A 121,896-nucleotide genomic window follows, 5' to 3' on the forward strand; every position below is an offset into this window, starting at 1 on the left:
CAGGAGTGTCAGGAGTGTCCCATCCAATCACAGGCTTCAGAGGAGATTTCAGGTGCTTGTCTGTTCTGGCGTTCAGAGATGAGCACGGAGACGATTGTTCTTCAAGGTCTGCAAGAGGAAGGACCGGTGATGTAACAGGTGGTAGCACATAAAAACACTGGTTAGATAAACAAATAGTTACTAATAATACTATTGGTTTAAACAAATAATATAAAAAAATCTTAATTAATGGCAATTGTTTTTCTGTCATTAAGTGCGCTTTGTTGTGAACGGCCTTGTGATGAAATCAACATAAGCAAAGCATAACCCTTATTTAAAATCAAATGTACATGAGGAAGTGATTCGAACTACAAATGAAAAGTCTTTGATCCCAGTTGCTTCTGATAGACTGCAGCGAGATTGGATCAATGGAGCAAATGTGTCTCCTGCTTCTGTTTCTCCCCAGAGGGAGGGCATAATGTATCAGATTGGACTGGACTCAAAAGTAAAATGATATCCATCCAAGATTAAATGATCGGAACATTTCATTGATGCTTGTGGTGGACACGTTTATCCTATTTGGTAGAGATCAGAGCACTAATATATCGCTCAATAATCGCTATTGGTCGATAAAACCCTTTTTTCAAAGAGGTGCGACAATGTATACTGTCGAAAGGTTTGACAGGAAAATGCAATGCATTTGTGCTCTGTGAAACATCACCAGATAGATGTTCGATATAAATGACGTTCAGAAAGTTTGCATTGCCAGATATCACTTTGAATAATCTGTATCGCTGGATACATTTAGCATCGATGCGTCTCTACTATCCAGGGATACATTTGACCAATAAACTGTATATGTGTCAAGGCTCTGCTCATAGTGCCCAATTACTTGGTCGTAAACAAAGAAATCATGTTGCCACGCCTCTTTTGATAACACTTTATAACTAAAACTAAACGTATTCGAAAATCTAACATTTGGACACATCAGCGTGATAAGAACTAACCGAGAGGACAGAAAAGCTGTTTTCAAACTATTTTAACCCCCTGTCCCATTTGTTTACATGGAGAGGGTGGGTTTATGACCCATCCTGCACCCAGCCACCAGGGGGTAATCTATTTGTCTTAGCTTCACTGTGTGTTGCAAGCGTGTAGATGTGGTTTGAACATCGGGGGCTTTAAGCGTTCACTATACATATGCTTTTATAAATCATTGTATGGGGGGGATGGGTTGCCAGATTTTGACTACTATCTCGCCATCTATACATCTATGTATGGGTTTGTAATCACTGATGGCCTGGATGCCCTGCCACATGTGTCGAGGGTCAGAATTGGAAAATTCTTATCGCAGAATAATCTCCCCAAAAACACAAACTATTGAGCTTTTCTTTCTCTGGGTGAGTATAGATTTTTGTTTCTCTCATATATTTATTCTAGGTGCATGAACTTTAGCATATTTCCTGACGCTTCTGTCTATATTTGTCTGTTTGTTAGACTAAAGGCCAGTAGCGTACATTGTGCTGGTGGTAAATGCCAGAGTCATTAGTGCGGACGGATGTAGATGGCACTGATTTTCTGTGTTGTGCTCTGGTTGTCAGAGGCAGAGAATGTTCTGTGCTGCCCTGCGGCAAGAATTCACCCCACACACCAAAGATGAACCCGGGTGTGATCTGGTACTAATGAAAGACACCGTGTTTGTGTATTATTAAGACTGCACTCACCCAGAATGTTTGTTTGGAGCACACGGCGGGTGCTCAGAGTCGTCCTGTTGACCATCTTCTCAAGAGACCTTGTGTCCCACATAGTCCCCCCTCAACACTGGGTCTTGGGCTCTCAAAAACTCCCAATTTCCTCCCGTTCACCACGTCTCATTCTCTTCTGGGATTTGTTTCTTTGACTCGCTGATGGTCGCTTAGCAACTTGGGCAACAAAACAACAGACTGTGCTGCTTAGCATTCAAGGATGATTTGATCCAAGAGATTTGAAATAAGATGCCTGCCAGCGTGTGTGTGTGGAAGTGTTTTATGAGCGGCCTCCCACAGTGTCAGTCATTTGAGATGTTTTTGCTTTAGGGTTCATGCTCATTCTTGGGTCATATTTTGCTCAAAATGTTGAGGCTGAAATGGAAATCAAATTGATATTTTTAAAGCTCAAACTGTTGGAACGATGTAACTGAAATAATAGTTTTACATTTTTTTAAATGTTTGTGCAGCTTGCCGCCATGTCCCCCCATGATGCTCGGGTGTAAGGTGCGGATCACCAAAAGGATCCACTTCATCCCCAATTTCCCACTACGGCTCTGACAGAATCAGGTGCTCTAGCCACTTGTTATTCTCCATTCACTGTGAATCAGTTCTCATCTCTAATGGCTTCTTCAGATATTATTATGCAGATGACAGCCGACTAATTCTCATTTTCATACCTTCTGACCACCAGCTATTCTGACAAATCAGTGCTTACACGGCAAGCATTTCACCTCAGGATGGCTCGTCTTCTGAAATTGAATTTATTGAAAAATGAGCCGCTATTCATCCGCTGGAAGAAAAGCCCTCGCCGGTGTTTTACTTTAAAGGGTAACAGATCCGCGACCTTCTTATCCAAAAAACAACCTGTTATAGCATCCCGTAAACAAAGTATACAACCTATCATTTGTATCCTACATACCAATCTCAGATCCTTCCTGAAGAACATCTGGCGAGTCTCACCAGGGAAAGGAATGCTTTTAAAGCAACACTTTGGAGTTTTTCGACCTTAAAATAATGCCTCTAAAATTATTTCAGTGGTGGAACAACTCTTAGCTGGATTCTACTGTGCTGCTACCCGAGTAGCCTCGTAGTGACTACAAACACACTAAGTTCTGTGTTCGGGTCGGTGCACACAGCCCTGCCCCTTCCCCTGCCTGGGGAAGACTGCGACATGGTTTCCAACAACCTTGCTGCATTTGACGGTCCCATCAGCTTGGTACACAAATTCAGGTTTATTGCGCTGCTCACAAAGCTTATACAGTCACATTATTTACGACACTGGTACCAGACAGTTGCACGTTTCAACCACATGGCGGAGCCTTTAAGCAAAAGTTTTATAGTGTTGCTTTAACAAGGATTAATAAATACTGGAAAATTACATCGCTCATTGTTAGTTCATGTTAGTGAACACATTCACTAATGTTGACAAATACAACCTTATTGTAAAGTGTTTTTTAAACATGCACTTCAAAAATGGTTCTTCGATGATATCATAAAGCACCATTTTCTTCGAGTGTGTAGTGAGTTGTAGAAGGTGCTTCACGATTTGTTCACGTTTATTTAAAAAAAAAAGTGACCCTGTAAATGTCAAAAGTTGCAAAGCAGGTGCAGTCTTAAGTCAAAAAAGCCACCTTAGGTCTCTGATATTCTGTCCCCTGCATACAGTTTGTTCTATTCTTTTGGTTTTGGGATTTTTAAAAAGGGATTTGATTGAATCCCCAAAGCTTAATATAAGAAACAATGAACAACACAAATTACAGTGACACAAGCAAAAAATGCCAATATTTTGTTTATTGATCCTCCGGCAGCAGAGTTTCTGTTAGAAGACAGAACAGAAAGTACAAGCACCTTTACCGTGTAACTTTAAATCCAGAAGAAACTATACAAAGAAAGCTGGTTTTACACAGGTACAAATATATGAAGGTCTTTTGCCGTACATAACATAATGTGTTAAGCACACTGACTACAGCGTGTCAGACAGAAACATTCAAACTCACTGCTTTAAGAGAACACAGACGCGTACACAAAATAAATGCGCACACACACACAAACTCAAGGCAATGCTATAAAACATGTGTACATTTTGTAAACACGCACCTCCGTGTCAAAACGCCAACAAACATTAGATTCCCAAACTCTCTCTTTCACACAAACATATACACAGGTTATTACGATAAGGAATGTGCAGCCTCAGCTAAAGCAGAGAGGCCCATTTAGAGGCAGGAAACCAAGCACATTCACTCACAATAAAGCAGATCATTGGCTTACAAAAATATATTCACAGCTGCTCGCTGTCGTGTATGGCACATTTACCGAAGATAAACCTCAGATTTCAGACAGTAACACAAAGCTGTTCTGTGTTCATGGTGGTTTTACGCTGAAGGTTCATTGTGTATCCTGAAAACTCTGCACGGTAAAAGAGAAAAACACTCTTTAAATTGCAATGATACATTGAAAAAATCTGTGAGGCTGTAACCTGTAAACCCGAGAGGCTTCAGACATGGCAATTCAAATCGGAATCACTAGCTAAACAATGTAAACTAAAACAATGTATGAAAATAGAAACAAAACGTTAATATTTCAAATGAATGTAAATAATTATTTCAAATTGTAATTTACAAGATCTGAGATTTGATTTTGTATTGAGGATCATCTTGGCTTTGAGACAGTTGCTGACGAAAAATGTTGTTACTCCAATAGAATATGTATAAGCTATCCCAATTTTTTGTATCTGAAAAAGACTTAAAATGTTCTACAGTTAAAATTACAGTCTTGAAAACAATCATTATCATCAATGGCAGTAGATTACAGTTCTGTCAGACGAGTCATTTTACAATCAAAGTACTGCTGGCTCCTCCTCCTGCTCCCTCTCATTGGTTGAGCCCATTGGGCCGGCCCACCACAGCACAAGAGCATTGTCTTGTCGATTGCCGTTTGAAGATATCACATGGCCTTCTTCTGAATCAGACTCGGATTCCTCACTGTCAGATGGCCAGCAGAACTGACGCTGGCCACTAGAGGACGCCACCAATGGCATGAAAGGGTGTACACTTCAGGAATGAATTATAGAAGCAGGTGTATTAGAAATGTCCTTAGAGAACAGACATTTGTGCATTATTTTCTCAATAACCGTTTACTGAATATTACTAAAATCATCTTTATTATTACCTGATGCCATTTGCACAATCTGTATGTGCCTGAAACTGCAACACTGGCTGCAGTACCTCCTCATTTCCATCTAGTGGCGCTGTGAGGGTGTCCCATACAGACACTACACCATCTGTGTCCCCGCTCAGCAGATACCGGCCAGATCTATTTTAGCCACACAAACATCAATCTACACACAAGCATAAGTGGGTCAAGTAAACATCTTGTCTGTAATAGTCGTGATGTTACCTGTCAAGGTCAAAGTAGATACGCTGGTTGGTATTGACGCTCCTGTGCATGGAGAATAGAACCCGACCTGGCTCCCTCAGATCCCAGCACAGGATCTCTGAGTCCTAAAAGCAGTGACATAGTATTGGAGCCTGACATGCTTGAGATTTCTAAACATGCCAAAAATATCCTGTGCGAGAGTATAGTGGCAGAGCTTATGACTGGCTTAGGTCTGACATCACTGATCATCACTCAGTACACAGCTCTATGGATGATCCAAAGTAAAGCTATGGGGGATCGAAATCGATAGTTGCATTCTTTTTTTTTACCCTGGTGTCGATTTGAAAAACATTCGATTTTATCACACGTCTTGGCACCGCACAACATCAATTCCTCATAGCCTCAGATTACAAATGCAGCATCTACCCTCACTAAGGTCCATATCATAGTGTACATGAACTTACTGACCTTGCGTCCACCTGTGTATAGGTGATAGCCATTAGGTGAGAAGAGCAGATGTGTAAGGCCTCCATGGTGTCGGGTGGGCAGCAGTGTCAGCAGAGAGCCATCCTCGCAAGAGTAAATGCCAGCTGACCGGGAATACGAACCGCAAGCGTACATGGACTGACACGAACTGAAGGCGATACAGGAGATGATACCCGTCTGACCTTGTTTCTTGACTTCAGCAAAAATTTGAAAGTACAAAACGAGGGGAAAGAATAAGTAAAAAATATATATTTCTTATTCATTTTGTGCAATCGAACATAAAAAATAAGACCACCAACCAAAATAATTAATGTTCCAGCATTGTATAATTGAATATCTCTTTGGTTAAATAAAATTAGAAGTTTAAGATCATAAGTCTTTATTTGCGACCCACACAAGAGGAGACTTACAAAGGAAAAGTTTGAGAACGACTGCTTTAGTGGCATGGCATCAAAGATAAAAACTTCATCAGGCCAGTGGGACAGTGGGCCGACATGTTTTGCTCAAAAAGAATCCCAGCTCACGGTCCTTTCCCGGCTCCTGTACCTCTCTCATCCATAATTTCCAGTGTCTCTACCCTTACACTGTACTGTCTGGCAAAAAACTATTTTAAAAAAACTGAGAGATGCACAAGCAATATTATTCTTCAACATATATCGGTCTGTTACAATTAATACCATTGGGTTTGCACTTTGGTCATTATAATTGTATGAGAACGTCGTTCTATTAGTAAATAGTTACGCAAGTAACATTTAGCGACTTTTTATAAATGTTTCAAGTATTCAAGACAAAAAACTGAAGGCAACATTAATTTTAACATAAACAGGATGATTATTTGTTGTTTAAAACCTTATTTAAGCCTAAATAAAGGCTTACATTATACTCGCACAAGCAGCCATGTTGGAAAATTTCATACCCCTTCGTTTGAAGTGAGGTACTGAAAATTCATAGTTGAAGGGCCCTTCCCCTTAACCCAACCAAAAGAGAATCGAGACATCCCTACTCCTTCACATGAACACGCTAAACAGAGGGGAAAGTGTAGAAGTAAGGGGTAGAAATGGGGGGCCTAAGTGTTCATCTATAGGAGAGATGTGTATGTTGCTTGTGTAAAAATCGGATCAAGCGCAAATATTGAGTGATTGAGACAAATCTCAAAAGCGTTAGGTTGTACCCTGCTCTTCTCTGATGGTTAACGACAACAAAATACTAACAATATGTTGTCACAAGTGTGTATATATTGGGGGTTTTAAATGTCCCTCAGCCAGTCAGAAATTAGAGGGAAAATTGTTTCCTAAAAATAATCCTAGAAATCGTTTGGTTTGTTTACATCAAAAAGCGTGAAATAGCATAGCGTGATATAAGATTCTGGTCCTAATGGGGCAATATCCTTCAACCATTCATCATTTTCTTTAAAATACTTTGTGATCACATTCAATCCAATAATTACAAAAGCAGTGTTGAGTCAGTCGCTCCAAACGCGTAAAGATAATGATATCCTCATAGATCACAGCCGTGTTCGTGTAATCTAGCCAAATATGTGTTTACATTCATGAATGCCATTGACACAAATCCACTCAAACAAACAAAAAAACAATGAAATGGGATTACAGTCATTCCACACCCAAGCAAGACATCTTAAAGGCTTTCATTAAAACCCTTGGAAGCGTGAGAGAGATGTAATAGTTATTACAAAAAAAGAAAGACCCTCACCAATCGTTGGCCTTTGTTCACATTCTCTCCCCGGACGGTCGGTGTGGAAGACCCTTACGATTTTATCAAAACCACAGTAGAGCTGCGAGCCATCCGGTGAGAAACACAGGGAATGGGCCGCCGTCAGCTCGTCCAGGTGGTTGTAGGGTCGAAACGAAGCCCGGATGTCACCATAGAACGCGTCCCATATGTGCACAGGGTTGTCCCGACTGCTGCTGGCAATACTGAAGGGGAACGAGAAGAACACATTCACGTGTTATTGCACTATATTTCAAAATCGAAAAAACACCTGAGAGCCAATTCTTTTTATCGTTTCAAGAAATACAAGGGAATGGAGAAATATCAGTCAGCCTGGCTTCCCTCCAAGCCAGCAACACAAAAGACCCATTAACAATAGATCCAATGTTCTGTCTCTACAGTGGATAATGACAAACTACACCAAATGACTTGAGTCAAAATGGAGAAAGTAAATGACCTGAATACTAAGCACCTCCCCTGGAAGGAACCAATCCTGAGTCAGAGTTAATGATCAACCCCTGTGGACATTTTTACGGCTCTTCAGCCAACGCCAACTGGTAGAACATCACGCTATGAAAGGATGGAAAGAGCAAAGCTCTCGCCTCCTATTTCCTATATAGTGAACTTTATGGGGTGTCTGCCATTTTGTAGTGTTGTCCGAATTCCGAGTAAACAACTCATTCCTTATATTCGTTCACTACTTTTTACTCACAATGAATTCTGATTTTGAGTGTACTTCCGATCAACACGAATCAACCGACTGATTAGAATCAGCTGGAGGAGAGTGAGCGTCAAAACTTTCTCTTTATTATAAACTGAACTTTCTAAAAGAAATGAATAAATGAACTTTACCATTTTACAAAACAATTCATAAAGGCACACAGGTGTTCAGACCCAGCTATTGTAAGAGAACACACTTGAGCTTTCTTTGATTGAGACACAAGGTGACGGTGAAAGACAGAGCTCTATGAACTAAACGCTTTCGTCCTTGGCCCCGCGGCTTCTTCTCATCAGAGTTGTTTTCCGTCGCTGCGGGGGGGATTCAGTGATCTCAAAACAACATTTGATGCAGCGCTTGAGCGAAATCGCACACGCCGCAGTTAAAGAGCCATCATTACTAACCTGCCTGTCATCTGTGAAAACTGCCATTGACTTGGACTATATTCTGTTCCATTCCCTTTTCCATCATGAAAAACAGAACCATCAAAGTTAAGACATTCAGTCAGAGCTGAAAAGGAAGAATAAGATCCTCCGAAATCCTCCTGGCCTAAACAATTCCAGAACAACTACGTACAAATAGCAAACACACACAGATTACTGTGTATTAAAGCAATAAGTCTTGTCTTTCACTGTTACCAAGCAATGCAGAATAGTGATGTAGTAGTCTTTGGTGTTAAGTTTGTATTGTACACTGTTGTAATGACACCAGTGTTAGTGTTTAGAAATAAAGATCCATGACTAAGAACATACGCAGTCAGGGTTTTCTCACTGTAAAGCTTGCATTTTATTTCCATTTTATTGATCCGCTTAAAGTAACAACCATCATAAATTATAAGCCATTTAACAGGCATGGCTGTTTGACTAAGACTCTTATTTGTAGGCTATATATTGTCAGATACGTATAAACACGTTTTGAATAACTGTACAAGTCATATAAAGTTGCATATACATACTTTAAAATCTAACACACTATCTAACGCTATTCAATAAGCACATTTATACCACAGGGCTGTTGAATGCTTCAATCTGACTGATTGACAAACTTTCAGTAAATGCACACCTATGAAGGTGTTCCAGGTCTGCTGACCGCATTAGTTTTTGTGTGCGGTTTCGTTTCAATAAACAAAGCAAATCAAAAACAATATAGAAATAGAATCTAAATAGAAAAACAAAATGCATTAACAAACACTGATAGCCTTTACTGGTTCATCTTCATGCTGCTTTTAACTGATAACAAATATATTTTGATAGACCTTCAAAGGTTTGTGTAATCTTTTTACTGCTGATGATAGAAACAATATGGGGATTAAATCATTTATCATCACTGGCTTGTCGGTCACCTTACTGCAAACAAGCAGGTGTGCGCATCTCTCACTCCCTTATACACCCACCCACCATGTTGCAGTGGCTCAAGCTTCGGAGTCTGTTCGCTCTAACTGGCGCTTTAAATGAGATGCACAAGAAAGTGGTCCATCAATAGCATTTTAAAAACGATAACATGACAAACGTTGAAATTAAACATTTGAACAAAGTCCTGTATTGTGGTAACTGTGGTATTAATGGAATCATTGACTACGGTCTGTATTTTTATTTTTATGCATTTATCGCTTATCCAAATTGACTTACATTGCATTATACTGTACATTTGTTTCTTAATATGTGCAATCCCTGGGAACCTTGGCGTTGCTAGCGCCATGCTCTGACCACTGAGCTACAGCAAAGTTATTCGAAAACATACATTTCGTGATAATTTACTCACGCCTGTTGTCATCCAAGATGTACATGTATATTTTTCTTTAGTCGGAAAGAAATTAAGGTTTTTAATGCAAATATTCCAAGATTATTCTCCATATAGTGACTTCAATGGACTCCAAACGGTTGAAGATCAAAATGACAATATCAGTGCAGCTTTAAAGGGCTTTAAACCATACCAGACGATGAATAAGGGTCTTATCTAGCTAAATAATCAGTCATTTTCTAAAGAAAAATTAAATGTATATTTGTAAATGCAAATATTGGTTAAAGGCCCTAATGTCTGTTCTCTTGATGCTCTTAATTGTCAATAAGAAAAATGTGGAAAGACTTCAAACTCACAAGCATGTGTCTGGGTCCGTGGAGCTCATTTTTGGGAACCAGCAGTAGTCATAAATTGTGTCTCCTTCTGGCATCTTTAGTACTGGACTCTAAACGGACACACAAAGAAGCAACAGCTTCTTTTACTTTAGTAAGTCGAAACAATATAAATCATAAGGGGCGATTCAAATTCCCCGTCTTAAACCGAGCAGCTTTCTCTAGTCAAATGACCCGCGGTGCGCACACTGCACTCTGTAAAGTTGAAATATTTCCATCTCGATGCGGCGCCGACCGTATGCGTGTCACAACCGCCTCACTCCCTAGCGGAGAAGACGCGAAATGTGAATCGCCCCTTAGACAGGAGAAAAAACAGGAGATGAATCTGATCAATTATAAGCGAAAGACTGACCATCTCAGACAGCATGTCCCAGCGGCTGCTATACAGTTCTGGAGGGAGGTTATACACACGGAGAACATTATCAGCACTGTTTGAGACAATGCAGGAACCATCTGGAGCCCTGCAGTGAGCGGTGAGAAACAGAGAAGACACTTCAGATTTGGCGATCATTTTTACATTTAGCAGACACTTCAATCCAAAGCAGCTTGGACTGCATTTAACTTTTTTTATCAAGTTTATGAGAATCAAACAAATGATCTTGGCATGTTAGCCCTTTGCTCTGCTGTTTAAGCCTCGGGGATGCATTGCAAGACTGTGATATTGACTGGACAATAAAATGATCAGAAGTATGCAGCTTTTATGAATGATCACCATTTGCAGCCTCTTAAGTAATTCTCAGTGGTGTGGGTGTGCTCGGTCCAGGAGCCCGTCAGCATCTGTGGATTCTGGCTAAACTCGAGGCTATGACTGCAAATACAATGAAATGAACAGCGGTTACAGCAACTCGCATATTTAATTTGTTCACAACACATTTCACTACAGTTTAAAGTGATAGTTCACCCCTTAGATCATCTTTCTTCGGCAGAACACAAAAGAATATATTTTGAAGAATGTTGGTAGCCGAACAAAGGCAGCACCCATTGACTCGCATTGGTTTTGTGTCCAAGAAGTGAATGAGTACCGCCACTGTTCGGTTACCAACATTCTTCAAAATATCTTCTTCTGTGTTCTGAAGAAGAAAGAAAGTCATACAGGTTTGAAATGACATGAGGGTGAGCAAATGATGTCAGAATTTTAATCATTGGAAGCACACTTACTAGTGTTGCCCAACAGAAATGTCCTCTGGACTCTTTTCCTCAAGCTCATCTGCTCTTTCTTCCTCAGTCTGTACAAGCTGTTCTTGGTTCTCATCTCCGTTTTCATTCCATTCTACATCTGTTTCCACAGCACTTCCTGTTTCAGTATCTGGATGAACCACTAAGAGAATCACATTAACACAGTTCATAGGTCAGTTCAGAGTTCAGATTCTAAATTGTTTTAAAACAACTGCTGTCGCTTATTTACTTGTGCTCGTTTACAGTTTTGAATTCTATGAGATGAAACAACTGCAAAAGTGTTATTACGTAAAACAATATGTTGTATGGGTTACATGGATGATGAAAATATTTACAGATTTACAAGGTATTTAAACATTTATATTATAATAACTAGAATATGATAACATAATACTGTTGTATTTTTACAATTTATTTGATTCATTATTCATTTTTATTCATTCCGTGAACTGTTTGGTCAGGATGGCTAATGCAAAGCTAATTAAATCATTATCCTAAGACTTCTCAGGTAAGCGGTTAATGCATTAAATAAACACGATTTATAAATATTACTCAATTATTTGCTAATGGACATTTATTTAAGGACTCAGGAGACAGGCTTTCTGTGCTGTATCCAAATCACCTTTTACTTACATTGAAACACCATGTCTGCTTTGAAAATGACTCGCATGACTATGAAGCAATACAGTTAAATACAGACATGTGAGGTTAGTTTAAGAGCAGCTACAAAGAGAAAAAACATAACATAACATGTTTTCCCATCCAAGACAAATAACATCACATCCGAATACTTTCTGTAGCCATAAAACCTGACGCATACAAAGAGTAAGAAATACTAAAAAGGTTTGAGCATCATGATGGCTGGATTCCCGAGCAGCAATACAACTTTCAACCAAAAAAGGATCTTGCATTACATCACGTAATGTATCAATGTGATATTGATTTACATTTAGTCATTTAGTCCTTTAGCACACGCTTTTATCCAAAGCGACTTACAAAGAGTTCGGGGAGCAATAAGCGATACGTCATAAAAGAGCAATAGTACATTAGGTGCTAATACAAAGTTTCAACAAAAGCTAGACCACTACCTGTTGAGAGAAGAGAGAGAGTTAGTGTGCCTTTTTTCATGTGTCTGTCAAGAAATGGTTTTTTTTGAAGATTGTGAGAGATGTGGTTGACACGTGACTTTCTACACTGTAAATCAGAAATCTGTAGCGTGTCTCTGATGAAATAAACTCACCTTCCCCTGTCTCGGCAGCACCCTGTCCTCCACACGCGTCCACCGCAGGCGTCTCTATCATGTGCAAGTCAAGGCATACCTGCTCCATCCTGGGCTGTTTAGCTGCTGGAGGCGTTTCCTCACCTTCTTCCACCTGTCCCGGGTGAGGAGGTTCTCCATCAGCCTCAGCCTCCGGTCCAGCAGCACCATCGCCGGTCTGTCCTGCACCTGACATTCTGTCTTCAACGTATGTCCTCGGGCTTTACTTTCTCTGCCCTTGGCTGGGTGAGCTTCGGAGCGTTTCAGACGTTAGGACTGAAGGGAGTCTTGAGGGGTGAAGAACTCATCACAATACCGAAGCACTGAATTGAAGAGCAGTTATGAAATGAATGTACTTGCTAAGGGAAGGGTCCCGTCGTGTGGTATCTATAATGCATAAACAGCGTTGACGGATCTTATTTGAGCTTTAACGTTAGGTCTCAGAATAAAAGTCTGACCGTCGGTTTGTTTGTCAGTTTGAAGCGTGCAACAACACACCTATAATGTTCACTTTAAACCGAATAAAACCAAGGTAAACACTATTTGCATACGCGTCACCAGCAGCCATCAAACCCAAGTAAACAAATGAAGTCAGTTTATCCGACCCCTCTGTCCAAAAACAGCCACTCTACCTGTTGTTTAGCTTGAGCCTTTAGTTTAAATATGCCGTCCAGACGGATCTTGCGCTCTTGTTCTTACAGTCAGTCTTTGAGCAATGTGGTTTATTTCATTTTGAGAAGCGTCTGATTTGAGATGAATGCGTAGTAGCGTCCACACGAACTCATGTGTGTTTGTAATCACAGGCTGCCGCCATGACAGGAGCGTCAGACGTTGGTAGGTCACCCGACTCTCGCGAGATTTGGAGAACCAGCGGTGGGCGTTTCAAATCAGCACATGTTCTATCTAGAAAGAAAATCAGGTTTGATTATGGTATGGATCAGCATTTAAATGTCTTTTGATATAAAGGGATATTCACTGCATGTACTATTACATGTATCATGTATTTTGCATTACACAGCTTTAAAGAACAGAAGACGAAAGACGTATAACTAATATAGATTCTTTTATTTGATATCATTTGTATTTACTTTCTTTATTGTATTTGTTCACACTTAACTGTGTTAACTATGTTCTGCACTTTAGTCTCCCAACGAGAGATTTTGTAAATTGTGTTTTGTAAAGTATTGTGTCTTGATAAAATACATGAGAGGGGGTTATAAAATTTCCCCTGTTTTCAAATCTTAATGTTGACAGGTATGGTAAAGACATAGGCCTATAACTAAAATGTCCTGCCAGTGAATATAGATGGTAAGCACTTTGGTGTTTTATGGTTGTGAAAATAATAAAAAGTTTAGATAATCAAATCAAGGTTGTGTAGTTTCCACCAAATTCATATAGCTTTATAGAGATCATTAAAATAGCAAAATAAACGTGTTTTGAGGAGGTTCGGTGTAAATGTCACAGCATTTCATTTCTTCAGAAACTAAAGTGAGCGGGGTGAACCTTTAATCTTTGACATCTTTCACACCATTTTAGAAAAAACACCACAATTGACTAAAGTTTTATCAGCCTATACAATAAAAGTGTAACAACCAGGCAAAAGCCAAGTCCAGAGTTTTGGCAGTTTTCCTTTCCCACTTGTGAACTTTAAGTCAGGAGGGCATCGTGTGGAGGAGATGTGAGAATGACCGTTCTGTCTCCATCTGTGTGGTCATCGTGTCTAGCTTGTCTTATGGCCACCTATCGAAAAGGACCAGGACACTGACAGCAAGAATGAATCTGACTGAAAAACAACATATCAGATGGGGATACGTGTATTTTCAGTGTTTGACCTCGTGTTTTCCAGTAAAAATAAAAAGGCAAACTAGTAGTGAAGACAAAATGGTAACAGAGGTCGTGTGTGTATTTTCGTAATATGAGAATGTGCTCACGCACAGTTTATGTGCATTTAAATATAGAGAGACAGTACAAAAGGTGACCTAAGACTAGTGCATGTGAAATCAAGGTCCACAAGATCAACCAACACTTTTTATTTCTGACATGAAATTAGTCTAAAGTCCAAAGACTTTATTTTCAAAATTTTCTTTTGTGTTAGTTGGACCCAGGTGAGAACAAGACAAGCTTATAAGTGTACAGAGCACTCGCACATGATGTAAAAATGATACAATATGACAAATGTTTGTGTTTGATACAGTTTGATACAGTCAGGCCAACATAAACATATCCTACACAGTCAGAAAAAAGTACAAAACTGTTTCTTTTCTGTCGCTGGGATGGTAACCTAAAAACATAATCAATTACATGTTGTTCCTTTTTGGGTACGTCTAATTTTGCTCCCCTGGTGTTGTGATTGGGTTGGAAAGGGGTAACTTAGGTTTAGGGGTTGGGTTGGGGGAGGGGTTATTGCTGTTTTGTATGGAGGTAGCAAAATTCGACAGGGTAACATACTGAGAACATAATTCTTTTTTATATTATGCTGATGTTTGTATTACGTTTATTTGTTTTCCCCGGTTGTTGTTCAGGTACGAAAAGTGAAGCTATTCCCAATCCGCTTAGTTAGTTGGTCACAACGCTTGTCCATAGGTGGCATCTTAGGTTCTTCTCTGAGTAACTTTAGCTGCAAAAACAACAAACAGAGATTTAGTATAATTAAAGAGCAGTTCATGCGGGCAACCAGGTGCCCACGGGCACCAAGTTGGAGACCACTTTAACTCATTCAAATGGAACAGGTGTTGCTCTGAGGTCTGCTGTCAGAGGGGGCTCCATTGACCTTTCTTGCCCACTTATCTGAGAGACAGTCCTCTGTGTTGGTCCAAAACCTGTTGATGATAAATCAGAGTAGAAACACATGTTCATCCAATGATTGATATCTTTAAATACACATCCATAATAACAGGTTGTTCTAAATTTAACTCACGAAACATATTACCAAAAGATTCTCATAGTTTTAGAAATAAAAGAGCCTTGATAGTGTGGAGCAGACTTGAAAATAATGTATTAACTGGCTGTTTTTGTTTTCCCTTATCCACCTGCTTTTTCCATTATTTGAAGCCCCAGAAGATACAGGAGATGCTTTGGACATTCCCCATGCAGAATGAAGAGGGGTTGAAATAAATACCAGTACTTGAAACTCTTTTCACAGACATTTAAGCACGTATGTTGCTGTGTATGAATTGAATTTGCTCTACTCACTTAGCTGGGTAATGTTTGACATGCTGTCACGGGGGCGCTTCATGCAAATCTTTTGTGCACCCATCTGACTTGTTCACCCATCTCTGAAGACCTTTCTCTGAGCAACAGCTGAGAAAAAATGAGAGTAGATAAATGACACACCTGTACAGATCCAATGACTGGTCTTTAACCCTTTTTTGAGAAGAATATATGGTATTTTGTATTATTTATGCCAAAAATATTATTCTCCCACTGAAAATATAAAACTGAGAAATGTTTCATTAATGCAGTTATAATAGAGAAAGTGTCTTCAGAATGAAAATTCAGCCGTTGTTAACTGTTAGTCGACTGGCAAACTTTATGAGATAAGTGAATCATAGCCATAAAAATTACAAAAATGTGTGTTTATAGCTGTAAATGACAAAACGAAGGTGGTCAAAAATAAAAATATATAACTCACAAGATTTCAAAAGAGGTCCTCGAAGACAATTCCAGTTTCAACAATCAACAAACTGATGGATTCATCCTGAATCCGTTTACTGAATACAAACTGCGCTAACTGTGGCGGTATGGGATGTTCAGGTCGAGTCTACAATTTTAGTCACATTTCGGCCACTCAAAATCTCTAAAGTTCGATACAACGGCTGACAGATAACTTTTAACCCTTAACATGCACAGGGCCCATGGGTGGGTTAGCACTTAATGTTTGTTTTGTTAAAAAATAATTTAATATTTATTTTGTTAAAAAATAATTTAATATTTATTTTGTTAAAAATAATTTAATATTTATTTTGTCAAAAATGATTTAATATTTCTTTTGTTAAAAATAATTTAATATTTCTTTTGTTAAAAAATCATTTGGAGGTCACCATATTGGTGATCAGTGTTTCCTAGAGTTTTCTCTTGACCTTTGACTTTGTATTATTAATGTGTATTTGAAGCATAATAGTTTCAGTTGTGTTTGCTCCTGATTCTCCTGTCGTTCCTTGTGGATACTTTATTAAACACAGCATTTTTGGATTATACTCCTTTGTGTGTTCCTTCTACACCGGACCGAAAATAAGATTTGCCATGTTTTTCTTTCTTTTTTTGTCCAGCTTCTTTGCCTATTCTGGACTTTTTAAATCTGGCCTGACACACTGCATTTTCTGAAAATTTTTTGTTGGTGGCACTTACAGCACACTGAAATGGTTTTGGGGCAGCCGGAGGTCACATTTGTCTACCCCATACGTCATCGGGGTTAAAAAAGTTAAACATAATGAAATTATTATTTTTTTCTTTTAAGACGTAATCATTGTAGATTCATTTTTACCTTGAAATGCAAGGTTGCCTTTCTGAAATAAAACCTGAAATAATGACATATGTGCCGTACAAACACAGCCTTCCAATTGTAACGCGGCTATGGATTTATCTTAAAAGGCTTAAGACACTTGTTTTGGGAGATATTGTCAAAGGAATAAAGAAACTAACATATAAAGAAAAGGTGTTTGTCTACTAGAATTTATTGTTTAATAATGCATTTGCAAATACGCTATTTTTCATAGTCTTACCACAACCAATATACAGATTTTTAAGGCCACACGGTTTAATATGTACACAATTATTCTTAATCTTATCCCTAATAAAACACTGAAATAAAAAAGCTGGTTTTATTTTTACATGCACAACACAGGCAAATGGAAACACAGTGCTCGTTGAGTGATTCTGCTATTTTATTCCTACAGTAACTTCCGTAAATATTTAGTTTATACCTCATGTTACGATTCAACTAAGTTGAATGGTTCAGCTAAAACATATTTAGAAGTGCATAAGTTGTAACTTAGTGCCCGTTTAAATCAAAACTATGCCAAGTTGTAACACTGTGTATACACTGTGTATACAAACATGGAAATGTTGCCACGACCAATATGGCGGCGCCCAAATATCCCCACTTGCTGTCTTGGCCACTAAAGAGCGCGGGCATGAGACAGGAAGTAAGAGTGCAAGTCTGTCCAATGTCTTAAAAACGTCAAAGTTCCGTTCCCTTAACCCACACTATCTTGAATACCGCTCGTAAAGTGTTGCACATTATATTGGTGAAAACTCCAGAGTTATGTATTTTATGAAACTGCAACACCATATTAATTACATGTTTGCACTTGCTAAGTGTGTCCCATCAGGTTAGAAATACTACATGCTCACCTGGGATATTCACGCCCACTAGAACACTTGGGCCAAAAACAGGAAATACGTCATAACAGTAGTCAAGTGCAAAGACCGCAAGTGGGGGTATTTGGACGCAGCCTTATTCTTATGTCTATGCCTTGTGCACTATAGGTCTGCACTTCCTGACGTCACCATATGTGGACTAGGAGGAGGTCCATAATACCGGAGTGTGCCATTTGGTATAGGGCCTATAAGTCAAATAGGCGATTGCAACCTAATAAACATAACCGGAAAAATCGAGACACTGCTTCAACAAACACTTCCGGTGTTAAATTCCTCTCTGATAAAGGTCCATTCGCATTATTAAAAAACGGATCTATCTGTCTGGATCGGAAAAAGCAAAAGAACAAATAGGCATGTGTTTTTGTTTAATTTTATGATACTTGAACAAATGGATTAGGCCTACTTACAATTAAATCCAGTACAGATTTACAAAGGCAGTTTTGGTCCACTGTTTAGCTTGCCCAAGATAGTCAATAAATGTACTTAGGGGACCATTGTGTAATTTTAACAATAGCATCTTGTGGTGAAGTTGAGGGAGGATTAGGGTGTCTTCACATTTTCGCTTCTTTGTGAGGAATGAGGCTTGTTCGACTTTAAGAGCGTTGCAAGATCCGACAGGCGGATGACATCAAAGTAATGCGAGAGCGTTTTTAAACCAAACATTATGGTTTTTCTAATCGCTCTTGTGGTACTTTGATGTCATCCGCCTTTCGGATCTTGCGGTGCTGCATCGAGTCTAATAAGCCTAATGTATTTACCAAAAGTAATTGTGAAGAGCATTTCGTCTGCTTATGCAGAGTTCACACTGCATGATTTTGACCCCGGTTCTCAGTTGCCGACAGGTTTTGAGAAATCCGAGACAAATTTTAGAAATCGGAGAGAAATCAGTGCTGTGAATTATCAAAGACGCGAACTGAGAGTGTCTTTATACACCTCTGAACACATACTTATAGTGTATTGCATTTCTGCCAATAGATCCTCTAAAGAACTACCTACTGGTCCTTTAAAACATGATTGCTAATTTGTTTAGAACATAAAGTGATAACTAACAAAGTACAGATTCCTTGCTTTTATAACCCTTTGTGTATCAAATCCTACTACGTATTAAAAGTGGAAATATTAATTTCTGGTAAAGCACTTCTTTAATCTCTTAAAATGATCAAACATCAGGAAACATGAAACTTGCTGAACTGAAGAACACGCATACATTTAGCTATCTCTGACTTATTGCAGATGTTCACGACAATTTCATTAAACTTCAAAAATTCCATGCATGCAATAATCAAGTGTGAATACAAACCTCTCGCTCATATTCAAAGTTGTATATGCGAGAATGCTGCTGTTGTTAAAAAGCAAAATACAACTTCACACACACACGATTCATTGTTAGTTTATTATTGTTCATCAAACAAACCAGAAACCCCAAAAACTATTTACATTATGCATATTCTAACCTTATTTCAAAATGGTTTCTAATGGCCTAAAGGTATTACTGCAAATTTCAAAAGACATCCAACCTTAGAATTAAGCAGTTGTGTATGATAGTAAGAATGACTAGTTTAGTAAAAGCTCTCTTATTATGCAACAGACTTGCCATTTTGAAAACAATGCTGATCTAGTGTCAGTCTTTGTCCATGTTACTATTTAGATCTCTCTAACATGAACGCACGGGAATTGGGAACTCAGATCAGCTCTTACAATGTGATGCTATTAATAAAGTATTGTTGCTTTAGCACAGAAAATATGAGAAACACATTTACATTATCATTAACAATTTATAACAACAAAGATGTTGGCTTATTAGTGAACCAAATTTTTATGTTACCCCATTTACTTTTAAAGGGCAATATATCTAAAGACGTCTAAATCACTTTCAATTCTTTCCCAGTTTTAACTTGTGAACTAGTGAAGAATTTCTTTAGGTCACAGAACTGTTTTTGCCTTTCATATTCTTAAATGCAAGATACACATGGACAAACAAGCAAGTTGATTCTTGAACGATGACTCGAAAAACAATGACCTAAATTTAGACTTCATTTCTGTTATCACAGTCATCAGTAATAAAGCATCGACTAACAGTGCTGATACAGAAACAGCTTACCATACTGACATAAGGAATAAAAGACAAAAACAGGTTTGTGTGGCAATACCAATTACAACCAAAGCGTAACTGAGGTCATCAATTACACGGCATCAATTGAGTGAAATCTAACAACGGTTGCCTTTGTAATGGTCTAAAAATGGTCTGTATAGGAAATGAGAGCAGGTTCATAAGCACAATGTTTAAAGGGTCCCTTAACTAAAAGAAAAACACACCTCATTATGTCATAGAGCTAATCTCTTTGATGGTTTGTGTTTAAGTGTGCCTTCATAGGCTGAAGTGAACTGTCAAGGCATGTCACAAATCCAAAAACAAACAGGAAACCCCAACAGCCTAATGATAAAGGCTTATATACATTATTTACACGGCAGCCAGAGATTAAGTGGAAGTGTATTGAGCAATATCAGTGTGTGTTTGTAATGCACAAAACCAAAACCATTTTGTGGTGTGTGTGTGTGTGTGTGTCCGGAGAATTTCAGGTAGTCATAAACATAAGTGTGCAGTGTTTGCAAAGTCAACCCTGGTTGCACTTGAACAGCACTATTCTGTGCAGGTCTGATCTCCTAGATTTCAACTGCTCTGATCACAGTTCTTCTCCTCCCACCAAACAAACCCAACCAAGTTCTTCTCTTTAGTCAAACTATGGTGTCATGATTCCTCTGCTTTCTCCTGGATCATAGTTCGATGCCGATTCATCATTCCATGTGCTGGAAAACCCAACCTTGGTGTGCATTGACATGGTCCTTTGATGGGAGAGTAGAGGAAGAAATACAGATGAAGTCTCCATCTTCATCTCATGATCTGGAACAGCAAAGATCTGTTGAAACACAAACAGAGGAAACATAAATGTGCAGATCGAAAACTAGATTCCCTAAAAAAACTGTCTGACTGATGCTTGCTCATCCGAGATGCCCCAAAGTGTGCTGTGAATCTTTGCTATGTAATTGAAGTATGTCTAGAAGTGTTTTATTATGCAGTTGCTACTATGCAGTTGTTTATTGAGTCAAAGCAACCACCCCCGAGTTTCTATGACACTGATGTCCCTAGACATGGGCGAAGCTCCTCCTGCTATGCAAATGTGTACTGTCTACCTGGACAAAATACTTATTCTTAAAAAATAAAAGCACAATTAAATGCATAATTTATGTCTATAATTCAACCAGTACTGGTTTTGCCTGTTCTTAAAGGGACAGTTCATCCAAAAATTAAAACTTGTGTCATGATTTACTCACCCTCAAGTTGTTCTAAATCTGCCTATTTCTCAGTTCAAAATATTTTTCTGTGTTCATCAGAACAGAGAAGCAATTTTGAAGAATGTAGGACAGTTCTTGGCCACCATTGACTACCATGGTGCAAATACCATAAATAACAAAGGTAGTCCAAGAGCCCCAGAACTGTTTGCTTTCCTACCTTTCTCACAATATCTTCTTTTGTGTTCAACAGAACAAAGGAATTTATAAAAGCAATTTGTATCCTATGGTAGTCAATGGTGGCCAAGAACTGTTTGGCTACAGCATTCCTCCAAATATCTTTCTCTGTGTTAATGGAACAAAGAAATCTATAAAGATTTGGAACAACTTGAGGGTGAGTAAATTATGACAATTTTCAAACTGTTCCTTTAAGCACAATAAAGAGATATGGTTGGCTAATAAGCAAGCACAATTAAACATTAAAATAAAAAAGGGACATTACCAAAGCCACGGTATTGTAGTGTAGTAATCACTTCAAGCCAAAGATGAACTTCAGCAACGCAGTCAGCAGGGGATGGTGGTAGAGCCGACAGAGCTTTCGTGGTTCTTTATCGCCCAAGTCTTCTTTCTCTAAATCCTTTTCAGTCAAGTCCACAAAAAAATAATGTGTTGGCTAGCACCCTGGACCAAGCAGTTCAATCCCTTTTAACGACGGAGAACGCAGTTACGAGAAAAACTGTTCTGAATCTCCACATTGCAACAAAGCTTGGAGATTGTTGTATATCAACATTGTTCAGTGAAACGCGGCATGGAAAAAGTCCAATGTTTCTGCACCATTCCTTATCAGTCTTCTGTAAGAGTGATTGTTGAAGAAACATCACCAACGAGAATGAAGAAATTCTCATTTTCTCTCGCATGCTAGTTTATCTATGGGCGGCAAAAGCCCGAAGCGTCCATCCATTTACAACAGACAGAGGACATCTCACGTTCGGCCTGTGCTCGCCAAGCCCAAGTAAATGTTCCTCACAGTTTAAGAAAATGAAAAGTGCATAGTGAGGGTATCAGGGCAGTGCTAGTCACTTGATGGCGAGGATGACTACAACCCTTCCACCCTCAAAGAGAATGCTGGGGACAACAATAACATCACACAAAAATAATAAAGTGTGTCTAAGGAATAATCTGGCAGATTGAGGTCATACATCATCTTCATTTTCTCTTCTTCTACACAATCTACATCCATCACAGATATGTCCATCTCTTTGTTTCGGTTCAATACAGCACAAAATTCACAATGCAAAAAAAATATTGGGGAAAAGGAAAAAAAAAATGTTAAAGCATTGAATTTATGCATCTCAAGTACCAAGAGGTCATCTGTGCTGTCATTCAGCCGTATTACCAAAAGCATAAAGCATTTCTTCTGTCTTGATCGTTTCGATTCCATCAGAAAGAAACAAAGAACAGAAGTTCAGAAAAACGTGGTCGCCTTTCTTTTGTCTCTCAAACACACCCTATCTGTAATATAAAGGTACAGTACATAAAGGAATCTGTTGCATTGTGTTCCAGCGATCCAAGTTTGTTTCAGTCAGCGAGTTACATAGGCTGCGCTTATATCGACATGCACGCGACGGGTTCGATGTCATGCCATTAAAATGATTCGAAACCGCAGAATCGCATATTCAATCACCACAAAATTGAAGGAAAAAGCACCCACAAATGTCTGTGTGGTTTGTAAACAACAAAAACTCCAGTATGGAATAAAATAGCTTTTTTTTTCTTTTTCATTTTTGTTGTCCAAAGTCTGTATGAACAGGATTGTAGAGGCAGTGTGTTTTTCGGTAGCCATTGCGAATAAATCCCTTCAAGAGCTCCTGTAGGAAAAACAACTTTTGATTTCACTCCTGTTTGTGTCCTGTCCTGGTTACGCCTTAACATCACGTGTCGAGCGACTCCATCTTCACCGTTACGTTTTTGGAATACATTCAATGCTTCTTAGAAAGAAAAAAGTACACAAATGCACTTCACATGGTGGCAACTAAAAATCCAAGGAAATTATTTCAAAACAAAAGTAGCAGCCCCAAGTGCTCTTCCTTGTAGTCCAATACTTTTAACTTTGTTTATATTCAAATTCATATATATATATATATATATACACACACATATATATATATATATATATATATATAGAACAATAAAAAACAATTACCATCATTGTCATCGACAACAATAATGAACAAGTAACAAAATATATAAACATTTTGTGCACTACTGAGTGCACTTGCACAGTTTGATGCGATCATTTTTTTTTCAGCCAGAAATAGAACCTCAGTCACTCGAGAGCAAGAGAGTGGACAGAAAGGCAATGTTAGGTCACATCCTCCCTATCATACATTTGTTTCATCAAAACATCCCCAGGCTACACTAGAACTGTACAGATAATGAAGCGCAGCGCGCTAGGCTCTTGGTTCACAAGCACGAGAGGTGTGTGGAGGCGGAGCCACACGCATAACCACACCCCCCCCTGTTAAAAAATAATGTCTCGATGGCAGCAATGAAGTCTAATCATTCGCCCTTTAGTTCTTAGGCACACATGTGGGGACAGAAAAAGAACAACACAAACACGTACACTCACACACATTGTTTGTACCACAAGTTATTAGATCCTAAAGGTACAGAAAATCAAACAACACACAAAACGCTGCTAATGACATGTTCTTAAACCTCACAGAGGCAACGATGAGACAGCAGGGACACACTCCCCACCGTGAAAAATAAGAGTGCTGGTTGGCATAAAATGGGCTAAAGCTTTTGTGTTTGAATCTAGAGGTTTTTCTTTGTTGGGGAATGAAGGGCTGGTGAAAGAGGATGTGTTGTGCCGTTGCCCCCTCTCTCTGCCTTTCATTCATTCGCGCACATACAAACATACAGCACATTCAAAAGAGGAGTAATACGCACAGTTCCCCATCTAGAAGTGTTCACATCCACACATTCGGTATATAAAATACGAAAAAAATCACTCCGAATGACAAAATGGCCTGTTTTGATCATACATCTAAGCGATTAAAAAAATACATTGTGCAGACTGGTATGTATCAAACGCGCGCACACACACTCATTCCGTCTCGGACAAACATACACACATACACAGGCACACAATCAAAAATATTTCTCTCTATAATATCTAGCGCATTTTTTTTTTCTTTTTAACTTGCATTTTATGTGAGTGCAAATCTTCAAGTTTTATAATCCAAGTTTTTTTTATAGCTTTGTTTTTTTATAGAAACTTTTTATATATATTTATATATAAAACAAAACAACAGTGTTTGTTTTTTTGATAATGTCTGAACTGAAACACTCAATGGTCCCCCAGTCGCCACAGTCACCTCCCAGTACAAACTCCAGTTCTGATTCAACACGCACGCATGCGCACACACGTACACATACACACACACACACACACACAGTATATATATATATGTGGCAATATTTCTGAAGTCATACCACATAAATACACATGTAAATCTTCTCAAAAGAAAAAAACTATTCAAATTACATCTTAATAAAGTGCATTAGTCTGAGTGTAAGGTGCTTAATGCTGTAAGTGCCAGAAGTTTAACATCCCCGTCCCTCTACACACACACAAAAATAAATTCACACCTGTTCCCTTCCCTGTTGAATTACATTCTACCAAACCCCCCCCCGCCCAACCGGAAAACTGATATACTCCTGGCTTACAACCCCCCCACCCCCCCAATCCCCTCAAAGCAGTGCACATTCGACTTGCGGAGTCTGATTAGGTGGACCCGCGGGTTTAAAGGCCTCTTGTAGCTATTGCTGTGGATTCAGTAATCCTCGACCATTTCCATCTCGTTTAGACCATACCGATCAGGGGCACCATGGAATGAGTACCCTAAAGAAATGGACAAAGAAAGAGAAAATGTTAGTGTTAATTCACTGGTAAACTTTTATCAGTGAGCTACTTTTTCACCCCTTTTTCTAAAGGCATAGTTCAATCAAAAAATAAAATTCTGTCATCATTTACTCATTTGGTGGTACCCATACGGGATGGGCATTTAAAGAAACTACATTCGCTGGGAATTCTTCAAAAATCGCACCCCTACACCCCATGCACACTTATAGGCTGCACACATGCATGTCTAGGCTACACATACAGACCATTCACGCGTTTCAGCTGTATGATGACAAACGGTTTCATTCATTAGGGAATAAGCCATCTTAACTCAAGCCATATAGTAATTTTAGGATAACGTGCTGAAACATATTCATTTAATAAACATAACGAAATGACAGAATATACTATGAAGCACCTGAATGAAAGCACTCACAGAATCAGCGGATTAATTCCATTCTTTCCATTGCCACTGTTACGAGTCTGTGACATGTGTCTTGAGTACATAGGAGGAGCTTTGGGAAAGCCGCGCTGGACGGGAGCTAATTACATCATCGGGGATTCCGGATATAAATAGGCTGTGACGCCTCAATGGCGGTCTCTCTCCATCCTCATTGCTCACGGGCGTCTCTCCAAGCGCCTCCTTGGATTAGTTTCTTTTTGTGTTGTTTCATTTCATGATGTTTGGAATTTTTATAATAATATTGTTTTTGTTTCAAGTCAGCAGTAGCGGGTAAGGTATTTATAGTTCACATTATTTTATTTATTTAAGAGCCGAGCGAGGGAAGCAGTTGCTCGGAAGACTCACCTGTTTTATATGCTTTATTCGGGAGCCAGGTAAGAACTTTACCCAGAGAACAGGTGTAGTTAGGGATTCTGTTTTCTTAGTTCCCTACCCGTGGAGTGCTATTTTCTTTTATGGTTATCAATTCGTTCAATGTGTAAGAATAAGACTCTTTTCGAATCGTTATATAATTTCTACAAGTGTTAATTAAAATTCAAGGCGGTCTTGAACTCAATCAGCTGTTGTGTTTCTTTTTATATGTTCGGCCTGTTTTCCTTTTTTATTTAATAGTTTAGTTTAATGAGCCAAACTGGTTATGGGCCGTAACGGTCACCATGAGGGAAATGCCACGCCCCCAATTAATTGAGCGCTTGTTTTTCAAACATGTCCAGTACTCGAAATGAAATATGATAAAAATGCCCACCCCTACACACGATTCGAAGTTCTATATTCAAATCAACTAATCAAATATTCGAAAATCGTGACACATCCCTAGTACCCATTCACTCCTATTGTACAGACAAAAAAACGTTGTAAGTTAATGGGTGCCGGTGAACCACACTCTTCAAAATATCTTCCTTTGTTCAGCGGGAAAAAGTCTGTCATACAGGTTTGAAATGACAAGAGGGAGAGTAAATGATGACAGAATTATAATTTTTTTTAGTGAACTATCACTAATTTGTAACATGTGTACATGACATTGACAGTCAAACACCCATTGAAAATAAACCAGATCATGTTACTGTGATGTAAGGGTTTAAAAGAATAGTTCACTGGTCATATAGAGTAAGGATGGCGTGATCGTGAGTAAATTACAGGGTAATTTCCATTTTCCAGTAAACCGCTCCTTGAAGAATCACAACATGGTCAATAAACAGAAACCAACAGTTCTATAAATACAGAGTTTGTTCTCTGCATGTGTGCGCTAGATCTGCCCCACACGAAATGATATGTTTCTAGAGAGAAACTGAGAGAGAAATAAAACAAAACAAGAACTGTACCTAAGATGCTTGGGTCAGTGTGCAGCATCATGGGCTGCTTTTTCTTCAGCTTTGCTGCCTGATCATACACGCCCCCTTTCCCAGAATGCACTGCCTGAAACATAGACTGCAGGGCACTGGGGTTCATTCCTCGTACAGTATCCTAACACAGAAAAAGAATGGGGAAAAACTTAACTGAGATGTAACAAATCAAATATTGCACATGACAAAGAAAAACAAACATGAGTTTGTCCTTTATGGAAAAACAACACACAATGCTGAGATGTGCTCATACCTGCAGCGGAAAGTTGTTCATGGAAAGACCAGCCATCTCTTTAGAGAGCTATGAGAAAAGAAAGAGACTTTCAGTTAAAGCAAGCAAACACAACAAACACTTAAGACTTGAAATCTTATTTCATACACAGACCTGCTGCTGCTGTCTCTGGTGGTTAGCCTTCTGTTTGGCACGGCGCTCCAGGAACTGCCTGGCGAACTCTTTGGCTTCGACTGTGTCGCCCAGGTAGGAGCAGATAAAGTTCAACACCTCGTACGGAGACTCCACCTCCTTCAGGTACGCCACAATGGTGGGGACTAAAATCACAAACGCGTTTTTAAACCCTCTCCTTCGTTTGCCCAATATAATGCTATGCGTGTAATTTTTTCAACCAAGGACGAGCTAGAATCATGCCACACATGCGGTTTAGAGACTGAATATTTTGGGTTAAATAATAACTGAGACAAAAGACTGATAAAAATATCCACATATCATACCATCCTGGGAGGAGGAGGAGTTATTGGCAGAGGTGTTGAGTGCATGCAGCATCTGTTCACACCAGGTGGTGAAGCCATCTTGAGACTTCATCCCCTGCAGGAGTTTCAACAGCCGCTCCTCTTCCTCGGTGCGTTTGCGGCCTCTCATCATGTACTGCTCACTGCACACAAACATCACTACTAAAATGTGCTCCTTAAAAATCGCATTGATCAGAATTTTAGGACGCTGTCCCCATATTTAGGGACACTTAGTCGTTTTGAAATACAGACAATCACAAAGAAAAATGTTTGCAGACACCATTGGAGATGTATTGTGTGTGTACCTCAGCGAGGGACTGCTTCGGCTGTTCTTCAGTCCAATGTTGCTGCGCAGAGCGCTCTGGTTCTTAAGAGCCTCATCCCAGATACCCATTCCACCTCCCGAAGAGCTGCCTCCGCCCACTTTTCCGTCCAAAGATCCAGCTCCCCACATCACAGATGCATCACCCCACTGCATAGAGAAACAGTCATGATGCATTTAAAAGAGTGTTCCACATTGCCATTATGTTGTACATAAGAGTTTGCCGTTTGTGTGACCTACCCGCTGCTGTTGCTGGACTCTGTGCTGTTGTTTGTGGATTCTCTCCGCCTCCTGTTGGGCCTCCAGGAGGTTGAGGGGCTTGTTCTGTTTCCCCAGCCCAGAGATGGGTCCACCGTTCCAGCTTGAGCCGGAAGCAGAGGACCCTTGACGCGGAGCCTGCTGAAGCAACTTCATCAGCAATTCTTGTTGCTGTGAAAGAGAGATTGACAGAAACCGAGATATTAACAAACAACTACACGCATATGAACACTGTGTGTTCTTGCTAGGGCTGTCAACGTTAACGTGTGCGATTCATTTTTTTCAGATTCAAAATATTTTACGCAATTAATTCAGCATCCATTGGTTTTGTCATCCTTTGTCTAGCGTTACACTATATAGTCATGAAAATGCTATTATACCACTCAGGCGTGATTTGAAACATTACTCCGACGCGTTCAGTATAGATAAACAGCTTCTAGCTGTGGGACGCAGCAAAACGCAACGCGAGGTCCAGTCTGGTGTAATAAAGTCACAGGCAGAAGGCTGCGTCAGTGAATCTCTGTCAGAATCTGTCATACATCGGTATGAAGTTCTCTTTCGTGCTTGAATGAACAAAAAGATTATGCCAGAAAGCCTGTTTTGTCTAACATTTTCGTAAGTACAGACTTCAACGTGTTAAATAAAATGGGATAGGTGTCAGATCTGCTCTTAAAAGGGGCCGCATTCTTAAAACCTTAACTAATGTTAATCAAAGAACAAAGAATTGAATTCAAGAGGAATTTTGTAGCTTTAATGCTAAATTCTAAATTAAATACAGAATTAAAGACTGTAAAGTGTTTGAGAACTTCATTCTTTTTCTGTATATTTCCTTCCTGTTAGACATGAGCACTCATACTGTTGAATGGCTATAATTAATGTAAAAAGAAATTAATTTAATAGAGACATCAGCTGCAGGATTAATATCCGAATGTTGGCTTTAATTCATAAAATGATGCTGTTAAAGAAATCAGTTGTTTCTACATTAATTTGGAGATTAAATGTGAAACTATTAGAATGTAAAAGTATATTTAAAAACATTAATGTAATGTTTTTAATTGATTGACAGCACTAGTTCCTGCAAAGGAAATAGTTAAGATTCTAATAGCAGACCTGTTTGCGCCTATAAAGCTCCTCCTCCTCTCTCCTTTTCTGCTCCTCTCTCCTCTTTTCATCCCTTCGTTTCCGCTCCTCTTCCTCACGCTTGGCCCTGAGTTCAGCTTCTCTTCTTTCATGTAGCTAAAACACACAAGGTTGAGAATTGGGAAAATCGAATTTAAGGCATTTCCACAGATCACCACCAGAGGGCTGCACAGGCAACGCTTACCTTCTGAAGCTGTTCTAGAATTGGACCCTGAGATGAAGAATTCATTAAGTCCCATAGACTGGCCTCACCGCCTGCTCGAAGAAGAGAGATTTTAGGAAAAAACGGTAAAGGATGACTCCAGTAGCGCAACAAAGATAAAATAAATGGTTTTGTGTGTGTACCTGATGGCTGTGAAGCTGAGGTATGCATGTCCCACATGGACCCTGTATCTGGCACTGACATCGACCTGTTCATTGAAGGCATCATACCCTGCTCTCTACACAACAAAAAGACACACACACACACACGAGGTAAAGTGTCAAAATGCAGCAATACTTAAATAATATACGAATCTAATAAATAAATGTATAAACCACACTCGCCTGTTAAAGAGCTGGAACAGCTGCTGTTGCTGGAGTTGCTGGTAAAGAGCTGTGGCAGCAGCTAATTCCTGCTGCTTTTTTAGCCGGTCCTGATCCATATTACCCTGAGACAGAGGGGGAGAGAGATGAGATGCACAAGATTTACACATGACAGACCAGATTGTGTATATACTAACCCATGAGAGACAGGGACAGAGACATTACAAAACCACAGCAGACAGATCAGGAAAACTCGTGTACTATTCTCTTAAAAAAACTTACTTTGATTTTCCTAGAAATAAGCAAACAAAAACATGGCTACCGTAGTTAAACCCTAACTTCGGTTTTACTATAGTAACCATGGTTTTGTAGTGAAAGTTAAACAAATGGTAATCAATACACAGAAAAAGATGTTTACTACACTTTTTTTAAGGGATAGTGAGAGACATTGAGGTATACATGACAAATAAGCAGGGACCAGACATACAAACACATTCGCATGCAAATACAAATACTAATCCTACCAATGTAACCAGAAGAAAAATAATTAACAAGAAACCTTCCTTTAAACACAAGAATCCCATTAAAACACAATGCCCCAACATTCACCCTTCCACCCATTAGACTCACGATTTCCCCCTTGGGTGGTTGAGGGTGAAGGAGGGGTCGATTCCTCACCAGGAGGGGCGGAGGGGAGGGGCCAGGGGCAAAAGGCACACGCCCCCACATCTTAATGACATCCCCCAGTGGCTGAAAGCCCTCATCACAACCTCGTTTAACAAGCAGATTCATTGTGAAATATCCTGCCTGAAACCATTCGCACATCTCCACCGTGCTAAATGGACCTGGGAGGGAGAGAAAGAGAACAAACAGAGAACTAATGAAAGACAAGACATTAATGCTCCATATTTATGAGTTGACTTGCCATTAAGAAACGTGCGCGTACCCTGAATCTCTCCTTGTGGGTCTTTGTAAAACCATTTCATGGCAGAGTCATGGGAGAGGGGAAGAGCAGAGGCCGTGTTTCTGCTCTCCTGAAGAGTCTGTGTAAAACACTCTTCCTCTAGAGATGTGTCCTGGAGCGCTGCCACCATCTTCTCGGCCTCCTACACACACAAACAAACAAACAACATCAACCCCTTCTGCTGAAAGTGTCTGTCAAGCATATGAATGATTGACATGAAACGTATTACCACCCTCTCTTTAAACCTGAGAGTAAAGCAGAAGGTGTTGTTGCTGTACCTTTAAGACATCCATATGCAAATAACCACCAAGCATTATGAATGGATAAAGGGATAGTTAAAAAATTTAAATTCGGTCATCATTTACAGCCTCGGATTGCTCCAAACCTGTATACATTTATTTTGTTCTGATGAACACAAAGGAAGATATATGGAAGAATGTCAGTAACCAAACATGTACCTGTTGCAGGTGCTTCATGCCCTCATCATCCTCAATGTCGCCCCCCAGTGGTGGGAGGTCAGTAGCAGCAGAGGAAGATGAGGGAGGTGATGAAGTCAGACTGGATGAGGCACTGGGGCTCAAATTTAACAGGGCCTCTGATAACACTGTAATAAATCCAACATTAAAACAAAAACGGCACGTGTCAAGTGCCAGCAGCATATACAGTTGCAGGAAAATAAGGAGATAACATATTTACCTTCACTTGGTAGTTTGTTGGGAATTGAGGGGGTAGGCTGAGGCTCCTCAACGCCACAGGGGGCAGCAGAGAGTACAGCCTCGGTGTCAAGCGCACACAGAGAAAGAGGGATTGAAGGAGGAGGGGAAGGAGAAACAGGCTTCACGTCCGTTTCAGAAAACAGAGCAGAGTTCATCAGGTCTGTTAACACAAAGAGAGACTAATGAAGAGGAAGAACAAAATGTATAATGATAAAACGGGAAGAAAAATATACTGATCTTTATTTTATTTGTAACTCGGACAATTGCGGCTAATGGAAGGTTAGGCGGAACAGTGGTTTTACCATTACGCTATTAGACATAAGAGTGACGAGATTTCCCTCGTAGTGATATCAATATGACCCAAAGGGACAGTTCAACCAAATATCTAAATTGTCAGTCATGTTGTTTATGACAGGGTAGTATAGTTATTATAGGAGGACTAACAGCCTATGTAACACATATAAACAGCATACTGGAAAGCTGCTAATAGAATATAGGGGTGAGTTTAGTCTGTTCAACTCAAGAAAGAAATGTATCCATCAGTTCTGGTTACCTTTCACACTTTTTTCTGCTTCACTGCCGTTACTCTTCTCTGAATTAGTATCATTCTCTTCCTCATCCTCCAAACCCTGGAACTCAAAGTCCTCTTCTGGAATGGGGTCATTTGGGCCTTTCTAAAAAGTGGGAAAAAAACACGTGAATAATAAAAACACTATATATCAGATAACACAGAGACTGGGTTTATGTTCTCACCTTAAAACACATGAACGCTCCGGAAGAATCAAAGGTTCCCATTTCACTGTCTTCTTCATCTGTGCACCACTCTGGCAAACCATCTCTTTCATCCTCTGCCCCTTCACTTCCTGTTCTTCTTCTTCCCCCTCCTCCTCCTCCTCCCTCATTTCCTCCATCCCGGAAGTCAAAGTCAAACTTCCTACGGCGAACTTCACCGGGACCACCGTGTTCTCTCCACCCAGCTGAGCGAGGACCACCATCTGGACGGGGAACAGAGAGGGGAAATAATTCGTTTTAAGATTTTTATAAAGTGCTAGGCTAAAACGGTTCAAATAAATAGTCAAATGTGTAATACATGCATCACCTGTACTGTACTAAATGATATACTGAAGTATGCGCTTCAAATGATCTGTCACTAGACATTATGTTGGAACAAACAGCTAGTGGACCGTCTCACTCTTGGATTTTATCTGTTAGCGATATAATACTAAAAATGTGATGTGGCCGTAAGCATTTCCGACAATTTCTTCTAATGTGGTTTAAGTGATGAGATCAGAAAGTGTTTTGGGCTGTGTAGATGTCATGATGAGTTCCTGTGACCGGATCATCAGCTACTGAAATCAATACCAAAAGGGTTCTAAGTTTGTGTACCATCTCTTCGTAAACCAGTGAGTCTCCAGCTGGCTACCGCCTCTCCAGTTTCGTCTTCCTCCTCTTGCTCCTCTCTCAGTGTGCGCCAATTGTCACTGTCAGAGCGCATGAACTCTTTTCGCCCAACCGAAGTAGACTCCTCGAAAGCTAGCCGCACCCCCTCTCTCCGCAAGGGTTTCTCAAAACGTTTTTCGCCTCTGTGATAAAAATAAATTATGTGAGAAATAGTCCTAGTTCGCAAGTATCGATAACCCTAGTTTAAAATGAGAAAATACCTGTCGTCCCAGCTCTGGCTACGATGGATCTCTCGAACACTTCGACCAAAGCCACCGTCTCCTTCCTCACTGCTTCTTTGATGAAACCCACCCTCTCCCCTTCCACGGCCTACACACAAAGTTGCGCGGTGAATCGTTTAAAGATCGCAATCTCGATTAAATTGATAACACGATCTCATGAATCGTATCAATAATATATATATATATATATATATATATATATATATATAGGAACATTTGAGCTCATAAAAAACTAACATTTGAATATTCATTTATCTAAATTAAGTTAAGATGTAATTTGTTACGTTTTGACATTAGTCATATTTTAGAATCGTAAAAGAATAGCAATCTCTATTTGATTTATCCAGAACGCATAATTCACATACTATGGGTCAACTTACCGCGGCCGCCTCGCGTGGTGCCTCGACCTCGGTTCACCCCAGCAGGGACGGCACCGCCCCCTTTACCCATAAGCCTCAGCACAGCCACACTGTTGACAGACATGGAAAAGTTCCTCTGCAGAAGAAAAAAAAACATCAAAATTAAATCAGGACCACATCAAAACCACAAGATCTGCATTAGACGCTACTTCCTTTTTTATTTGTAGAGTTTTCAAAAATGTACCCGCCTCTCCCGTGAAGTATGCCTAAAGCTGTGTGTCTCACCTGCTCCTCTTCAGTGAGAGGCAACAGTGCCAGCGGCTCCTGAGGCTCATCCTGCAGGATAACAGCAAACTCCTTGTCCTGCATTTCTTCAGGAACCTGAAACATGGACAGACACTATGACTCGCCCTCTATTCAAATGAAGAAATACAAATGACAGGTTAACCGGAAAAAAACTTTAGCCCCTGGACACAGGACTTTAAAAATATACAAAACGTATACAAAACAACTTTGCTGTCAAAACAAGACAGGCATCCATTAAAGGAATTCTGATGCTGGCAGTTGTCATCTTTGACAACTTTGTATCTCAAAGTTTTCTGGACAGCATTTCTACATTCAGTTTTGTTTCCACAATAGTGATCCTAATCCTATTTAGCAGCCATTTTCAAACTTTGGGTCAGGACACACTTTTTGGGTTGCGGAGGGTCATGACACAATGCAATAAAAACAGCTTAGTCCAGTTACTGACCAAGTAATTTACAATGGTTTATCTTAGCATTAGGTATTTTGAAATTGTTATTAAATTGTCTAAGAAGAAAGCTAAAGCAACTCTACTAATACAGAACAGAGGTACATTTTCCCCCTAAAAATAATAATACCAAATATAATAATAAGTCGAAGCATAACTTAAACGACCTACTGTCAGGCTACTGACTATTCATTTAGAGCAGTGGTTCTCACTATAGGGTCTCTGGTCCAAGAAGGGCTGTAGTGACTGCCAATTAGTCACTACAGCGTTGGCAGGCAATGTAGTTTGACGCTTGCAACCAATAAAACAATGTCTGTTTCCATCCTTCTTACACATATTTTAATTTATTTTAGATCACACATGATTAATTTCTTCAGTGAAACAGAGTCACAAAACCATAAAGGCCTCTCACATATCGGTTTCCATTGATTCCACACACACATAATTATTTTGCACAACTTCATGGTCAAAAACTGGTATGCTCATTATCCACACACCTGTCTTTCATTTCCTCTAACCATTTACAGATCTCTTGACCACCTACGCCCCCCCCCAGTGTACACAGTAAGAATTGCACCGAATAAATGGCTCATACAAACATTGCTGATATCCAAGGGGGCCTCTAGATCAGCGATTCTCAAAATGGGGTGCCACGGTTTTTGAAGCATTTCACGAAATAGAAATTACAATTTTGTGCAACCAAATATCAGAAAAATAAATAACCAAAAGAATGGATTTTTTAGCATTTTATAATTGACTATGTTTTTGAGATTTTAAGATCATGCGTTTTTACTTGGTGCATCATTTCTGGCCCCCATGCACAAAGGGCCATGATTTAAAATGCTTATTTTGTCTTATTTTAATTAAATGTAAAAAAGTTAAAACCAAGCTATTTCTTATAATTTTGTCATTTTTATAATGAATAAACGTTTTCCAGTTAAAGTCAAGTTCTATAATCTTTGTTTGAGTTCAAGCAGTGACAGCTTGACTTTAGCAATTGATGATTGGCTGGTTTTTTTTAGAAGGCGGGACTTATTCCACAATCACGCACATTGCAACTTATCCCATTCCGTGTTTAAATTGATATAAATTAACTTCTGAGATTGTTGTTGAGATTCGGCTCAGAGCACATAGATAATAGCAAAGCAATGCTGCTCGTTCAATCGGCAAGAAAGGAAAAATATGGATACCACATTAGCAATGAGGATTGCATCACAATCCAGTACGAGGGAGTAACGTTATTAGGCAAGAGAAAAACTTTTATTTTTGCAACTTGTTAACAACAATTTGCTGTGGAATTTGTGCTGATCAGGTCCAGGGACTTGCTTTCCTGCTGGATTCGGGTCTAAATTTCAAATAATAGTCGGGTCTGGGTCAGGTCGGTGTAGCACAATCACGGGTCTCTTCAGGTTCAGGTCACATTTTTTGACCTGTGAAGACCTCTAGCTCCTAGTCCCTTACAGCTTACTGCTTTAGTAGGTCAAAGCTGCTACAATCTATTTCTGCTGCACCAGAGATTTAACTCTGCCGTTGCCCATGGAAACCTTTATGACTTGTGTCAGTACCGGTAAGACACATTTTTGGCATTTTCAAACTAACCAGTAGCAACATGCATTAAGACATGCTAGGTGTGAAACCTCCATGTGAAAACCACAAAAGATCCGCCAGATATTGAGTTCTACACAGCGGTCAAACTTTTCTGTAACATTACCAAATTAACTTTACAACAGCAAAAATCACCTTTCGAATTAAACACACTGGTTTTTAACTTCTCTAAGACTTCTATGTAAAAAAAACATCTTCCCATGTGAAATACCATACAGTACTTTTCAATGCCAACACGTGGGCTATAGGGGTTGGATGTCATCTCCAAAAGTGTGTTTAACTGCTCCATTCTTCAATAACACCCTATTCACAATTCCTGCATTACATTGTGACAGGCTCATAAAAAGGTTTTCAGAAGGATTTGCAGAGCAGCAGGCGCTACACAACAAGGTTGTCGGGGACACATTTCATAATTTGTCCTTTTATTCTGCTTACTGAAAGGTACATTTTTTCACCCAAAATGTTTAATTCTGGTATCATTTATTCACCCTCGAGTTGCTCCACATTTATCCAGATTTGGAACATCTTGAGAATTGTCATTTGTGGGTGAACGGTTTCTCTATCGCTGACATTAAACAAAGTTGCAGACGTTCGTAATAAATCTGCTTCAATAAGTGCCATTGCACTAGAGAGGAAAATTTGGGGTTCTCAACATTGTTACAAAAATAGGGCACAAACATCCCCTTAAACCAAAAAAAAACTGTTATCAGATTAGTCGGTATTCCCACCTTGTTGTCTTTGACATAAAGTGCTAGCATCTCCTCTCGGCCATAACGGTACTCGGCCAGCTTGTACTTTGGCATAGCAGGAGAGGCAGGAGGGGAAGACACACTGCCTCCACTGGAAAGTGCACGGAGCCTGAGAGAGATCAAATGAGATGAGATCAAAAGAGATTCAACAGCAGAAACATCCTACTCTTGGCTACCATCCAAGGACAGCCCTGTCAATGTTGAGTGCTGTATATCTTGGTTTATTTTAGGATCTTTCAGAGCCTCAGCTGGTCGTTTAAACTTTACATATACAGTACCCTGCTGAGATGAGCCTGTGAAGAAGGGCTCTGAGGAAACACGCCACCCCTGCATTGTACATGTCTAACCCAGGAATCCACTTTCATTGGCTGAAGACCAACTATGCACAGAGGAGCCTTAGTTCAGCAGAGGGACCACGCCCAACGGCTTCATTTCTGCATAATCATTAGTGTGTGCCAAGAGGAGATACAGGCTGAGAAGGGGGTTGGGAAGAAGGCAATGGCGACTGAGAGCAGAGCTTAGAGAAACTTGGTTTGGTGTTTCAAAGTGAAATGAATAAAAGCAAAGCGACAGGCCAAACGAAAAGGCTGCACTGACTGAAAATAATACATGTGTGGAGATTATTTGAGAAACGTGAGTTTACAGTGACGATAAAGGCAAAGATACGGGAGTGAGCTTTTAGAAGAGCGATTGAGAAATGCAGATATCTGACAACAAAGAAAGTAACACTAAAATTCAAGAACGAAAAGAACAGAAAGGAAAATAAAACTAAAATGTCCAAATAATTGGCAGATATATTTCCAAATGCATGTATTGTGCAACATAACTTTTGAAAAGACAGTGACGTCATGCAATTGAAAATAACAGTAAATAACCAACTATGACTCATTACAAATCTAAGACCTTTGTCTTACTTTTGTCTAGGGACAACTGATTAATCAGAAATCAATCAATAATGCTTACATAACCTGGTTCCATAGCTTTAAACAGAAACAAGAAAAGTAAGATAAATATGAACCAAGATTTTACCATTCTGGGCCAAAGTTAAGTGTTTCAGCAGTCATATTCTTCCTTCCTTCTCCAAGGTGAAAATCTACAAAGAAAACCACTGAACGTGAGCATGCAGGACACTGACATATCTTAACACACTTAACATCATTTTGCACACACAATTAATGCTTCAGTGCAACAAGGAATTATACATACAAATAACTACATTAAAAACGTGTTTTTTATATTCGGTTCGCTTACCCTGTCCAGAGGAGTGGCGCAGGCAAGACGAAGCTGGATCAGGTTCGGGAGAGAAGGCCAACGCGTGTGTATGTACGTATGTGCGTTTGTTGTGTGTATAAATGTGTAATTCAAAGTGAATCCGACTTAGATTGAGGATGGATTTAGCTGCCTTATTAAAGGTGTGTGCACAGGAGTGCAAAAACTCCTAAAGGTCAGATGGGGGTTAAGAGCTCTACTGTTCACAGCTAATCTACAGATAAAACCAACTGAAACAAAAGAAAAATGAACCCCAATTTAAACCCTTAAAATGTGTAATACCTGTTTGCCTGCAATAACTGCAGAATTGATACTGACTAAGGTAGATTTACTGCATGAAACATTGAAATGCAAAACTAAACAATTTGTTGATAATACAGCTGCCAGAAGCAGTAATAACACCCCAAAAGCTTATGTCTTTGTTGTGTTTCTGTTATCTTCCTATTGTACTGGCAATGCTGTGTGGACCAGGTCCCAGCTGGTGACCCCCTCCTAACGCCCAACAATTCCTCACCCTTCTTTATCTGCCAGAGAAAAAAAGAAACCATTGCAAAAGAAACTTTAATACTGGTGACAAAATGCAAGACATATAACCACAGTTTTTAAATCAGTGAAATATGTTAGGGATATGGCCTCATGGGCAACGCACATGCTACATTATATTATACACTATATGCAAGTTACTTCCCACCTTGTGTGGCCTCATTTCATTTTTAAAATGTGTCTAGGCACAGTTTTAATAGTATCTAAAAGGAGAGTTAATGTGTATGTTTTGTTTAAATAGATCATGATATGTGTTTGAACAATCGCATATGCACATTTCAAAGTCTATTTTAAATGACATGCATGCAACAGTTGGCCTATACATCAGGGGCCGGTTGCACCTGCTGGACGTTCACCCGGTCGGAAGACTAGTCTGGACAGAAAATGCGCCTCAAGTCCTGCATAGAATTTATACCTGTTGCATGACCAAGGCGTTGTGTACCAGTTGGAGCGCAAGTGAAAATTCTTAGTTTATCCGTGAAGAAAAAAATGATTATGAGCTTAATTTATATAATGTTGCATCAATACAGACGGCCCAGAACGGAATCTGCAGCTGAGTTATCTACAGAACGAATCATTTATCGGAAGTTTATTGGAAGTGATGTTTTAGAATTGATTTGTAACGTTTTCGGTTTCAATACACTTGGTCCTTTTTAACACATCTAGAACCATTTCACCCTGCAGATATCTTACAGTTAGGTTTCATAATCAACGAATTATCACAGCATTTATTCATGAAACGGACAGGAATGTAGTGAGAATCCTCACCTTGCTTTTCTATTTTTCCTCTTTAACATTTTCACTCATTGGAGGCAGTAAGAATGTCTCTCTCAATGCAGTACAGGGCTCTAGACTAATATTTGAGAGAGGTTGGACACCAGCCCTTCATTTGGTAGCGGTCATGGGATGAGGCAAGAAAAAGTCATCACTAAAACTTTATTCAAATGTGTTTTAAATGTTAATAAATCAATTACATTTTAATACAAATCATTGTTTAGGATTTAATTATTTTTATTGTATATGTAAACTCTCTTTCAACACTTTACCATATTTAAAGCACATCTTTCTTAGTCACCATGAAACGGAAGTTGTGATTTACTTCTTTTCTGTATTGTGACGTATATCCGAGTGAAACAGCAATTTTTTGCGGACCTGAAGGCTTTTAGTGATTATTCTTCATTAAGGCTGCATTGATACACGTTTGGCTTTTATCAGTAGGCTTTTTCGTGATGTATAACGTTAACATTTTATTTGCTTTTCAGTATTGTTAGAGAGCTTTATACAATAGTATAGTGCTTAGTTTAAATACTATAGCTTCACATGCACATAATACACGCATGTCGTTATCTTTGCTGTTTTGTACCTTAGGTAAAACACACTTCATGGTGATTTATATAATAAGGTAAATTATTCTAGTAAATGCAGTCTCCCGGTCGTTAATTTAGCATATTTTGCAATTTAAGTGAATGCTTGGCTGAAAAGATGCGTCTTTAATCTAGATTTAAATTGGGCGAGTGTGTCTGATCCTCGAATAGTGTCTGGAAGGCTGTTCCAGAGTTTAGGTGCTACGTATGAGAAAGCTCGGCCCCCTTTGGTGGATTTAGTTATTCTAGGTATTATCAAAAGTCCTGAGTTTTGAGATCTTAGAGAGCGTGATGGGTTGTAGTGTGATAGAAGCTCTGTTAGGTAGGTAGGGGCTAAACCCTTTAAGGCTTTATAAGTGATTAAAATAACTTTAAAGTCAATACGATACTTAATGGGTAGCCAGTGAAGGGTTGATAACATTGGGGTTATGTGATCGTATTTTCTGGACCTGGTAAGAACTCTGGCAGCAAACTGTAGTTTGTTTATTGATGATGCAGGACAGCCATCAAGAAGCGCATTACAGTAGTCAAGTCTTGAGGTCACAAATGCATGAATAATCTTCTCTGCATCAACAACACATCAAATATTTCTTAATTTGGCAACATTTCTAAGGTGGAAAAGGACGTTTTTGTGACATTTGAGATGCGATTTTGAAATGACAGGTGCTGTCTAATATAACGCCTAGATCTTACACCCACACAATAAACTAGGGGGCGGGGGCACTGATAGATAAGTGAATGGTTGAAGGAGGGGAGACGAAAATAAGTGACAATGCGCTGCTTGCGCAGTATAACATTTCTGCATATTAAATTTATGATATGCAAAAAGTATATATTGATCAGTTTGGCAGTCGCAACGGTGCGACAATTAAGAAAAACGTGTTGCACTGGCAGTTAAAATAGTTGCAAAATGCCACCATGTGGTCGCAGTCTAGAGCCCTATGGTAGAATGTGGCCTCGGAGGTGCGCTTTGTCTCAGCTGAGAGTAGCTGCGCCTGGTCGTAGTTTTAGATGGTGCAACAAGTGCAAATATTTTTCACAAATCTGGATGTAGTTAAGCTCACGTTGGGGCCCCTGATTTTCTCATCAAATCAAATTTATGATAGGACTGTCATATCATCAGATTTGCACTAAACGGTTATCAGGGTCCAGCAATTTGTGATAACAACAACAACAACAACAACGCTCAGTCTAATTCATCTTTAATTTCTCCCTTTTTCTGTGCTAGTGGATCAGCCTCAAAATACCAGTCAGAGAAAGTAGCCATTGTAGACAACATTTGATATGATCACCACAAGTAGGGTTTTATTAACAAAACGCCATAAATAATTTTTTTACGATCAGTTATTATCTCTGCGACTTCCTTAAATTCTACTATACCTTTCTCGTATATTGAAAACTAATCAAATAATAAATCCAGAAAGATACAAAAAATAATATTAAATAAATGTTTTACTTAAAAATCAAGATCAGGTCATGGTATTTAATCTTGCTAAATCTTTAGATGTAGAATCACAGCACATGGGCTTGTCCAAAAGGTGGACATCATTACATTTCAGATATTTTAGGATACAATATTTCTAGGATCACTGACACATCTGAAGATCCTGCACTGCACGAGTTCTTTCAATGGAGATAACATAGGGATGGAAAAAAATCCCAGGGGCTTGATCACGGTACCTACAAATGTCATAGCAACAGAAATATCTAAGCAACAGAACAAAACCTGCCAGACTAAATATGACTCCCTGTGTATAATATAGACAAGCTCTAATGAACAAAGTACTCTACGAGAACGCTCGTCTCTAAAGAATCTGAAAAGAATGTAAAAATATGATTCTAAAGAACGCGTAAATGTAATTACAAGCCAAGACATGGAGCACGATCAAAAAACACCTAAACACGAGTAACGTTAGCGGACGGTTACGTCTGTGAGGGGCGTGCGCCGACGCAAGAACATCTAAAGGCCCCTTTAAGTAAAGACACTAAAGCATTTGTGCATCTGCAATTAAATCATGCAAAGACCTGTCAAACATACTAGACTGGAACAGGAAATGACTGAGACGACCTCCGGAAACCAGCCTTACATTTCAACTGTCTAAAGCAAACTATTCGCCATTGCGCCGATTCGACCTGTCCTTGTTCGATGCGAGATAACGTTACACCTCGAAAAACTCGCCTATTCGTACGAGGGCGACACTGTATAACGTTAGATATGTTGTTTTATGTATGGCTCACACAATAAGACTAGTTTCGTTTTGCGAAAGGGTCCGGAATAGTTTAGAAGGGCGTCGCGTGCACGGAGAGGCGGAGTGTGCAGGCAACGCGCCCGCAAGAGCACTACCCCTCCTCGTGCACGCGGCGCCCCTCCAAACTCCACTCCGCTGCTTCCCGTGGCCTTCAACCTACGGCCAGAGCTCGCTTACAAAACACATGTAACCATCGTCGAAGCAAAACCGCACGAATTAATCCCACCCACTCGTGCACTTGCCACTTACGGCCGTTCCTTATGGGCCGTCGCCACTTTTGTGATTCATCCATTCGCACACGAGCTGCCCTTCCTATTCCAAGTTTGCGTTAAAGCTAACGCGACACACGTCTGCCATGAACGCTACAAACATTCAAGGAGAAAGACACCGACACAGTTGCTCACCGTATTTCTGGAGCTGTCGATGCAATTTTTACTGTCCAGTCGCCCCTTTAAACGCTACGATTTTCACTTTGGATGCATGTGCAGTTGTTTGTGTTCTGTGCTCCTCCTCGAGAATCGTGTTTCACTGTTTTTTGCTCTATCCCTCTCGCCAATGGTCGCTGCGTGTTGATGTCTAGTACGCTCTCGTTGTTTGTGTTTTAGGGAAGATGGCTGTCCTACTCGGTCATACCACGTGACCGGAGAGTCGAGTGCCCTTAAAACAAGCGTGAAGACAGCGTCCCCTAACACAAGTCTTTAAATGTGTTTTTGCAAAGTAAAAGTCTTGTTCCACAGATTTCTACCACGTGATTTATGATAGTTTCATTCGCCTGTTAATTCGCTATTGCATTTGTGTGTTTTCATCTCTGTTCTGGGTTGTATTTTTCTACATAAGCTTGAAGCTCGAATGGTCGTTGAATGTATGCGATGTTTTATTTAATTTGCTCAGGATAAGCATCTCCACGTGTCAACACAGATGTAAAACCTGCTGCTTTAATAATACTGTTAAATTGTTAAACAATGTTAATACCACAATAATTTATACATAATTGTCATTTTTATATAAATATCATTCTTATTGGTTAAATCTTGTCTTTTTAGGGTATGATGAGCAGTGAATAATTCATAAATAAAGTCGACTGAAGAGTGCTGTGATGCACAACAGAACAGTCAGACGGACAGATTTTTCTTGGGCATCTCTAAAAATATTAACTCACATTAAAAAACGTGAAAAATTAAATACTTTTTATTTGAAGTATCTATTAAATAATGATCCGTCAATTTAATCACAGAAAAATGTTGCATGAAATGAACTATATCCCCCCGGTTTAGCAAGTCATTGGTCATCATCTGGTTTAACACTAACAATAACTCAACGATGGTGATTTTGTAATACTAGTATGATGATTGTCAAACTCAATCATTTGAAACCCCAAGTTGTAATTTTTCAAACCCAGTATGACGTCACTCACTGACTTTTATTATGACAACAACATAGACGTGCTGTTTTTCCGCGAACATGGAGCAGGTTGTGTCAGATGTTGTGGCACCAGAAGATCTAAAGGTAAATACTCTTAACAGTTTCCATCATGTCTAACGTTATCATCAATGGAATATCAATTACATATAGCCGTGTCGTTCTTTCGACTACCTTTTAAGATGACATATGGAAGAAACATCGATCAAAGTTAAACCTTTTGACTGATGCACTTCTACTGTACATCATCAAAACATGACAAACTTGAACTTTCTCGAACATGATATTTTTTACCAATTTATTCACCTGAATCGAGTTGAACTACTTGACATATGTATAGACCTAATGTTTTTGTTACTGTAGTATAATATCTAATGTATTAATACTTTGCTGTTTTCTACCACCACACACACAAACACTGTCTATCAACTATTACCATAACTATACACTATAAATAAACTAGAACCAGATTTTTGTCTGTTTTAATTTACGATGTAGGTTAATGATAGTTTCTACGGTCTATAATTGTCGGCCAGGGTGAGCACATGATCTTGACATCATCCTCTGACTGATGTAATAGTTTCTCTAATACCACCAATTTATAATATGTGGCTTTTATTTTACAGAGGTTTAAGAAGAAGTATAATTCTGAGCTGGCGAAAGGACCTGTTTCCAAGACAACCACTTTTGAATATGCCTGGTGTTTGATCAGAAGCAAGTACTCCAATGACATCATACAAGGAATTAAGCTTTTGGAAGGTGAAAATCAACAATAAGTACAGTACACAAAGTTTACACGAAGTCTTAAAGTAGAAGTAAACAGCATAAAAGGAGAGGATTTTATTTAATTGTTTTTTGCTGTCTTTTCGGGCCATTAATGTTTTAAAAAATGCGGTGCTGTTCTTTTATAACAGAACTGGTTTATTCAAGCAAGAAAGATGATCAGAGAGATTTTCTATTCTACCTCGCTGTTGCCAACTACAGACTTAAGGTGAGTAACTATTTTTGCAGATTATTATCATTTTTTGCTCACTTTACCCATGGAGTGATGGTCAAAATTCTATGCAAATATATAGAATAGAAAATACATAATATACACACTTATACACAGTTGCAATGTTCCAATTGAAGTACATAATACAAAACAGTGTAAGTATATAGGATGTCTCCCTAATTTAAAACTCTTTATTTAACTCCTCATTGTGTTAAAATTGTATTTCAGGAAATAAGAGGAGACCAAAATTGGAAATTATTACTAGGAGACTTTTATATATTTAAAAATGTTGCTTTCTTAACCACCCTTTTGTTGCATTTGTCTTTTTATATCTCAGGAGTATGAGAGGGCAGTAAAATACATTCGTACTCTGCTGAAACATGAGCCAAATAACAAACAGGCCCTGGAATTGGACAAACTAATCAACAGTGCACTAAAAAAAGGTGTGAATCAACAAGGATTTAAAACCCACCAGATTCTGTGACATAAATCTTTTTGTTAACTAGGACGAATGTAACTTATTAATACAGTGTCTCTTCATGTGTCACATAGAGGTATAGAGGTCTTTATTCTAAACACATCTCACAATAAAATATTGGTATTTATTCAAACATAGTATTTATGCATAAATTTCAACAATGTGTAAAGGAAATTGTATATTTTAGTAAAAGGCTGTGAAAAAAGGTTTAACAATTATAATAAACTTGAAGATGTATTGTACTTGCCTATTAGCTGTTTGTTATTAATTTAGTTATGTTTTTTTAATTTATGGTCATTCACAAGCCTGAAAATAATCTATCAAAGTCAAAGGTAATAATTGTTTTTTTTCCACCCTCTCACTTTTTTTCTCAGATGGCTTGGTAGGCATGGCAATCGTTGGCGGTATTGGATTAGGTGTGGCAGGCCTTATTGCTATGGCAGTTGCTAAAGGTGCAAAGTCCTAATATGGATTCATTGAAAAGCACACTTCTATCTCCTCTCCCGAAAACATCCAGTCACATTAAATCATGAGAACTGTCTGTTTTTATTTTTGTATTGTATATGTATTGAACACTCGTATTTGACCAGGTTCCTTTTGATTGACTTTGCACACTGCTCTTAACTCATGCTGCTCTACTTGTATACATAGAAAGGTGGGATTGGAACGAAACCTTGCTCATTTAAAGTGATAGTTCACAGAAATAACATTTTATTCACATTTAAAACCTGTATGACTTTCTTTTGTGGAATACAAGAGATGTTTTGAGAAATGTCCATACAATGCAAGTCAATAAGATCCAGTGTTGTTTGGTTACCAGTGTTCTTTAAAATGTAATTTGTGTCCTTGTTCTGTTAAATACTGTTAAAAACTACAAGGAAGCAATGCAGAGATTTTTTCATGCGCAGGAAACACATGACGTGGTATTTGGTCGTTCTTCTTTTAGGAACCTACTTGTTTTTAAGTGTCTGCTAAATGCATAAATACATTTAATGTTGGAAATGTATTTGTGATTTTTAGATATAAAAATGTCATGAACATTTCTAGTGAAAATATTTACATTTTTAGTAAAACAATTTTGTCTAAGATCTGTTTGGAAAGCACTTGTGCTTGTAATTACTTTAAAATGGATAGAAAGAAATTGAAAGATTCTGGGAATCCTGCTAAGAGCTAATAAGTAAAACTGATTTGAGTGGTTGGTTAAAAAGTCACTCACAGCCTAAGTGTCTCTCATGCATCATTAGCTCAATGGCTCCCAGATCTAGAAGTATCTGCAAATCAACTGCCAGGCCTTGAAAGTAACAAATTCCCTTGAAACGTGTTTGTGTAAGATCATGTCTGAAAATACCATCAGTTTAAAGGGGTCATATAACACGGCTAAAACTAATTGTATTGTTTGTTTTAGATGTAATTCAATGTGTATACACGATTTAAGGTTCCAAAATGCTGTATTTTCCACATACCGTGCATGCTCGTATCTCCTCTCTGAAACACGCAGATATTTTACAAAGCTCATCGCTCTGAAAAGCAATGATTGGCCAGTTAACCAGTGTGTAGTGATTGGTCGAATACTGCAAGTGTGTGATGGAAATGTAACGCCTCTTACCATATTTGGAACATCAGGTTCCAAAGCAATTGTACTGACAGGTATACACCCACCTTACTTGCATGTATATGGGCAGTCTTAGTAAAATCATATCACGAATTGACGTAGATTTGTGGGGGTGTGGTTACACAACGCGTTTCAGGCAGGTCTCGGTGAGCATTCGCTTTAATGCATCTTTTGTTCCGAATGGATTGTATGTAAATTTTGCATTTACATTTATTCATTAAGCAGACGCTTTTATCCAAAGCGACTTACAGAGAGTTCAGGGAGCAATAAGCGATATGTCATAAAGGAGCAATAATACAAAAGGTGCTAATACAAAGTTACATTTTCAACAAAAGCCAGACAACTACCTGCCGCTAGTTTGCAGAACGCAGGGTTCATGATGGGGTGTAGGATTATAGGAGGGTGTGAAAGTATGCCGGTGCAGATGTAGGCAAGCATTAGTGACTTGAATCTTGAATCTTCAACTTGTCTTAAACATGCATGGGCAACTTATAACACACCAAATGCGCAGAAAAACACGTATTCAAGCCATATGACCCCTTTAATGCTGGATACGATTCACTCTTGCTCTTCCCACATTATTCATCCCAGCGCTCAGAGTGAAGCACGGGTTATCATATCTCTGTTTTACAACAATTTAGATTATGGTTACCATTAGTAGCATAATTTTACAATGCAGGATTGAGGTTACTTATTAACTGTGACGGTAAGGATGAAATGACAGGATGTTTGGTGTCTCTTTTGGATGAAAGACATTGCCTAATGCAGAAAACAATTCTTATCATCTGTATCTCTATCTTTTTGAACGTCTGACTTTCTGTCTGTCTTTTTTTATTCAAAGCCAGGGAATAATCAAACGAATCAAAAAAAGAATAAACAATTTCTAGAGGGTGTTACCTTCCAATAAGGTTGTATTTGGTAAAAATATTTGAAAGCATTATAGTTAACAATACATTCAACACGTATTCATCTTGGTTTATAGTTTCAGTATACCTTCAATACATTTTTATATATAACTAATCACATAGTCAATGCAACAAAGATGAATAAATGCTGAAAAACTATATTATTGATTGTAAGTTCATGTAGTTAAATGCATTTACTGATGTTAACAAATACAACATTATCTTAAATTAAATAAAGATGCCAGAAACATGCCTGGCGGTTTATACGAGTAACAAATTATCAGTTTTATATTTAGCCAACTTTATCCAAATCCAACTTTTTTCCCATGAATGTGTTATTTTTTATCGGATTGGGCATGGAAAACAAACTCCTATGAACAGACCTTTATGTAAAGTTTCAGGCATCTAAACGCTGTCCTTGGGTTCGCTTGACAATTAAAGACAGTTGTGGATTAAATACCTTTGGAACTAAAACCAAATTCTTTTTGGCACCTCAAAGGTCTGGCCTTCCAGAATATTCCATAAACTCCGTAGTTCCTGTTAATGTCTACCATCAAAAGTGCCATCATCACTTAGGAGATGCACATGTGTGAAAATGATGGTGTTTGCTAAAAGAATAATTAAAGTTAAGCTATAGCAAACAGGCTAGTCATAAAGCTGACCTTTAAAACCCACAACAATCAACTGCTTATCACGAACGAGAGACTCAACAGAGTCGAAACAGCAAATTCAACGTTTGTCCTCACATTTTGACGTGAAAGAGTTAAACATTGGTAAACATACATACCTCAGTACTGTGTTTGGCTATAGAATTAGGTTACTAATGACAACCAAACATTTATAAGTGTTTTAGCTTTTATCCAGATAGTTAATCGTTCATCTTTAATAATCATTATCTATTAATACTTGTCGGTACTGCTTAACATATAGACTTTAGGCTGTTTTTGAAGAATGAACAACACGCTGGAAACCTATTGTAAAATGAGAGTTTTGGTTATTGCCTGCAAATGAACTTCGGTCTTGTGTCTCATGTTACGTTTGTCACGGGGTGAATAAGCAGTAGAGGCAAAAGCAAGTCACATAGAGTTTATTGCCAATGGCAAAGCTCAACATACAAAAAGAATAACAAAGGCTCAGTCCATCCAGTAAATATAGTTCACGATTCGGCAGGACCGTAGCACAGGCTTGCACGGGACGACTAGGCAATCGTGGAACTGAAGAGTAGACTGGCTATCCTTGAGCACAACGCGAGCGCGGTCGGGAACCAGTCACAGGTAGACTTCTCAGCAGAGACGCGTGGGAAACCAGCAACTCAACAGAGAGTCCAAACAAACGATCTGACAAACACAAGACAAAAGAGGTGAGTATAAATACTCTAATGGTGATTAGAATCAGCTGGCGCTAATTCTCCCGGAGGATCGTCAGCGACCACGCCTACAAATACACAACACACAGTGCACGGAAGAGTCAGTGAATTACCCTACCGTGACAACGTTAACATCATCTTTTTTTCAAGTTTTCCTTCTATGCCATTAAACATTAATGAAGAATTTGTACGGCATGACAAATTTAAACCCAATGTAGTTATTAATTTGTTCTTTAGGCATTTCTGTAACATAAAATGAACCAATTCTGTCTTTAGTGAGAGTTTGTTAATAAAATGTTTTCTATAATTTCACATATTTTTAAAGGGATTGGTCACCCAAAAATCATTTACCCACCCTCAGGTTGTTTCAAACCTGTATACATTGATTTGTTCTGCTGAACATAAAGGAAGTTATTTGGAAGAATATCAGTAACCAAACAGATCTTATCCCCCATTGACCCATAGTATTTATTTTCTCGAAAATGTCAGTAAAAGGGGGATTAAATTTGACATATAATGGTCAAAACGTATGCAAACTAAATGATACATTATTCTTTTGAATTATAAAGAGCATTTGAAATAAATCCAACTATAGTTATATTTTATTTTTCAGTGTTATGCAGAATAGTTAAGTTTACTGAGTAATGCTGCATTCCGAATCATATATATTATAGAAACATTAACAATATCCATGATGGTGACTTTAATAATTTACGACACAAAACAACACTATAAACAACAATTATCTGTAGTTGTGTAGTCACCACTTTCCTCTTCTGGGCAAACTTACATATCATGGATAAAAGCCCACCCTACACTTAAAATCAAGTTTTATATGGTACAGTAGTTGGATTATTTTAGGAGGTTCTTCTTATCGCATCATTGTGTGATTAAGAAGCCTAGAAGGAAGAACTGCAGTGACTGTGACTTGTGTTCAACATTAGCAACTGGAAAAAGAATACAGGACAGTAGTAATTGAATAACTTGAGAGACGGATATCAGGTAAAGGACACATAGCTAAGTTAATAATAATGGCGGGTAAAATCATTGCTAAACATGGAAATGTCTCCATGTCCTTTCATTAAGGACAGCTCCAAAACTGCTTTTTTACAAAACTTACACTGGAGACATCTGTTTTTATAGCCCCACTTGAAAAGGTTAACTTGTCTCAGTCATTGCTTGTTTTTTTATTGTTCCCAGATGTTTTAAGCTAAAACTTGGAACCGATTTATATAACCCAACATTATATCACCCAGGCATTTAACAGGTATACAAATGAGAAACATTATTAATACAAAAAACAACCTCAACGAATAGACCTAATAGTGCATGTTGTCCTATAAGTGAAGTCAAATGTGAAAACAGACTCAAGTTTATGTTCCTCAGATTTAACCAATGTTCCGTCAATGAAGGTCAGGGAACGACCATTGGACTTTGCCGATAACCACCTGTTGAGTTTCTGGGTGTAAAATTCAAGCGCAGACAGTTGCACAGTAGAGGGGAGGGCAAACGGAACATATAAAAGACTCATCGTCACTTTTAACACCACATGAACTCTTGTCGCCTGCTTCATGGAATAAATGATGACAAGAAGCAGTTCATGAAGTTAATGAAAAGCTGCGCACTGGATATATCAAAAAGTGATAACAATTTCACGCTTTTGGACGCTGTATGTAATATAAGCAACAATGGACCCAATTGTTGAAGTTGTGGCTTTAATTCTCGGCTTTTTGAGTTGGATAATGGTTGGCGTCGCTATTCCGAACCGTTACTGGAAAGTCTCCACCATAGATGGGACTGTTATTACAACCTCGACAATTTACGAAAATCTGTGGATGTCATGCGCCACGGACTCGACGGGAGTGCACAATTGCCGTGAATTTCCATCCATGCTTGCACTTTCTGGTAGGAAATAATGTTTATAGGCTATAAATTTCTTAAAGAAAAACAAAATGCAGACAGCTCATATGCCTATTCAAATGAAAAAGTGTGTTCCTACAAAACACAAAAATGTAATCGTCAGAATTAATATCTGTGGTAATTTGTGTTTTTTCTAACGATTAAAAAAATGATTTAAGTTAAGTTCAGTGCGCATTGAAAATGCTATACAGATGTAATAATACCACGTTTATTATTTTATTCTATTTTATTATAATACGAATGGCCAATTTAATAGCTTACATCCACATATTTCTCCAGGTTATATCCAAGCGTCTCGGGCTCTTATGATCGCCTCAGTGGTGTCTGGGACTTTCGGAGTGGTGTGTACCCTCATCGGCATGCAGTGCTCTAAAGCAGGTGGAGAGAACGATGTGCTTAAAGGCAGAATTGCGGGTACCGGAGGCGTATTTTTCCTTCTTCAAGGTAAAGCCCTTTAAACTCAGTAATGCATGTGATAGTATTGTACACGCAATATTTAGATGCCACTTGTTACCACTTAATTCTTGCTTAAATCCACTGTGAGAAGGATTTATTGCTATGGTTTCCATGAATCTCTATTTTCACCTTATAGGCTTGTGCACGATGATATCAGCGTCATGGTACGCGTTCAACATCACTCAGGAATTCTTCAATCCAATCTATCCCGGACAAAAGTATGTGAAGAAGCCGATATTTTATACTCTAGAAAGAAAAATATCATAACAAGAAAGATAAGTAACACCTAGAAGATTTTAAGTAAACATCAATGAAGCAACTGAGTAACATCAAATAGAATGCTCATGGAGACACGAAAAGAGAAACAATGCCCCCTGTCTTCAACCTTTAACGCCTGTATCAGAGGGGACTTCCTTGTCTTGTCTCGCAATGTTTACTAGAAACCCTTATATTTAATAAATATGTTGCTTGTAGAGGTATATGCTTAAAGGGATACTCCACCTGAAGAGAAAAATTCTAATATGAATTACTCACCCTTTAGTTGTTCTTGTTCCAAACATTTAAACATTTTTATGTTCGTTTGAATACAAAGAGAGATATTTTGGAATAATGTTAGCAACCAACAGTTCTGAAGCGTCAATGACTGCCATAGTAGGAACATTTTTTAATGGATGTCAAAGTGTCCCAGAACTGTTTGTATTCCTACATTCCTCAAAATATCTCCTTTTGTGTTTAACAGAACCAAAAAAACACAAGGAATGTACGAATGTGAACAGATCTGTGGCACTTTTGACTTCCATTTAAAAGTTTCTTATGGCAGTCAATGCTGCTTCAGAACAGTTGGTTGCTAACGTTGTTCCAAAATGTCTCTCTTAGTGTTCAACCAGACAAATTGTTTGCGTGGAGTTTCCCTTTGAATACGTTTTTTAGCTTTTGAACAATAAAATACATACAAAATTGCCAAAAAGTGTCTTTAAAAAAATAAAAATTTGTTAAAACCTCTTTATGATCATTTAATGGACAGTTTACATTAACATTTAGTCATTTAGCAGACGCTTTTATCCAAAGCGACTTACAAAGAGTTCGGGGAGCAATAAGCGATAGTTCAAATGAAAATTCTCTGCTGAAATCACACTCTGGTTGTTCAGAATGTGTATACATTTCTTTGTTTGGTTAAATACAAAGAAAAGCATTTTGGACAACATTTTTGGGTGAACTATCTCTTTAAGTGTCAGGGATTTAAATGTGAAAACAGTGTTACATTACAGGATAATAAACAAAATATTATGAACTGAACTGAATATGTTTTGCCTTTGTTATTTTGTTTTGTCTTGTGTTGTAGATATGAGATTGGAGAGGGTTTATATATTAGCTGGGCCTCTGGTACTCTCGCCATCTGTGGTGGAGCTTGTCTAATGTTTTCCTGCAAATTTGGCACCGAAGAGAAGAGGTGAGCTCTCTCTGTCTCACAATAACTTATTATCATCACCTCACTCACTCACTATTATCTTGACATGTAATAGTTATACCCATTCTGTGAATTTGAATTTGGGGGCAAGTTTAAGTCTAAAGAAATTATATGAATTCTTACCTTTCACTTTTTATTCTCATCCCTTGTAGTGCTTACCCGTACCAGCCCTCACGGGGAACAGTCTACTCAGCATCTGCCTCCAGGAAAGACGTTCAGAGCACTTATGGAAGAAATGCCTATGTCTGAATGAAGCCGTCTGGGCTGATTTTATGTTTTATGTTATTTTAAAAATAACTGTTGATACCTTTATATCTGTGAGTTAGCTGCGCAATTCTGTAAATATTTGTACTAGACACCCAGCAGTTCTGTGGCCACATAAGAAATCCTTCATCAGATAAAACGTTACCATGTTATTTGTGCAGTGCCAACATTTCAGACACAAGACAGATTTGATGATGATTTCCTTAACATGATGAAAAAATATCTAATGGCATGATCGTGTCTTGTCTGCATTTATTGTACCCTGTTTTATATTGTGTGTTTTATACAAACAATAAATATAATGTATTAGAAAAATAAAAAGCATGACCTCAAAATTACAACATTTTGTTGTTGAAGGTATTTGTGTGCGGTAGCCAACTGGTTTAATGTCTATTTCATTCCCCTTCGCCAAGTTTGGTAGTAACAAAAAGATTTCTCCTTCACGACTCTTCCTAACTCTTTCCGGTCATCTCTCACAACCTTCAAAAAACGACATAAACCCATTTCTTCCGTGAATACTTGACAGACAAATGAAAAGCACACTAACTCTCTCTCTTCTCTCAACAGGTATAGCTTTTGTTGAAACTAGTAACTTTGTATTAGCACCTATCGTACTATTCCTCTTTTATGACATATCGCTTATTGCTCCCTGAATTCTTTGGATAAAGCGTCCGCTAAATGACTTAATGTAAATGTAGGCAGCATGACATTTAATTTTATGATATTCTAAAATATTATAATTGTATTAAGAAATCCTATTGTTTTCCATGTTGCGCTGCGCTGTCAGTGCTTTTAAGGACGTGGGCGTGTCCACACTGTGTGCTGAAAATAATTTGGCCAATGGGACCGGACCACGTTTGTCGGCAAACGCGGATGTGAACAGCCTGTCACTGCACACAGATATGCACACCCAGGAGGTTCAAGAACACTTCTAAAAGTTGATAATCTGACAGCTGCGAGTTACTTCTACGAACGGGTAACAAACTAACCCCCAAAATTGCGCTGCACTTTTTTTCTCAGCACACCGGAGAGGATTCATATTTGACAGACACACGGAACTGACGTTTCGCTTTCTTTTATTCCACTCGGACGTATTTATAATCCGCACAACAGAAACATCCCCTTGCCAAGTATGTCTGATACGCGGCTGTTACGATGACCGGAGCATAAATATCCTCTTTTGCTGTATTGCGCGTTGTCAGTGGCAGTGGAAGTACGCAGGGTTGTGTATCGGGGGTGTGAATACTGTGATCATGGAGTCGGGACGGCGGAGAGGTATGAGCAGTGTCCTGTCATCTCTGTCTCTGCTCTGTGTGCTCCTGGACCTGCAGTTGGACGGTGAGATCTTAACGTTACTCTCTTTTTAATCTCTTGAGTAAAGCGGTAAAGTATCTAGTATTTAGTCTCTACTAAATGTGTATATTAAATATACATTTGATTACCAAATATACGTATAGTGAATTGCAAATAAGTCACTTAGTAAATACCTTGGTGTTTGGAAGTAGTAGTATGGTGGTAATCTCGATTTTAGGACAAATGGCTTTGTACTACCAAGGTATTTTTGACGTACCTTTGAGTAGCCTTCCATTCACATAACTTGGTACATGTGTTCTTGAAAGTGGAGAGATTTAGACAGTAGTTTTGTTTTCTTGCACCATAATGAGACTAACTGCTATCCGCATATTTTCATTTTTGTTTGGGCTGTTATTGCGCACAGAAAGGTAAGTGCATTTAATGAAGTGGTTGCATGTACTTTAAGGTGTGTAATTGAAGCATAGTGCATCTGTTAAAATATAGCCAATTTGAATATGTTTTTATTTTATTTCATTTCAGGTGTGTTAGGAGCCACACCTGTTGAGATCGAACATCATTTGGAAATGGGTCGTAAGCTGCTGGCAGCGGGACAGCTTGCTGAAGCCCTGTCTCACTATCACTCTGCTGTTGGTAAGATGTATTCTCCCACAAACACATGTTCATGTTATTGCATCAGTTCGGAAAAAGTCACTCACGTGGATATTTGAATAAATAAAAGCATGAGCTTTAAATATACTTATAGAAACTTCTTTAAACAGAGGGCGATTCAAAAAATTACCTGACATACTACAAACGTGCCGCTGTTTTCTTGGCAATGGGCAAGTCCAAATCAGCTCTGCCAGACCTCACACAGGCCATACAGCTCAAGCCGGACTTCCTAGCTGTGAGTTTGTCACAAAAATATATATATTGCAACAATTGCCAAGATATTTTGTTGTTGTGAAATAAAACCAGAAAACATCATTGTACTGATACACATAGTTTCATCTATATTTTGTGCGTGATTTTAGGCCAGATTGCAGAGGGGTAATATTCTGCTGAAACAGGGAAGCACCCAAGAGGCTAGAGAAGACTTTCAAGCAGTAGTAAGTTGTACCATTAATTTATACCATATAAGATCTTTCAATTTACCACCATTGTCTCCAAACTGCATCATGTTTGTATGCATTCTTTCTTTTCTATTTACCTTGTCCTGTTTATAAGTGCTATCTGCTCTTTTGACATGTGTGTTTCAGCTTAAACGTTCCCCAGATGATGAGGAAGCTCATGACCAACTTCACAAGGTCGATGAGCTAGAATTACTCCAGGAAGAGGCACAAGAAGCCCATCACCGTGGCGACTATGTCACTGCTGTCCAGGTGTTGGAGAGGGTCATAGAGGTGAGTAAATTTGGAGATAGATTAGGATTTCCAAGTTGGATTTGTTTGGTTAAAGGGGCCATATGATACAGCTGAAACTAATATTAACAGTTGTTTTAGATGTAATGCAACGTGTATTCACGATTTAAGGTTAAAATACACATTTTTCACACACAGGGCACGTTTGTATCTCCATTTGTATCTGCATCTTTTATTCCGAAACTTACATTTGAGCAATTTTACATGTCTAATACATGCATGGACAACTTATACCCACCAAAGACACAGAAAACACATATTCGTGCCATATGACCCCTTTAAGAAATCAAGCTCTTCCTTACTAAGGTTGCAGTCATAAATAGTAAAAAGAAAACATAAAAGTGAAAGTTTAGAGACCTCTGGAACTTTGAAACCTGTGTCAACCTCTCCATCCGTTCTTCAGCTCTCTCCTTGGGACCCGGAGTCTCGAGAGCTCAGGGCAGACTGTTACATCCGGGTCGGGGAGCCGCGAAAGGCCATTATGGACTTGACTCCGGCAACACGTCTCCGTGCAGACAACCGAGCAGCTTTCCTGAAACTTAGTCAGCTGCACTACAGTCTAGGCGATCATCATGACTCTCTTAAGTATGTACATCCTCGCATTATAAAGCCTGTCTCTGAATATCGTCTGTTTCTTTTGCTATTCAAAGTTTGTTTTCTGTCCTCAGTCAGATCCGAGAGTGTCTTAAACTGGATCAGGATGATAAGGAGTGTTTTGCCCACTACAAACAAGTTAAGAAGCTCAGCAAGCAGCTGGACTCTGCAGAGGAACTGATCTCAGAACAGAGGTGCAAGAATCTCTTGATTCAGATCTAGTACCAACTTACCTTACTCACATTCCATTTCTTAACATACATTTGGTTCAAATATTAGTTTTTTAGTATTGCCACAAATAGTCAACCCAGTTGATGTCTTCTGCATGGCAGGTATCAGGAGGCCATTGAAAAGTACGAGTCAGTGATGAGAACAGAGCCAAACATTCAGTTCTATAGTAATAAGGCAAGAGAGAGGATCTGCTTCTGCTTAGTCAAAGTATGTGCCATTACACATCGATATTTTTCACATATACGCAAATGTGTATGTGCTGTCGTCCCAAGAAAAGGGTTCATTGGATGTTGTCACTTTGTTTTCTTGTGAATCCTCTAGATGAAGAGTGGTGAGGAGGCTGTAGATATATGTTCAGAAGCTCACCAGAGAGAACCTCAGAATATACACATCCTCCGGGATAGAGCGGAGGCCTACATCCTACTGCAGGAATATGAGAAAGGTAATAAAATGAATGTGTTAAATGACATGAAGATTCAAAATCCTAATTTCTCTTTCACTTTCTTGTGTATATAAATTAAAGGGGTCAAATGGTGCGAATACAAGTTTTTCTGTGTCTTTGGTGTATTATAAGTTGCCCATGTATGTATTATACAAATAATATTTTAAGGATCGGAACAAAAGATGCATTCTATCTTAAAGCGAATGCTTACCTAGACTTGCCTGAAACGGCTCGTGTAACCACACCCCCACAAATGTACTTCATTTTGTGTTCTGACTTGCCTAAGACCAAAATGTATAGGCAAGTAAGATGGGCATACCTGTCAGTACAATTGCTCTGGAACCTGATGTTCCAAATATGGTAAGAGGTGTTACATTTCCATCACACGCTTGCAGTATCCGACTGCAGTATTAACCCACTGGTTAATTGGCCAATAACAGCACACCTCGCTTTTTTTTAGAGCGATGAGCTTTGTAAAAAATCCACGCGTTTCTATGAAGGTAAATCCGTAGCATAACTTGTGAGCATGTAGATTTTAATTTGTGAACTTTGAAAGTAAGTACAAAATTCATAGCACATATTTACACGTTTTCCTAGATTCAGATTTAAATTGCAACCACAAATAGGCGTCTACAACCTCTGAAACCTGTCACTGCAGTTTCAAATCTTCCCGCCTTGACTTTTGCTACTACTTTCGATATAAACCCATTGCAAAACTAACTTGTAAACTTGAAAGCTCACAGGCGAGAGAAATAGGTGCATTTGATGACGTCATGGGGCTGAACCACACCGCCCCCTTATGGCAGTTAAATCACAATGAAAGGATCTATCAAATAATCGTTACATTTTTTTTATAATATCGTTTTCAACTTAAGCGAAACCATCACACGTTTGTATACTATCATGTATAACTATTCCGTGAATTATACTATCTTGTAAACATAACATTCCTTATTGTATTTTAATGACATCACTTTGTATTCTATCGATATTCCATTACTATGGTTTTAAAATATAATGCCAGGCTGACTACCATAAACAATATTGGGGTTGTGGGTTTAATAAAGTTTTTTTTCTCATGGAAGCTTTGGGTTTTTACAGATGAGCTTAAAATATTTCATCAATATTTAGTGTACTCCGGTATATATTTACTCCGGCGGTAAATACTAGCCACAGGATAATGCATCCAGTTGGTTGTTAAACCCCTTCAGTGTGATACAAGAAGTGATTCTAATCATGCAGCTTTACACATGATGGGCTGACTGTACCTTTTCTTTTATTTAATATTATCTTCATCATCAGCAAACTTCAGCTTCAGCTAAATTAGGTTGTTAATTAGGTTGCTAATTTATACATCACCCTCATCAGATTCAAGATCTTTATTGTAATGTATACCTGAAATTTAATTTTGCAGATGGGGTAGAAAAGCAATAAAAATATATAATAAAGGATAAACTAAGAACAAAGAATGTAAAAGAGAATAAAATAGGAAAGTAAATTTTTAGTAAAAAGTGGCAGTAAGTAGTATTTTAGTATAGGTAACTGTTTTTATTGATTTTTAGCTTTATCTTAAATTAAATACTGTACGAGTGATTTAAAAAACGTTTCCTGCCATTAGGGGGCGGTGTGGCTCAGCCACATGACGTCATCAAATGCCGTTTCTCCTCTGAGCTTTCAAGTGAACAAGTTAGTTTTGCAACAAGTTTATCGCGGAAGTATTTGCAAAAGTCAAGACGGGAAGATTTGTAATTGCATTGACAGGTTTGAGAGGTTGTAGATGCCTATTTGTGGTTGCAATTCAAATCCGAATCTAGGAAAACGTGTAAATATGTGCTATGCATTTGTATCTGGCAATGTATTTTGTAAATGCCAGTTTACACATTTGTTTTTCTGCAACTTCAAATTGTGAAGACAGATTTGTGAGTTTAAAACTGCGAGTGTACATTTTAGTGTACAGGTACAAATACTCCACAATGTTCACAAATTAAAATCTACATGCTCTCTTGCTACTGATTTACCTTCATACGTTTCAGAGAAGCGGGGCAAAGAGGAGATACAAACATGTATGGTATGTGCAAAATACATAGTTTTTAACCTTACTTCGTGTATACACATTGAATTACATTTAAAACAACCGATAATATTCGTTTTAGCCGTGTCATATGACTCCTTTAAATAAAGTGTTTTACAAAGCAGTATACAACTTATACTGCTTATTGTTATATATGTGACAAATGAAACTTAATTTTGAAAAATATTTTTCTCTAATAAAGCTATAGAGGACTATCAGGAGGCTCGAGAGTTTGATCAAGACAACCAGGAGCTTCGTGAAGGTCTTGATCGAGCACAGAAGCTCCTCAAGCTCTCTCGCAAGAGGGATTATTACAAGATCCTGGGAGTGAGCAGGTAAGTCACCTAAAAAAAGTGACTCTTTCCTAAACTCGTCGCTAACATTTTTCTCTACAATGCCTTGTTTTAATCCTTTCATGATTAAATAGACTGGAAGGAGAGTGTTAAATTATTTTTTTAATTTGCGTTTAGGAGTGCCAACAAGCAGGAAATCATCAAAGCATATAGAAAACTGGCTCAGCAGTGGCATCCTGATAATTTCCAGTCTGAAGCAGAAAAGAAAGAAGCGGAGAAAAAGTTCATTGATATCGCCTCTGCAAAGGAGGTGCTTACAGATCCAGGTAGGAGATTTTAACTAAAGAAATTTAACCAGAGCAAAAACACAGTTTAACAGCTGTATGCGTCAGGCATAAATGAGGATTCTTTTTTTCTTTTTCCTGTACAGAAATGCGTCAGAAGGTTGATTCAGGAGAGGATCCTCTAGACCCAGAGAATCAGCAGGGTGGTGGAGGAGGCAGAGAATGGCCCTTTGGCTTCAACCCCTTTGAGGGTGGAAACTTCCACTTCAAGTTCCATTACAACTAATAAGCGAGTGACCGATGCTGATAATAGACAAGGATTCTGATTAGCTCGGAAACCTGTTATGAAGCATAACTAGAGAACCTGCTTGCTATCCTCACTGGACTGTTGTGAAACCTGAGACTTGAATCCACAGACTTCCTATGGAGAAATTACTTGATTGGGCAAACTCCATCTGTTTGGTGTTTGACTTCCCCTTCTTAAAGACTTCAAAATTGAGCTGAAGGTTTAAGCTCAATATTTTATCTTTTTTGGATGTACGTGCCATCTTTCTTATTACTTCTCCTTCGTGCTTTTCAAATTTCGTTCTTTTTTCATTTTCTGCTGCTTGTATATGATTTCTCTATACGACACTCCAGAATTTAGAGTTCTAGTTTCTTTTGAACAGTGCCATGTGTCCCTGACACCTTTGGGTCCTATTTGAATTTAAAGGGATTATTTACCCCAAAATGCAAATATTGCAAACAATTTGCTCACTCTCATGTTGTTCCGTTTAACAAAAATGTAAACGTTAGACATATGCTAGTGACTGACAGTCACCATTGAATGGTCTAGACTTATTGTGTTAAATGAAAATAAGAGAAGCATCAACACTTAAAGAAAGTTGTTTGTGTTTCTTGAAAAAAAGTCATTGTTTGAAACCGTATGAGAGTGGCTAAGTAAAACAAACCAAAAAAACAGTTTCTCCAGATTTACCTGGCTGGAATAGTTTTAATTTTTGGCACAGAAAAAAATAACTACTCCACACTCCATTCCTCTGTATTCTGAGAATACTGGAGAGTCACTGTGTTCAGATATCAGCTCTTGCCTGCTTTAGCCTGACCCCTTTGATTTGATACGCAAACGAAAATGTTTTACCAGAATATTAGCTTATAGTTTCAAAAAACTTGTGAACCTTTACAGAACTTGTGTAAACGTAACAAGTTAGTCCATATGCACTTTTTAAGTTAAAGGTCAATCAACTAGCCTATTACAAGTAGTTGGACATGTTATTGTTTGATTATTGCAAGATTGGAAACGTGGCTACTTCGATTAAAGTTTTCTTTGCAGTTTTCTGGTGTGCTTGCTTAATGTTTGCATGCAAAGTTAACTGATGATATTATTATTTTATGTCTGTGTTTATGTGGTTTCAAGATCAGAAAAAAACATGACATCTTTACAAAAAATATATAAACTTAAAATATATGTATTTTTAATGATTTCTATTATTGTATTGAGTAAATGAGCAATACGTATCACTTTTTACGCTGTTTCACCGAACAGATGGACAAGATATAATAATCATAAAAATCGTAATAAGCATTTAACTCACACAAAGTTAAAATGAGTCTTCAACAATACGACTGGCTGAGGCTCGCACTTATTAACACGTGATCGGTTACTGGGGCAACCGGCGCTATTCCGCTCACAGCTCTGAACAATGTAGCAGCTAACAGCTGATTTAACCCGTAAATATTGATTGATTTGAGTTCCCCCTTTAACATCACGTCGCTATTTAGTTTACAATGGTTCGTCCAAAGTATTTCACGCCGAAGGAAGTGTCTCTTCACAACACACTTGGAGATATATGGGTGTCTTACCTGGGCAAAGTGTACAGTCTGACGCCACTTGTGGAAGAATATAAAGGTGAGTCACACATTTATTTAATTAAGATTAAGAACAGAGTTGTTTTCATAAACTTCTGAATGTGTCTTTTTCTTTTGAAAAATGTATGAATCGCTTTCTAGGAGACGTGTTGTTGAAGCCTATTATAGAGTGTGCGGGAAAGGACATTAGTCACTGGTTTGACCCAAAGACCAAGGACGTAAGTCAGTAGTCATACTACTATTATAACAAGACATGGAGACATTTGATCAGATAGAATAGAAAAACAAAAAAAACGATAACAGATATCTCACAGAATGAACGACCACCATTGTTGATCATTGGCATTATAGTTTTAAAATGTTCATATCATATCCATATGAATAAAATAATTTAACTATCAAATATATATATATATATATATATGGTATGCAAAAGTTAATATTGAACATTCTACATTTTAAATACAATTATTATGATTATTATTAGGCTAGGGGGTTTTCAGTTCATTCTCAGTGCTGTGTTTGTGTTTTGACGACCCTTATTTTTTATCATCATTTAATTTAGATTCTCAGACATGTCGACCCGTTAACTGGCTGCATGAAATACTACACCCCTAGGGGGCACTTTATACACGTACCCCCTCCTAGCCCACGCACTGACTGGGCCAATGACTTCGGGAGACCATGGTGGAAGGATAACCGCTACGAAGTTGGGCTGCTGTCAGTCAAAACACGCTGGATTCGCATTATTAACACTCTTACCTCCCAAGAACAAAGACTGGAGGTACCAACGTGAACCTATGTTTTTTGTGTGTGTGCGCCTGTTTTTTTATGTTAAACAACATGCGTGCACTGTCCTGTTGCATACTGAAAGGGGCAGTATTGCCCCGTTCTCTTCATTGTCCGACTCCTTTCCAGCAATGTTTCCCTCACTCCCACTTTTTGCATCTGATCCTTTTCCAGCTTGAATGTAATGTATCTGATGTTCAGCCTCTGGCACTACAAGTACTTCCAGGCCGAGCATGCAGATTGGTTTAGTGGCCACCAGGCTGTAGCTTCAACTCTGGGCGAAATACCATCTGGCAGTGGCCTGTTTCATTCTGTTCCCTTTTTTATGCCCCATGTCTTCACATATCTAAGGAAGTTATAAAGTGCCTAGTATCTTCACGTAACTAAGTTAATTTCTTTATTTTGTTTTCTAAACAGGTGTGCTCAGAGGAGACTTTGGATGAGATTCTCCAGAGATACCTGCGCTATAATGCCCATGCAACAAGCTACACATGGAAACACAATGGCGTGAACTTGGATATGTGCAAGACCCTAGGCGAAAACGACATCCCTGAAGAGGATGAGTTATTCTGCGGAAGCACAGACTGCAACCTCTTCTCTTCTTCTATATGCTTGTATTTTAACGATGACCTTACCGAATTTTGACCATGAGAGGACAAATGAATTAACGTGGACAGTGAAGATTTATAATTCATTAAATATTACTATCCTCTAAAAACAAATGTAGAATTCTATAGATTTAAGCCCAAAGCATGAACGTGGCATCAACTATTCATGCGTTTAGTGTCTCATTGATTTCTGTCTGTGCCCGTCGTCTTATTGCAGCTCGCTGAGCTCCATCCAATCAAATGCTGAGAAACAGAATAAAAAAGATGAATGCCAGCCTACACAATAAACCCCTGAACCATAAAGTCTGGTGGTTGCCATGGTAATTGCTCAGAGGAAATGCAGCATTGTAGCAAAGTGGGCTCTCAACCCTAATTAAGTAGCGCTATACAGTATAAGTGTAGCTAACATTTCATTTCAATCCATACTTTTGGTACCATTATTTGCCCGCGTGTTTTTGCTTAACTTCTATTTGGCCATGTACAATTAACAGACGATTGTCTATGTGCCATGTGGGTACAAAAACAAGTATATCAGCATGTTGTAGATAACTTGTGACGTTGTGGAGATGAAAAGTGATTTCATTTATTAGCTAAACAATGTGTTAGCTACTTCAATCGTGAAGTATACGCCTTGGGCAGCTCTCAAAGTTCTTGCTTTGTTTTGTCTTCACCATAAATAGTTAATTTTTAAGCAATGCAACATGATGTAAGTCTGGGCATGGCTGCTGCAGCTCTCCCCTCCATCCTCTCTCTCTCTTTTACGAAGGTGGGGGCCTTTAAAAATATTAAGGTGGCCATGTTTGTAAGATTTATGGCGCACTCATGGCAGCGCATACTGAGCGAACGGCGTTACAATGTTCGCTTTCTGCAAAGCAGACTATTACCAGGCACGTCTGAAGGGATAGAGAGAAAGAACAAAATAAACGAGTTGAAATACAACTCGCAATGAGCCACTGCTTCCCCTCTAGTGAATATGGGATTCTTTTTGAGGAGGGAGGGGAGACGAGAGAGAGAGAGAGACTCTGAGAAAGGAGGGAGGGGGGACGTTCTGAAATAATATAGTCAGCCATTTTTATGTAAGGGGATTTTTTTCTTATTGGGGGGTGGGGGGAGGTTGTTAAAAAATAAATATAAGGGCGGCCATCTTTGTTTCTATGCCTTGTAGTGTAAAATATTCTAAAACGCCCCCCACTTTTTTGTGAGTCGATTTGAATATTAAATAAATATCATAATTCGGAAGGGATACACTTTTAGATATCGCGGAACGGGGTCACCGACGGGAATATAATGTCCTCTCTTCTCCGTTCTTGTGAGGAAGATGAGGGCACGGCGGTTAATTCCGAGGGAGGAGATTTTGATGAAGAAGAAGACGACGGAGACCAGGACGCAAGCGACATAAACTCGCCGGCGGCGCCTAGAGAAACTGCAGCGAGAGCCGCGCCAGGTACCGTACAGTCCGAGGCAGAGACGGGAGCGCGCGTAGAGCAGCAAAATACATCGTAACGTAGTAACAAACGCAAATGTTACTAAAAGTGCGCATGGCGACATCTGCATACTTCATTCCGAATTCTTTAAAGCGGCCACCTAGTGTCCTTATACTTTCGTTTTCTGTCAGCATTTCGCCAAAGAGTTGAATAGAGTTTGGCCGAAGTTGACCGATCCCCCTCTGTGTGTTCCTCTGTTTCATTCATCTCGTCTGTCATATGATGGTGCCTTTTATCTCCCACTGCGATCTGACAAAGGATCATTAAGCTCCACCATCGCGTTGTTGTTTGTTGCGAAGGTTAAAGATCCATAAGGTGCCTGAATAATATTATTACTCCCCGAAGATCAACCGTTGCGGGTCACAAGAGGCGTGAGCGCTTGATGAGGGTTGTGTTGTGACAGAATGTAAATAAACAGGCAGACATCTGTGACTGGTGATGCCGTCACCCTGCAACATGCCAGCCCGTGCACTCGTCGGCCCAGAGGCTATTTGGGCTGGGAAAGTATGTAAATAAAACGGAAAAATATGATGTATGCTTGTGACATCAACAGATAAACAAAACGTTGGTTTTTGAACCTTTGTTTAGTGCAACGTTTGTCTTCGGTTTGGTGGGACAAAGTTTGCAGAGTTTGTGTACACAGAGTTTGTACGCAACGCGAGGAACGGTGATCCACACATGAAGATACAAATAAGTGAAATCTAACTTTTTCAGACCTACACGCGTCCTAAAAATGTCAGACGGTGTAAGTTGACGGGAAGTATATTCGTGTGTGGTCATTTAGGGCCCCACGAGCGCGTAACTGGTGTCTCTTGGATTCCCACAGCGCGCGTAAATCAATTAACACGCGCGTCCTTTCTCCCCCGGGCGACCCTCGTCTGCGGTTCATCTGGTGGTGTGCTCCCCAGGTGCACGAGTTCGTGCTGCGGGTGCATCGGCTCGGCTCGCGGCCTCTCAGTCACCGAGCCCCAAGTGCGCGCTGCTGCCGCCCTTGGCTGCACGAGCGAGGAAAAAGTATTTCAGCGAGTCCTCTCGATGCGCGGCAGCAACAAAGAGACATCAAATCCAATTCATTAATCATAGCGCGATGGCGACCGACAGCAACAAACGCGCGTTATGTGCTGCGATTCTGAAAACGTTAGGCTATATGCTAAAGACAAACTAGTCACAGTGGTCCCTGGTTAGTCACGCAAACGCGTTATAATAATGGATTACATAGACATTTGACCTTATCTGAACCTATAAGACTGCTGTTGCCGCAGTATACAATGTACTCACATTGATTCAGTCCTTTGAATGCATTTTTGGAACTTATTTTGATGTCATTGTAGTTGTGTGGTTATTCAGTCTGATGCATCATTTGGAGATCTGCATAGTCTACAAAAAGATTATTACATTGAATATTGTGGTCTAGCTACACATGTATTATACAGCAACAGACACATACCAATGCAGACTGTGCAAATTATGTAGAATTATTTGAATTTAAAGCCCAGTATAAGTAAATACGGGCTACTGGTAAATATGTTGCTACCCTATTTCTTTTTGACCCTTAGAACTTACTTTCCCCGGTCTAATACATTTGAATAATATGTTCAAGCTAAATAAAATAAACCTGGTACCCACATAAAAAAACGGTTGCTTGAAGTTGAAACACATTATTAGGTTTCATGATAAAATGCAGAATAATAGAACACATAAATTTCAATTCCACCAGGATACCGTGACCATTTTTATGAAAGATGAAATGGCACACTACATTAAACTATTCCTTAAAATACTCGAATTTCTTCTGCTTGCACATTGACCTAAAATTCTCTGTTTTGGAGCATTCCATACATTATTTATTGTCGTCTTAAAGTAAATCGCTTTTTTTATATGAGCTGTTGCTGTTGTAATTAGGTCATCTGCATAATCAAGTTTGGAAGATTAATTCATTAAATCTTGCTGCTTTGCTGAAGTCAAAAGTGAAATGTGTTTTAATTTCTGTGAGATGTCTCTGCACCCTCGTCAAGTCAAGCCAGCTTTGTTTATATAGCGCTTTTTACAATTTTCATTGTTACAAAGCAGCTGTACAAGAAAACATTGACTATAAGCAAAGCGGAAAAGGTTTTGCAAGTCAAAACACAGGTCAAATATTAGACACACTATAAATTCCTATATGCAGTGTTAAATAAATAAGACTATCAAATTCTAGCAGCCCCCCGGCCAGGCAAACAGTATGCAAACGGTGGCGAGGAACCCAAAACTCCATTGAAGGAGAAAAAAACCTTAGAGGGAAACCAGCCCTAACCAGGGGATTCCAGTTCCCTTCTGGCAAAAGCTGCAGCCTCCGCACAAACTTGACTGTGCTTGCACAACAAGGCAAAATAAATAAAAGTTAGATTTAAGATTATCATTAATAATCTAATAGCGTCTGAAGTTTTGTAGAGTCGCCACGTCCTTCGTCCAGCTCTATCATCACAGCCTTTGTCAGGTCTGGGTATGGATTGCGCCCTGCCCACTCTTGTAACCTTCGACTGCGTCCTGCCCGCTCTAGTAACCTTGGAACAATGAGACAAGACTGGCTGAGAGTAGAGTACTGTTCTGCACTCTTTGATGCAACAAATGCATCAGTTGTTATTGGAAGTGTTCCTGATTCCGTTTGATCTAACTAGTGCAGACTAAATCTTTGGAATATATATATTATGATAGTTCCCTCATGATGTTCTGCAGTGCTACGCTGCTCTTCAATATTTGTAGTGGGAATTTACACCTTAAAGTGTTTGGATAAATTATGATAACATTAATTTATAATTTATCCCAATTTTCCCATTACCCACTATTCTCTCATTCAGATGATGGAGACGATGTCTGTGGCATATCAGACAGGGACAGTCTGGGGAAAAAAAAACGAGGCCCCAAGAAAAAGAAAGAAACGAAGAAGAAAGACAAAGAGAAGGAAGGCAAGATGGCCAAAGCACGAAAGCGCAAAAAAATTGTATGTGGCTGTTGCTACCCATTGACTTAATGCAATTTCCAAATCCTTAAAACGTCAAGTGTAATGTTTCTGCACTCTTTCTCAGGAGAGTGACATAGAAAGAGAATCAGAGGTTGACTATGGCATGAACTCTGACAGTGCTGCCAGCGATTATGGAGTAGAGAAGAAAAAGAAGAAGAAACACAAGGACAAAAAAGAGAAGAAAACCAAGAAAAAGAAGAAGGACGACGAGGACAGCACGCACGAAGAGACCACAAAGGTACAGTAAGGCTGTTCTTCACAGATCTCAGTTGTTTTCAGTGTAAAAATGACCTATTTATTTCCTAAGGTTTAGCCCAAAACTTTCTTTATTTGTTTTTGTGCTGTTCAATATAATGTGCTATCACTTGTGTTTTCCATGATAAAAGAGCAAAACAACTGAGAATAAAACACTTACAGACCTCAACACTTGGTACATAACATATTGGAAATGCAACTATTAACAATCATTTTTAATAAAAAAATACATACTGACATCGTAGGATATGTAACTCAATACTGTATGACTGAAAATAAACATCTACAATATACAGTATTGTTTATACAGTTTATATGTACAGTATTATTATGTGTACAGAGAGAGCTTAAATTTCTTCGTATGGTGACAATAAAACTATTCTATTCTATTCAAAATGCAACCTTCAAACTGTCAAACAACACAATGAGTTTATTCATAGCAAGAGGCAAAGTGTTAGCAGGTAAACGAGTCACACACACATTTACAAACATATGCATACGCATCATCAGATGTTCCATATTTACTTGCACCCAGAACTTGTTCATAAGCAATGTCAAGTAAAAAAAGACATGGTCTTTCTAGCTGCTGTATGTGAAAATATTGTCTGTCTGTTTGCTGCGCTGCGCACATAATTACTGATCCAGTAATTTAATTTACAGCCCAGATGTGTCCAGATGTTTATTAGCCATCTATATTGTGACAGCTGTGTGATGAATTCTCCCTTACAGCCAATAGAGCTGAAGACATCGGCCCAACTGGCTAAAGAATGGGGTCTAGAAAATGTTGATCACACATTCACAGAGGAGGATTACAAAACACTAACCAACTACAAAGCCTTCAGCCAGTTCATGAGGTATACTGAGATACTAAGTTTTATTATTCTCTAAATTAAATGAACTTTTTCTATATAGTTTCTACAAACTGCTTCACATGTGGCATTAGGGAGGTGATTGTAGTTTTGTCCCGTTTTGTAGATAAGCTGTGAATTAGTTACAAACTTGAATTGCATTAGATGACCATGTTACTGTATTTGTTAATATTTATTAACTTATACATTCACAGGCCGATGATTGCTAAGAAGAACCCTAAAATTCCCATGTCTAAGATGATGACCATTCTGGGGGCCAAATGGCGGGAGTTTAGTTCTAATAACCCATTTAAAGGTTCGGCAGCAGCCTCCGCTGCCGCCGCTGCTGCCGCTGCCGCCGCCGTTGCCGAGCAGGTCTCCGCAGCAACAGCATCCCCCGAACCTCCTCCTCAGCCACCACCACTTCGCAAGGCCAAGACCAAAGAGGGGAAAGGTGAGGGTCAGGCTGTGTGGGCAGCTGTGATAGTTTACTATCAAAAAATTGCAATAATGACATGTATTCTGTTAGGTGTAATGTTTTCTAGGAGTTCCCATTTCTTTCCCATGTCTCCCATGTATGTTAAGTAAAGTTGCTTTGCAGGAACACAAAATTATGAAACACATTTGAGTTGAATTTCATGACAGTTTTTGTACAGATTCATCGCTTTCTAATGACATGGTAGATGACAAAGTATTGGTCATTTAGTGTCAATTCAATATAAAAAAATGTGTAAAAATTATGTTTATCAACGGTATCATGTTCTTGGTATTAAAACACAAAAAAGAGGAAAGCGCTCCCTGCTCTTCATTTATTTACTGTGTTTCTGTTTGTAATCTTTCCTCATTCATTTTGATAGGCCCTGGCTACAAAAAACGCAATAAGAGTCCTCGTGTCTCCGACAAGAAGAAGCCCAAACCTAAGAAAATGGCTCCTCTCCGCATCAAATTGGGCGCATTGGGCAACAAGAGGAAGAAGAGCAGCTCGGTGAGATGAAGCATTTGTGTGTAATGCACGCATGCGAAAATGCGTGTGAGGTTTAGTGGCTGTGTTTCATTGTGCTTGGTTGTAAACGCAGAGCGAGGAGGTGGACGATGACGATTCTGAACAAGAGAACTCCAGCGTTCACAGTTCCTCAGTGCGCTCTGACAGCTCGGGACGGGTGAAGAAGAACAAGAGAGGTCGTCCGGCCAAGAAAAAGAAGAAAGGTGAGAGCCTTCTTTCTTCTCATCGTATTGGATCTGTGTCTACAAGAACTGTATCGGAACTCACTCTCTGTCTCTCTATGTCAGTGCTAGGAGATGAGGATGCTGATGGCTATGAGACGGACCATCAGGACTACTGCGAGGTATGTCAGCAGGGAGGGGAGATCATTCTGTGTGACACTTGTCCTCGAGCGTACCACCTGGTTTGCCTGGAGCCTGAGCTGGAAAAGGCCCCCGAGGGCAAGTGGAGCTGCCCCCACTGTGTGAGTCTTTCCATGCCTACTATGTTTCAGAAAAACAGATTGATTTTAAAATGAAGGGCTAAATTAAACACGATGTGTTCTGATTGTGATTGAACGGGATGTTCTTCAGGAGAAAGAAGGGATCCAGTGGGAGGCAAAGGAGGAAGACTTTGAGGACTTTGAGGAAGAATGTGATTATGTCAGAGATGTGGAGGTGGGGCTGGGTGGAGAAGAAGAGGAGGATGATCACATAGAGTTCTGTCGCGTGTGTAAAGATGGAGGAGAGCTCCTGTGCTGTGACTCCTGCCCTTCGTCCTATCACATTCACTGCCTGAACCCGCCGCTGCCGGAAATCCCTAACGGAGAGTGGTTGTGTCCCCGCTGCAATGTGAGAAACAGACCTGGTTTCATATGTTACTGTGCAAATATGTGAAATTCAATTTAATAATTGGTTTTATCTCTGTTGTTTGTATATCAGTGTCCAACAATCAAAGGACGAGTGCAAAAAATTCTGCACTGGCGATGGGGCGAACCCCCACCTCCAGTTCCTGTCCCACCACCCCCAGACGCACCACCCGATGCCCCGCCCCCTCCACCTATGAAGGGCCGTCCAGAGAGAGAGTTTTTCGTAAAGCTAACAGGACAGTCGTACTGGCACTGTACCTGGATAACAGAGCTACAGGTGAGACAGACGTGACATACAAGATGACATACAAGAAGATGTTGCCGGAGACTAATCATTGTTCTGTATCTCAGCTCGAGATCTTTCACTCTGTGATGTTCCGGAACTATCAGAGGAAAACAGACATGGATGAGCCGCCCAGTCTAGACTATGGCTCTGGAGGAGAGGAGGATTCTGGAAAGAGTGAGAAGCGAAGGGCCAAAGACCCTCAATATGCCATCCTGGAAGATAAATATTATCGCTATGGTATCAAGCCTGAATGGATGATAGTGCACAGAATAATCAATCACAGGTGTATTTGTGTTCTGTCTGTTAATGAAGCATATTATACGTTTCCCTTTCAGCATATTAAAGTGTGTGTCTGTTTGTATGTGTACGCAGCGTGGATAAGAAGGGGAACTACCACTATCTAGTTAAATGGAGAGATCTGACCTATGACCAGTGCACTTGGGAGATAGACGATCTGGGTATCCCTGAATTTGGTGGACACAAAGCTGCTTACTGGAGACACAGGTGCTGTCATACATACACTTTGTACATCAGCTGTCACAAGGCTTTGTTTCCTCAGAGAAATCCATTTTAAAATACTTGCAAAAAATGAAAGCTATGTAAATTAAAGTAAAACATCTTATATGTACATTTTGTGTCGCTTATGAGGTGTAAGCAACAGTTTATGCAACGACCCTGTGCTTCACTCTCTATGAACTATAGGATTTTTTTATGCAACTTTTCTATGAAACCTAAGATGTGTAATGTTCGAGACTGGTCTGCGCTGTACTTTTAAGGTAATACTTACCAGGGCAGTGCTGAGGTCGTGAGATCAAGCCTCACCTGCAGCATAGCTTTATGATAATGAAAAACCTTCTTGTCAGTTAATCTATAGAGATTTTATTCAGTTGTAATAAGACTTATGATAATGAGACTTCAAGCCTCCCTCTGGACATTGTCTTAAAATAGCGAAATAACGCACCCCTATGTCAAAATGTAACTGTAAGCTTCAATACAGAATTTGCGATTCTTATTGAACCTACAAGACATGTAATCTTCAGCACACGCAACTGCTTCAGTGGCACAACCGGTCAGCGCGCGGTACTTACAAGGCAGTACGTAGCAGGGCAACGCCGAGGGTGTGAGTTTGAGCCTCACCTTGAGCAAATGTTTATGATAATGGAGAACTTTATACACTATGAAACGTTCATCTAGTAAAATTCAATCCAGCAATAATGACACTTCAAGCTTCCCTTTGCACATAGAGATAGCGAAAAGCACACCACTGTGTTAAAATGTAACATACTAACCTTTGTAAACATTTATAGACTATAAGAATAATCTTTGTGCCATTAACCCGGGTCAGTCATCTCATTGCAGCCTTATTAAACACGAAGGATCAGGACAGGTAAACTGTCCATCTCACAGTAAAATGAAAATGTATGATGCTGCAAATCCCTTTAAAACATCAGAAAATCAATATTAATAGTACAAATAATACACAGAAAAGTATATCTGTATGTATGTGCAACGATAACATGCATAATAGTGCTAATGTAATGTCTTAACATAATAGTGCTTTGACAAAATAGGGGTTGTTTCTATTCAAATAGCTCTGTTTACACATTAGTATAAGGGGTCCCTGCTCCATGCAGCTTTGATCTAAGGGGTCCTTAACCCAAAAAACGTTGAAGACCCCTGGTCTAGAGATAGCGAAAAATGTCCCACTGTCGCAATTTAACATAGTAAGCTTAAATTCATTTAGACCGAACTTTATCTGAATGAATTAACAGAGCCGTTTCATGTCGATACTTGAATCACTTACCTAATCACGGTTTATCTAGGTTTATATAGGATACAGAAAGAAATTAGTAATAAGTAATTGAATACTTTTTGAAGAGAGTAATTTTTGTACAGTAATCTAATTACACTATTGAATATGTAATAAGTAACTAGTATTCATTACTTTTTATAGTAACTTGCCCAACATTGCTTATAAGGCAGTACGATGCATGGGAATGCTGATGTTGTAAGTTTGAGCATCAGCTGGAACAAACGTTTACGATAATGAGAAATGTTGTACCAAGTCATTTGTTCTAGTAATATTCAATCCAGCGATAATGAGACTTATGATAATGAGACTTTGTGCATCTTCAAGGCACAAGACAGTTCCAGTGGCGCAATCGGTCAACGCTCGGAACTTGTAAGACAGTGCATAATAGGCAATGCCTAGGTTGTAAGTTCGAGCTTCACCTTGAGCAAAATGTATAGTATTGAATCGGGGAATGAATCAGACAGTTCATCACGATGCAATATCGATTTTCTCTGCCAGAGATGCAATATTTGCCGATACAAATGCAACCAAAATATATAAGATGAACCCTTTTAACAAACTAAAAATTAAACCATATCAAAAGATGATTTAGTTTGATTAAATTCAGTGAAGGTATGGGAAGAGGGGTTCTGATGGTGTTTTCATTGAGTGTGTATTTTTTGTAAGGCAGTACATAGCAGGGCAATGCTGAGGTTGTGAGTTTGAGCCTCCCCTGGGGTGCTGTATCAAGACGATAAGAGGGAAATGTATTATTTAATGTAGAATGGCCATGCTCCAACAAAAGTGAATCTTAAGCGAAATGCTGAAAGCAATAAAATTAAAACACAATCTTATTTACTCATTTATTTTTTTACTAATAGGAGCTTTAATGTGCACAAATCTTTGTTTAGTAGATCAATGCAATTACTTGTTTCCAAAATACATGTCAACCACGTATTACGCCATGCATTAGTTATTACATAGAAATCTAATAATAATATGTATTTAAAGGTATCAGTTTTTGTTTTAAAAATAGAAAAAGGGGGGGAAAAAACGTATAATCTGATTTGTGCATCGAAATGTTTATACAAACTTTTTGTCCTCCCAGGGAGGAAGTGATGAAGGAGGACCCAGAAAAACCGAGGAAGATGAGGAGGAGAGAGGAGAATGATGAAGCTCCAGGCTCACCAGTTAATGATGTGAGGGTTCAATTTTCCTATCTTTCATTCTGTGTGTTCATGGCCTACATTAGGTTTCTCAAACTGTCAAAGTGCTTAGGTGACATGTAGGTACTTCTCTTTCTTCCTCTCTTCCTCCAGCCCACTATTAAATATGAGGAGCAGCCAGACTTTGTGACAGAAACAGGAGGAACGCTGCACCTTTATCAGCTGGAGGGTCTGAACTGGCTACGGTTCTCCTGGGCTCAAGGCACAGACACCATCCTGGCTGATGAGATGGGTTTGGGCAAGACCATCCAGACCATCGTCTTTCTCTATTCACTGTTTAAAGAGGTCAGTATTTGAGTGTGTTGCCCAGATCTGTTCTTTACATCACTTAGCACTAGTCACTTTGAAAAAAAGTGCATGTTATATTACTAATAAACTGTTAGATAAACATTTAAATGTGTAAGCAATAAGCATATGTTGAAAATGTCCTCGTCAGGGTCACACCAAAGGGCCGTTCCTGGTGAGCGCACCGCTCTCCACAATCATTAACTGGGAGAGGGAGTTTGAGATGTGGGCTCCTGACTTCTACGTGGTGACCTACACTGGAGACAAAGACAGTCGAGCCATCATCCGTGAGAACGAGTTCAGCTTTGATGACACTGCAGTGAAGGGAGGAAAGAAGGCCTTCAAATTACGGGTGAGGACCAGAGAAACTATGGATTGGAGGGAATAAATGGTGATTGGAGAGGTGAAAGAAAATACATTAAGGCGCAAAACACCTTGGAAGGAGAGAGAGACTCATAGTAGAGAGAAGAAGGAAACAACCTTTTCACTGGGGCTTTGGTTTTGAGTTTATGACTTTTACTATAACCATTCTTTTTATTAATTCTTTTTACTTTTTACTATACCCATTTATTTCTGTCCATCCATCTTTATATGTGTCCAGAGGGAAGCTCCCATTAAGTTCCATGTGTTGCTGACATCATATGAGCTGGTAACCATAGACCAGAATGTTCTCAAGTCCATCGACTGGGCCTGTCTGGTGGTGGATGAAGCTCATCGCCTCAAAAACAACCAGTCCAAGGTAAGATATAAGTTTATCTGTTATAAGTGTTTACTGTCTTTATAGTGATACTCATGAATTACTCAACCTCAAGTAGTTGCAAAACTATATAAATTGCTTTGTACTGATGAACACAAAGGAAGATATTTAGAAGAATGTTAGCAAGCTGAATTTTTAACTCTTTTGTTCGTGTTTTCTAAGATTGAAAACGTTTTTCCATCACTAAATGTTTTTAATACTGCAGAATAACCAAAATCGTTGTGGTGTGTTAGTTTTTCAGGAGGCTAAATGATTACAAGATTGACCATAAACTGCTGCTGACAGGAACTCCACTGCAGAACAACCTGGAGGAGCTTTTCCACCTGCTTAACTTCCTCACGCCCAACCGATTCAAGTACGACCATATGCACAGCCATACGCCTAAACACGCAGCTGACGGATACACAAATGAATGCACAAATACTAACAGTTATTCTCATTAATGTGTGTCTGTGGTCAGTAATCTCGAGGGTTTTCTAGAGGAGTTTGCTGACATCTCTAAAGAGGACCAGATTAAGAAACTGCACGACCTGCTTGGACCACACATGCTGCGGAGACTCAAAGCCGACGTGTTTAAGAACATGCCGGCCAAAACTGAGCTGATCGTGCGAGTTGAGCTAAGCCCCATGCAAAAGTGAGAGCCACTACATATACATCACTCCCACAGTTGCTTCGTCTACAATTTTGTATTTATTTTTGCAAATCGTCGCTTGTTCGTCGCCAAATTCGCTGTTTTTCAGGAAATGGAAAAAAACGCTGTATTTTTCAAATGATTACTACTGTGCTGTCAAAGTTGACAAGCACTTTTACTGGTTAGATATTTGCAGAACCCACCAACAAATAGAAAGGGCAACTAATAAAAATGATTTATGGCAAAAAATAAAAGTCATGAAACATGGAGATACAAGGTTTTAGAATCAATAATATATAAGAACGGTTCTCAGTTGGTTTTGCTTTGCTGCCTAGAAATGTACATTTTGGATCCAGGCGACCGAGCTCAGCAACAGAATTTTTTATTGTACAGAAGAACAAATATTGCATAACGTACGGTAAATTGTACCGAAATGTCTATAAAATCACAAGTAATAATCTACACTATACACTCTATACATGACAAAGTAAAAAACATGAGTTGAAAAGAAATTATGCTGTTTAGTTTTAAGAATAAGCAGAAAATCTATCCATGTTAGTACCTACCAAATAAGGCTTCAACTTGACAGGTGTATTTGTATCAAATGTTTAAAATGAGCACATCTGCAACCAAGAGGCTGAGAATACTGTGATATATAGCAGGAAAATGTTTGTTTTGGAAAACAAGATGAGAAACTTGAGTCTTTGTGCTCTTAAACAGAAAATACTACAAATTTATCCTGACACGCAACTTTGAGGCGCTAAACTCAAAGGGAGGAGGGAACCAGGTGTCTCTGCTCAACATAATGATGGACCTGAAGAAGTGCTGCAACCACCCCTACCTCTTCCCAGTCGCTTCTGCCGTAAGAACAGTTGACTTAAAGGAACGGTTCCCCAAAATAAAAATTCGGTCATAAATTACTCACCCTTGAGTTGTTCCAAATCTGTATAAAGGTCTTTGTTCTGATGAACACCCAGGAAGATATTTGGAAGAATGCTTGTAAACAAACAGTTCTTGGCCACTATTGACTACCATGGTAGGAAAAAGGCCCTTGTAATTTTGTACAGTTCATTGTAATTTTGCTACTATGGTAGTCAATGGTGGCCAAGAGCTTTTTGGTTGCAAATATTCTTCCAAATAACTGTTTCTGTGCTCATCAGAACAAACATATATATACAGATTTGGAACATTTTGAGGGTGAGTAAAGGATGACAAAATTGTATTTTTGGGTGAACTGTCCCTTTTACATGAATCTATCTTATGAAGTGGTAAATAGTGCCATCTCCTGGTCATGTGAATAGTTTGTTGTATAGATGTCAGGAAACTCTTGTAACAAGTTTGGGGTGCAAGACTCATGATGAGACAGTCTCAGTCTCTTCTCTTTCTTTAGTAGCCTAAACTGCTTGCTTATAGAACTCTAGATTATTATTGTTATTATAGTTTTATTAAACCTATGTGTTATGTTACAGTCCATAGTAAAATTGCAGACATCAACTGACATTTGTGTTTATGCACCAATTTTAATTTGACACTTGGCGAGTGTTGGACCCTTTGTGTATGAGGGGTTTGTTTGTCTAAATGTGTGTTACAGGAAGCTCCTAAGACACAGAGCGGAGCTTATGAAGGGGTCGGTCTCACAAAGTCTTCTGGGAAACTCACGCTGCTGCAGAAAATGCTCAGAAAACTGAAAGAACAGGGTCACCGAGTGCTTGTGTTCTCTCAGGTACGCACACACGCAAATATACACGTGTTTACCCTCATACAAAAATTCCCGTTGCACTGTGTGTACCCACAGTTTACTTACCTAATAAAGTCATGGGTAGTATTAGGGAACTACATGATATAAGTTTAGGGGTATGTTCAGGGTTAGCACCCAGTCATTACCCTGTTATTATATGTACTGTAATAAGTACACAGTATGTACATGGGAAACAGGACTGTAAAATAATTCTTCACAAACTTACAAACTTACTTTTCAGCCCACGACCCTCAAAATAACAGTGCCAGTGACTCGAGAACCCCACTATCCTCGGATGTGGTTAAAGTATACAAACGTTCTTCTCAACTGCGCACATGCACTTATTAGGTCTATCCAAACACACGCATATTGACAACACAAAGGAACACAGTCGAATATAATATTATTTTATAGTCATTTGCTCATTACTTTACTTGTTTTTATACCTGAACTATTACTACAGATGGTCCAATTTCATCAAATTGATTTGAGTGCTGATCGATGTCCTTTCTATGTTTTTGTACCTGAGGTCGATGGACCTTCTGACTGCGGCACTTCTCCGAGACTGATGGCTTATAATTTGCATGGTTTTATTTTTACTTAACTAATATTTTTATATTTTGTTACACGTATTTCTAATAATAACAAATTCTGTCTTCATTTACTCACCATTAAGTTCAAACCTGTATAAATTGAATTGTTCTGTTGAACCCAAAAGAATAAAGAATGTAGGAAACTGGTTCTGGGGCACCATTGACTACCATAGTAGCTTCTTTTCCTACTTAAAGTTGGCAATAGTGCCCCATTGATTACAATAATTCTTCCAAATATATTTTTTTCTGTTCAGCAGAACATCTATACAGGTTTAAAAGAATTTAAGGGTAAGTAAATTATAAAAGAGTTCTCATTTTTGGGTGAACTGTTTCTTTAAATGCATGGCCTGATTTGATCAGATGTGGTAGATGGCCTGAACGTGATGGGTTATTAGATTGTATTTACACACACATTGTTTTCTCAGATGACCAAGATGCTGGATTTGCTGGAGGATTTCCTGGATTATGAGGGTTATAAATATGAGCGGATTGATGGAGGCGTTACTGGAGCTCTGCGACAGGAAGCCATAGACAGATTCAATGGTAAAAGCATGCTTACCGCTTATAAAAGCCCAAAAGACATTGTTTTTAATTCAGCTCTACTGCCCTTCAATAAGAAGTGAAAAATAATTGATAATTTGGCATTTTGTAGTGTTTAGTTTTTCTCAGATCTTGGGTGCTTCAGTAGAAACAAGGAAATTTAAACTTAGCAAATTTAACATGAGAATATTGTCATTTGTTACACCTACTAAATAAAGTTTTTGACAAAAATGTTAATGTTTATCTTTGTCTCACAGCTCCGGGGGCGTGTCAGTTTTGTTTTCTTCTCTCAACGCGAGCAGGTGGTCTGGGCATCAACTTAGCAACTGCAGACACAGTTATCATCTTTGACTCTGACTGGAATCCTCACAATGACATTCAGGTGTCAAAACCACACAACACATTTCCCCCCAGTGGACAGTTTGAGAATCGACTTGAAATTGTGAAACTCTTGAATCATTTTTCTCACTTAGGCCTTCAGTCGGGCTCATCGCATAGGTCAGGCCAATAAGGTGATGATCTACCGCTTTGTGACCCGAGCTTCGGTTGAGGAAAGAATCACTCAAGTGGCAAAGAGAAAGATGATGCTCACGCACTTGGTAGTGCGGCCCGGTCTGGGTTCGAAAGCTGGATCCATGTCCAAACAAGAGCTGGATGACATTCTCAAGTTTGGCACCGAGGAGCTTTTCAAAGATGAGATTGAAGGTGGAATTGATCAATTGACTTCTAGAAATAAATCAATTAGTTTTAGTTATTCATTCAAGCAGTGTTTCTTTAAATAACGATATTATTTTTCAACATTTGCACATGTCACAACACATGGTACCTACATAAGGTTTTCCATTTGTTGGTTTTGTTCAGCAGGGGACAATAAGGATGAAGACATCAGTGTAATTCACTATGACAACGCTGCCATCGAGCGCCTGTTGGACCGCAGCCAGGATGCCACGGATGACACTGACATGCAGAACATGAACGAGTATCTAAGCTCCTTCAAAGTGGCTCAGTACAACGTCAGAGAAGACGACAAGGTAGGAGATAGAGATTCAAGTCTTGAGTGTCAAAAAGAGGGCTGGCAAATGAATTTGATAGATAACCAAAACAGCACTAAACGGTAAATAAGACTTAAAGCATGTTTGCATTTTTATGAAGCATTCTATCTCTGTCTTTTGTCAGACTCCCTGTGCATATAAATATCCCACCAGATTATTATAAATAATAACAAAAGTGTTTACTAACATTTTCTACTGACACACTACTGCAAAATGTATAAATATCTGTCTCAAAAACAATTTTAATGTGAAGTACTAGTGTCTAATAATTTTCTGTACGTAAAGGGTATAGAGCCGTAAAGTAGCTAATGGTTGTGGAAAGCAAAGCTCAAAAATAAGCAAATAAGAGCACAGGTTGAGATGGTAACTCTATCTTTTTTTTAAACTCTAAAGGAGACAATGTCAGATTGCTGGTGTGTTTTTCGATATGAAATCTGAGAAAAAGTCTTTGGTGACTAAGAGAGTCAGGATATGATCTCATTTGTCATTTTTATGGCTGCGTCTAGATTGAAGAGATCGAGAGAGAGATCATTAAGCAAGAGGAGAATGTGGATCCAGATTACTGGGAGAAGCTCTTGAGGCATCACTACGAACAGCAGCAGGAAGATCTGGCTCGAAATCTTGGCAAAGGAAAGAGAGTCCGCAAGCAGGTTAACTACAATGACGCAGCCCAGGAGGACCAAGGTACCGTGCCACACATCTCACAGAATCCCCTAGCCTTCATTATTAATAAAGTTTATAAAAAAACTACATCATTTAGCCAAAATGTTTTTATTTAAACTTTGAACTGGACTAAAGTCCACATGAACTGTACCCTAGACTGGCAAAAGTGCCATGTAAAAGAACAAAGATGCCCCAGATATTGTTAATGTAGGGGCATAGTGTTTTATGTGTTGTATATTTCACAATAGTCTATATAGACAACTCTAGATATCTTTATATACTATATTTTTCATGCTAGTATAATTGTCAACCACACAATGGATCTGTTTGTGCAGATTCTAAAACATACAGTGGACTTCAGGTCCAAAAATGTCTTCTTTTGTACTTTTAGTTCTTTTGTATTATTTTATCATTTATTATCTAATAATCATATTAGTGGAAGCATAAAATCAGACCCTTCTACAAAGATGTTAATATTTTAGCACGCGGGACCTAACATTGTGTACAATATAATCTTTTCTCATAATGTTTTTTATCAAAAAATCTGAAACTTTCCCAGGTTAAAACCCGACATCAAATCCCAGACTAGAAATGTGAATCCAAACACAATTAGGTTTTCCACACAATGTGAAGTGCCCTTTACTCTGGTGTTTTATTCTAATAAATCCATTTTGTACTCGGCACGATATTTTCTCATCTGAAACTCCAAAATTACATGTTGTGGACATTTCACTCGAATGCTGTTTTACTTTTGTTAGAGAGGGAAATAAAGACTGTTCTGTATCACTGCTGTTCTGGCCAAGTTCAGCGGCCACAAGGATTCAGCACTCAAAACAGCTACATCCACAACACCCAGGGGATGCCGAAGTGTGCCACCTTTTCATTTCTGCGACAAAACTAGAAAGGAAAAACTAAATGCCAGGGTTAAATATGAAGGAAGGTTTTCGTTGAAAATGAACAATATAGAATCTTTGGTTTTAAGATGGCATTTATGACTGCATAATTACAGTGATAATAATGATAAACTGTACACACACATACCAAGCAGCCTGCCTGCAGGGTCATAATGATGTGGTTTACCTTCTGCACAACATATCATACATGCACAGAAAATCCACTAAATGACTTGGTTTACATTTTTTAAGCAGCCCTATGTTTTGGTGTGGAGCTAAATCATTTTTTTGTGACAGCATAGCTGAACGAAATGTATATGGTTAGAAATGCGGAGATATAGAACAGATCCAAATATGAAGCAGTCACAAGAGCAGTCTCCTCTTTAATTGCTTGAAAAAGTTGGCCAAACTTATACAAGAGTTGAGTATGACCAAAATCTTATACCAAAATGAAACAGAAAATCACATTATTTGATTTTTATTTATTGTACTGCTGTGTTGACAGTTGCAACCATCTCTACAGGAAAAACTGTACTGTGGTTCGTGTTTGTCTGAGGGAAGTGACATTGTTTGTAGCGTCCCTGTGGCTCAGTGGTTAGAGCATGGCACAAGCAACGCCAAGGTCATCGGTTTGACCCCAGGGGATTTTACATAGTCAGAAATAAATGTATAATACAATGCAACGTTAGTCGCTTTTGGAGAAAAGCGTCTGCCAAATACATAAATGTAAGTGTAAATACAAATGTTGTTTCAGAGTGGCATGCTGACATTTCAGATAACCAATCAGAATACTCTGTTGGCTCGGAGGAGGAAGACGAGGACTTTGATGAGAGACCTGAGGGTGAGGACAAACTTGCAATGCATCATTTACATATTCTTCTTAATACTATTTTTAGCACGCAACACATTCAATATCATTCATGACATGGACATGGATGATATCTCAAACCATGTGGCGTGTTGAGAAGAGATGTGTTGTTATTTTTCTGTGTGACGTTATTTATACGACTTCCACGGGCAGTCAATAAAAATTTGTCAAAACGCGTCCCTTACACAAGCACTTAGAATTGATAGGGATGAGACAAATTTATAAGAGCGGGACCGGCCTCAAAATACCCAACTAAATCCACCCAGAATAACCAATCAAAATGAAAAGAAATACTTTTGTAACAACTAAATCTCACCCATAAAACACAGGGTTTGACAGTTTTTGATGGCATTATTTATATAGGACATTACTTGACGTATTTATGACCCTTGTTTTCCCACAGGGATGTTATGTGGTTTTGTCAGGTTTTGCTATTCATCCGTAGACACGCTCACAGTGTCTGTTGTGCAGCTGTTCAGGATAATGCATCCTTCCTGTGTTGTAACCCTGTTTCCTGATGCTGGCTCAGTGAGATGGACATGTCTACTGATCTCTTGGCTGACTCTTCTCTCTCCTCTGCAGGTCGCAGACAGTCTCGCAGGCAGCTCAGGAACGAGAAGGATAAACCGCTACCTCCCCTGTTGGCCAGGGTGGGTGGCAACATCGAGGTATCGCATGTTCAATTATACATTTTTCATTTGTTTTGGCATGCTGCACATTTAATAAATGCAAGTTTCATTAAATAGATGTTTGTAGATTCGCCTGTTTTTACAGTATGTCCGTGGTCACAGTTTAATGTGATTAATAGCGTATTTTCCGAGCATTTGTTTATCTGAAAGTTTTCAGGGCCAGTAAATACAGCGTCTCTGGATGTGAGCCTCTCATAATAAAACTGACTGACATACAGCTGGAGATAACCTTGATGCATTTTTCCAGCTTTGACAATTGCCCAACTAACGTTCCATGATGTCAATAAAACGATGCCTGTTTTTCGTACAAATTCTGATTAGATTTAAAGGATCAAAATGTCGCCCTGTGCTCACTTGTGTGTTTGTTTGCCAGGTGTTGGGCTTTAATACCCGTCAGAGGAAGGCCTTCCTGAATGCTGTGATGAGGTGGGGGATGCCAGCTCAAGATGCCTTCTCCTGCCAGTGGCTCGTGCGAGACCTCCGCGGCAAGAGCGAGAAAGAATTCAGGTACAAAAATCATCACCCATAGACACGTGTTTAAATGGCAACCGATATAGAAACATAAAGAGACTGTTGTTTTCTTTGCTCTCTTTCGCAGGGCGTATGTGTCGCTCTTCATGAGGCACCTCTGTGAACCGGTGTCTGACGGTTCGGAAACATTTGCTGACGGCATTCCACGGGAGGGGCTTTGCAGGCAGCCCGTCCTCACGCGTATAGGGGTCATGTCTCTGGTTAAGAAGAAGGTCAGTGTGAATCTTCTGAAGCTCAGGGCACTAACTGGGTCTTTCATTTAAATAATGGGCAAAAAGCAAAAATGTTTCGAGAACGTTTTATAAATTTTACTCTCAAGATTGAAGCTGTAAAGCATTACATTTGCCTTTGCATAATTTGAAACCTAAAATTGCAAGGGTACGTTGCATAACATACAAAGACTTTATCATAACTTACCAGGGATACTTTGACCAACGCACAAGCACAAGACAATAGACATGAGGGCATTAAATAGGGAGACTAACAAAGGAGATAACAGTGGGCAAGTGTGGGTAATGAGACACAGGTGGAAAGCTAGACTAGGAACGAGAGGGATGGGGCCAAAGCCGAGACTGGAGAGAACACATATTATGTCCTTATCGACAATAACATGTTTCACTCTCACTGAAGTACTAAAGATATTACACACTCCGGTTCAGTCGGTGGCGGTATGCACCTGAATAAGTTGGTTGAACTTCTTAAAGAAGAAGAAGAAGAACATGTTTCTCTCCACACAAAACACGTGGCTCTGTCACGATTCTGCCACTAGACTAGAAGATCAAGACAAGAGAGGGCAGAATCATGACACAATTCTATTTATTGTAGCATAAAAACAATAACACATAAACCTGAATTGTCAAAACATTTGATAATATCATGACTACCAATTTTAGGTGAACCGTCCCTTTAAAATTTGAGCAGAGACCATACAAAGCTTGCAACTATTTGCAAAGATTTTATTTTAAAAGTCAGCATTTTGTTGTTTTCCTCAGTGAATACTGTCGGATGTTCAACATTTCTGTCGTTAAACACTAAACAGTTATAGTTATAGTTAGTCATTTACAGTATGTCGAGTGTTGCACAGCACGATCGGGTATCATGCTATGTCATGCATTCTGATTTCTTTACACTGTTAAACATGCTGGTGTCTCATTGCATGCTTAACATGGTCAACTTGTTTCCGTACTTGATACACTCCCCAGCACTTCAACTTAAGTTATACGTCTTTGTTTTGTTGGCAATCGGCGTGTACCTGCATAATGTACAAAACACGAAGGGATTAATGTGATGAGGTGTTGCTTCCTCGTGCCGGAGTTCCATTCCACTCTCCCCACTAGTCCCACCTCTAGCAGCTCGTGCTTTTCCGGAAATAATCGTACAGCTGTATCTCTCTTTTATAAATTTGATCAAACGAAATACTCTTCGAAGATACGATGTATGCAATACTACTGTAAAGGAGCCTCTGTAGCCAGTAACTCCCGCCTCCTTTCATTTGATTGGCCACCTCACTTTGAAATAGCAATGTTGGTTTAATCATCATTTTCCTGAATATTTCACAAAAAAGCTGTACTTCCATGTGTCATTGAAGCCCTAAGCGACCGCTAAGTTCGCTTTTAGGGAGGGCTAGGTCTGGTTCTCGCATAGCATCCGACATTCTGCACAGTCACGTTTCATAATAAAATGTATATTTATACGATATCATATCGCTGCTGTCCCTCTGAAACCTTGTATCTGCATATTTTTTGTGATTGTGCCATAAATCATTATTTGTCCCTTTCACTAGTCTCAGATTAATTTATGTTAGAGTCATCTTGCACTGACATATCTTAAAACGTATCAGTGCGATTGTTTTGTTTCAAGATGTAAACCAGTTATAAAGTATTGTTTTACTCAAATATCCTAATTTAAAGTGACAAAAAAAAATGAAAATTCTGTCATCATTTACTCACCCTCTTGTCTTTTCAAATCTGTATGTCTTTCTTTCACAGAACACAAAATAATATATTTTGAAGAATGTTGTTTACGGTAACCCATTCACTTCATTGGTTTTGTGTCCATACAATAGAAGCTAATGTGGGCCCAGTGCAGAACTAACTTTCTCCAAAATATCTTCTTTTGTGTTCTGTGGAAGAAAGAAAGTCATACAGATTTGAAATGACAAGAGGGTGAGTAAATGTTTCTCAAATAATGAATTTTCATTTCACTTTAACAAAGGCCTAGTCCTGTCTAAAGATAATCCTTCCCCTGAAAACCGCCTTAATGTTTGTCACTGGGTTTTACAAATATCTAACCAATAAAACATTTTAAGAAACTCATACATTTTGACACATTATTTCATCATTTTAAAAGCGCCATGTTTTTTCCTTTTTTTGGACATCCAAAGTTTCGGAAGAACAGCAACGCTTTGTTGGATTTGGCAGCTCGGTATAAAACTTACAAAAAAGGCCATAATACGCCTAAATACAATACACACTATTCAAAGACAGATGCCACTGAACATTTCCCACATTGCTTTTGAGTATTTACTCTTGGTGGACTGCACAGGAAGATGTTTGGCCACTTATGCATGTCCTGTTGTGTCCAGGTACAAGAGTTTGAACACATTAACGGGAAATGGAGCATGCCTGAACTAAAGCCAGAGGTTACTGTGGACTCCAAGAAATCTTCAAGAGCCTCTTCACCTGTCATAAAAACAGACTCTCCCACACCTGAACCAAGCTGTAACAACACACCCTGCACTTCCAAACCAGGTACACACTCACTCACACACGCTTGTTAACAGAGAAGTCATACACAGGGATTTCACCTGCTTTGACCTGCTTCCACAGCCACTCCCTCTCCATCTGACAAGAGCGGCAAAGAGGGCGAGAAAGATGATGGTGAGTCCCAGTCAGAAGCAGAGAAAGAGAGAGAGAAAGAGGGAGAGAGTGCAGAAAGCACAGAACATGGAGAGGTAAGCGTGTGTGTGGCAGGGATTATATTCATTAAGAGATATGGAGATCACAAAGTTTGCAAGGGAAGCCTGCATACACGTTTGTTTATACACAATTTGTCTCTGCCTCCTTTTAGAACACCCTGAAAGAAGGAGAGAAGATTCCTGCAGCCAATGAAAAATCCCAAACATTCGAAAGTCCAATGGCAGCCACTGACGACTCCAAAACGAAAGACAACTCCGACCTCCCTCCATGTTCTCCAAAAGAAAAGAGCAAGAAAGACAAACGAGAGGAGGAGAGCTCTGAGAAGGAGACCTCCCTTGAGAAACCAAAGGGAGGTTCCTCGTCTGATTTCCCATCCGTTAAAGATGAGAATAGAGGTACAGTAGCTGCAAATACTTAAATCTGTTTGGTTGTCATGCCTGTCAGCTAATTGTTCAGTATTATTACAGAGGCAGTGAGAGGAGAGAAGGGAGAGAAAACCGGTGAAGAGAGGGACAAGAGAGATGAGACACCTCCCACAGCAACAACAGAAAAGAAAGGGAGATCGGATAGTCAATCTTCTGATGTCAAAAAAGGTGAATGACAGGATGCTATCATACAGTAGCCTGTATCCTTGTTGTTATTTGATATATTTCATCTTTTAATGGATGTCAGTAATAAAGTGATGGGGTTAATACACTTCAATGTCACAGATTAGTTTAGCTTAGTTTAGTTTATGGTCCTTTATTAAAATACAACGAAAATACAGTGCAACTCCCCCTTTAAAAAACACATAATATAAACATTACAAAAACATTACTTAAACCAAGAGTAACAATATACGTATAAACATCAAAACAGTTATTTAGCGTTCTTATGGCACATGGAAAGAAACTGTCTCTGAATCTAGAAGTTCGAGTCTTAATCGATCTGAAGCGCCTACCTGAGGGCAACAGATCAAATATGTAATGGGCTGGATGGGACGAATCTGACATAATGGACCTGGTCCTCTTGAGGCACTGAGAGCTGGAGATCTCATCCAGGGAGGGCAGAGTACAGCCAATAATCCTTTGAATTTATGACCCCTGCAATAACTTCTTGACTCCTGCTGAACTCCCAGCATACCACACCGTGATAGAATAAGTGAGCACACTCAGGATAGTGGACTGATAAAAGCACACCAGCAACCTTTGTTCCAACCCACTAATTCTTAGTACTCTCAAAAAGTGAAGACGCTGCCGAGCCTTCTTTATCAGGGCTAGGATGCTGCTGGTCCAGGAAAGAGTCTCTGACATATATACTCCAAGGAACTTGCCATTTATTAATTAAGACGCCATTAATAGTCTCTCGTCACATCTATCTCTTTATTTTCTTAAAACAACAGAAAGCTAATGAGTAGAAATCCAGGATATATCGGCCAATAATCGGTATTGGTCGGTAAAAGCTATTTTCCACACATCAGCAGACGAATAACAGCCGATGATCAGGGCCGATATATCCTTCCAATCATAAGAGGACAGGAAAATGCAACAAATTTGTGCTCTGTATATGGAAAATGTAAATTAAGTCAATATTAATAGCATCTCTACACTAATGAGTATTCATTTATAATATTGTATCATACTACTAGAAACACAGTTGGATGTCATTGAAGATAAATCTTAACTTTTATGTGGAATGTTAGGGAAAACATTCAAATCAATGTAACAATGTTTTTTTTTCCATCGGGACACAGAAGAGGTGAAAAATGAAAAAGATGCTGAAAGAGCAAAAGAGGTTAGAGGTCAAAAGGAGGAGGGACCCAAAGGGAATGGCAGATCCACAGAGCGTCCACGGTTCATGTTCAACATCGCAGATGGAGGCTTCACAGGTAGTTACCACTTCATCATTTAATGCATTTAATGCGGTATGCGTTAATATTGTTTTTCCTATCTCAACCTAATATGCAAAGACACATACGTAAGCTGTATGTTGGTTCATTACATCAAATTTTGTAGACATTATGGCGCTTTCTAAACATTTCTGTACATTCGGTCACTCGGTTTTTAAGCCAATCGCCTGTCTTTGTTCTGCAAGTTGAGTTCAGTTAAAGTCAGTTTATTTACCATATTTGCAACAATTCCAGCAGCTATTTCATTCATAGCAAGACCACAGTCCTATCTACTTAAATCGGGCAAGACAGATATTTCTATAATTGCGGGCAAAGATTGCATTTAAATTGCACATTTATAGGATAATTCTGACCAATAATTAATCCTGACATGAACTTGGCTCTTTTTCTACTGGAAGACGGGACTTTCTGCGCTAGCATTGAATTTCTTCCCCATTCAGAGTAATGGCAGTGCCACATCTTGTTACATATCTATTACCCTTGGTTCGATCACTGAGCACACAGCATCTTAGGGTCCAATGCATTATTTCTTGGAGGAACTATTGACATAAATGCAATATTATATTCATAACTGTCTTCAGAGGTGTATAGAGACCTTAAATAATGAGGCGTTATGCTTTTATCACCGTAGAATGAGCTTTTCTATCTACATACAGCGCGGGTCCCCTTGCATGGAATTCAGCATGTTCTGTCTACCTCTAAACGGAGAGCGCATTTCATAAATATGTTACCTCCTTTCGCAAAGAAGAGAAAAAGGGAACATTTAATTCTGTATCAGCCATCGTATTCCTTCAGAAGGGAGAGGTGGAGTGAGCCGTTGGTTACAATTCGCAACCTCAACGCTAGATGCCGCTAAATTTCATACACTGGACCTTTAAGAATGCAGTTTTGATATTCATAGTGCTGGCTTAGTAATATCTCTTGCATAGATTTCTATCGCTTCCAATCTGCTCAGAGTTTCATGAGTTCCTGCATTTTTGACCTTCATCTGTGTTTAACTTTGTGCGTCAACAGAGAAAACATTCTGCGCAAGGTATTGACAAGCACAGTAATATCCGCTAGATATATGCTCACTCGTGTATAGTGAACGATGTAGGCCACAGTTACAATGAAGGTGAAATGGAAATGTGTGTTTGCAAGACAAGATGACGGTCATATTTGTTAAGAGATAGTTGACCTAAAAATAAAAAATATTTCAGTGTTTACTCATCCTCAAGTCATTTCCACATCTGTATGGCTTTATGTCGTCTGCACAACACAAAATAATATATTTTAAGAGTGCTGGTATAAATCAAACGACTTTCACAAAATATCTTCTTTTTTGTTTCTATCAAGCAGTTTTACCAAGAATGGCATAGAGTGATTTGATCTGTCAGTGGTTTACAAAGACTAGTTTCCACTCAGTCATCATTGATTATTTCCTAATATGACTTTTCTTGTAATGAGAAAACCCATGATTTCATGCACTTCTGTTTATATTGATAAACCGCGTTAATGTAAGTGTACACTTGCGTGTTTACATTTTGCATGCAAATACTCTGCATATGTATACACACATTCTGATAGAGGAATGCTATGAATAATCATCATGCGGTGAGGGTGAATAACATAATGGGAGTGTAGGGGGAAGGAGTAGCTGTTCAGATTCTGGGAAAATCATTTTAAAGATGAGTAAGATGACCAATGTGAAATGATATTTTCTCTACTGTAATTTAGGAGCTGTCTCTCATAAAACATTTATTTGTACACATTTTGAACTAGACCACTAGATGTTTAAAGTCCAAATCCTGTCAGTTAGCCAAAATATAAAGGTTTTGTCAGCTAAATGCATTTCACCACTTAACGTTAGTACCCTTGTGGCTATAAATAGTTTTTCTTCCAAGTGGACGATCACTTTATATAGTTTATTTACAACTTTGAAAAAGTTGCCAGAAATAGAGATGTTTATACATAGTGTTTCTTTATAAACATTCATCAGCGTTGATAAAACATTTCAAGAAAACACTAAGCACACAGCCTGTGCTCTGAACAAATACTTTGGTTAATAGCTAGATAAGCAGATTGATATGTTTGTCAGAGGGTTGTTTCTTACTCAATTCTAAGTATGAACGCATTATAAAGTTTTCCAACTGATTTGTGGCCGGCTTTTCTGTCCAGAGCTGCACACTCTTTGGCAGAACGAAGAGCGGGCGGCCATATCATCAGGCAAGATCAACGAGATCTGGCACCGGCGACATGATTTCTGGCTGCTGGCAGGCATTGTGTGGTATCCTTGGAGATGGGCTGCTGTCACCGTAGCAACAATCCAGTCCTATAAATGTATATTTATATTGCGTTTGCTAAATGGCCGAGAGGGTTTCTGTGTGTACAATCTGAACACAGTATGCCTCTCTGGATCCATAATGTTTAGAGTTCATAGCCAAGAAGAACAAAGTAATAAAAAGAGAAGACAAACACTATTAATGTATTCATGTTACTTGAAGGAGTTTTTCAACAATGAAATTCTGTTAATTCAGATAAAGATCTTTAGTCCTAGTCGCTGTTTGATGGGTTCGAACTTTAATCCTTGACCTGTTGTAGCCATGGTTACGCACGCTGGCAGGATATTCAGAATGACCCGCAGTTTGCCATCATAAATGAACCTTTCAAGACTCAAGCCAACAAAGGAAACTTCTTAGAGATGAAGAATAAATTCCTTGCAAGGAGGTTTAAGGTGAGTTGTACGTAAATAATTTTCATTCGTTTAATTTAATTTCCTCAAAGTTGATTTTGTTTTCCTTGTGGCTTTTGTTGCTATTATCACATTATGGTAGGTTGCTGTTTGAACACGGTTTCTTTGTGCTGTCATTTGTTGTCATAATTATATTTGTGTCTTGTTTTGACACGTTTGTTACTTTACCTTTGTGCTGCTGTTCGTACGACTCCGCCACAAACACAAAACCTGAATATGCTGACATGCATTCTTGCGAAACAGCCCTCACTCTCATTGTTTTTCCTGTTTCCTTTCATCACATGTTTCATATCCTTTTCTCTACATCCTCCTTTGTTTTTTCTCAGCCTCTTTCTCCTTTTCTCTTATATAATTCAGAATGCATTCCCTATCAAAAGCTACTCTCGATGCTGCGTTTCAAACGCTATGGGAGAACATTCTTTGTTCGACGTGTGTCAAACACGCCGAGAATTGGCTTTAAATAACCTCGGCAGGTGACGTGGCCAATTACCCCCTCACCTGCAGGTTATAAAATACATGTGACACGGACGCGTCTTCAGGTTTCTTTGTCTTCAAGGACCGCTTTGTGTTTGCATGTGTGTATCTTTTGTTGTAAGAAGGGAAAAAAGGAAAATAAGAGAAAGTCTCTAAGAAAGTCGATATATAGATATATATAAAGTGACTAAGTGCTATCGTTACCTGGCCCTATATATATTTATATAATAAGATTTAAAAAGTATAAGATATAAAGAGTACAGTATATCTCATAATCATGTCTGATTCAGAGCAGAGATGTGTGCCTACGTGTGGAAGGCTCCTTTCCCGATCTGGATAAGCATGAGTTTTGCTTTGAGAGTTTGAGGGTCGAGGGAGAGTGCAATGCTTGTGAGGCTTTGGATATTAGTCCAAAGTCCTTCGTGCTTAAACGGGATCTAGCTGCCTGAGTCTCCGGAGGATCGCTTCACGATGTAGCGAAAGCATGATCAATGGCTGCTTTGGTCTCCAAGAGTATTCCTGATTATTCTAAGTGCTAGGGCTCCCTCCACTAGAAGGAGCTACACCCTTAGATGGAGCGTTTTTGACAGATGATGCATGGCACACCATGCAGACCCAATTCACTGCCAGATTGTTTCAGTGTTGGAGTTTCTGCAAGAGAAACTGTCCTCGGGCACAAGCCCTGGTACTATCAGGGTTTATGTGACCGCCATTTTTCTGCCTGCCATGCCCTAAGAAAATCAGAGATTTGCATGTGCTCTCAACCTGGCCATCGTGTTTAATCTTTGCCCCTAGGATGGTAAAAGCTATTCGGCATCTTCACCCGAGTAATCTGCCGTATATCGGAGCAGCTTTTCACATTTTATGGGAGCCGCAACCAGGGGGCGGCTGCAACCAAGCAAACAATGTTGCATTGGATGAAGGATGCTTTTGCTCTGGCCTATGAGGCGCACGGTTGAGCTTCACCTCTAGGAGTCAGAGCTCATTCAACAAGGGGGGTTTCATCTTCTACTACCCTAGCTAGAGGTGTCCCCTTGCAGCAAGTGTGTGATTCGGCGGGCTGGTCCTCTCCGCACACATTTGTCAGAGTTAATAGTCTGGATGTCCATGCTACTCCAGGCTCACACGTCCTGGAGTCTACATCCCAGTGTCAAGTCTGAGGCCTCCTCTCGGCTTGTGCACACACACCACACAACTTTAGGGGGTCCAGACACCTCCAGTGCGGCACGATGGTATTCATGTTCCCATAGCGTTTGAAACGCAGCATTGAGATTAGCTTTTGATAGGGAACATCTCGGGTTACTTGGCTATAACCCTGTTCCCTGAAAAAGCGGGAACGAGATGCTGTGCTTCAATGCCGCACTGGAGGCATGCCGGATGTCCTTTCAGACAAAGTTGGAACCTGAAGACGTGTCCCGTGTATTTAAAACCTGCAGGTGCGGGGGTAATTAGCCATGTCACCTGCCGAGGTTATTTAAAGCCAATTCTTGCCGTGTTTGACACATCTGCTTCACAACGGTCGAACAAAGAATGTTCTCCCGTAGCGTTTGAAACGCAGCATCTCGTTCCCGCTTTTTCAGGGAACACGGTTACAGCCAAGTCACCCGAGACGAACTCATGTGAAACCTTTTTAGACGAACTCATGTGAAACCTTTTTTAATTGGAATCTGGTGCTTTCTCATGCTCATAAATCACGGGAGCACTATATCGTGAATTTCTGTCAATTCCTTTAAAACATTTCTCAATTTCCTTTTTTGTGGCCTGTTTTCCTTTCCTTTTTGAGCTCTGTCTTCTCAATCTTCGTTTCTTTTTTGTGCTTTTAGCCTCTTCACTCTGTTGCTCGCTATGTTCTTTCCTTTCCTTTTTTTTCCTCACCATTTTTTATACCAAGTTGATTATATTTAAAGCCACACTTTACAAAATTGTGGATTTACAATTGGATTTACTGTATATATTGAATTTAGATCATATGTGTTGAAAAAGTTAAAAGGTCAGGCCATGCACACACTGATACATATTAATATGATCTCTCTCTCTTTCAGTTGCTGGAGCAGGCCCTGGTGATAGAGGAGCAATTACGTCGGGCTGCGTACCTCAACATGACCCAGGACCCCACTCACCCGGCCATGGCCCTGAACGCTCGTTTCTCCGAGGTGGAATGTCTGGCCGAGTCCCACCAGCACCTCAGCAAGGAGTCGCTTGCTGGAAACAAACCTGCCAATGCTGTCTTGCATAAGGGTAAGAGAGTTTGTGTGCATGTGCATGGAACTTGTGTCATAAATATCTATACATGAGAAATGATGTATCAAAGGGAATATTATTGTGTGTGACTGAGGCATGGTTTGTTGCCGTCTTAAGCATTTGATAAAGAGCTTCTAGATCCAGTGGGACCAGTGTTCCTGCCAGCTCCTCTGTGTTTCAAAAGCACTGTCAGTATGTCTTGGAATTTGCAAAATCAAGCATGTTGTTTTTTTTAAACCATTTTACTTGGCTTAGTGCTCTTACTGTTACCTGCCATTCTAAGAGAAATGGATAATAATTTACTTCGGTTAGTTTGCAAGACTGTAAATAGATTCTCAAGAGCTGATCTCAAGAGTTTTGGAACTCTGTAACAACACAGTATGTCAGATCGACTTTACCTCGAGGTTAAGAAGCTTAAACTGCTATAAGATTATATAAAAAACAGGTAAGTGTTTTTGAAAGTATAATATCTATTTATTTAAGGCGCAATGCTGTTGGTAAAGAATACAGTAGATGCTTCCTGCTCTGTTGTCAAGTTGTCAAATTCACCTTAAAGGTCCAATGTGTAATATTTTGGAGGAACTATTGATAGAAATGCTATATAATATAAATAACAATTTCTTCAGAGGTGTAAAAAGACCTTGCATAATGAAGCGTTATGTTTTTATTACCTTAGAATTAGTTATTTCTATCTATACACTGCGGGTCCGCTTGCATAGAATTCGCCATGTTGTATCTGAGAAGCGAAAACGTGACGACATCTTCCTTCCGTGTCAACCACTGTGGTGCCACTGTTCTAAAAACACCATTTTACAAAGCTAGATTGACAAAGCAGACCCAAATGTACAATAATAAGTGCTTACCTTTGCCATACACTCACATTATGATGGACATTTTTGTAGTTCTTAACCAGCTAGAGGAGCTACTGAGTGATATGAAGGCGGATGTAATGCGGCTTCCAGCTACACTCTCTAGAGTCCCACCAATCACAGCCCGACTGCAGATGTCAGAGAGAAGCATCCTCAGCAGACTGGCCAACAAGGGCAACGAGACACATACGCCTCCGGTAAATACAGAACAGCTGTTTGGTACAAAGGCACACAGACACTCAATATTTTACTGCTAGTATCAGATGAAAAACCTATGTAAAATGCATGTCAGTCATATACAGTCAGTAAACCAATAAAGTATAGAAATGTGAAGTATTTTCCTAATCTGAGGTTGGCACTCATAATTGGAATGCCATTGGGAGGTATACTGCTAATGTACACAGTTAGAAGTAGCTTTCTACGTTTCGAAATACAGTGGTGCATAATCACATCCACCTTCACACCAATACACCCAAAGAGGCATTTTTTGCAGTGATTTGATAATTATAAATGTGTAAGATCCTCCATCACCCTCGTGAGCTGATTTTTAACAAGATTCCTGTTTTACACAAACACACTCTTTATCATTTCCTTTTTCTAGGCTATTCCTCCGGGCCCCTATGCCACACCACAGAATTTTGGCTCGCCCTTTACACCTACACCTTCAGCTCTTACACTGGCTGGGTCCAACTACAGTCAGATGCCTCCTGGCTCCTTCATATCAGGTCAGTTCTGTTAATCCGTCCCCAGAGAGACCCACCAAAACAGAGCACAAAACGCTTCTCATTCTTATAATTTACACTGATAAAAACTGCTCATATTATGTTACGGATGTTCGTACGCAGTGTGGTAACAGGGCAAAGATAAAATCTCTGAGTGGTGAAATTGTTGATTTGAACTTTTATGATGTTGTACAAACAGCCACCATATGTGTTGTCTTATCTGCGTGTATTTATGAAATGACAATATTTGTGTTTGAATGGAGTTCACAGAGGATCTGTTGTGCTTTTAAACATAAAGATGTCAAAACAGCCTTTCTGATGTGGAATTTATGCAGTTCCTAAATAACAAGTGAAATACGAAGCCGTATGGAAATCTGCTTTAACCAGCTGGAGAGGGTATTAGCGTATTTGTTTGGTTGGTTGGAATTTGCAAGGCAGATTTGCTTGCCATCTGTTGATCACGGCAGTCTCAAAATGTGAAAATAAAGTACTTTTTGTAAGTTTCTCTGCAAAATAGCATCTGCTCGATGTCTTTGAGCAAAATGCTTTTCAATTCACGTATAAGGCAATGGATGTCATTATTCTGGCACATCATGTCGGGTTTCTCTTGGTCCAGTGGCAGGATCATGACTGAATCTCATGTTTAATGTGGAGAGAGGCAATTATTATTGACTTGGCTCGTCTCCGTTCCCGTCCTCTCGTTTCCTCGTCATTGCTTGTTAATTAGTTCATGCCCTACACCTGTTCCCCTCTTGATTGTTCCCTTATTTAATGCCCTTGTGTGTTCTGTCTTGTGCTGGTTCATTGTGGTTGTTGGGTGAGTTTCTGGTCTGGTCTGGTCTGGTCTGGTCTGGTCTGGTCTGGTCTGGTCTGGTCTGGTCTGGTCGTTAATTTAAGTCTTGGTCCTGTCTTGTCATGTTATTATTTTCTTCCATGTTTTGTCATTTATAATTAAATATCTGTTAACCCCTTACCCGTTGTCTGCACCTGTGTCGTCTGTCCGTGTCTCACCACCCCTGATCATGACAATGGAATTCTGTCTGACATTAGGGTTATTTAAATACACCGTACATAACACACACACAGATGTTGCCAAAAATAATCTTAACGATTCTGTTTTTGATCACTTATTGTAAAAAAGTATTTTCATTTAATGTTTATCTTTGGCCATATTCAGAACACGGCAGCAGAATACGTTAGTCAGTTTTAAGTCCTTAATACACTTCCGTTCAAACACAGGTTGGTTATTTATGACAGTGACAACTGCATCATATACCTTAACTTGCATAAATGTTCAGCACTCACATTGTCTTTCTTGCCTTCGTGTTATTTTATAGCCCCCTGGTTTCATCACATTCAGACTGCAAACTTGGGTAAAATGTAATCTTACTGTGGCTCTGTAGATTCATCAGAAAACAAAGACACACACAGCAAATGCTTCGAAATATAATGCTGTGCTTCCGTTGTCTTCTCACACGATGTAATAACAGAGGTGTAAAGCAAACAGTGTTTTTTAAACGCTGTTGTATCATTTGACAGCATTACAGTACCATCCCACGGTTAACATCCAAATATAATTCAAATTCCTTTATATTTCTCTCTGTTTGTGGCTCTCTATTTTAAGTCTCTTAGGGTTTGTGTGTGGTTGCGTGCGTGTGTGCACACTTTTTTAGAAACTGCTCCATTCTGCAACAGATCAGTTGTGAGGTCAGTGTTTAAGAGGTTGGATTCGCTAGTTTTTCGATAGAAGATGGTTGATTCTAAAAATAGATTAAACAAAGATCGAATCAGTTGTTTAAAATCCAAAAAACCTGTAATGATTTGTGTTCCACGGAATTCGTTTTCCAAATGATTTTTACACACGAGCTTACAAATTGAATTCATGTTCAATCATCGTTCCGAACACATTCTGTTCTGAGTTATGAAATCCACTGACACTTGACATATTTCTCTAAAATTTGAACCAGATTAGGAATAGAATAATTGCATTTTAATTTACATGGGCCCCCGTGGAATTTTGGCAAAATAAGTTCTCGTTCCTCAGCTATGGTCCAAGATCTAGTCCTGCCAAAAAGTTTAGTGTGTCAGTATTAGCTCTGTAACGACAGTGAGCAGGAAGCAGTCAGAAGAACAAATGCAGTTGTTTTTATTTGGTGCGCTCTGTTTACTATACCAGAGGCCAAGGTCAGGCCGTCATCCCATCTGTTTCTAGCCATACTGAGTCTTCAGGTTTTTAGATTGAGTGTCCCGATACCAATCTTTCTACCACAGCGTCTGAGGGAGGCAAATATTCTTGCCATAGTGCTTTTTCTGAAAATGTCATTACGTTTATCCAGAACCGTAGCCGTGCCAGGAATCGCTCAGCCGAAGGAACATTTTTTGCTTTTCTACTCAGATATTTTTAAGAGAGGGAAAAAACAGAAAGAATCTCAAATGTGCTCGTGCCTTTTACGCCGGGCTTTAAACCCCCTGGGGCCGAGCTAGACTCTCTCTCTCTGTCTGTCTCTCTTTTTCTCTTTCTGTCTGTCTCCTAAATAGCCCCAGGCTTCAGATCCTGGTGGTTGTAGAGACTGATTGGGTTTGTTGAGGCTGTACACGTCGAACCCTCGCTGGGCTAAAAATACTCCCCACTTGGGGCCCATTTGAACCCTCTGGTCCCTGATTAAGACAGCTGTGGTGACCCCGGTTTAAACCGAGCCAAGAAGCGAGATGAAAACAGTATGCCAGACTAAACAAGAAAAGAGAGAAAGAGATATAAAATCGAGGAAAAAATGAAGGACTGACTTTGTTGATCTGTTTAATGTACTCCATAATAGGAAACTTTCGAACCCGGTCAACATCTCCTTAAAAGACAGAAGAAGGACAAATGGAGTGTGAGCACCTCTGTAGAAAGACTAGCAGACCATGTAACATCTCTCTCAATCATTCTTAAAGTTCTCAGAAATAAAGACTTTGGCAAGGATCTTTTGTTTTCTTTATGTTTCCGTCAAGTCGTTGCCACTTAAACTCTAAAGCTTTTTACGTGTCATGAACTTCGTGGAGCAGAAGGATTGTAGACACATTATTTCAACACAAAAACATTCTCTTAACTTTGTGAAAGATGAGTGCATGGTGCAACCGGTGGATCTCTCAGGATTACTGTACAAGCGGGAAACTCAAAACTGGGATATTTGGGATGTCTGATTTCATGCAGAATTCTTCTCAAGAGTGTGTTTTTGAGAGGGCCACCTTCCAGCCTCCTGACAGAATTTGTGTTTTTGCTTTCTTTGAATATTGAGGACTGATGCTTGCCGCTGCTTGCCCACTCCCTACCCCCCAGTGTCTACAGTCTGCCCCCTTTCTGCCTCCACAGAAGCTCCGTCCTGCCTGAAGACCAAGGAACATGACGTGCTGCAGCGCCAGAGGGTGGTAGACCTGTGGAAGGACGGCAAGTCGGAAGGGTCAATCGGTCTGGAGCTCTGCATGCCTAAATCCACTGTGCACAGCATCATCGTCAAGTATCGCCTCAGCAACACTGTGGAGAACCTCCCACGCAACGGTCGGCCCAAAAAACCTTGACTGAAGTAGTGACGTATGGAGATTGAAGATGGTAGAGAAATAAACAGAGGGATTGTAGAATGTGAGGGTTTTAAAAGGGGAAAAATGAGAGTCTGACGAAGTGGGAATGAGCTAGAGAGAAGGGGAAGGTAAAGGGGTACAGAGGGGTGGGAATGCATGAAGATATTATAGAATAAGGTAGAGAAGACAAGGAGAGAGACAAATACTGAAGGGAATAGGCTGGGTGCGCTTCTAAAAGAGGAGATTACTTTGAAGAATAAAGATTATGTACACTTTACATGACAAATCTGATGTAAAAGAGACAATAGAGAGTGACAGTAGAAATTGACCAAAAATGTCCTGCGAAGGCTAAAGGATGTCAGAGAGCAGCAGAGTCGACAAAAACACAGACTTCTTTTTTCCCCTTACTATCTCTCTTTCATTCTCACACTCTGTCTCTCTCCCCTTGCCCCCACCGCTCTCCTTCTTTCATCTCTCGGTCCCAGAGAAATCCCAGCAGATTCATTTTTCATTTGGCCGGAGTGCTCGTGTAAGTGCCCCAAACCTCCCTCCCTAATTCCACTGCAAATCACTCTCTGCATCCTTTTATATCTCGCTTTTTTATCATTCACTTTCTCCCAAACACAAAAGCATAGCCGCTGAAGAGGCCTGCAGCCTCTCACAATGCCAGAACTGAAGAATTCCAAAGACTGAAGTTTTCCAAAATACCACAAGTTTGTTTTCAAGCATTAAACCCCATGACCCAATCAAAACGCTTTTGGAACTGAAGCAAACTGGAGCGCAACTATCTTGGCATTTTTGTTTTCTTTTCTTGGATACACAGGACCTCTTGGAAATCCTCCCGGTTTTACCATCTCCAACCGTGGACTCTGTGTTCCTAAATAAGGACTCGAGAAATCGTACAAGGCCAGTATGGTGGCACAAAACCATGAGAAGAGAATGGAAAAGTCATGAGTTTCACATTCTAACGCTCCATATTCACGAAGCGTGTTGTTCCGGATGCTGAAACATCATATTTTACTACCTGTTCTGAGGTCGCTCCGAAAAGACTTGCTAATGGAATGTGAATTCTTCATCACTCCAGCACATGCAATACCAGACATTGATTTTTGCAGCTGACCTGACATCAGTTTCTTGGTCTTCCCAATGACAGGAGTGCATACGCTGGTTCTGGGTCAGTGCATGAGACCTGCACACGGAGTGTGCACACACGCACACACAAACTATTCAACCTGACCAAATTCTTGTGCTGAAGCCAGATTTAATCCCCAGAAGGACATTTATAGAGTACATGACTGTTGTATGAGGACTGTCTGTAAAAATGAACAAATACACCCACGTACAGACACATAGACACATAGTCAAGACCCACTTGCCCAAAAATAAAGAATCCGCCTACATTCTCACATGGCTCCAAAGTCTATATGACATTCTTTTTTCTACAGTACACAAAAGGAGATCATTTAATTGATATATTGTGGGGTGGACGAAACACAGTGGTGGTACATTATAACTCACTTTAAGTCTTAATGAAGCCCATAAGCAAGACAAATCACAGGTTAGATGTCTAATAAATCAGTTATTTCTCCTAGAAATCCAAGAGGTTAAATGGAGAAGTCTCAGATATTTTTCTCAGATGAGAAAACGACCCAGAGATCTGACAAATGTCACAACTGAGCTCAGATTTGCAAAGTCCGAAATCAAAAGTCTCAATATGAAGATTTCAATATTAACCGGAAAATCAAGATTATTTTACGTCTATAATAGGCTTTTATTTCAAAGTTCAAAGCTCTCCATGTATTTTAAGAGTCAATAATGTTCTTTGTCCTTATTTCTCTTATGCATTTTAGGAGTCCAAGTTGATTCATAAATGAAACACAACTTAGAACTCTGTCACATCTGTGAGCAATAATATTCTCATCTGGGAACGCCTATGAATATGAGCATATAGGTATTGCATCTTGCTCATCATTTTTTTCATGTACTCCCTTTGGTTTTTGTTCAATTCAGTCTCAAATGTAAGCAGTTTTACAGGTCGGCATGACACCTTATGACATCACCTGTGCTGTTTACACTACATTTGATGTACAGCAACATTCAGGACAGAAAACGTGTGTCAATGCAGGAGAACTGGAGGTGTCATGTTGTCTGCTTGTAATTCACCTGTGAAATTGCTCAAATTTCTGTGCTTTGAAAATGATCATGGAGCCAGACATACTATCTGATGCTCTTGGGTGCTTATTCTAGCATTAAAGTCCAATAAAAATGACAGTTAAAAAATGCTCTTGAAATATTACAGTGTTGTCAATCGTCAATAGCTTATCAATGTGGGTCATTCTCTTTTAAAAATATATGTGGCCTTATAATCTTCAGTTAAAATCTGGAAATACACTTCAACCCTGTAGTGACTATCCATCTCAAATGACGTAAAACAGCTTGGGTGGAGCATCCGTTAACTCCCACTTCCATTTTAAAATGCAACCGCTGTTTTCATACATCCAATCAATTCCCAGTGAAAATCGTAAGCCTTCAAAATTGTTGAATTTTTCCACAATCGAAATTTCGTTTCTTTCGGAAGTAAACAATCGCAACTTCCAGTTCATGGGGACTTTAAAGTTAATCGTAGTGGTTTACTCAACTGTGCATTTATGGAATGATATCTTTTGGTTCACTGAACAAGACAGTACAACATACATGCTCAAATCAATATGAGTGTGAGTAAACAGAGCCTGAATTTTTATTTTAGCTTGAACTTAATTTGTCACCATGGGGTGTGTTGTATTATGGCTTAACAAACCTGTGCGGTACGCTTCTGTATCAATGGACTGAGGCTAACTGTGCGTATGTTTGCGTCTGCTGGTGCGCCCACCGAACGAGTGAAGATTCAGAGCTGCTGGTGTGTGGCTTCCATGTGAGTGTTTAATTGTGTGAGTGTGCTTGGTTGTTTAGATAGGCTGGGTCACGGAGGCCAGCTGCCACCTCTGCGTGTTTTTCTGGTTTACTGTAAAGAAAGGAAGGAATAGAGAGAGTGAGAGCTTAGGCAGGTCCGTACGCAAGAGCAAACTTGATGCCCTCAGATCATGTTTGCATAGAGAAAGTGGGTTCAAATGGTTGGGGAGAGAGAGACTGGCAGTCTCATAAAGAGGGAGACTGTTGGAGAAATAGACATTCTGGGTGAAAGCTTGGGACAGAGACACAGTCTTGAAAGACAGCCTGGGAGAGAGACAGCCTGGGAGAGAGGCAGTCTGAGAAACAGAGAGTCCAGAAAAGAAAAAGCAGGAGTGTGAGCCAGAGAGAGAGAGAGACCCAGAGAAAGGGACCCAGAGTTGTTGATTGTAGAAGCTGGGAGTCAAAGTCACTCTGCGATCTGATTCTGAGTAATGAATTATTTTCCTTGGCTCGTGTCGCAGGAGCATGCTGTACGTTTGCAGATATAAAGTCACCCGGCTGGTTTCTAGCGTAGCGTTTCCCCCTTGTGAAGGAGCCCCAACACATTCCGAGATTTCTCCAGAAGCTTTCTCATCCGAAGGACCCGCATTATTCTTCTCTTATTACATGTTTACCAAATGGTGCCAGTCTTAATCAGATAATTGAAGTCAACAGTTAGCATCAGCCTGTTCCATTGCGTATTCTTCTGCCCGCTCAAAAATAGAAATCTCTGCCAAAATCTGTAACGCAAAAATTGACTGCGGCATTATTGTCCTAAAAGAATCTTTGGTTGTGTAATTTGAGGAACATGAGCCAAGAGGGATTGTCGTTTTCAAGGTCTTAAAACGGCTTCTGCAAGTTTAGGCTTGAGATGAAATAGACAGCCAGTGTACACAATGAAGATAGTACACGATGTGTCCAAGATATTGCACAACCAGTCAGTGATTTTACACAAATGTCTAAAAGTGTACAGGGTACAGAATCTGTAAGGTGTTTTGATTTGACCTGATTAGACTTTTTGTCCGAGCACAGCAAGATTGGTGTTGATATTGTAGCAAAGCTTATTTGTATGTATGCTGGAACTTTCTGGAGGGTCAGTTCCTCGAACCAAAGGTTACGAATGCTATAACACCATTTATGAAATTTTGAATAAAATGGCATTCATTCAGTGTAGGCTGATTATAGTCTTTACATGTTTTCGAAACCCATTTCTAGAGTTGGAAAAAACCCTGAAGAGTGTTTGAATGGTTCATATTTTGTGATTCAAAGGACAAAAGTGATCATGTACGTCATACTGTGATTCTACAACAAAATCCAGAAGAGCAGCAAATGAAGCTAAAGAATTTCTAACACTTTACACTCACTATGTGTGTGTGCTTGGTGAAAAAGAAAACTTGATATATGATTTGTCCATTACAGTGAACCTCGCATATCTTTTGTATTATTATTCTATTAAATGATATCCTCACTTTATGTTGACTCATTAAAGAATAATCGCAACGGTTTATGGAGTGAAAAGTATCATTCTGCATTCATGATATGTTTTGTGCACAAATGTTAATTATAAACAGTTTCTTGTCAAAGCAGAAAAACATCTCATTTGTGGCCAGTTATGCAGCCCACCAAAAATCTGGTTCTATGATGCCCAGATGGCAACCAACAAAACAGCGACTTGGCAGCAATATAATGTGACCAGAGCATTAGTGTATGGCTCATTACCTTAATTTACTGTATGTGTGTGTTTGCATGCTCCCTGCAGTGTTGAACGGACCCCCCATGCTAGTAAAGAAGGAGAGGGAGGCGGAGCTTCTGATGGCACGAAGGGAACAGCGCAGCGGGGAGGTGATCTGCATCGACGACTGACTTTGGCCCCTCTCGACGCACATGCGCTTGTGCATACTCGGCCGAACATCTGCATGCAAATGTAAACACAAGTATTCCTTCAGAACACGCATACATGCACCTGCTAACCTACAGTTTGATGAATGAACACGTTCTACCCTCACTATCACAACAGCACTTTTATGCCACCTCGCATTACAGCTACTTTAGTTGAAGATGAGCAGATATTCAGCTTGGGTTTTTTTTTTCCAAACACACACACTCATTATTTTCTTTCTGTCAAATCTCACAACAGTTCAAGTTTCATCCAAAGCCCCATAATGCCGCCACAAGCGCCCCTCCACGCAATAACATTTGCAGAGCTTCACATCACCTCCAATGATTTGTTTTCTAACAGCATTTCCCTTACAATCCGTAGTTTAGTCAAGCAGAACAGCTCATGCATTGAGAGAACCCTCATAGTGTGCAAGCGTGGCAATTTGAGAGACGCTGTGTACCATAAACAAGCAGAAAACTGGTGTTTTAGCTGCAGTGAGATTTACAGTAATGTGCAAGTCTTAGGCACATTAGATGCTTAGCCAAAAAACAACGTCTTAAAGATGTTTCATTTGCTTAGTGTGTTAGTAGGAAATATTCATCTAGAATTCCACACATTTTTACCTGTACCATAACCTTTGAATCAATCAAGTGAGATTTCGCCTGACTTTATGATCGTGAGATCGGATCTGCGCAGGCTATAACATTTGTTTTTTTGTCTGTGCCAATGTTTGGCAATCTATTACATTTCCCACTGACACACTAAATCAACAGATATGTACATAAACTTTGTTTTATGGTAAAACATAGTAAGTGTCCAAGACTTTGGCAAAATACTATTCGTGTATAACATTTCATAAAAAGATTGAGGGGAAACCCACAAGCTAAAGTTTAGAACCTACCATGACAGGGAGGAAATAATGTATTAAGATCAATTACAAACAGTATTGGCTGCATTATTGTCTTTGGATAAAAATAAGTATTTGTTATACATTTTTTCCCCCTAAAAATGGTCTGTCTGCCTTTTTAAGTACCCATAAACTCACCTTGAGGTGGAGACGGTTCATCTGTTCCTTACTGAATCACTTTGGAACCATACACCTTCCAAACTCTTCTCTCTTTCTCTCGCTCACTCTTGACTATTTCATCCACATCACTTCACATTCATTCAGTCAGGTCACTCCTCCACACCGCACTGCTTTCGTTTTCACATTTCTTTTTACAAACACTTTGATATTGTTCGCGAGTTTAAACTCAAATTCTTTGTGTTCTCCTGTTTTTAATCCTTGTTATTATGACTCTGATTATTGTTGTTGCTCTCGATGTTGTCCTTGATGCTACGATTGCGAAGCTTCTACCAAATGAAAATTATTATTATAATAAAAAACAGTCAAAACATTGATTCATCGTATGTTTGGTCCATGACATTTCACTGTAGGGGACCTCTTGTAATAATATTCAATGAAGAGGTTAAATGAACTTCAGAACAACGGATATCATTACTATCTAAAAAGTAATATTATAGCTTATTTGGGGCTTGCCAATGAATAACCTGTATGCAGTGGATCACTTGTAACCATGAAATTTAAAACATATGAATGCATATATTCGAATATTTTGGCATTTCCGCTTTGGCATCTTTGGTTCCTACAATTGCAGTTATGTAAACATCTTGAATGGTAATACAACTGTTTAGAGTTAATGGGCAGATGTGAACTCTGTATATGGCTGCAGTTGTATCGTCCCTATAGTTCTCAACTCAAACAGATCACGAGTTAACATGTTAATTTATTTGCCCCAGTCCCTAGCATAGTTTCTCAGCTGAAACTGATATATCTCACATTTAAGTGGTTGGTATTATTATTTGGGAGAGCTGTGTCGAATCAAGCACTTCCTGTCCTTTTTTTCATTTTGTATTGTATTTTTTGTTTTCAATATTTTGCATTTTTTTCGTTTTCTGCCAACACTGTGTATGTTGTGATCGACATTCAGCAAACAGAACAGAACATGTTAATAATGCATCTTTCTTTTGTTTGTAATAAAATTTAAACTCAAATTGAGAAATGTTGTATTGTTGTGCTGTTATTAAGATTATTGAACTTATTATAACTTATTGAAGGTTTTATCCAAACTGACTTGCAATCCACTTAATGTACTCCTGGGAATTAAAACCATAACCTTGGCATTGTTAGTGCCATATACTCTTCCAAAAGTGTTACAGGAAAGATTGAAGGAATGCTGTTGGTTCTGTTCCATCTAATTCAATTTAAGTGCAAGTGTTTTATACATTTTGCCTTGGGGTAATACTAATATAACACTGTACTGGCAACTTTGAAATGAAAGGTCCCAAGCCAATTTTGAAGAGTCAACACAGAGATAGGTCCAGGAAATTATGTTTGGACTATTGTTAACATATCATAGCGTAATAAATACATGCTAGTGTTTTCCACAGAATTACACTTCTAATTTTTTACTTCATATCTTTTTTTTAAATGTGAACATTTCAGCTCTGAATCTTTATAGAGAATAACCTTTTAAATGTCGGTCAGTGTAATATAATCAGAAGAATGTTTTTCATTCAAAACTAAAACTACTTCCATCACATGTTATCTTCAACTGACAGTTCTCTTAAAAACATCAAATGTCATCATTTACATACCCTTGAGTTGTTCAGAATCTGTATACATTTCTTTGAACCAAACAGTTCTTGGCCACCATAGACTACCATACGGAAATGACAATGTTATGCAAAAGTGCCCCAGAACTGTTTGCTTTCCTACATTCTTCAAAATATCTTCTTTTGCGTTGAACAGAACAATGAGATTTAGACAGATTTGGAACGATCTGAGGAAATGAGCAAATAACGACAGAAGTTTTATTCACTTTAAGTATTGTTTCATAAGCAGAAACTTGACAGCCAAACATGAATTTTGTGTGAGGAGTGAACCACAACAGCTTAAAAAAATACTGAATAGAATAAGGCTAGCGAGCAGGGGGGATAAGCACATGTTTTTCCTCAAAGGTTTTCAACTATCTGCTGCAGACTCAGATATAGGAAGTGAGAGTCCAGAAGCATGTGGAAAAGAAGGCAGAATGAGGAAAACATAAAGAGGAAGCCAGTGCACGATTAGGAAATTCATTTAGGCCAAAGTACATTTACAATGACTGATCAAATTAAATTGACAACATTTATGAATGGCTTGAGAAGCAAAGACTCTGGAGACACTGACAAAACTGAGTCAACATGGAGCACCAGTGGTTTTATATATTTCTTATTAGTGAGATTACATGTAAATACGATGGTATAAAAATCTGTAAATGGACTCAGAAATCTGGAAATTCTCGCTTAAAAACATACACGTACACAGCATAATAACTAAAGGCATACTGTGACTTTTTATAGGTTCCTCTGCTCTGCTGTACACACAAACCAAAGAGTATTGATCAACACGCCATCATTTCAAGTCAACTTTCATCCCATATGAACAAATCGCTCTCAATAACACAGCACAGTACACAAGACACATCATGTACTTTAGGAAGTCACAGCCTTAATCTTTTCCTTGATAAATATGTGTTTCTGATCGGTCACAGTGACTAAACATATTTGTAAAGAGGGGGTGGAGCTTGTTGTTGAAAATAAAAGCATCAACAATACTATGTTTCTGACTGATTTCCCTTGCCGTTTTCTATAAAGGTCATAAATTGCATATTTAGTCCCTCAGAGTTGCCATAACAACCAAAACTTTCATTTTTCTGCACCAAACCCATCCAGTGGTAAGGCAGCTGGGGCAACTCTGTTTTGGTCCAGCCAAGTAACCAGTGGTGAAACCTCTCATGCTTGTAGTGGCCTGCAACTCAGGCGAAAACCCATCGTCCTTCTGTTCGAACTGGTTATGCCAGTATATAAGCCAACCACGCTGCTGGAGCAAAGTCTCTGGAATGCTGTAATTAAATGCTAAATTTATATGGTCGAAATTGTGCTGGTTTCGCGTTTAATAAGGCATTTGCGGCCCAACCAAGAAATGTTTCTCCACAGATTGATCCAAGTTGTGCAGGCATTGATATCCCTAGGACATCTTCGTGGAAGGGCACTTATGTACATAAAACGGTCATCTACTGTATGACCTTGCACAGCTGATTATAGAGAAACTCCTTGTTGAAGGCAACAGCAGGTCCCACAGTCAAAGAGACAAGTCTGGGTTAGGTACTTTCAAGTCCGGTGATTTCAACCAGCGATGTATGGAAAACTATAAAACAATGTAGTCCATAGTGTCTGGAAAACCATGCCTCTAGTTAACTCTGAAGAGGCCAAAGTAATGTTTACCCGACTCCTGAAGACTAAAGCTACTTCCAGTGACCGCTTTGAGCTCTGCGCCTTTGTTAAGGCGGAGGAGGCCTGAGACCTGGCAAGGCTTCAGGAAGTGGAACTTGTGCGAGCCGGAGGCTGGTGTGGTTCCGTACCCCTCCATGCACTGGAGCAAAGGGCCTTTAGGGACGGACACCTCAAGCTTCACATACTGACTCTGGTTCTCATTGAAGTGCACCTGGGGGTGGAAACTCAGTTAGTGCCAAACCACAGGAGAAAGAGGACAAGTGAAACAGGAATGTTATGGCAGGCCAATTCAGAGAAAGAGACATAACAAAAAGAGAAAAGATTTTAAATGAACCCAGAAACCAGCTATAAAAATACAATTTCAATAAGCGGGTCTGTCATTATGGCGGTCAAAGATATAAGAGTAACTCTCTTATAGTTTTTCGAAAACAGGTGCTGTTCGACTTACTTGACAATAAAGGAAGTAAACACCGCTGCGCTCCACTTTGAAGGTGCCGGTCTCTGGATTATAATGAACTGCCCTGCTCATATTCAGCACTTCCTCTGTCCATCCTTTAATAACTCCCTCAGTCCCAACTAGAACACAAACAGACAAAATTTGACAATATCCCACATGATGCATATTATGTGTGCTCTATGTGACCGATAACTCACCTTTTTGAACAGAATCTTTGGTTACTGTTGAAAGAATTAGAGATGGATTAAACAGCAGTTTCAATGAAGAAAAAAAACTATTTGCAAAATAATGGTCCACTTACTCTCAAAGTGTGAGGCCACTTTCCGTTCTTTCCTCCCTGGCGCTAGCAAGATAAATCAGACAAAAAGAGGCATGTTTTGGAAAAAGAGACCAAACTCTCCGGGCTGAAATCTGATAAAGACAAGCACCTAAGCATCCGCGTGGAGCTCTCGCAACTTTTAACAGCTGTGCAGATGCAAACATCGTGGATTAATCTAGAATAATTTATCTACGAGTCGAGGCCCTGATTTTCAAAGCAGATGGTCAAATATTTCCTTTCAGGTCTGTTCTACACTTCGCAGCCTTTGTTCCGGCAAGAGCCACCGGTCGCCATATTTGTATTTCACCCCACCAGCTGGTTCCAGTCAACAAAGGAGACTGCTAAAAATTTGGATCTTTCCTAACCTTTGTCATGCAGAAAATAATCTTCCTATGAAATGGGATAGACTAGAACAGCTATGGCTACCGTTCAACTTAACACAATAATTCAAACAAATCACCTCTAGGGATTTTTTAACCCCTCTTCGTTTTCCCCTCAGGGGAGCTGCCTGAACTCCCTATATACCGTCAAAATGTGCATTGACTGATCACCCACGTCTCAGACTTCAAAAAGACCCTCATAGAAATGGTTAACCCGACTGCTGATTCTGGCCGACTGCCTTGACTGTCCCCAAAGGGCACTATTTTGGGCTAGGAAAACAATATATTTTGAGGAATGACTGTGGATAAGCATTTTGGCTCTAAAATCAGACAGCCGTCAGGTGTCAGCTGAAGGCTTGCAGCTGCTCATTAGACTTCTGATGGTCCATCTGTTCCAGAGTAATGTTTGTTTTGTCGATCTTTTTGGCCGTAAGTCCTCGCTTTTTGTTGTTTTTGCCCTGCTGGCACAAGTTTTTTCACAGTTCATCCGCCTCAAATGCCTTATCGCATAATTACAAGCAAATTCGAGGCAGAACTAAAGTCAGTCAATTGCCAATTAAAGCTATTTCAGGCTTCAATGCAGGGGTCACTTGTTTTAGAACGTGTCTGAAACCGCTGTGCCCTTGCGGTCGTTGTGCCAGTTGGTTTTGCTGGATGCGTGTCCATTCAGCTCAAGCCTACAATTTCTGCTGTCACTCAGTCTACTGCCTACTGCTTCCTGTTGCAGCTTTTGGAAACATGTGCCCAATGGTTTACCCAAGGTGCCTTGCTATCCAAAATGTTTTCATTCCTGTAAATATTGCGTGCAACGAGTGACCAAAGATCATCCCTCTGCAGCTGCAAAGACTGCAGGTGAGCCAAGGCTTTCTGGCACTTGCAGATGTTGTGTCTTAAACACATTATGGTTTAACTTTAAGCACTACAGTTTTTTTAGCTTCCTTTGAAAAGAATCTAGAATTGCTATAATGGGCAAGCTGCACATGCAACAGCCACGCAAGTGCTTTAAATGTTTATTGTAAATGTCCATCATTACCATTTCTGCGGAATCTCTGACTCTCCAGCAGTTCACGTTTCTCCAGGATGAGCTGAAATATGGCCTTGCGCTGCATATTTACCTGTGAAAGTGAAAAATAACGCGTGAGACGACAAAACAAATACCATTTTTTATCACGCTGAACAGCTTTTGCAGACAGAGATGGGAGACAGACGCAACCAGCGTGACTGGGCCAGGAATGAAATCTAAATATGTGTGTCAGGTTCAAGCAGACCACTGGGGAGAAACACTGCTGGCTTCTATTAACTGACGTTTTGTGGGTAACCCGTGCAGTAGTCATAGCTTTTGAAATAAGCTGGAGCCGTTCAGGAGTGAGACACAAACAAACAGTCACCAGAAGTCTGGCAAACACTGAAACTCCGATTTTAATAGGTCAACCACTTCCTCTAAATAAAAACCGACAACAACACCTTGCAAAAAAATGCAAAACATTCCTGAAATGTTTCTGTGCTAAAAACAAGCATTACATTAAGCTTTGAATAATGACTTGCAATGTGACCGTCAAATGAAAGCTTCGTCAGCAGTTTGGGAACAGGAGATGTGGTTGAGCCTAGAAGTAAAATTACCTGTCTATCTGGATTTATGAAATGTGCATTTGGATCTATGCTGGGCATTTACAATTATCAACAGCAATGAAATGTACAAAACGGCAATGTCAGCATCATGTTGCCATACCATTTTCATCAGTATGTGTGTTCCTTGGGAATCGAACGCACAACCACAAATTGAGCTTCAGGGACACAATAATGCGTCCCCGCAGTCCATCAATTCATCGTGAATAGGTTACATTCTCGGTTCTGATTCAGCATTTGCAACCTGCTTGTCCATCACGGAATTACTCCTGAACTTTCTTATTGACTCGTGACAGCTACCATCTGCATCTGATGGCAAACTCCAGGCTCTAAATGGTAGCCCAGGAGTCGCAATTCATTTAACCATAATTACACAAACGCTTAAAAGGCAATGTCCGCTGGCTTCGAAACGCGCCCGTGCCAAGCAGGCTAAGATTTCCAGTAAATTGTCCTAGACATGGAGCGAAATTGGCGCCCGAGCCATCAAACTTGGCAGCGACTTTCAAAACTAAATAGGCCATAACTCACAGCACCCTGCGCGCAAAGTCTGAAAGGGTCGTAAAAACGCGTCCCGCAGACCCCCAGCTGCGCAGAACCTTTATGTTTGTATAATCAAGTGCCTCTAAATTATAAGACTGCGTTCTTCATGATATGCATCCCCAAACGCCGCAAGAGCTCTCAGAGAGACCTTACGAGACCGTGTGTTGCATAACCTGCTGATGAAGGGGGAGAAAATGCATTGCATAAATACCGGGAGATGAAATGTCGAATGCACAGATAACGAACATATGTTGCGAAAATATGATTGCGAATGCATGCACATCGGACCTTCTACAAAAGGCAATAACAGACAAGTAAACACGTTTACCTGCTCTAAACGCACTTGCAGAGTTTTGAAGGACCTCGACAGGTCCCGAGTTTGCCGCAAGGTCCACACTGTAAATATGGCACTGCACACGGCCAGGGACAGCGCGACAACGGCCATGAGCGACCAAGCCAAGCGCAGCGTGCGGATGCGTCTCCTCTGAAGAATCCGCTGCATTGTTGCGCACACGGATCGTTTAGCGCACTGGAGCTTCCACATCAATCATTCCGTCCGCTATCCGCGCGAATATCTCCGAGCTTCACTTGCAGGTCCATCGCGCTAGAGCTTCGGCGATTTGGAGCGTAAAGGCAGATGTTGTGGCGCTTTTCGAGCAGCGTTCACTCCAGGGCAAACCTGGTTGCAACCTACAAACGTTGCGGGAATGACCGTAGTGGCGCACACGTGCGGACACCCTATAGCCGCTTGAAATGCTTTGATAAACGGAGAACTGTTTGCGTTTATTGCCAAAACTGCAGGTAGCCCAAAAGACACTGGAATATTCCTCTCATTCTTCTGCAGAGAGTTGACAGTAACAAAGCAACCTGTTAGGATTTGGATCGTACTCCCACCTTCCAGTTACGTGACTCGTTGACATGAGTTTGCAGCGATAAACAGACCATGAACGATAAGAGGTTTCATTTAAAAGCCCTTCTGCGTCCATGCGCTACAGGGAAGTGAGTCCTGCGCGCAGTGGAAAATATATTTCCTTCCCCCTCGTGAGGTGCCAATCATTCTTATTCCGTAGCGAAATACCATTTAGCCTCGTCCTGCCTCAAACCATCAAGTGCATTTTTATCGCACTATAGTCGAACAGCCAGTGCATCGTCCAACATTTAAGAGAGGAACCGTGCACAGCTTAGTGAAAGTGTATAGAAAATAAATGACACGAGATTCACTTTACAGGCGTATGGGTTTTCCTGCTATAAATGTACTCATTCACTTTTTTATTTTACCACACGGTGGCGCGGTCGTTTAAGGTTTGGTCCCTTTAACAAGAGATTCAGCATTTTATCGATGTGCTTATCCGCTTCGCCAGCGTCCGGCTATTTTCTCACTTGATCGATAATGCAGAACTGTACTTGCATGACGTGTATTTTAAGATTGAAATAGTTTTAATACTCATCTCAACCGCAGTTTAAAAACCGAAGACTGATAAAAAAAACACAGCTGTAAAAACGTGGACACGTGTAGTTTTATTCATAACTTTCAGATCATAGAAAACTACACAGTAAACTGGATACAGCAAAGTGTAACGATGTAACTAAAGTGCGTCAAAGCAACAGTTACTTCTCAACAGGTGTTTGTTTGTGTAATTTGTTATCAAAATGTAACAATAAAATTCTAGACTGTCAGTTATTCGTGTTGTACACATATCCGAACGGCACACAGTTTTCCTGACAAGTTTACGGGAAGGAACATATCTTGATAGGTTTAGAATTTCAAGTCGAAGCTAAGAAAAAGCGAAGTCCAATCGTGGTTTCATTACGCCAAACCATACAGACATTTACATTTATAGTTCTAGTGTAGTTTTGTATGTATTGGTGACATGTCTTTGTCAATATATATGAGTCTTCCGCTCTATTGTCCTAAATGCACAGTCGAAGTATAGTTGATCAGACGTACATTTCATAGCTAGTTTCATAATGTCTATATCCGAGTATGTGACAAATAAACAATTAATAACTCATAGAATAACTCAGTTTGGCTTTTGGTTATAATACACTTTTTGAGCTAACAGAGATGAGCTAAACAAATCTATAAATTAAAACAAAGTGTGTGTCACATTGTTCTAAGCAACACTGCTTTTTCTACCTCAGAAAGTTTCCTATAGGTGTATTTCACTTTTAAAATGTTGGAGATGAGTATGTTGGCTTTCTTTATGAGAGTTGAACGGGCGCTTATGCTTTTCTTGTTTCAAACAACCTGTTGCTCGTGGCTCTGGTCAAAGAGGTGCTGCAAAATTTAAAGGTCTCCCTGGGCCAGATGTTGAAGGGCATCACCCTCACAACGCATGCAGTGATAGCCGAGGTCAGAGGTCACATCCCAGCATCCCTGCTTTAGATAGAAGTCCAGAGATGACTTGTTCCAATCCAGTACAGTGAAATTCAGCTGTGTGCAACCAGCAGCCAAACCAAGCTGAGGTGAATCACAAACAAACAGCAAAACCTGTATTACATGTAGTCGTTTTGCAGACTATTTCATTCACTGTGACTACAATAAAAGCTATACAATACTATACAATGATATCAATATGTTAGAGAATCAGAGCAGAACTAGAGCAAATAAATGAAATAAAAAAGTGTTTTATGTAAGGTATTGCGAGTATTGTTCAAGCAACTAGGTTTAATGTTCAACGTATGTAACCAACCATTCTTACCTGGGCAACTTTGGCCATCAGAGCCTTGCCAATGCATTTCCCTGAAAATAATCATAAACGGTCATTACTCATCATAAATCGAGTTTTTCATCCAAATACATAAGGAGACACAATGTTATTTTCTTACCTCTGAAGTCTGGCATCACGTACAGGTCCTCCATGTACACTGCTCTGCCTTTCCATGAACTGTATGTATAGAAGTACAAAGAGTATCCAATTTTGGTATGACCTGCGAAAAGACACAAATCCTGTTCGCATGAACCCACCATCCTTCCTAATCCAGGCCAGTGCTATTGTGTGAGTCTTTGCTTATGTGTTTTTACAGTATCAGTTTTTGATGATTAAATATAGATACTAAAGCAATATCCCATTGAAGAGCAGCCTACATGAGCCACTTAAATATCTCACCGTCTTTAGACTTAAGGTGCTCAGGTACTTCAGCAATAATTCCATGGAAAAAAGGATTTTTCGAGAATCCATCCTGCTCCAGATCTATAGTACAGAAGTAATACTGTAATCAGCTCCAAGTTCTTACAGAAGCAAATCACAGCATGAAATTACAGCACGTCGTGTATTTTTTTCTGAAGAATTGTGACATTTACAGTAAACTTACCTCTTTGTGTAATTTTAATCTGGTCAGAAACTTTCTCATGTTCTGCCAGTTCCTAGTGTAAAACATTTGACAAGAGAAACAAATTTTTTAAAGCTATGTTGACTTAATTGAACAGTGAACAGGAAAGGAAAAAACTATATTTTTACAATTTAACAATTTTAGTTTTTTCATAGTTTTGCCTCAAAATGGTCAACTACCCCATTTTTTAAGGCTCATGTCTAATGCAATATAGACCTCTTATATATGCTGGCAATAACATGGTCAATATTAAGGTTATGACTTTCACTTTCAATAAACCAATAAAAAGCTTTTTCATGCATCACACTACATCCTGCCTCCAGTATGAGACCATTTTTAGGGATGGTGCTTCATATGCTTCACATTTCTGCTCTAGAGCAGTTCCTCCTAGAAATGTTATTATTTTATATTTGTCTTTTTCATTTAATTAAAATAATATTTAAAGTTAATAAAGTAACATACTAAAACATTTTTTTGCCTCGGTTTTTGGATTCAATTCGTTTGGATTCCAAGACGTAATTGCCCTTCTGTGGTTTAAAAGGCATATAGACGGTTTCCCAACCGTTACTGCACAAGCGCACTTTTGTGACCCCAACTTAACTTCCGGTACACATTCACAAACAATGGACCTTTATCACGGAGGAATTGAACTTTAATCCAGAAACGCCGATCTGTGAAAGCAGTGGCTTGTAAAACCTACGTCATCATTTCATCACACGGTGTCAGTCAGAGCTCCAAATTAGTGATCAGTGTGATGAATAAAATTAGAATGTGCATTGATTTGTATTAAATATTTTTATCACCAATTGTGTGAGATTTTTCATTGACTGTCATTTTACTGCATGTAATTCAGTAATACACCAAAATGCATTAATTTTCAATGTAGTCGAGCTGTCATCGCATTAAACTTTTAAGATTAACTAAGTTTTTAATATCAATTTGTTTCTTTTAGGCAGTAACCATCTATTCAGCTATTTTAAGGACTGAAATAAAAACTTACATAAGCAATACTGCTATGGAAAATGACCTATAAAATACCCATGGTCTTGCTACAAATACATACTACACTTTCACTATAATAGAGAATGTGAAGCTGAAGTCACGCCCTACGTTGCAGTGGCAACGCCATCTTGAGAGGATAATACTCCACTGCTATTTTTGTTTTGATATGTACAGTTACTTGTTTTGATTGATATATGGAGGAATCAAAAGTCAAAGAACCATATGCTTTTCGTGAACGACTCTACATAATGCTATTGCAGTTTTTAACACAGCAAGATCGACCTACCATAGTTCTATTGCCTAGTCAAAAAAGAGAAACAAAACACTGCATTGAACGCACTAGCAAAGATGGCGCAACATTCAGTGTTGCGTGACGTTGCAGCTCTATACAATTCATATTCGTCACATAAAATATGACCAATAAGAAAAAATACAGGACTGTAGTAGGTTAGGAAATAAATGTATTTCTGTCATGACCACTGTAAGAAGGTTTAGCATGGTAGTGTACATGACATATAAATATATTTGGTCTTGGTGGAATAGATCTGCTACGCTGCTGCGGCGGAGCAAGTATGGAAACTTGCTAATGCCAATGTATCCACAACATGCTGCTGTGTGCATTTAAGTAAAGCTGCTGATCCACATACTGTATAACATATATGAAACCCTGCATGGCTTACGTAATCACCTTGTAGCAGTTCTATACAGGTGGAGCAGGGGAAGGAGGAGGGTTTCTGAAACACGTTGCACTGCTACAACAATCACTAGCCGAGATTTAAACTTACAGCAGCAAGCTCGTTGGCGGCTGATTCGGAAGTAACCAATCAGCTGTGCCGTGTAGTAAGTTATTATGTCAGATTGAATTGGACTGCGCCATCTAGAGTTTCATGCCAGAACTTTCTCCTATTATCCCGACTGTGCATTTGGATGAGAAATAGATTTATAGGAACATATCAGCAAGTTAAAGAGATAAAGATCCTCAGTTTCGAAGCGCTTATTTCACAAAAACTTTCTTCCACAAGTTATTTTAAAGAAAAAGACACTTTGTGTCGCAGTATAAATCCGCTTTCAAGAAATTGTGAAAACTGAGGTAAGGAGATTCGATGTTCAGCTTTAAAGCAGACCGGTGCTGTAGTACCCATCTGTTTCTATCGGCCGCTTTACGTAGGTCGTCTGCCAAATTGGAATGGTGGGAGCCGGTCTGTGTTTCAAAATCTGCGGTAAGGCTGTGCAATTAATCGAAAATGAATCGTAATTGTCAATTATGGCCTTCATCAATAACAAAAACAAAATCGAGGTAAACGATTGTCATGTCGCATTCCATTTTGCAAGGATCCTCTCTTTTCTTGTAGTATAAATCCACAGCGCACACCTTTCCTTTACAGTGGTTCAACAGTGCTATTTCTTTACATTTATTTTTCAGTTAAATTCAGATTTTAAAAGCAACGTTTTTTTATTATCTATGTTGTTTTAAAGGTTAATGAGTAATCATGTTAAATAATCGGGATCTCAATATTGGCCAAAATAATCGCTTTTTGTCATAAAAAAGCCGCCCTAGTCTGCGACTTTCCAGTGAAATTGAGTAAGGTAAGCTTCTGATGGTTTCTTGTAGATTTATATTTAATGGTCTCTGGGCTCTGTTAAAGCAGAACAACAGCTTCTGTATTACACAGAAATTTAAAAGGTAACAACATATGAGCATGTTAAGAACACATTAAATATACATATGATAAATAAATAAATATGCATAAGCAGTTGCATTTCAAACATATACTGCTTTATGCTCAGGTGGCACGATCCCAATATGATATACAGAACTATGAAATCAGAATGTCTTGTCCCAAATAACAACAACGGGACAACAGCGTGGTCAACTTTATGCCGGAGCTGTGCAGACCGATCAGCGGATGACATCAAAGTACCGCGAGAGCGATTAGAACGCACCGCTTCCTCATTCCGGCATGACAACCTCAAGTCTGGCGCTGTCCCAATTGGCACACCCCGGTCTTGTGGTGCTCCTGCGAGTGCACACTTGGTGACGTCAGGAAGTGCAGACCTACAGGGCACTAGACAAGAGTCTACAAGGGTACACAGGAGCACATTTGTGGGACAGACTTGAGGTCTTCCAAACGCCGGAAAGATAAAGCAGTGCTTTGCTTTCTAATGGATCGCGGAACTTTAATTTCATACGCTGACCAGTCCGCACAGCGACACTTAAAGTCAACCTCACTGCTGTCCCATTGTTGTTATTTGGGACAGGAGCTGCCGGTTTGTATAGTTTTGTATTTCATATGGTGGTGATTATGCAATAGATACTTATGTTTCAAATGCAACTACTTATATATTTATGAATATGTATACACAATACTTAATGTGCATAAAGCGTTCTTAATATACAATTATATGTTGTAATTTAATATTTCTCTACAATACAGAAGCAGTGTTATACAGCTTTACAGAGCCCAGAGACAACTAGATATAAATCTACAACAACATAGGCTTATTGCCATAAGTAAGAAAGTGTCGGCCTACTGCATTAAACGGTTTTGTTGTTGAATATTTGGCTTAATAGAAAATAAATAAGCAATAATGTGTATAAGAAACTTATCAAAACATATATTTGTTTTAAATTTCCGCCATGTTTAGATATACCACGACACTCCTCCCATCCGTACTGTTATTGGTCGTCCGCAAGAATTCCTGGGTAGGTAACTTCAGCAGAGTCTTCAAAGATGCCAAGCGCAATAAAGACGAATGGGAAACTTTAAGGACTCGTAGACTTAGCGAGCAAAAATGCCATATGGGTCTGCACTTCCTGACGTCACCAAGTGTGGACTCAGTGGAGGTCCACAAGACCGGAGTGTGCCATTGTGACAAGGCCTATAGAAGTCGCGGCTGACAGCTGAAAGATGGAATGACGTCAGAAAATGCTAACGTATGTGGCCAGGAAGGTTTCAGATTACATGTTTTTTTGTAAAATGGCTCTCTCATCAACACTGGAGCCATTATTTCGCATTGATAAGTGAGCATATTACTGTGATAAATCCTGTATGAATCAACAGATATGCACGTTTGTAATGAATTACTGATGTCAGTGACGCGGCAGATCAATGTTTTAATTTCCCAAGCTTCTAAAACAATCGGGATCGACGCACGTGTGGCTATATGACACGCACTCACCAGTAACATCCGCGAGATGTCCTTACAGTCCTCTAACGTGGCGGGCCGTATCGTGAAATCCATCCCAGTCGACCACCAAGACGCAACGTGCAATGAAATAGACAAACGGAAGCGATATGTTGCGTGTGTTCGATGAACTCCCACCCAGAGCAAGGAAACAGCGCCATCTGCGTGTTCTGAATGGATAATACAGCATGCCCACATTGATAAAATATTGTATTCTGTAATTATTATAACTTTAGTAAACTACTCAATTATAGTGCATTGTAGAATTATAGTCATTATACCGACGTGTGTTTATAGTATTCTTTGGGATCAACCATAGTAAATCGATAAAATGAAGTCAAGATATGATTCTAAAGTTTACTATAATTTGTGTTAATAAATAAGTAGAAATAGGCAACTACCGTTTTAATGTCTCTCGTGCAATGATTAATTCTGACGTGAGGACAAAAGAACACTCTATTCACCCAGACACACATTTCTCTGTTCTTAAATAAGTCAGACATGGCGCATATGCCAGAAACTGCTGTTATATACCTAAAACTCTCTCTCTCTCTCTACAGATGTACTGAGTACTTCTTGAAAACGTACAGTACACGTTCTTCAATTATTCATAAATTGACGCACGTTTTAATGTGGCTGCTGACATTTTAATGTCGCCATTCAACTCAGTTCGGTGCTATTAACTGTGTTTTCAGACTATTTATTTATTTTGTGTGGTGCTTAAAATAGCCATGTGTGCTCAGTCACTGAAGGGCAGCTAGGGTGGGGAAGGATCCGAGTGATGCTGTCATTTTAACCGTTATAGTCAGATTTCGCTCACAGTCACTGGCACACCGCCACTAATAATAGCGCTGAAATAACGGGCGCTGCTGACTAACCCGTTGTATGAGGCGCTGCGAGGAGGAAATCTTGCCTTTGACGTGCAACCAACCGAGCAGTGCGCACACTTCTAACACAGCTCACATACTTACACAGTATGTGCGGGGGTTTGTATTCTGAAGGTTCTGAAGAAAACTCTATGAACCCCCAGACAAAGCAACATCGTCAGAACATTTATTCTTGTTAATAAGAAAAACCAAAGGCATATTAGATTGGCTACCAAACATTCGCAAATCCTCTATTCGTGCCTGATGTTTTCAAGGATATCAATGACGCAGGCGGATCTGTGAGTGATCATTAACGAACATGTTGAAAGTGCGACAACGCGAGAGAAAAGGCTGCGACTTTTTCTTTGGCCTGCTCTTTTTATGGGGCCCCGGCGTGGCTTCGTTAGGACCAGGAAAAACGCCAAGAACCATTATATAACTGACATTAACACTCCTAACTGCAGGGCTATTGCTTATACGGAAAATGACGTCACAACCAGAAGCTACTCACTTTTCCAACTCATAAAAATACCAGATGGAAGAACACAGCTTTGTTCACGGGATAAATGGGCCTTCTTAAAGAATTTAATTAATCCACATATACTTAAACCCCACTAGGTGCAGTTTGAAACGCTGGCATGCTATAACTGTCTACCGTGCTGGTTGCAGTGTAAACTGCGAGATATAAAAAGCAATTAGCAAAATCATAAAATGTTCTTGTTATATATTATTTCACAATAATTATTAAGATTTTTTTTACGTTTGCTTTATAAAATAACATTAATTTGTTTATTGTTTCAGTATGCAAAGAGCTATTGGCCAACGCTATACACACACGCGCACAAAAACAAAATGTATACTGTGACGCAAACAACAAGGTGTTAACACGCTTTTAAAACATGCTTTTGGCTGTGAACGAGTCCAACTTGTTATTTAAAAGTAATTAGCGTATAAAGTGCATGTAACAGTTTACACTATGCAGGTAAACTCATGCCTAAAAGATTTGCATGTACAAGAGCGAAATAAAACAAGGTTTGCAGCATTGTATCGTTTTTCGTTAGTGTAAATCGTAATTCTTCTGACCTCCGTTATTTCCACGCTTACACTTTTGACACGTTTTTTACGCTGAAATGAATGCGGCCAAACGCATTGCAAGTATGTAAACAGAGGCGTTATGAACTTTAAAACGGATTCACCGCGCAGAACCTGTGTTTGTGTATGTAAAATAAATATTTTGCAAACGTCTTGCCTACGCAGGCGAAAATTGAAATAAGCAAATGTGTGCAGTTCCGTCTGGCTTGCAGCTGCGCGCTTACAGGTTTGTCACGAGTCGCTCGCTCGTTTGGGTTTGCAAGCGTGAGTGGGGAGGCGGGTCAACCTTCATGTGACCAATCAAATGAGGTTCCTGATGACTGATCGTTTTCTCTTATCTGATTGGTTTAATAACGCACCAGTCAAGCGGACATCAGAATGCATCACTTTAATGCATGCACCCAGACAATCATAAATATCTAATACTTAATATATACACGATTCTTTAAACATTAACCTGACTGACATGTGTTGAATTACTAGTATATCCTCTTACGAAAATTAAACATGTTTTTTGTTTAACCACGGTCAAACTATGGGTTTGCAAATTGTAATCGGTTCCTACTGGTTCATTTCATAAGGATAGAAAAGTTGTACATAATGAAAAGTGCTTAAACCATTGAACTAATGCTACAATCTATAATTAAATTCATTAATACCAATGTATGAGAATTTACACTCTCATTTGAATTGTCTCTAAAGGATTTGATGATGGATGGTGTATAGGTTTCATTTGCGACTGTCCCACCTGCTTAATCCACAACCAAATGATAAGACTTTTTGGAGTTTAGGTTTTCCCAGAGATAAAGGACCTTATGGAGAACTTTTAACCATGAAATAGCATCCAACGCTTTGCACGTTTTATACATTTCCTGTATAAATAGTTAAAAAATATAAAAATGTGTTGAGAGCTTGAGTCACCCAAATCTCAGTAAATTGCAGTAAATTATGGCTTCTGGTATTGTTGGGAAGACGCAGGGCATTGCTAGGCCCTTTTTAAGGGAGCTTAATATGATGCGGGACTGGGATCGATACAAGGCCCTTTCCCAGCCACTGTAAAGAAGTTTTGTCCGCGGTCACCTCTCGTTAACTTTAACTCCAGCTAACTGAAAGCACTTCACACCAACGACGGCATACTTTAGAAAACGATCATGATCATTCTTGATGATGTGCTGTTTTATTTTTCTGCACATAAGAGACCCAGAAAGACGACGGGCAGATAGTTACGTTACTGTAGTTCAGGCTGGTGCGGCTGTGTTATTCACTGTTCTGAGTTCCGGGGAAACTTTTCAAAACGTTTTTGTGAATGCACGTACGCTGTTACAAATGTTATCCTGTGCATGCAAATCTTTTAGGCATGATTTTATCTTCATATTACACCCAAAATAACATGTATATGAAACTTACATCTATTGTATTAACCTCTGATGGGCAGGAAACCATCCTCTTTTCCTGTTTAGTCTATGATGTGATGACATTCTTTTTCTGTTACTCTCTTATATTCGTCTTCCCTTTTTAAAATGCTTTCATCACTTTTAGTGAGACAGTGATGCAGCTTTTTCAATAAATACATAAT

General features: G+C 39.3%; 8 protein-coding genes across 19 annotated transcripts; 5 read left to right on the plus strand and 3 right to left on the minus strand.

Moving 5' to 3' along the window:
- Positions 1 to 3,447: 3,447 nt before the first annotated feature.
- wrap53 (WD repeat containing, antisense to TP53) lies at positions 3,448 to 13,476 on the minus strand. 2 transcript variants are annotated; one of them, XM_079447410.1, is made up of 11 exons: positions 13,230 to 13,476; positions 12,580 to 12,920; positions 11,322 to 11,481; positions 10,876 to 10,971; positions 10,516 to 10,624; positions 10,128 to 10,216; positions 7,296 to 7,519; positions 5,568 to 5,779; positions 5,121 to 5,224; positions 4,893 to 5,036; positions 3,448 to 4,774 (listed from the first exon to the last, which is right to left on the minus strand). In XM_079447410.1, the coding sequence occupies exons 2-11, from the start codon at positions 12,791 to 12,793 to the stop codon at positions 4,561 to 4,563; spliced, it is 1,566 nt and encodes a 521-aa protein (XP_079303536.1). In that variant the 5' UTR covers positions 12,794 to 12,920; positions 13,230 to 13,476; the 3' UTR covers positions 3,448 to 4,560. The 2 variants fall into 2 exon arrangements, with proteins under 2 accessions (XP_079303536.1, XP_079303537.1); XM_079447411.1 differs by having other exon boundaries at positions 3,481 to 4,774; positions 12,580 to 12,884; positions 13,230 to 13,433.
- Positions 13,477 to 24,469: 10,993 nt separating this feature from the next.
- Positions 24,470 to 42,898, minus strand: gigyf1a (GRB10 interacting GYF protein 1a). Its single transcript, XM_079484706.1, has 25 exons — positions 42,628 to 42,898; positions 38,050 to 38,591; positions 37,828 to 37,891; positions 36,778 to 36,907; positions 33,979 to 34,074; positions 33,715 to 33,829; positions 33,314 to 33,422; positions 33,039 to 33,235; positions 32,406 to 32,647; positions 32,206 to 32,326; positions 31,633 to 31,812; positions 31,395 to 31,540; positions 30,919 to 31,078; positions 30,603 to 30,817; positions 29,994 to 30,097; positions 29,793 to 29,887; positions 29,632 to 29,702; positions 29,418 to 29,543; positions 28,290 to 28,478; positions 28,033 to 28,199; positions 27,710 to 27,870; positions 27,366 to 27,529; positions 27,234 to 27,281; positions 26,960 to 27,101; positions 24,470 to 25,174 (listed from the first exon to the last, which is right to left on the minus strand). The coding sequence occupies exons 3-25, from the start codon at positions 37,860 to 37,862 to the stop codon at positions 25,107 to 25,109; spliced, it is 3,081 nt and encodes a 1,026-aa protein (XP_079340832.1). The 5' UTR covers positions 37,863 to 37,891; positions 38,050 to 38,591; positions 42,628 to 42,898; the 3' UTR covers positions 24,470 to 25,106.
- Positions 42,899 to 43,635: 737 nt separating this feature from the next.
- Positions 43,636 to 46,154, plus strand: fis1 (fission, mitochondrial 1). Its single transcript, XM_079451017.1, has 5 exons — positions 43,636 to 43,729; positions 44,269 to 44,401; positions 44,557 to 44,633; positions 44,974 to 45,079; positions 45,489 to 46,154. Exons 1-5 carry the CDS (start codon positions 43,685 to 43,687, stop codon positions 45,578 to 45,580), a joined length of 453 nt encoding a protein of 150 aa, XP_079307143.1. The 5' UTR covers positions 43,636 to 43,684; the 3' UTR covers positions 45,581 to 46,154.
- Positions 46,155 to 50,481: 4,327 nt separating this feature from the next.
- On the plus strand, positions 50,482 to 53,444 carry cldn15a (claudin 15a). Its single transcript, XM_079451001.1, has 5 exons — positions 50,482 to 50,902; positions 51,197 to 51,361; positions 51,510 to 51,591; positions 52,716 to 52,823; positions 52,994 to 53,444. Exons 1-5 carry the CDS (start codon positions 50,686 to 50,688, stop codon positions 53,088 to 53,090), a joined length of 669 nt encoding a protein of 222 aa, XP_079307127.1. The 5' UTR covers positions 50,482 to 50,685; the 3' UTR covers positions 53,091 to 53,444.
- Positions 53,445 to 53,924: 480 nt separating this feature from the next.
- Positions 53,925 to 61,063, plus strand: dnajc3b (DnaJ (Hsp40) homolog, subfamily C, member 3b). Its single transcript, XM_079457712.1, has 12 exons — positions 53,925 to 54,443; positions 54,939 to 55,049; positions 55,178 to 55,302; positions 55,430 to 55,504; positions 55,655 to 55,798; positions 56,220 to 56,401; positions 56,485 to 56,604; positions 56,743 to 56,848; positions 56,963 to 57,083; positions 59,357 to 59,489; positions 59,625 to 59,773; positions 59,878 to 61,063. Exons 1-12 carry the CDS (start codon positions 54,359 to 54,361, stop codon positions 60,015 to 60,017), a joined length of 1,491 nt encoding a protein of 496 aa, XP_079313838.1. The 5' UTR covers positions 53,925 to 54,358; the 3' UTR covers positions 60,018 to 61,063.
- Positions 61,064 to 61,394: 331 nt separating this feature from the next.
- Positions 61,395 to 63,294, plus strand: cyb5d1 (cytochrome b5 domain containing 1). The gene is made up of 4 exons (XM_079469781.1): positions 61,395 to 61,637; positions 61,739 to 61,815; positions 62,163 to 62,381; positions 62,804 to 63,294. Exons 1-4 carry the CDS (start codon positions 61,517 to 61,519, stop codon positions 63,029 to 63,031), a joined length of 645 nt encoding a protein of 214 aa, XP_079325907.1. The 5' UTR covers positions 61,395 to 61,516; the 3' UTR covers positions 63,032 to 63,294.
- A 468-nt stretch (positions 63,295 to 63,762) lies between these two features.
- Positions 63,763 to 105,244, plus strand: chd3 (chromodomain helicase DNA binding protein 3). 10 transcript variants are annotated; one of them, XM_079477092.1, is made up of 40 exons: positions 63,763 to 64,438; positions 67,316 to 67,458; positions 67,544 to 67,717; positions 68,464 to 68,588; positions 68,798 to 69,036; positions 69,440 to 69,567; positions 69,659 to 69,788; positions 69,873 to 70,048; positions 70,158 to 70,415; positions 70,506 to 70,709; positions 70,784 to 71,001; positions 71,091 to 71,222; positions 73,619 to 73,709; positions 73,830 to 74,021; positions 74,173 to 74,373; positions 74,623 to 74,760; positions 75,012 to 75,133; positions 75,239 to 75,412; positions 76,130 to 76,271; positions 77,001 to 77,132; positions 78,166 to 78,283; positions 78,538 to 78,662; positions 78,754 to 78,985; positions 79,145 to 79,311; positions 79,839 to 80,016; positions 81,643 to 81,729; positions 82,339 to 82,424; positions 82,819 to 82,952; positions 83,044 to 83,188; positions 85,561 to 85,726; positions 85,805 to 85,929; positions 86,046 to 86,289; positions 86,362 to 86,487; positions 87,627 to 87,761; positions 89,940 to 90,048; positions 90,363 to 90,495; positions 93,030 to 93,225; positions 94,131 to 94,294; positions 94,699 to 94,822; positions 103,065 to 105,244. In XM_079477092.1, the coding sequence occupies exons 1-40, from the start codon at positions 64,282 to 64,284 to the stop codon at positions 103,166 to 103,168; spliced, it is 6,174 nt and encodes a 2,057-aa protein (XP_079333218.1). In that variant the 5' UTR covers positions 63,763 to 64,281; the 3' UTR covers positions 103,169 to 105,244. The 10 variants fall into 10 exon arrangements, with proteins under 10 accessions (XP_079333218.1, XP_079333213.1, XP_079333214.1 ...); XM_079477087.1 differs by lacking the exon at positions 103,065 to 105,244 and adding an exon at positions 98,172 to 100,328 and having other exon boundaries at positions 79,142 to 79,311; XM_079477088.1 differs by lacking the exon at positions 103,065 to 105,244 and adding an exon at positions 98,172 to 100,328.
- A 775-nt stretch (positions 105,245 to 106,019) lies between these two features.
- Positions 106,020 to 118,527, minus strand: tnfsf12 (TNF superfamily member 12). 2 transcript variants are annotated; one of them, XM_079477980.1, is made up of 10 exons: positions 118,357 to 118,527; positions 114,157 to 114,208; positions 113,952 to 114,035; positions 113,671 to 113,772; positions 113,544 to 113,584; positions 109,709 to 109,790; positions 108,278 to 108,319; positions 108,174 to 108,197; positions 107,968 to 108,095; positions 106,020 to 107,730 (listed from the first exon to the last, which is right to left on the minus strand). In XM_079477980.1, the coding sequence occupies exons 1-10, from the start codon at positions 118,417 to 118,419 to the stop codon at positions 107,476 to 107,478; spliced, it is 873 nt and encodes a 290-aa protein (XP_079334106.1). In that variant the 5' UTR covers positions 118,420 to 118,527; the 3' UTR covers positions 106,020 to 107,475. The 2 variants fall into 2 exon arrangements, with proteins under 2 accessions (XP_079334106.1, XP_079334107.1); XM_079477981.1 differs by lacking the exons at positions 113,544 to 113,584; positions 113,671 to 113,772; positions 113,952 to 114,035; positions 114,157 to 114,208; positions 118,357 to 118,527 and adding an exon at positions 111,170 to 112,096.
- Between the last annotated feature and the right edge of the window lie 3,369 nt (positions 118,528 to 121,896).

The sequence above is a fragment of the Barbatula barbatula genome (assembly GCF_947034865.1).
Source record: "Barbatula barbatula genome assembly, chromosome: 1".
Taxonomy (NCBI): Eukaryota; Metazoa; Chordata; class Actinopteri; order Cypriniformes; family Nemacheilidae; genus Barbatula; species Barbatula barbatula.

Coding starts and splice junctions, on each gene's coding strand:
- wrap53 (XM_079447410.1), bottom strand. CDS start 12,793: ATGTCAGGTGCAGGACAGACCGGCGATGGTGCTGCTGGACCGGAGGCT. Junction 10,625..10,875: donor TACTTAAGAGGCTGCAAATG/GTGATCATTCAT, acceptor CGCTCACTGCAG/GGCTCCAGATGGTTCCTGCA. Junction 5,037..5,120: donor ATCTACTTTGACCTTGACAG/GTAACATCACGA, acceptor TGGCTAAAATAG/ATCTGGCCGGTATCTGCTGA.
- gigyf1a (XM_079484706.1), bottom strand. CDS start 37,862: ATGACTGCTGAAACACTTAACTTTGGCCCAGAATG. Junction 31,079..31,394: donor GCATGAAGCACCTGCAACAG/GTACATGTTTGG, acceptor TTGTGTGTGTAG/GAGGCCGAGAAGATGGTGGC. Junction 28,200..28,289: donor GAGTCCAGCAACAGCAGCGG/GTAGGTCACACA, acceptor TTCTCTATGCAG/TGGGGTGATGCATCTGTGAT.
- fis1 (XM_079451017.1), top strand. CDS start 43,685: ATGGAGCAGGTTGTGTCAGATGTTGTGGCACCAGAAGATCTAAAG. Junction 43,730..44,268: donor TGGCACCAGAAGATCTAAAG/GTAAATACTCTT, acceptor TTTATTTTACAG/AGGTTTAAGAAGAAGTATAA. Junction 44,634..44,973: donor TTGCCAACTACAGACTTAAG/GTGAGTAACTAT, acceptor TTTATATCTCAG/GAGTATGAGAGGGCAGTAAA.
- cldn15a (XM_079451001.1), top strand. CDS start 50,686: ATGGACCCAATTGTTGAAGTTGTGGCTTTAATTCTCGGCTTTTTGAGT. Junction 51,362..51,509: donor CGTATTTTTCCTTCTTCAAG/GTAAAGCCCTTT, acceptor TTCACCTTATAG/GCTTGTGCACGATGATATCA. Junction 52,824..52,993: donor TTTGGCACCGAAGAGAAGAG/GTGAGCTCTCTC, acceptor CATCCCTTGTAG/TGCTTACCCGTACCAGCCCT.
- dnajc3b (XM_079457712.1), top strand. CDS start 54,359: ATGGAGTCGGGACGGCGGAGAGGTATGAGCAGTGTCCTGTCATCTCTG. Junction 55,050..55,177: donor TCACTATCACTCTGCTGTTG/GTAAGATGTATT, acceptor TTCTTTAAACAG/AGGGCGATTCAAAAAATTAC. Junction 55,505..55,654: donor GAGAAGACTTTCAAGCAGTA/GTAAGTTGTACC, acceptor TGTGTGTTTCAG/CTTAAACGTTCCCCAGATGA.
- cyb5d1 (XM_079469781.1), top strand. CDS start 61,517: ATGGTTCGTCCAAAGTATTTCACGCCGAAGGAAGTGTCTCTTCACAAC. Junction 61,638..61,738: donor ACTTGTGGAAGAATATAAAG/GTGAGTCACACA, acceptor ATCGCTTTCTAG/GAGACGTGTTGTTGAAGCCT. Junction 61,816..62,162: donor TTGACCCAAAGACCAAGGAC/GTAAGTCAGTAG, acceptor CATTTAATTTAG/ATTCTCAGACATGTCGACCC.
- chd3 (XM_079477083.1), top strand. CDS start 64,282: ATGTCCTCTCTTCTCCGTTCTTGTGAGGAAGATGAGGGCACGGCGGTT. Junction 80,017..81,642: donor CGCAGCCCAGGAGGACCAAG/GTACCGTGCCAC, acceptor ATGTTGTTTCAG/AGTGGCATGCTGACATTTCA. Junction 82,425..82,818: donor GGGTGGGTGGCAACATCGAG/GTATCGCATGTT, acceptor TTTGTTTGCCAG/GTGTTGGGCTTTAATACCCG.
- tnfsf12 (XM_079477980.1), bottom strand. CDS start 118,419: ATGGATTTCACGATACGGCCCGCCACGTTAGAGGACTGTAAGGACATC. Junction 113,773..113,951: donor GCACCTTAAGTCTAAAGACG/GTGAGATATTTA, acceptor GTCTTTTCGCAG/GTCATACCAAAATTGGATAC. Junction 108,320..109,708: donor TCAGAGATTCCGCAGAAATG/GTAATGATGGAC, acceptor TTATCTTGCTAG/CGCCAGGGAGGAAAGAACGG.